The sequence below is a fragment of the Miscanthus floridulus genome, chromosome 7, assembly GCF_019320115.1.
Source record: "Miscanthus floridulus cultivar M001 chromosome 7, ASM1932011v1, whole genome shotgun sequence".
In the NCBI taxonomy this organism is placed as follows: domain Eukaryota; kingdom Viridiplantae; phylum Streptophyta; class Magnoliopsida; order Poales; family Poaceae; genus Miscanthus; species Miscanthus floridulus.
Genome location: NC_089586.1, coordinates 50,104,455 through 50,248,633, shown reverse-complemented (window position 1 = coordinate 50,248,633; position 144,179 = coordinate 50,104,455). Strand labels below are relative to the sequence as shown.

The window sequence follows — 144,179 nt, the reverse complement described above, 5'->3', positions numbered from 1 at the left end:
ATCAAATTAGAGCAATCTACACTAATGATCTCTACATCATTTACTCCAAATATGCACTTAAATCCAAGATCACACAATTGAGCCACGGATAGCAAATTGAAGTTCAAGCTCCCAACTAGCAACACATTGGATATGCTCAAGTCATTGGATATTAATTATAATTTTATCAAGCCCCTTGACCTTGCCATTGCCATTATCACCAAATATAATACTATCATAACCATCATTGCCACTTGAGTTGATTGAGTTGAACATTCTAGCATCACCGGTCATATGTTGAGTGCACCCATGTAGGGTCAAGATGGCGGATTAGAGGGGGGGTGAATAGTCCTTTCTAAAATTAATCGTATCGGCTAACCGAAACAAATACGGAATTAAAACTAACGGTCTAGCCAACACTACACCCCTCTATCTAAGTTCTCTAGCACCTTACAAAGATACTAATTAAGCAACTAAGGCGCTGGGCTAGGTAGAGCTCACCTAACCAATTCTAGAATGACACGCTCTACTAGAGTAGCTCAATGACACGCTCTACTAGAGTTGCTCTTCGCAATCCCCGTGGGATGAGCATAATCCCCCTCGCAAATCCTCCTCTAGAGCACCGCATAATCTTCACGCTTGCTTCAACGGAGTCACAAGCCACCAAGCCATCTAGGAGGTGGCAACCTCCAAGAGTAGCAAGCACCACCGGATAAAAACACGATCATCTAGCGCCACTCGATGCAACCTCACGATGCAATCGCACTAGAATCGCACTCACAATCAATCGGATGATCACTATCAAGCATATGTGAGTTAGAGAGCTCTCAAGCACACCTACACAAGCCACCAAGGCTTAAGGGTGCTCAGCAACTAGCCCAAGGCTGAGCTTGTGGCAGAACCTCCTAAATTATAGGACCCACATGCACTTTGTCACTGTCCAACGACCTTTGACGACTATGCATATATTCCTGGTAACTTAAGAAGTATGTCGGGTGTCCTCAGGGAACCCCGAATCATCCATGATTTCCGAGTAGGATCACATTACAGAGTCATTGCAGTATTACAACATTTATTCAAATATATACATCAGAGTAAAATAGCGGAAGTCTTACGATAACTTAGTTTACAAACCAGTTGTTTCAAACCTTACAAACTAAGTTCGATAATTATTACAAACCATAATAGTAGTGGAGTGGCATAATTAACATAAACATAACACACAAAATAAACATCCTACCCAAGGATCACACAATCACTTATCGTCATCGACCTGAACAATAGTCATGCAGCAAGGTCCAAAACAGACCTGCTCATGAGGCTCACCTGCAACAAGGGTCAATGAACCCTGAGTACAAAAGTACTCAACAAGACTTAACCGAAATAAAACTGAGAAGACTCAGGAATGCAGGCTCAGGGATTCAAGGTATGGCTTTAGCAATAATCAAAGTTCTTTTGTGTAAAGGCTCTTTAACAAAATTCTTTACTTCAAAGGTAAAACTTTATAAGTACCACAATGAATCTGCCATGATCCGTAATGAGATCATGAACTTCATATCAATCTCTTTCTCAAACCTTACTCAAGTTCTAGTTATTAAACTACGATGATGAACAGAGAGTTGAGTCTCCATAACCGAGGAGCAACGATGATTCGAACCGATTATTAACCCAGCTGGGAATTCCAGACCACACGGCATATGCAGGTCCCCGACCTACATATATCAACCTGCACTCAGATCCTCTAAAACAAGAATGGGTCCGCGCCACCCAAGAATATAGTACTCCACCATTCCAGCCCATGGCCAGGTGGGTACACGCTACTCTCGCCATCTCTCTACTCCTAGTGCGCGAGTAGCCATTCTCATAATAGAATAGCCGAGTTAAGGCTTACCGGAGTATGTGGTTAGTACTATAAAGTCTTATCTCACACAGTTCAACAACGGATGGACCTTAATCGACACAGGCGGAAAGAAGCCGCTCACAAGACCTCCATGTCTTGTGGCTTTCACACACCAAGTCCGCTCGGTCTAGATTTATTACTTCACATTCTCATATCTCATGATAACATAAGTAACCAAAGATCCATTTGAAACTTCTAGGTGACAGGTAATCACCCGGCTAAGCAGGACTAAGCATAATTAGTCATTTATGAATTAAAACTGGTAACAAGGTAGATATGGAAAAACAAGGTTGGTAATGCATCAATTAGGTTTCCACTTGACTCCTAATCACTTAATGCAGTATATAAAAGCAAAAGCGATAAAATTTGTAAAATACAAGGTAGGGTTAAATGCATCTGGGGCTTGCCTTCGTTGACGGAAAGGTTAGGTTCCTGCGACGTTCTACAAGTATTAGATCCAACCTCAACAGGCGGATTAACCTCCTCCACAACTTGATTAACTACCACATGTTCACCTTCGTTCACTACACGTAGTAACAATGCCATGTTTAACATGATGCGGGATACGAAACATGATGCTTGATGATGGATGCAAAATTAACAATTTAAATACAACTTTCCTTCGCGGTACAGTTGCAAGTCAAACGAACTAAATCTTTTTCATAACACATACATCAATTGCTAAGGATCATTATCAACTAATGACCCAAGGTCATCACTCAATCCAAAATTTCAAACAAAACCTAAATCATTAAAGGTTACTATTTGCTTTTATGAATTAATTATTTAATTTAAAATTATGAAATAAATCAACTTATTCTAATTTAGCTCAAAATTTTTGTAAATGTTCATCACATGATAAGTAAGTGGCAAAAAAAATTTCATAATTTTTGGATAATTAATTGAGCCTAGAAAAATCATGGAAATCCATTTATTAATTAATTGAGCAATTTTCATCACATTCAAAAAGTACTGAAAACAATATTTCATATTTTTCTTAAATAATATACATCACAGAGAGGTCACACAAAAATTTTCATAATTTTTGGAACTCTAAATAAATTTACACAAAAACAGACACTATTCATTCAATTATGAAAAACAGAAAATCCATTTTGAACTACACAGTCTCTGACAGGATGACCCCACATGTCATCTTCAACCTCTAGCTTTGACCACGACGACGATGGCGCTGACCGATGGAAACTTGCCAACGGTGAGTCCAACGGCAACGGCCAAAGTACCAAAACAATCACCATGACTAGGCGCATCGATTTGTGGCACTACGGAGATTAATTACGACACGAAACAAGGCTCACACTGGCCATGGCGGATGCAGTGGCCCGGCGACGCTACACTGGCGAAACAAGGCCGGTAATGGTGAAACAAAAAGTCTAGGAAGCATCAGTAGCTCACCCCAAACGCGTTGGAGTCAAAGACCGAGCCAAAGGAGCAACAGCAAGGTGGTTCCATGGTCTGAGCAAACACGACAGAGTGAAACTTTGTCGGTGGCGGTGTTATGGCGACTGCAGTGGGCAAAATGACCAAGGAACAATGGATTAAGCACCACGGCATCAAGATGGAGCCATAGGTACATTGATCAAGGGCAACGGCTCACCAGAGGGCGCTGGCCATGGAGATGCGCTTGCGATGGTGAGGTTGTCGGCCGCGAGGAAGAAGGGTTCTCATAGCGGGTTCCTAGCAAAACCAGATGACCCAAGATGGCTAGATGGATGCGCAAGGAGGAGGCGAAGCTAGAACTGGCTTAGCTGCGACGGTGGAGCACTACAGTGACGGTGGGAGCTCGCTGGAGATGAGCAAGGGCGACGAAAAAAACAGAGCAACGAAATGAAGGTCGACGACGGCGTCTGAGCTTTATAGAATGGCCAAGAGAGCAAGGAGGCGACACGTAGTGGCCTTCACCGCACCAGCGCGAAGCCATGAGTGGCCATAGGCGCGTCTAGAAGATCGAACAAGGACACCGGCGATGGGGCGGTGGTTGTGACACTGTTCACTAGAATTACAGAATTGCCATCCCTTTTAAAATTCAAATTACTCCCAAATTTGTATAACAACTCAAAAATCTCCAAAAATAAAAGTTGCTCAAAATCTAAAGTTCTACAACTTTGCTTTTATAACCACCCCGTAATTCTATCTACATTTTGAAATGAACTTTTGAATTCAAATAGGGGACATTTAAGGAATTACGCCTTTTCAAATTACTTCAAATTTTTCATAATAACTTTGAAAACTCCAAACACAAACTTTATATAACTTGCCAAGCTCTACACTTTTGCTTTAAGGCTCAACCCCAAAATGTGCTTAGATTTTGAAATGAGTTTTCAGGGTAGGATTTAAATACAGAAAAATCAGGGTTTTCTTAAAAATTCAAAATCCAAACAAACTTTGAACTTGATTCAAACAATACAATTCAACACATACCACATAAATGTAAACTTGTTTTAGTGAATGCATAACAAAGTTTTCACTAAATATCAAATGCTTTGCAATGCATATGATGACATGTCCTGTTTTAGGTTTTAAAACACCAGAGGTGTTACAATCCTTCCCCCTAAAAGAAATCTCGCCCCGAGATTCAAAGCCATAGGGTAAGTAATGGAAAAGGAAATGTGTCGCGTGAACACATACAAAATCTATCCATAAAACAGCTGAGGTCCCTTCACAAAACACAACTGGCAACAACCGAGCTCAACTAACATTATTCTATTCTATATTGACGCAAGAAACTCTGGAAATTTTTCTAGCAAGTAATCTTCGGATTCCCAAGTAGCTTCTTCTTCGGAATGTTGATTCCATTGTATCTTGTAAAACTTGATTGTCCTTCTTCGTGTGACATGATCTTTCTGATCCAGAACTTGGATAGGATATTCGGAATAGGTTAAATCAGGTTCAAGTTCCACTCCTTCAACCTCAACATTCTGCTCAGGCACTCGGAGACACTTCTTTAATTGAGAAACATGGAACACATCATGTACGGCTGAAAGATGTTCAGGTAACTTTAAGTGATATGCCACTTTTCCATACCTCTCTAAAATTTGAAATGGTCCAATATATCGAGGTGCCAACTTGCCTTTTACACCAAAACGGGTAACTCCCTTCATCGGTGATGCCTTCAGATATACAAAATCTCCCTTGTTAAACACCAATGGTCTACGTCGTTTATCTGCATAACTCTTTTGTCGGGACTGAGCTATCTTCAAATTACTTTGTATTTGCCTAACCTTGTCTTCTGTTTCTTTCACAAGGTCAACTCCAAAGAATCTTCTCTCCCCGGACTCAGACCAAGGGCGCGTTTAGTTCGGCAAAGTTTGCACCTGCAAACTTTGCATAGTGCACGATTCTCCACTATAACATTTCATTTGTATTTGTAAATTATTGTCCAAACATTGACTAATTAGGATCAAAAGATTCATCTCGCAAAGTTAAAGCAAACTGTGTAATTAGTTTTTGATTTCGTCTATATTTAGTACTCCATGCATGTATCACAAGTTTGATGTGACGGGGAATCTTCTTTTCACATAGTGCACTTTTGGAGAACTAAACAAGGGCCAACTCAGTGATGTTTTGCATCTATGACCATAGAGTGCTTCAAATGGAGCCATTCTAATGCTCTCCTGATAACTATTGTTGTATGAAAATTTAGCCAAAGGCAGACATTCATCCCACTTATTGGAATAGTTAAGAACACAACATCTTAACATATCTTCAAGTACTTGATTGACCCTTTTAGTCTGACCATCAGTCTGGGGATGATAAGCTATACTATACAGTAGTTTGGTACCCAATGAAGAATGCAAGTGTTTCCAAAAGCTGGAGACAAATTGTGTACCCCGATCTAACACTATGGTCTTTGGTACCCCATGTAAACTCACAATTCTATCTAGATACATCTTGGCATATCGGATAGTGGGATATGTACTCTAAACCAGAAGAAAATGTGCTGACTTGGTTAGTCGATTTACAATAACCCATATTGAATCAGAACCTTTTGATGTCTTGGGTAGACCAACAATAAAGTCCATACTAATATCCTCCCACTTCCAAGCTGGAATAGGTAATGGCTGTAACTCTCCAGCATACCTCAAATGTATAGCTTTCACCTTTTGACAAGTATCACACTTGGCTATATATTGGGCAATTTCTATCTTCATTTTGGTCCACCAAAACCTTTGTTTCAAGTCATGGTACATCTTGTTGCTTCCCGGATGAATAGATAGCCTAGTAGCATGTGCCTCTTCAAGAATTGACTGTCGCAACTCTGGAACCTTTGGTACCACTAAGTGATTCTTGAACCATAACACACCTTCATCATCTACTTTGAAGCATTCCGCTTTCCCATCCTTGATTCTTTCTTTGATATGGGCTATACCCTTGTTTTCTTTCTGAGTAGCAATAATCTGATCTCAAATAGTGGCTTCAACAGTTATATTGGCCAAACTACCTTGTTGAATTACCCCTATACTCAACTTTTCCATCTCTTGGCATAAAGTTAAACCCATTGTTCTTACTGTTAGACAATTACAATGGCTCTTTCGACTGAGGGCATCTGTAACTACATTTGCTTTACAAGGATGGTAATGTACTTCCAAATCATAATCCTGAATCAATTCTAACCATCTTCTCTGTCGCATGTTCAAATCCGATTGAGTAAAGATATACTTTAAACTCTTGTGATCTGTGTAAATATGGCACGTATTACCAAGCAGGTAATGCCGCCAAATCTTTAGAGCATGGACAACTGCTGTTAACTCTAGATCATGAGTGGGATAGTGCTCTTCATGTTGCTTGAGTTATCTGGAAGCATAGGCAATAACTCGGCCTTCTTGCATCAATACACATCCAATACCAATACCCGAAGCATCACAATAAATATCAAACGGCTTCTCAATATCAGGTTGGGCTAATATTGGTGTAGTGGTTAACAGTCTCTTCAAAGTCTGGAAGGCTTCTTCACACTCAGATGACCAGACAAACTTGGCTTGGTTCTTCAACAACCCAGTGATGGACTTGGATACTCTAGAGAAATCTAGGATAAAATGACGGTAATACCCCACCAATCCTAGAAAACTCTGAACTTGATGAATAGTGGTTGGTGGTTTCCAATCAAGCACATCCTTAACTTTGCTTGGGTCAACAGCGACTCCTTCAGCTGATAAGACATGTCCAAGAAACTATACTTCCTTAAGCCAGAAGTCACACTTACTGAACTTGGCATATAGTTGATGTTCTCTTAAGCGGGTCAAGACAATTCTAAGATGTTCCACGTGTTCCTTCTTGTTCTTGGAATAAACTAGGACATCATCAATAAACACCACCACAAACTTGTCTAGCTCAGGCATGAACACTAAATTCATTAGATACATGAAATGAGCTGGGGCATTTGTCAAACCAAAAGGCATTACCAAGTATTCATATAATCTGTATCTTGTGGTAAATGTCATTTTGGGAATATCTTCAGGCTTAATCTTGATTTGGTGATAGCCTGACCTTAAATCAATCTTGGAGAAAACTTTGGCTCTAGCCAGTTGATCAAAAAGCAAGTCTATCCGAGGTAAGGGATATTTATTCTTAATGGTCACTTCATTCAACGGACGATAGTCAACACATAACCTCAGGGTCTCATCTTTCTTCTTCACAAAAATTGCAGGGCATCCCCAAGGTGATGAACTAGGTTGAATAAATCCTTTCTCAATCAACCCTTGCAACTGAGTCTTCAACTCGGCTAATTCCTTTGGAGGCATCCTATAAGCTCTCCGAGAGATCGGAGCTGTTCCAGGCTTTAACTCTATGTTAAATTGAACATCCCTATCTAGTGGTAGACCGGGTAAATCCTTAGGAAAAACATTAGAGAATTCACAAACTACCAGGATATCCCTAATCTCCTTGACAAAAGTTGCACAAACTCTTCCCACTGATCTCCTTAAGGTAGGAAGTTGGATAAGAAGCTGAGAATTACTATCAGGCAAACTCACCCTTAATGTCCTATTCAAAGCATCTATAACAGCCTTATACTGATACATCCAATTCATTCCCAAGATCACATCTATATCTTGATCCTTGAGAATAATCATGGTATTGGGAAAAATATGCCCACCCAGGTTTATGGGTACCTGGTATACCATTTTCTTAGTACATAGACGTCCCTCGGGCGACTGTATAAAGAAATTTTCCTTTGTTTCCCTAATTGGAATTGCATGCTTTACGACAAAGGTTCTATTGATGAATGAATGAGATGTACTAGAATCAAAAAGCATAACAGTAGGGTGATTGGCGATAGGAAACATACCCATCATCACTGGCTCTCCTTCCAGAATTTCCCCAGCTTGAATATAGAACACTCGTCCTGTCTTCCTCTCATCTTTGCCCTTCTGAGCATTCTGATTGTGGTTCTTATTCTGTGCTTGACCCTGTTGTTAATTTGCAGGGGCCTTCTGATAATTTTGATTAGCCTGCTTGGGATACAGACATTCCCTGGAGAAATGACCGATCGTTCCACAATTATAACACGGATAATTGTAACCCTAGGACATTGGAGCATTGCCACCAGGAGCATTGGTCTGCTGTGAATTCGGGTAGGTTATAGCAGGACGGACATTTGACTGTTGCCTGGCTTGAAACTACGGTGGACGATAAGGAGGACGATAATGGTTGACTGGATGATAGATTATCTTTTGCCTCTTTTGATTTCCACCAAAAGATCCAGACAACATATTCTTCTTTTTCTTGATCTCCTTATGTTGCCGATACTTTTCCTTAGAAGCAATTGCAATATTCACTACCTCATGATAAGTAACATTGGCACATGCAGTCATCATTGTCTGTAATTTGGTATTCAGTCCTCTCATGAACCATTTCTTTTTCTTGGCATCTATATTGACATGTTCAGATGCATACTATGACAGGTGATTGAATCTACCCACATATTGCATAACCGTTTGATCCCCTTGCCTCAACGCAAGGAACTCATCCAACTTCATGGCCATCACCCCTTCTGGAATATAATGAGCTCTGAAGGTAGTACGGAACTCAGCCCAAGTTATTGGAATGCCAGCTGGTTGCATAGCTACTAGATTTGCCCACCAGGCACTTGCTGCACCTCTAAGTTGCTGGGCAGCAAACATAGGTTTCTGCATCTCCATGCATGGAATAAGATCAAATTTCTGCTCCATGGTCCGAAGCCAATCATCAGCCTCCAATGGTTCATCGGCCTTAGTGAACACTGGGGGTCTTGTATCGGTAAAATCAACATACGTAGCCTCCTGCCTGTTATGATTGCGGCCACGGTTTCCTTGCACCATATTCTAATTATGCACCATATTATGATTACTCTGAGCTATCTCTCGAAGCAATCGAGCATTTTCAACAGTCACATGGACCAGTGCTGCTATAGCATCAGCTAAAGTCGGTGGAACTGGTGGCGGCTCAGGAACACCACCCTCTTCATGCGAAGAGCCTGGAACATCCGAAGCATGAGTACGAGGCATCTGTTCATAACAAATCAAACTTTACTCACAAGCTTTTATTAAAAGATAAACAAGCGTACTACAACACATTACACTGGTTTACTTATTTAAGTACAAGTCCACACCTACACAAGACTACTAAACTTAACTAGATCTCACTATATACAATTCTACTCTTCTCCTCAACCACATCAACCTTCGTGATCGGTATCCATGTCGGAAACATTCCCACCTTCATCATCACTTTCATCCACCATCACTAATTCTTCTAGATCTTCTTCTTCTTCTTCCTCTTCAAGTTCATCATCATCAGCAATGACGACACTAGGGTCCATTGCATCAGCTTGAGGTTCATGATTTGGATCCAGGAGGTTGCTGAGCCTATGGACTTCTTCATGCAAAGTAGTATTATGTTCTTCTAAATCTTCTACATAAAATTCTAGCTCATGCGCTCTAGCTCTAGCTACATCTTCCCTATGCCAAGCCTCATTTCTCCCTTCCACCATACGAACTAACATTCGCTCACAGTTCTTATGAGCGGTAGTGCGACACTTCAATTGATCTTTTAACTTGCCTACCTGGATGGCATCTAAGGCTCTATCCCTAGTAGCCTGTGCTAACTCTGTTGAAAGCCTCTGTATCTCTGCCTAGGGATCAGGCCTAGAGTTGCTACTACTAGCACCGTCATTTCTAGGGGCAAGTTGGTGACAAGGAACTCCTTTAGGCCCAACAGACTTACGGGGCGTTTCCTTGGTGCGAGCCATACTGTAGGAAGCAAGATTAATCCAATTAAGACCACCAGATCAAAATCTAAAGAGCAGCCAGGATGGATTACATTACTCAACCTAGACTCACTACCCAACCCAGACTCAGGGTGAAGGAAGTAACAAGTGAATTAATCATGATGCATTAATCGTTCTTACGAGCAAAAACATCAAAGCTATAAGGTACATAACCACAGTTATTTTTATATAGGGCATAATAAGATTACTACTCCACCACACAAAGCCTTTTTAATCAATTAAGGAATGGTGAGAATGAAATAAGATAAGTCAGAAGCAATTTGGACCAAATTAACAAGTTATATTTATTTGTCCCAAATCATTTTGAAGTTTTTGTAAAACAATACAATAAAGACTTTGTAATGATCGCTCTGATACCATTCTATGGCAGAACCTCCTAAATTATAGGACCCACATGCACTTGTCACTGTCCAACGACCTTTGATGACTATGCATATGTTCCTGGTAACTTAAGAAGTCTATCGGGTGTCCTCGGGGAACCCTGAATCATCCACGATTTCCAAGCAGGATCACATTATAGAGTCATTGTAGTATTACAACATTTATTCAAATATATATATCAGAGTAAAATAGCGGAAGTCTTACGATAACTTAGTTTACAAACCAGTTGTTTCAAACCTTACAAACTAAGTTCGATAATTATTACAAACCATAATAGTAGTGGAGTGGCATAATTAACATAAACATAACACACAAAATAAACATCCTGCCCAAGGATCACACAATCACTTATCGTCATCGACCTGAACAACAGTCATGCAGCAAGGTCCAAAACAGACCTGCTCATGAGGCTCACTTGCAACAAGGGTCAACGAACCCTGAGTACAAAAGTACACAACAAGACTTAACCGAAATAAAACTAAGAAGACTCAGGAATGCAGGCTCAGGGATTCAAGGTATGGCTTTAGCAATAATCAAAGTTCTTTTGCGTAAAGGCTCTTTAACAAAATTCTTTACTTCAAAGGTAAAACTTTATAAGTACCACATATAAATCTACCATGATCCGTAATGAGATCATGAACTTCATATCAATCTCTTTCTCAAACCTTACTCAAGTTCCAGTTATTAAACTACGATGATGAACAGAGAGTTGAGTCTCCATAACCGAGGAGCAACGATGATTCAAACCGATTATTAACCCAGCTGTGAATTCTAGACCACACGACATATGCAGGTCCCCGACCTACATATATCAACTTGCACTCAGATCCTCTAAAACAAGAACGGGTCTGTGCCACCCAAGAATACAATACTCCACCATTCCAGCCCATGGCCACGTGGGTACACGCTACTCTCACCATCTCTCCACTCCCAGTGCGCGAGTAGCCATTCTCATAATAGAATAGCTAAGTTAAGGCTTACTGGAGTATGTGGTTAGTACTACAAAGTCTCATCTCACACAGTTCAACAACGGATGGACCTTAATCGACACAGGCGGAAAGAAGCCGCTCATAAGACCTCCATGTCTTGTGGCTCTCACACACTAAGTCCGCCCGGTCTAGATTTATTACTTCACATTCTCATATCTCATGATAACATAAGTAACCAAAGATCCATTTGAAGCTTGTAGGTGACAGGTAATCACCCGGCTAAGCAGGACTAAGCATAATTAGTCATTTATGAATTAAAACTGGTAACAAGGTAGATATGGAAAAACAAGGTTGGTAATGCACCAATTAGGTTTCCACTTGACTCCTAATCACTTAATGCAGTATATAAAAGCAAAAGAGATAAAATTTGTAAAATACAAGGTAGGGTTAAATGCATCTGGGGCTTGCCTTCGTTGACAGAAAGGTTAGGTTCCTGCAATGTTCCACAAGTATTAGATCCAACCTCAACAGGTGGATTAACCTCCTCCGCAACTTGATTAACTACCATGTGTTCACCTTCGTTCACTACACGTAGTAACAATGCCATGTTTAACATGATGCGGGATACGAAACATGATGCTTGATGATGGATGCAAAATTAACAATTCGAATACAACTTTCCTTCGCGGTACAGTTGCAAGTCAAACGAACTAAATCTTTTTTGTAACACATACATCAATTGCTAAGGATCATTATCAACTAATGACCCAAGGTCATCACTCAATCCAAAATTTCAAACAAAACCTAAATCATTAAAGGTTACTATTTGCTTTTATGAATTAATTATTTAATTCAAAATTATGAAATAAATCAACTTATTCTAATTTAGCTCAAAATTTTTGTAAATGTTCATCACATGATAAGTAAGTGGCAAAAAAATTTCATAACTTTTGGATAATTAATTGAGCCTAGAAAAATCATGGAAATCCATTTATTAATTAATTGAGCAATTTTCATCACATTCAAAAAGTACTGAAAAACAATATTTCATATTTTTCTTAAATAATATACATCACAGAGAGGTCACACAAAAATTTTCATAATTTTTGGAACTCTAAATAAATCTACACAAAAATAAAAAAATAGACACTATTCATTCAATTCTGAAAAACAGAAAATTCATTTTGAACTACACAGTCTCTGACAGGATGACCCCACATGTCATCTTCAACCTCTAGCTTTGACCACGACGGTGATGGCACTGACCAACGGAAACTTGCCGACGGTGAGTCCAACGGCGACGGCCAAAGTACCAAAACAATCACCATGACTAGGCACATCGATTTGTGGCACTACGGAGGTTAATTACGACACGAAACAAGGCTGACGCCGGCCATGGCAGATGCGGTGGCATGGCGATGCTACACTAGCAAAACAAGGCCGGTAACGGTGAAACAAAGAGTCTAGGAAGCATTAGTAGCTCACCTCGAACGCGTTGGAGTCAAAGACCGAGCCGAAGGAGCAACAACAAGGTGGTTCCACGGTCTGAGCAAACACGGCAGAGCGAAACTTCGTCGGTGGCGGTGTTCTGGCGACTGCAGTGGGCAAAATGACCAAGCAACAATGGATTAAGCACCACGGCATCGAGATGGAGCCATAGGTACACTGATCAAGGGCAACGGCTCACCGGAGGGCGCTGGCCACGGAGATGCGCTTGCGACGGTGAGGTTGCCGGCCGCGAGGAAGAAGGGTTCTCACAGCGGGTTCCTGGCGAAACCAGATGACCCAAGCTGGTTGGATGGATGCGTAAGGAGGAGGCAAAGCTAGAACTGGCTTAGCTGCGACGGTGGAGCACTATAGTGATGGTGGGAGCTCGCCGAAGATGAGCAAGGGCGATGGAAAAAACAGAGCAACGAAATGAAGGTCGACGACGGCGTCTGAGCTTTATAGAACGGCCAAGAGAGCAAGGAGGCGACACGCAGTGGCCTTCACTGCGCCAGCGCGAAGCTAAGAGCAGCCACAGGCACGTCCGGAAGACCGGAGAAGGACACTGGCGGTGGGGCGGTGGTCGTGACACTGTTCACTAGAATTACAGAATTGCCATCCGTTTTAAAATTCAAATTACTCCCAAATTTGTATAACAACTCAAAAATCTCGAAATATGAAAGTTGCTCAAAATCCAAAGTTCTACAACTTTGCTTTTATAACCATCCCCTAATTCAGTCTACATTTTGAAATGAACTTTTGAATTCAAATAGGGGACATTTAAGGAATTACGCCTTTTCAAATTACTTCAAAATTTTCATAACAACTTTGAAAACTCCAAACACAAACTTTGTATAACTTGCCAAGCTCTACACTTTTTATTTAAGGCTCAACCCCAAAATGTGCTTAGATTTTGAAATGAGTTTTCAGGGTAGGATTTAAATATAGAAAAATCAGGGTTTTCTTAAAAATTCAAAATCCAAACAAACTTTGAACTTGATTCAAACAATACAATTCAACACATACCACATAAATGTAAACTTGTTTTAGTGAATGCATAACAAAGTTTTCACTAAATACCAAATGCTTTGCAATGCATATGATGACATGTCCTGTTTTAGGTTTTAAAACACCAGAGGTGTTACAGAGCTCCACCTCTATTTATAGCCCCAAGCCAAATAAAGCCGTTGGAGAAAAGCTGCTTGTTTTTGTGAGGGCATCGGACATGGCGGTGCCCTCCCAATGGTCAAATTCCAATGGCTAGAAACTAGCCGTTGGTCACCAGACAGGGTGGTGGTGGCACCGCGCTAGGGGTGGGGTGACCACCCAGCCACCCACCTAAAAACACTAGCCTCTAGAAAATTAGGGCGGTGTACCGCCACACCCATGGCGGTGACCCCCTTTCGCTTGTGCTGCTCTCGGGGTGAATTAGGGTGGTGCACCACCATCACCATGGTGATGACCATGGCGGTGACCCCCTCAGCCTAACTCCAAATCACTAGCCTCGGGTAAAAAGGGGCGGTGGCACCGGACACACCACGGTGGTGCATCGCCATCCTAGGGGCGGTGTACACCAGACATGGCAGTGCCATCCCCTTCTCTACTTCTCTAGGCCGAGGCCAGGTGGGCACCACCCTAGGGGTGGTGGTGCACTGGACAGGGGGTGGCGGTGCCACCGAGGCAGCACCTCGAGCCTGGTTTTGCCTCCTTTCTTCACCTTTTGACTTCACCTTTGCAAATGTGCTAACACCACCAAGTGTTCACGATGTTGTGCATGTGTGTTAGCTTTTCACAAACATTTTTCCAAAGGATTAGCACTTTTTTCACCACGCCACTAATCCTAACACATATGCAAAGTTAGATCGCTCAAGTGGCACTAGATGACTGATATGCAAACAAGTTTGCTCCTCTTGATAGTACGGCCATCTATCTTAAACCCGGTCATAAACTTCTCTACACACCTATGACTAGTGAAATGAAATGCCCTATAGGTTATACATGTGCCTTGCGCGTTCCATTTCATCGCCTCCAATGTTGATGTAACACATGTACCAACCATATCACAAATGATATGATCCACTTCATATCATCACGCGACCTTGTTGGATCATCGATCTTAACCTCACTTGCTTTTCACCGTTGCCTTCGTCCATCGGCGCCAAGTCTTGCTCAAGCTTCACCGCCAAGCGGTCCATCGCTCCAAAGCCTCCAACTTGCCCTTCATGCTTGCAACCGGTCTATCAAGCCAAGTCTTGTCTTGATCTTCTTCGCCTTTGTCACATGACTCAATGTCATGTCTCATATGCAATGAGCTCCTTCATCACATGTATGAGCTTTGCAACATATCCAAGCCATTTCACCTCTATGGCATGAGTTGCTCACATAAGTGTACCTATGGACTAATCACCTGTGTATCTCACATTTAAACATATTAGTCCACCTAGGTTGTCACTCAATTACCAAAACCAAACAAGGACCTTTCAATCTCCTCCTTTTTGGTAATTGATGACAACTCTACAAAGATATGGAAATTAAGCTCAAATGGATTTAAGTTGCTTGCCCAAGCAATTTTACTATGTGTAAATGATTTTGGACAAGTACCACAAACCCAAATTGGTAGTATTAGCTCCCCCTACATATGTGCTAGAATGTTTGGTTTAAAGCTTGCACATATGCATAGATTGGAATTATGGGGGAGTAATTACTACCAAATGATGCTAAGGTGTAAAGAATAAACCTTTGAAGCGTGATACCAATCGGAGTTGCATCTTTAAGTTCATCCTTAGCACCGTGAGTAGCTAGACAACAAATATACTAGAAACCCCATGAGATCTACATTATAAGCAAGGTTCTAGTACCACGTATAAAAATACAAGTCTAGCTACCATCCTATGCATGCTAGTTATCAAATCATCATTCAACTTCTATCACTAGCATACACCACACAAGCATGCATTTTAAATTTAAAATACTTATGCAAATACAAGCAAGCACATGAATATGCACATCTCAAATGCAATCAATCAAAGTTCATGAGCTTGCTCCCCCTACTTATGTGCTTCTCTTGTCCAAGAATTTTATTGATCCTCCTACTTTCCTCAATGTCGCTCCCTCTTTGTCCATGTCCATGTTCAATCAACTACTTCTCCCCATAGCTTTCATATCTTTGTACCACTTTCTCCCCCTTTGTCATCAATTTTCATAAAAGGTGTCTCTTTTGATACAAAGGGTTGCACTTAGGGGTAGATGGTTGACATTGGAATCTTGCATTTTTATGGACACTTCTAAATATTGGAATGACACCATTTGTAGCCCTTGAGATACCTCATATAGGATCTTTGACCTTGATACCAATCGGTGGGACACCTCCCCCTATGTCATAGCATGGGTCATCAACTTGATAGTCTTGATCTCTAGTATGTGAGGGAACTTTTCTTTACTTGATGATCACTTAAAGTTGAGGTTCACTTGTGGAACCACCGTCTTGTATGATTGATACCATGTGTAGAAATATGATACTACTTGGAAGAATTTACTTGCATGGAACTACTTGTTGGTTTTGTCAATAAGAACCATTTCTTGAACATTATCTATCTTCATGAGTACCATTTGTGGGATATCACTTGTAAGTTGATGTAGACACCACTTGAAACAAACAAACTAGATATCCATTTGCATTGTTATCTTGTTCATGTACTCTTCTCACTATCATGAGCTTCTATTCTTGACTTGAACTAAATTGATTTGCCTAAGTTTCCAAGTCCGATTTGAACCAATGACAAGCTTCTTCACACCTCTTGCAAGGGTTATCTTGCCAATGTTGTATTTGTCACTTGTTAGCAATCCAAATTAAATCAAGTACTTGGGTTCACTAGCTCATGAACAAACGCATACACTACCACTAGATCATTTAATCATTCAAGCAATAGTGGTAGGCTATGAATTTTAAAATTTCATTTGTTATGCATGATTCTATAAGCATGTACTATATGCACTAACCGCATACTAGTAAGGGATGAAATGATCATACACATTACAATGATACCTTTGCTATCTTGGAGAAGAGGATAGTCACATAGATTCTAATTTATTTCTCCAATAGCAATGTGAAGTCCAATTATAAGCTTGGTGAAGACCAGTCATCAATAGAGAAATCTATTCTTCACCCATATGATTTGAAAACCACTAATGATCAAGTGTACTCTCTTGTTGTGGTTGGCTTGCATCTTCACTTCATCTTTGCTTGCTTGAGAGCACCAAATGTGAGAATACTACTTGAAATTTCATGACTTGCTCTCTTTTGGGTGTTGCTCGCTCTCTAGATCAACCCTTTTGATTCTTTCAACTAAGTATCTCAAAAGTTCCTTAGATCACCACTTCCATTTTAGCCTTCTAAGCACTATGCTCGGTTTACCTACAAAAGGCGGCAAGTCTCTATACTAGGGAGAAGTGACCTCTCTACTAAGAACCATTCTTGATACTCACTTGAAATAACTTGATTGATTGATCCAAGTGATGGACTTAATTTAATGAGTAACCATGAATCCTTCTTCAAGTCCTTTTCTTTCTACTTGTTTAAGTCATTTTCTTTCTACCAAGTGATCTTCAATTATCACTAGAACTTAAACCTCATCTTTATCTTGAGTTTGATTTTGATCTCCAATTTGAGTACCAAATATGTGCCAAATACACTCCACAATCAAATGGCCTTGTACTTTTTGCTTATCATGCTTCTAGATCAATCTAAAACCAAACTTAGGTACCTCAATCACTTATGATTATGTTTCCAACTTGATGACCTTTCAGTCAAAGTGACTCTTGATCAATCCAATAATTATCACTTTTTGGCTGATTCTGTACCCTTCAAAGATTAGTCCATAACTCTTAATGTACGAATCCAAATACCATAAAATTTGGTGAAGATGTGACTCACTAAGTCTTCTAGCAGCTGTAAAAATTTGGGCTTCATTTTACTTCTAGATTGCTACCAGATTTCACATCTTCTCACACTGGTATGAGCTGAAAACTGCTGCACTATAGCTATCAAAATCCACTCCAAAACTGAAGCATTTATGATCCAATTATCATAAAATTTCTACATAAACTTATGCCATAAGTTTAGAGCATGCATACAAAATTTCAATCCATTCCAATAAGATTTGGTCACTCAAATTCAGACTTGATCTTAGCTAGCTCAGATTTTCAATGAATAACAGATTTCAATCAATTGAGCTTTCTATCTTCAATTTGAACCAAACTTAAAATCAACTTGTTTGAATACTTTCACAAGACATAAATCCATTCAATCCACTTACTAAAGTCATCTAATAAATTTATCCAATTCAAATCAATCCAAATTTGATCACTAAGCATTTATCCATTCAAACATCTCATAACAAGCAACATATGCATATTTATCCAATTCAATCAACTCATATGCATCCAAAATGAAATGGATCAACTGAAAATATACCTTGGTTAGTTCATGATCATCCTTAGCAAGCTTCAACTCATATATTTGCAAGCCACCAAATATATCCAATAAATCACCACAACCTTGAATATTGCACTTGTATGTTGTAGCACTTAGACTTCACTTATTTTGACTTGGCATTGGGTTTGGATATGCTCTAAGCTTTATTACTTGACTCAACATATGATCAATAAGAATCCCATTGAATCAAGCCTCCAATGCCATGATACCTACACATATTCATCCACTTTTTGATGGTACCCAAACTAGTTTGGGTCCTCTCAAGTTAGGAGCAACATACTTAGGCATAACCTTAGTATGAATAGCGGGATGTTTTGCAATTGCAACCAATGAGGTACCATTGCCATCCTTCCTAAGCACAATATCACCATCAATTGAAATAGGCTTAGAAGTGTTACCTAGAGAACATGAATTAGCCATGTGTCCCCTTTTTCGGCATGAGTAGCACTTTCTCTTTGATTAAGCCTTCTCTTCCTTGCTCATGTGGTGCTTCCCATTGCCTTGCCTCTCATGAGTTGCTTGAGCCTTCTTCTCAAGCTTGGTAGGACACCTCAAGGCAAAGTGTCCCATATCATCACACTTGAAGCACTTGATGTGAGCATACACCTTCTTCTCATCTTGATTCTTACTCATCATCTTAGCATCTTGATCAAGCTTTTGATGCCTTGCCATTCCACCCCTTCTTTTCTTCTTCTTTTTCTTTATCAAATTGCCACCATCTTCATGGTTGATCTTGATTTGATCTTGGGGTGTTTCTTCTTGCTCAACTTGTGGCTTTGGTTGAGACTTCACTTGTTGCTTCACCACTTTCTTGGTTGGGCACATAGAGGTGAGATGATCCCATGTGCGGCACTTAAAGCACTTGATATGCTTTAGCATTCTTCTTTCTTCAACTTGAGCTTTTCTTCATTGGGGCAACCATTTGCAAGATATCCCACTTCATGGCATTTGAAGCACATGAAATGAGATAGCCTCTTTTGTTCTTGCTTCTTCAACTTTCTTTCTCTTTTTCTTTCGCCCTTTGTTATGCTCTTGTTGAAGCCAAGGCCACTCTTATCAACGAGGTTTCTTTGAGTCTTCAACATATGCTCAAAGGTGACTTTTGAGTTATAGCACCTCTCTAACTTGTTGCTTAATTTCTTCACTTCTCTTTTGAGCTCATTGTTCTCCTTCGTTAGTCTCACAACATATAAAAGAAGAACAAGCATCTATATGTGAAGAACATGGCATATCTAATAAATCATTACAAGAGGTGGATACATGCTTGTTCCCTACATCACAAGAGTTAGTCACATTATGTGATTGATCATTTGACCCATGTGATGAGCTCTCACTAGTTTTAATTTCTTCATTGAAAAGATTATTAGTGAGAAAAGCATGGTCTTGTAACACTAAGCTCCTCATATGAACAAGTAGTAACATAAAGTAGTTTCTTTTATTGTTCACATGTGTTCTTTAGAAAAGAGTTTTCATTTTTCAATTTCATTGTTTTTGCTTTTTCATTTTCTAAAGACATGGTCATGCTAGCAAGTCTACTAACAAGCTCATCATATGAGTCAACATGATCGACCACATTAGCATTAGATACCATGGTGTCACCTTGTGACATGAAGCAATGTGGTGAAGTAGATGGGCTTGTAGTAGTATCACAATTATGGCCCGAGCATGAACCATCATCACCAAGTGTGCTTAAGGTAGAATCATCATTTGCATCACTTGGGGCATCACCATCCACCTTGTCAAGTGAACTTGTGGTAGAACGATCATCATCATCATCACTTGACCATGAGGTGGAGCAATCTTCCACAATCACCAAATTATGGTCATGCTCAACATCCTCATGCGCCTCCTCCTTATGCTCATCATCATCATCATCGGAGACCCTCCCATATATCAAATTGAGGTACAACCAAATATCATGGGTGGTCTTCATGTACATGATCTCCCAAATATCTTGTCACTCATAGATTGATAGAAAATGTTAGTAGCTTGTCAATTGAGATGTAGGCATTTCTTTTACGCTTGAGTTGCATTCTTTTCATCCAACGCATGAGAAAAGCCCACATCTACGATCCACCACAATTGAGGGGAAATAAACTTAAAATTGCATGTCATCCATTTTTTCCACCGTGCAAAGTATGTGCCATCAAAAGTGTATGAACACTCAACATCTAGCCCATAAGCTGCCATCCTCTCGGGTCGGTGAAGACCACAAATGAAAGACCTAGCTCCAATACCACATGTAGGGTAGAGATAGCGGACTAGAGGAGGGGTGGATAGTCCTTTCTAAAAGTAATCACATTGGCTAACCAAAACAAATGCGGAATTAAAACTAACGGTCTAGCCAAGACTACACCCCTCTATCTAAGTTCTCTAGCACCTTACAAAGATACTAATTAAGCAACTAAGGTGACGGGCTAGGTAGAGCTTACCTAACCAATTTTAGAAGCAAGGTTACACAAACCTATGCAACTAGTACTTCAAGCAATAGGGGAGCTCCTACACAATCTAGTAAGCAAAAGCACAAAGCTCCTAAGCTCACTAGGAACGCTCAATAACAAGGCTACACAAGGCAAATTAGAGAGCTCAAATCACTTAGCTACACAAACAAAGCAATGTGAATTATAAGGTTACTCAAACCAAATTAATCACGCAAGGGAGCTACTTTATATGCTACACAAGCAAGAAGGTAACTAGCAAACTACACAAGTCAACTAATTACATGAGCAACTACACAAGCACAATATATATGAAAGTAAATGCAAGTTTGTGTAAAGGAGATACAAACCAACAGGAAGACAAGGATGATACAGTGATTTTATCCTAAGGTTCACGTACTTGCCAACATGCTAGTCCCCATTGTGTTGGCCGTTTACTTAGTGGTTCAGTGGCTAATTGGCACCACACCAAGCCCACACATTGGGTGCTGCAAGAACCCCACAAACCAAGTGAGGGTAGCTCAATGACACGCTCTACTAGAGTTGCTCTTCGCAATCCCTACGGGATGAGCATAATCCCCCTCACAAATCCTCCTCCAGAGCACCGCACAATCTTCACACATGCTTCAACGGAGTCACAAGCCACCAAGCCATCTAGGAGGTGGCAACCTCCAAGAGTAACAAGCACCACCAAAAAAAAACACGATCATCTAGTGCCACTCGATGCAACCTCACGATGCAATCACATTAGAATCACACTCACACTCAATCAGATGATCACTATCAAGCGTATGTGAATTAGAGAGCTCCCAAGTACACCTACACAAGCCACAAAGGCTTAAGGGCGCTCAGCAACCAGCCTAAGGCCGAGCTCCACCTCTATTTATAGCCCCAAGCCAAATAGAGCCGTTGGAGCAAAGCTGTTGGTTTTTGTGAGGGCACCGGACACGGCAGTGCCCCTCCCAACGGTCAAATTCCAATGGCTAGAAACTAGCCGTTGGTCATCGGACAGGGTGGTGGTGGCACCGCCCTAGGGGTGGCAGTGACCACCTAGCCACCCACCTAAAAACACCAGCCTCTGGAAAATTAGGGCGGTGCACCGCCGCACCCATGGCGGTGACCATGGCGGTGCCCCCCTTTTGCTTGCTATGCTCTCAGGTGAATTAGGGTGGTGCACCACCATCACCATGGTGGTGACCCCCTCAGCCTAACTCCAAATCACTAGCCTCGGGTAAAAAGGGGCGATGGCACCGGACACACCACGGCGGTTCACCGCCGTCCTAGGGGCGGTGTACACTAGACATGGCAGTGCCATCCCCTTCTCTACTGCTCTAGGCCGAGGCTAGGTGGGCACCACCCTAGGGGTGGTGGTGCACTAGACAGGGGGTGGCGGTGCCACCGAGGCAGCACCCCAAGCCCAGTTTTGCCTCCTTTCTTCACCTTTTGACTTCGCCTTTGCAAATGTGCTAACACCACCAAGTGTTCTCGACGTTGTGCGTGTGTGTTAGCTTTTCACAGACATTTTTTTCCAAAGGATTAGCACTTTTTTTACCACGCCACTCGATCCTAACACATATGCAAAGTTAGATCGCTCAACTAGCACTAGATGACCGATATGCAAACAAGTTTGCTCCTGTTGATAGTACAACCATCTATCTTAAACCCGGTCATAAACTTCTCTACACACCTATGACCAGTGAAATGAAATGCCCTATAGGTTATACATGTGCCTTGCGCATTCCATTCCATCTTCTCCAATGTTGATGCAACACATGTACCAACCATATCACAAATGATACGATCCACTTCATATCATCACACTTACATAATGTTGACCACTTAACTCACTCGAGTATTGAGCTAAGCACTTTGCAAACATATGCATATATTCATCATCAATCATGACTATATCATGCATACAACTACAACATACTAGGAACATATTAAACAGCAACATAATATTCAAGTAGCACAAAGTCATAAATAAAGAGAGATACAATGGATATACCGGCCTCCAGATGGCGAATCCAAAATCCTAAGCAATAGCCCAAAATCTACTTAAATCTTGCTAGCTAGCCTATACTTGAACTTTAGAGAATTGGAGCTCTATTCTCTTCTCTCTGGAAACCGTAATTTCAGATCTGATCTTGATTTATGGTAGATCTCTAAGGGAGGGCGGTAGGGGCTGATATATATAGGTTGGAGCGTCAATCCTAAGCCATCGGATCAAACTGACTTGAATAAACCACATAGATGCAATCTAGGAGGCAACAGAGAATCGACATAAGAAAGGGGGGCTGATAGGTGGGCCCTAGGGGCCAACCGGCCTGGAGGTGGGGCCGGTCACCCTCTGCTTCGGTGTGGTGTCTTCTCGAGTCTTCTGGAACCTTCTAGGGTTGTTTTGGATAAATGCGGTTTACTTTTATGATTTGATCCACCTTGATGGTTTTCTGGATAAACCATGTAGAAAATATAGTTTCACCAAAACTCGTGGAATTTGTTAGTTTAAACGCCTAAGTCTAAGCTCTTTTATTTTAATAGAAAGAAATACAAAAATGATTAGAAAGTAAAATTATTCAATCTTTTTTTGTATTTTAATAAATATTTTTTAACTAATAACTAGATACTGAAATTCTTTGATTCACTTTTTGAATTTAAGTAACTAAACCCATTCTTAATTTTGGAATATTTTAATGAGAGAAATTGGAAAAATCTAGAATTCCAGTATTTTTTCTTAGTGACCATTTTCATGCATGTTTTCAAGTTATGTTGGTGGTTCATGATGGATGGTAACTACCATCAACAAACTCCCCCAAGCTTAACCTTTGCTCGTCCTTGAGCAATGCCAAACTTAGCAATGGATCAGGAGTTTAGGATCTTTGAAAATATTGTAGCAACTCCTAAAAAGTACATATGCGTTCAAACAGGAATTCTCCTTCGGATTAGAACAAACTGGTCTAACTTCCAAACTTACCCATATTACCTTCAACCATGGGGATTATAGCCTTTACTTGGCTCTTGAGCAATTGAAAGACAGAATGATGAAGTTAAGCACTATGTCTCATGTTCTTTGTTCAACTATTATTCTAGAGTTTTTGCAAGTTTTCAAAATAAAACTCAGAGATTCTATTGTATGACACTCTCAAGTCTCTCAATATGTGGTATTTGTGCATCCTCACCAAGGCAATAATGATGTTATGCCTTTCTCCTCCTACAACTAAAGCTTATGTGGAGCTCATGGTGATAACATGAAAGAGCATACTTGCAATACATATATTGTAAAGTCAAATCATGGATCCAAAGAGAGTTGAGTCATACAATCAAATTAAGATGTGCATGTTGTGGAATATATAGTGGATATATGTATGGTGGCTAACTTAATTCAACTTTGCTCCTCAAAATATATCTCTCATTTGAAACTTGAAAACATTTGCAAGAAAACATGAGCTATCTTATCCATCTCTTTTATTTTCCCCCTTTTTTTAGGCGGGCATCTAAGTACCCATTGTTTTGATAATTTAGACACTTGTCCATCTTTTCAAGTCTCTTTTTTATGAATAATTCTTGTATAGCTCATGCTTTTTCTCTGCAATAAAACTTTTGACAGATAGAAACAGAAACTTGGAGCATTTATTTGGTGGAAAACCTATCAAGAATATTTTTGGTGTTTACTCCCAGTGTAGGAGTAAAATATTTTTGGGTGGATCTAGATGGAAAACATGTTTTTGTGCCTACCCCCAGTGTAGGAGTAATGCATAAGTGGGTGGTGTGTATGTGATCTTGATTTTAAGAGCATGACAAACCTCTTGTAAGGGTCAACAAAGCTTGACCAAACTCAATGCAAAACAAGTAGCATATATGAGTGGAAGTTTTTCTAGCCTAAATATCATGTTTGGCTCTAGTAGGAATTCAAGCTTTGTCATACAGGAACTCATCATGTTGCATTTGTTTATGTTTTCAAAAGAAATCTCTAGAATTTAGCATCACTTGGAACAAGATAAATAACAGCTTAGATCTTCTCATATCTTATCCGTCAATTACCTAGACTTAGATCAAGCATTTGCTACCCATGAGTTTCAAGTTCAAAGCAAATTCTCATGTCAAAACAGTCATATCCAAAACTTGGGAGAATTCAAGGCTAAAAACTAGGTACTTGAAAGGAATTATAATAGAGCAACTATTCATCATTTTCATTGTGAATCATCATCTTCAAATTCTTTTTATTTATTGGCTCTTAAAAATAGAAATTTAAAGCAAACTTTATACACACTCTTTTTATTTGGTTTTCATCATTTTTTAGATCACTCCTACTAAAAAACAAAAACAAATTTTTATTTTGTTTTCCTAGTTATGCATATTTTTTATGTAACAAGCTTAAAAATAAACAAATAAAATACTAGAAAACAAAATAAAACTTACTTGAGGTAAATAGGGGCTCCTCCCCCAAGCTGGGTTATTGTGGTCAGTCGATCAGAATGATGGGTCAATGTTGAGGCCCTGGAATAAGTAGTGTCAATTCTCGTTCTCCTGCTCCTAGTGATGCTGGATGTTGGTGATACGATCTCCCATTTCTGCTTGCCACTAGGAGTGCTGGTGAATCGTGTTCTGAATGTCTTGCTACGTCTCTTCTATGGTTGTCAACCTGGTGTCGAGGCGAGGATGCTCCATCTACTGCTCATGATAGCCCATGGGCTGATCATGGTAGCCACGAGCAAAGAAGGACATATGTCCTCCCTGTGGCTGCTTGAAACTTCTTCATATGGCTACTGCTGATAGTAGTCGAAGTTGCCATCCTACCATTGCTCACTTGAGCCCTGTTTCTAGAGCTCTTAGCGTGCTGAGGAGCGGGCTACTCCCAACCAGCATGCTCAGGTTGATACATGCATGAGGATCCTGGCTGATCCCAACCTACATAGCTAGTGAAAGCTGGTCCCTCTGGAATCAGATAATCACCATGATACCTGGGCTTTGGGTTGCGAGTCAATCTTGCAGAGACACTCCTGTGAGGGGCTGCCTCCTTAACCTATAAATCAAAGACAAAAGAATCCACCGCATACAAACTGAGGTTTCGGTCTGGTAATGGAATCTCAGTTGTATACCCAAAATACATCATAACAAGTTGACCATTATTATTCTTTTTTAGTATGTGAGCCTAGATAAAATATTCATAATCGATGTACCAGTAGTTAATGTCTTCAATATAAGCAACATAAGCATTTTCCAAAAGAGGTACAACCAACATCTCCCTTGAGTTCAAAAACTTCCTTCCATTGTTTCATCATGAGTTTAACAGGTGAAACCTTTCTTCTCTAAACCATGGCATAAAATAACTTGAGTTCATCAATCCTTATGGTGCAAAAATCATTTCTAGGAAATAAAGAAAATCCTAGCCATTGATGCATAAAGCGCAGGGTAGGGTGATGAATTTCATTCATATGAGGACGGTAACAAGTAAGTTCTTTAGATATTTCTCTCCAGAATTTTGTCCTATCAAAATCTTGTATAGCGGTGTCTACATGCACTACACACTGAGCATGGAATCCTAGAAGCTCACTAAAATTCTTTCAGGGAATAGAAAAGTCTTTCCCAAAGTCTAAATGTGACTTTAGAATCAGTGGTTTGCAAGGTGGATAGAAATTTAGCAGCTGAAAGCTTCAACCCTAGCTCATTAATTTCCCAAATATTCTCCCACCCAATAGTTTTAAAATGATTTCGAACTCAATATTCATACATGTTGACTGTAGGAGGGTTGTATCATAAGCATGAGTGAGAATGAACCTCTGAGTTTTCAGCTGCTTGTAGGCCTCCTTCTCCGTCTTGTTCTGAAGCTTGAGATGCTTCTCCTATAGGAGAATGTTCTTCTCAGCGGATGATGACCTAGACGGTGCTCTAATAGCAGGAGATGGAACATCGATCTGCATGTCGGTGCTGCCTCTAGAAGAAGAGCTTCTCGTCGAACGGAATGATGCCGCACGCTTGAGCTTGCTTACAAACGTGCTCATCTTCCTACAAAATAAACAGACAACACAACTCATGGAACGGATTAGGAAAATAAAAAGTCAGCAGTTAGTTGTCCAAGAGTCAGTCGTTCAAGAGTTAATCGTTCGAGGGTTAGTCATCCGAGGTTGCCTAATGAATTTTTTCTAATCAAGATTTTTGCAATACTTCTCCCTTAATTCTATGATTTTTTCTCTCAATTGTAACAACACTTCCACTCTTAAACCTTCTCACTTCTACTCTTAAATTTGTTGGTGCTCTTTTGGTGGAAATGTGCTCTGGACGGTGCAGAGTGGACATGAGTGGGAATGGAGGTGATGGTGGTTGAGTGGGTCCCATATGTCTGTATTTCTACCGTATACACATGTATATATATGTAATAAAAATATTTTATGATACTATGAAATATAAGAAGATGAATGAATGGTATTTTTAAAATTTTATGCCTTCATAGTAAATATTTATTATGGGTTTTTATGCTCCGTAAAAATTTCACATGGGGCTTGAATTTTATAATGCCATGATGATAATTTTTTATTTTATAATGCAGGCGTTGAAAAGTAAATATGCTAAGACAAAATGATTAATGTAATGAAAGAAGTAAATATGGATAACTACCGATTTTACCTCCCGGCAAGGGTTCAGGATTTTAAGTCCGTCGAACCGGACTTGACTGGAGAAGTCCTTTATTCTTTAGGTGCATGAGTTGGTCTCGGAGATGGAGACCCTAATGGTTGTGCTTGCTTCTCATGCCGCTCCAAATTGGAGCATTGTTTTGGTCTTGGCTGGAAAGTGAATCGCTCTTGCTTGCTATTGATATGGAATTTAATTTCTCCGGCTTCAACATCAATGTGTGCATTTGTAGTGCTAAAAAATGGCCTCCCAAGAATGAGGGGTGTCTTTATGTCCTCCTATATATCAAGCACTAAAAATCCACTAGAACAAAGAAGTTTCTTATTTTTGCCGGAATATTCTCTGCGATTCCTGTAGGGTAGCGAACTGATTAGTCGGCTAGTTGCAGGTACATTGATGTTGGTGTGAGTGTTGAATGGTTGAGCTTGTCGAAAACCTTCTTGGGCATGACACTGACGCTTGCTCCAAGATCGCATAGTGCATTCTCAAAATTCTAATTTTCGATCGAACAATCAATAGTGGGACATCCTGGATCCTTCTTCTTGACAGGTGATGTATTTAGGATGGTGGCACTACACTCGTCTGTTAACTTAATTACTTCAGTGGTGGGCAGTGGTTTTTTGTTATTCACAATATCTCAAAGATACTTCACGTAGGTGGGTACCTGAATGGCATCTAGCAGAAGAATATTGATATATAATTTTTGAATTACCTCTATGAACTTATGAAACTGCTCATCCATTTTGGCTTTTTGATTTCTATGTGGAAATGGTAGGAAGGTGGTGTCATGAAAATCTTGCATCATTTCTTGTGCTTGTGGCTCAACTTCTTCAACTTCATCGTCCTTCTTCTCCTCTTGTACTGCTGTCGGTGTCTTGCCTGTCCTTGTTGGATATGGTGGATCACGAGTAGACTTGCCACCTCTTGTGGTTATGGCATTGACCTTGGTAAGTTGACCATTGTTGTTGTTGTCCCCATCCTTGTCTCTGTTGTTGTGACCGGAATTGTTGATGATGATGTTTGCATCCTCTTGATATTCAGGAAAATCAACCCCCAAATATTCTCCACATGTGTTTTGAGCATTGTAAGCATCTTGTATAGCTTGACGATCTTTTTTGTAACTATCACGCTATTCAAGCCAATTCAATAAGACGTTGTCGCACCCAATTTTGCATAGCAAAACCAAGTACTCATATATGTGCACCCAGGATGTCCAAACAAACACATATATCACAAATTGCAATAGCATCAAAGTAAAGTACTTATTACATCGCATATCTCATCATAAAGTAAATACAAAGTTTGCTCAAAGGCAATATTATTACAATCACAGCGGAATAACTAGCCCAACTGCCACAGGGACTCCAACTGGTGAACATCTCCCTAGTAGTCCTGGATATCCTCCGGAAACTCTTCATATCCATTATCTGTTACCCATCTGGGATTTTCATTGGATGTAAAGCAAGTGTAAGCTCACCATGCTTAGCAAGTATATCAAAGGGATCTATGAGGCTAAAAAAGGCTTGACACTGTTTGACTACGGTTCGCAATTTTAGTTGATCAATTTGTTTAGCATCCTGATTCACTACTTTAATGAACAGTCCCAATTCCCAAGTGATATTAAAGTATCATCAAGTTTATCTCAATTCCCAACCATCCATCATCCACAGTAACCACTAATCTCGAAGGATCTAGACCGCTCGTATCCGTGAGCACGGCTGTTATAACAGGTTAATTATTTCTGCAGAAATTGTACATCTTTACCCACCGAGCCATGATTCCCAATGCCGGGGTTCATGAGACCCACTACACCTCTTCCTAGGAAGTGTGACAGAGTTTCACTATGAAACCCTTAGCTGGTTGCACTAACAGGTCATAGCTACAAAGGAATGGCACGTGTGGGCATCGCAGCACGGTGCACACCCTAACAGAAAAAGGAAAGATACCCTCTTACCCCTTACTAGAGCTACAGACGAGCTAGTACAATCTAGTTAATAGGTTAAAGTCCGTGACACTCGGGGTTGTACGGTGCCTCCTGGGTTGCCACTTCAGGATTAAGTCCTTATGGAGAGGCACCAGAGTACTCAACCCCGTACTCTAGCCCCCTATCTATTGCTAAAATGCTCCATTTTATCACATTGCATATAGCCTTTAATCATGTTTGTGACAAAACCGCCCAATTTATACAAGATCAAGTACGGCTGTCCCCACTTAACATGTTGACACGCGCATACTCTCACTTATATAAATCCGGTAGTCCACCGAGTGTCACGCAGGACCTCGGTAAATCAACTTCACAACCAAGATCGCGTGATTAAGCAAATACACATCACATACGCAGAGTTGCAGCGCAAATAATATTACAAATAGGTTCATAAATAATAATACAAGTTTGGATTTCAAAACCAATTAGTGAAAACAACATTGCTTTCGAAGGATATCATTAATATGAGTTCCAAATACATTGCTAGCATAAGTGACATCCTCAGACAAAAGCATGTAGATGAGAAGTGAATATAGAGTCACCGAGCCCACCAGTGGTTAGCCACCATCTTCAGCAGGCCAAAACCTTACCTGCAACATGGTGGGATAAACCCTGAGTACTCAAATGTACTCAGCTAGACTTACCCGTCATAACCAGAAATAAAATTGACTCCAAGGAGTATGCAAGGCTTTATAAGTGGAGGTAGCTCGACAACAATTTGCATAAAAAGCGATTAACTCAATTATACAATTATAATTCTGTCATCAAGTTAATTATAACTATCCATCTCTAGATTAGCAACTATCCTGTGCCAAACATGTGGTATATCTTTTTAGAGCATACAATAGTAACCATAACAGGTATAGTAATTCCATGTTTATTCGAACCATCACATTCCATAATCCAATTACTACGATGTTGGGACTAGCCAAGTTTCTCACTATCCAGGAGAGACGGCGATTTGAATCGATTTCAACCAGCTGGGAATTTATTCCTAACACAAACCCAGGCAGACCAGATCAACGGTCACCTTAGGTCACCTTTGGTACAACTCAGGTACACATTTCACGGATCCGTACCGCGCCGCACAATCTGGGACACCAGATGCCAGGACGTTTAGGCCTAGCCTGCCCTTGGGCTCAGTCTGATCGCACCCCGCAAGGAGCGCACAACAGAACAGGTCCCGGCCTGAGTTGAGCTACTCGACTTCGCGATCGGAATGAGTTATCCGGCCAGCTAAGTGATAGGCATGCGTTCAATCTTGTCAGAAGCGCCAACAACGGTACGGTCCTTAATCGACACAGACGGAATCACATGAGTCAACCTACACATTAGACTCCGCCCGGCCTTGATTTACTTTTACCCCATGGTTCTTTTCCACGATAGCAAATATAGCCAACCGTGCTCCGGTATCCACCTATATCTCGCAGGTGACAGGATATCACCCGACTTCTACCGGTCTAAGCATGGCTAAGCATATATTCGATCCTGGACCTATACCGGTTAAAGGTGTAATATCTGGACAAGGAATTTATATGCATCAAGAGGTTCCATTCAACTCTTATAACCTAATGCATCAATCATAAGTACTTAAGTAATCATTTGTAAAATATGGGGAGACTTAAAATGCTCCGGGGCTTGCCTGGGATCCGACACAAGTCAGTTCAATTAGCTTGCACCGACTTGGTGACATCTCAGATCCTAGCACTCGCTTAGTCCTTCCATCTTCGGGACAGATCCATCAAACACCGTGTTCGGGTTTGGCTCCAACATCTCATCCTTTCCATGATGCATCTAGTGTACCTAGATGAGGTGCAAGATGCAAGTGTATGAATACATGGAAGTGCAATAGGCAATGCATCGCATGCAGTAAGTAAGACAAGCACAAGGTTACATTAACATGCACAAGCACTTCGCATTGCTTACTATAAATATCGCACAATTTATCATGCCATGATAGCAAAGAAGACGACAACACCAAGCATGACACAAGTTTCCCAAGATCTCAGGTACTCTAACTCAACCATCATCAAAGGTATGAGCCACACTTAGCAATATACAAGCAAACAACTATAATTGGAATCTGTCAACTTCTGGACATGCAAACAGCAGCTACAAGATTTAGCTATAACTGGAGTTACATAAATCCAAATGACTTGAAAGAAGACATTATCGAAAGCTTATGAAATTATCTACAATTCATATTTAATCATCTTAGCATGATTCTCAAGTTAACTAAGTCAAATATACCTATTTACAGAAACTGGTCTAAACAAGACAGAGAGTAATCAATTCTGTAACCCAACTTTAAATAGGCATAACTCACAAACTACTTGGCCAAATACCACCAAAGTTTAAAAGAATCTAGATACATGAATTATCTACAACTTTGTTATTATCACCAAAAACTCATTCAAATCCTAACTAGATCAAACACTAGCATCTTTCAGATCTGCTCAGAATAAAATCAAAACTTGATAGAAGACTTAAAAGTCATGTAACTCCTAAACTATCAGGCCTATGGTCTTACAATTTGAACACAAGCAAGATTATGAAATTTGCTACAACTTTTGTATTCACTACAACCATAGCAAACATCATTTACACCACGAAAATAATTGTACAAGCAAAACTGCAAATCCAGCCCAACAGCAGTGGTATAGAAAACGGATAGCATCAGCAGAGAAGCATAACTGGAGTTCTAGACCTCCAACAAACATGAACCATAACCTTTTTGAAAAGCTTAGGAAGTTACCTACAACTTTCTTATTCTCATATTAAGATGATTCTACAGTTAGAAGGGTCAACTAATCCAATAATTGCACCTCTGTCCAAAGCATAGACAGAAACTGACATGCCACTTTAAACAGCTATAAATGGAGTTATACAGGTCCAATAAATGTGGTTCTAGACTCTTTAGAAAGCTTAGAAAATTCTAAACAACTTTGTTGTAAACACCTAAAGCTAATTCTACTACTAAGAAGGCCCCACAGTAAGAACAAGGAAACCCTATCTGGGTTTGGGCAGAAACAGCCACAGAGATTTAAACAAGTATAACTCAAGATCTACTCAGCAAAAAATCATGATATTTAACTTTTTGGAAAGCTTAAGAAAATTACTAAAACTCATGTATTGTCATCAAATCATGATTCATAACGTAACTGAGCCAATTAATTCAAACATGCAGAACTGTTCAGAATAGGAGCAAATCAAAACAGGGCATTTGTTATTTTTATAACTCTTAAACTATAAATCCTAAACTCATGAAATTTTTACCAGACAACAACAATCACCTTAGTAGCATTCCACAAAAATTTCACATTTATTTGAGCACATCAACTGCAGTTATAAAAAAAACAAGTAAGACTAGCATTCAAACCCTGACTGCACAAATCCATTTTTACAGATAAAATTTTAAACTAAAACCTGGCATATTATAGCTCTAGTGCATAGATAATTTCACAAGGATTCCAAAAAGTCCTCATTTACTATTTTACGAATTTTCTACGATTTACTATGAATTTCCAAAGTTTCACCCGATTTACAACAAATAGGTCCCTCGAGGCACTATTCACTTGAGTCAATGACATCGCATTTAGGCCCTTCCCTTTAGTCGAATTTTAAGACGAGGTCCCTGACGGGATTTGGAGCAGAGGATGCACTGGACTTCGTCAAATCCGGCCAGAGGAGGCTCGTCGGCGACGATGGGGCGGTGGCGGAGCACCAGGGGGTCCACGCGCACCCGCTGGTCTGTCTAGCTCGGCCCGAGGCGGCTTGTGGTGGCACGGCCACGGCAGCAAGCGGCGGCGACGGCCGCGGCTCCGACGACGAGCAGCACAGGCGATGGAGGGAGTTGGCTAAGGGGTTCGACGTGCACGGCAGGTGAAGGCGAGGGCGCTGAGGCTCTTGGCTCTGGCTGAGGAGTGGTGGAGCGGCAGAGCTCGGCCATGGCGGTGGCGACGCTCCGGTGGTTCGCCACGCACATGGGTGAGAACGGCGGTGGCGCGAGGCGGCTGCGAGGCTAGGGAGGCCGAGCTGGTGGCGGCACTTGGCTGGAGGCGCGTAGCATAGCAGCGGCAGCGAGCTTAGCTCGCATCCATGGTGGACGTGCGCCCCGGCGCGGAGCGGAGCGAGGCGAGGGGGAGCTAGAAATAGCGAGTGAGGGAGAGCGCTGAGGAGTGGGGAGCTCAGCGTCCACCTCTATGCTGCGCAGGGAAGGCAGGGCGCGTGGTAAAGGAGGCAGGGCATGCGGCAAGAGAGCTCGGCAATGGCGGCCACGCGGCGCAGAAGTCGGTCTGCACTGTTCACCAAATTCAAATCTCCAATTCTACCTCAAAAATACAACTGAAACCCATATTTCGTGCCTCCATAACTCCTAAACCGCGACGAGTTAGCAAAAACTCTATTAATAAAAGTTATAGATCTACATACCATCTCCAACTTTTCTTAAGTGATCTTGGTCTAATTCGCAAAGGATATCAAGTTGCATCGTCACAAAGTCAGGCACATCGAAACTGTAAACTCACTCTGACTTAGAAAAATTTCCTAAGTTCCAAAACAGTACCATGCTAATTATTGTGAGCTCTAAATGACCAAGTTAAGCACTGAATTAGCTCATGACCCAAAAACAAAAGTTGTTTATATAATCAAGTACTACAACTTTGCTTAAGGGTGCACTACCATGCAAACAAGGTAAGCCATATTTCAAACCAGGTCAATGTAGCATCACGGTAAAGCTTAAATTAGAGCTCATTACCGATTGAGGCGTTTACTTGACCTTTCTCAACACGAACCCTTCATGACTTTTGTTGTAGATTTCAATTTGAGTCATTTGGGCAAGGTAGCAAGGTTTGGTTGATGATCTATAATTCCATTCACTTAATAAAGAAATCCAAGAAAGATTATAACTTATCATTTCATGTAACTTTTTGATCCCAAACTTCACGAAACTTTTCCAATCATCCATGTGGGTGGAAATTGATGTGAGGCACATGAAAGAAGTAGATCCAACATTACTCAAGCATACTTTTTGGAAAGGGCAACATGTAAGCAATGGTGCATGGTCCAAGTTTAAGTGGTCGCTCATTTTGTAGATTTGATCTTGAAACTTTCATCACCACTTAACATGTCATGTTTGAGTTTAAACCCATTGCTTAACTGGTGACAAACACCTGGGGTGTTACAGCCCCCCCCCTTAAAGGAATCACGTCCCAAGATTCGGTGCAATAGACTTTTAAGAGAAGAGAAACATGTCAACCAGTTTCCAACATCAGTGATAGCATTAGGCTACTTAACTTTGGAGTATCAGAGAGGCTAATTTGGTCACGACACTTTCTGATACTTGCTCTTCGTCGTAAGCTGTTGTCTGAAGAATCTCCTTCGTTGGCGTCCATAAAGTATTGTTACATTGGAAGAAATCTAAGATAGCACTGTCCTGCATACTTCGTCCAATAGAGCCTGGGACAAATCCGTTTGTGGTACCTAGGGGCACAATGATGCTGATCGAAACTAGGGATATGCTTTCTCTAGTTCTTTACTTAGCTGATACAACATCTTGCACTATATACGTGATTGTCCAAGATGGAATTGACTTGATAGCACATTTGGAGAAGAAGTAGCACTTGCATTGTAGGGCCAGGTTTGCTAGTTCCTTGATCCACATTGTTCTGTGAGATCTAGCCTTCATAGTTACCAACTAGTCGTTACCTAACTGAAGACTAACTTTCCTACTGGTAACTAATCAGTTGTCCCTCAACACTAAAAAGGTTCCAAATCTTCACTCTTGATAATAAAAATTGTGGTCGAAGCATACAGATGGTCGCCATTGGAGTCAGCAGAAAGGGGTCACACCAAGGAAGGTCGGTTCGTCTACATGATCCTTATGCACCTAAAGAGTGAGAACTTGGACAGGAACTCATATATACTAGGTGACCTATTACAGCACATAATATATTGGTCCATTTATCATCCGACTGATAACTTGTTCTACCTTAAGTGTGGTGCACCTTTCTGATCCAATGAAAATGACATAAGTTGCTTACTAGAGGATCGACGTCATTACAGGGACAGTCACGTCGAGTCACTTGCCTACCATCTCTTGCAGTCTGTTTATGTTCTTGTTAGTGACCTGTTCTTCAAAGGTTAACCGTTGGACGACTCCAGAAGGAAGTCCTATTGCATCTAGTTCGACATACAGATCTTCTGACACGATAAGGAGAGATAACCAAGGAAGAGCTCAAGTGAGAATAACATATCGGTGTAGTTCTGCAATGGATCATGACTAGAAACCTCAATACCAGCGCGTGCCGAGCAGCACAGCCTTATGTGTGCACCCATAGGAGGCTCTCGGTTTCGTCACGGCACCGTAGATCGCTAATCGTGGCACCATTACTGAACATACAACCCACAAGAAATCTCACATGGCACAAATTGGGTTGCATAGGAGCAAGCACTATGCGAAGGAGGGATAGCAAACAAAGGTAGTCACAAGGTTAGGAGTCAACAAGCAGGGGATCCGAAGATTAAAACACAGCACAAGAGAGCATAGCCTAATTGCCTGAAGGCAACTAAGCAGGAGACTCTTGCTGAATTTCCATATACTCCTTGTGTCCACCAAGTGATTACCAGATAGATTAACATGAGATTTGGTCTTGTCGAGTAGCAACATGAGATCAAGACTGATAAATATTCAGAGACTTGAAAGAGTTGGGGACAAACAAACTGAGATTCAAGGGACAGAGCCATTGCACTGACTAGGGATTTAGTTGATAAAGCAATGACAGGATCTACGAGGATAAGGTTCCAAAGCCAGAGTAGATAGCGATTAGCGTTGCACCAGATCATCTAGTAGAAGAAGGAGCAATGAAGTCCGACAAGGATTTCGGAGCAAGGTCCTTCCACACAAGAGTGGGACAACCACGACACATGCAAGCAATCAAGGGGAACTAAGCTTGGGCCTAAGGTCATGCAAAGGCATGGATAAAGGTCTTCATAGCACAACGTTCAATGGCTAGCAATCACATGCTACCAGGCTCAGGCTCCTAAGAGAGAACTTAATTGAAGACTGACAATCAATGAGATTATCCAAAACTTAGACACCGTTCTAGGATAGCGCTTTTCAACACTCGTATGCTTACTGAGGACAAAAGAGGTGACACCTATGGCACTACCTAGATAACAAGCACCCACACCTACATCATGGTCTTAAGCAAGCTTTTTGAAACACTCAATCCAATTAGCTTAAATGACTATTACTAAGCACAAGGTTCGTTCATAATAAGCAGTCACCTACAGCAACACTACTACACATATTATGCGAACATGGTAGTAAGGTACTGTTATCCTTTATTTCCTTTTTACATAGTAGGTGGATATCTCTACAAAACAAGTTTTACTTACATTTAGCAATTTAGTTTTCAAAGGGGTGAACCTTTTGCTAACTATTAACTTTGTCATCTATTTCCTTTGGAAGCAAACATACAAGGCAAAGCTAATCACACACTATCTTCAAACACAGCTATTCAAGCAGCATGGAACAAGGCACTTTGTCTAGCTTCACACAAGGAAAAATAGTAGCATCACATTGATCACAAGTTACTTAGTATTAGAACAAGGTGAGGGAAGCATATTTATGCATAAGCACAATCATGATGCATGCTCGTCCTATTCGTCCTCACCAAATTGCTAGCCTAAGGCGGCAATCACGTTCTATGTTGGTGGCATAACACGTACTCTCTCGACATATAGCTAGTCATCAGCTACATTCAAGCTACGCATTTGTGGTTAGTGTACCTGCAGGAAAATTCATTGCAGCCCATCCCCACAAGAGATAAATAAGCACATAATGAAAGCAGTAAACTAAGATACTTCCCATATATACATCCCCAGATATATATACTTCGGTATCCATAGCTACCCTGGTAGATATACCCACAATTAAGTACCTTCATATATACATGTGTGTAACATGTAAATATTCCAGTAACCATATCTAACTCTCCCCTAGACCGATAGTTGGACGGTCATGCTCTCACAACTCACACTTACCTAGGTGTAGAGGCAATTGATCCATACATTACCATTCAAGCGAATGGCATCCATACAATAGCACGCCATATGGACGACGAAAGTAAAATTGCAATAAAGTACATCCCTCAAAGTTAGTACTTAGATAGCCACCTAATAGTCCTTAACTAGGCATAAAGGAGGATGTCGCTAGCATAGTGTTGCAAATTAGTTTTGACAAATTTGCCTGTAGCTAAAATTTTAGTCAAAATAGGCTTTTTAAAACAAAACTTTGTTTTGAAAACTAAGTACATGACAGTATTATGCTTAATCTCGCTCTGATACCAGCTGTGACAGAACCGCCCAATTTATACAAGATCAAGTACGGCTGTCCCCGCTTAACACGTTGACACGCGCATACTCTCACTTATATAAACCCGGTAGTCCGCCGAGTGTCACGCAGGACCTCGGTAAATCAACTTCACAACCAAGATCGCGTGATTAAGCAAATACACATCACATACGCAGAGTTGCAGCGGAAATAATATTACAAATAGGTTCATAAATAATAATACAAGTTTGGATTTCAAAACCGATTAGTGAAAACAACATTGCTTTCGAAGGATATCATTAATATGAGTTCCAAATACATTGCTAGCATAAGTGACATCCTCAGACAAAAGCATGTAGATGAGAAGTGAATATAGAGTCACCGAGCCCACCGGTGGTTAGCCACCATCTTCAGCAGGCCAAAACCTTACCTGCAACATGGTGGGATAAACCCTGAGTACTCGAATTTACTCAGCTAGACTTACCCGTCATAACCAGAAATAAAATTGACTCCAAGGAGTATGCAAGGCTTTATAAGTGGAGGTAGCTCGACAACAATTTGCATAAAAAGCGATTAACTCAATTATACAATTATAATTCTGTCATCAAGTTAATTATAACTATCCATCTCTAGATTAGCAACTATCCTGTGCCAAACATGTGGTATATCTTTTTAGAGCATACAATAGTAACCATAACAGGTATAGTAATTCCATGTTTATTCGAACCATCACATTCCATAATCCAATTACTACGATGTTGGGACTAGCCAAGTTTCTCACTATCCGGGACAGACGGCGATTTGAATCGATTTCAACCAGCTGGGAATTTATTCCTAACACAAACCCAGGCAAACCAGATCAACGGTCACCTTAGGTCACCTTTGGTACAACTCAGGTACACATTTCGCGGATCCGTACCGCGCCGCACAATCTGGGACACCAGATGCCAGGACGTTTAGGCCTAGCCTGCCCTTGGGCTCAGTCTGATCGCCCCCCGCAAGGAGCGCACAACAGAACGGGTCCCGGCCTGAGTTGAGCTACTCGACTTTGCGGTCGGAACGAGTTATCCAGCCAGCTAAGTGATAGGCATGCGTTCAATCTTGTCCGAAGCGCCAACAACGGTACGGTCCTTAATCGACACAGACAGAATCACATGAGTCAACCTACACATAGACTCCGCCCGGCCTCGATTTACTTTTACCTCATGGTTCTTTTCCACGATAGCAAATATAGCCAACCGTGCTCCGGTATCCACCTATATCTCGTAGGTGACAGGATATCACCCGACTTCTATCGGTCTAAGCATGGCTAAGCATATATTCGATCCTGGACCTATACCGGTTAAAGGTGTAATATCTGGACAAGGAATTTATATGCATCAAGAGGTTCCATTCAACTCTTATAACCTAATGCATCAATCATAAATACTTAAGTAATCATTTGTAAAATACGGGGAGACTTAAAATGCTCCGGGGCTTGCCTGGGATCCGACACAAGTCAGTTCAGTTAGCTTGCACCGACTTGGTGACATCTCAGATCCTAGCACTCGCTTAGTCCTTCCATCTTCGGGACAGATCCATCAAACGCCGTCTTTGGGTTTGGCTCCAACATCTCATCCTTTCCATGATGCATCTAGCGTACCTAGATGAGGTGCAAGATGCAAGTGTATGAATACATGGAAGTGCAATAGGCAATGCATCGCATGCAGTAAGACAAGCACAATGTTACATTAACATGCACAAGCACTTCGCATTGCTTACTATAAATATCGCACAATTTATCATGCCACGATAGCAAAGAAGACGACAACACCAAGCATGACACAAGTTTCCCAAGATCTCAGGTACTCTAACTCAACCATTATCAAAGGTATGAGCCACACTTAGCAATATACAAGCAAACAAATATAATTGGAATCTGTCAACTTCTGGACATGCAAACAGCAGCTACAAGATTTAGCTATAACTGGAGTTACATAAATCCAAATGACTTGCAAGAAGACATTATGGAAAGCTTATGAAATTATCTACAATTCATATTTAATCATCTTAGCATGATTCTCAAGTTAACTAAGTCAAATATACCTATTTACAGAAACTGGTCTAAACAAGACAGAGTGTAATCAATTCTGTAACCCAACTTTAAATAGGCATAACTCACAAACTACTTGGCCAAATACCACCAAAGTTTAACAGAATCTAGATACATGAATTATCTACAACTTTGTTATTATCACCAAAAACTCATTCAAATCCTAACTAGATGAAACACTAGCATCTTTCAGATCTGCTCAGAATAAAATCAAAACTTGATAGAAGACTTAAAAGTCATGTAACTCCTAAACTATCAGGCCTATGGTCTTACAATTTGAACACAAGCAATATTATGAAATTTTCTACAACTTTTGTATTCACTACAACCATAGCAAACATCATTTACACCACGAAAATAATTGCACAAGCAAAACTGCAAATCCAGCCCAACAGCAGTGGTATAGAAAACGGATAGCATCAGCAGAGAAGCATAACTGGAGTTCTAGACCTCCAACAAACATGAACCATAACCTTTTTGAAAAGCTTAGGAAGTTACCTACAACTTTCTTATTCTCATATTAAGATGATTCTACAGTTAGAAGGGTCAACTAATCCAATAATTGCACCTCTGTCCAAAGCATAGACAGAAACTGACATGCCACTTTAAACAGCTATAAATGGAGTTATACAGGTCCAATAAATGTGGTTCTAGACTCTTTAGAAAGCTTAGCAAATTCTAAACAACTTTGTTGTAAATACCTAAAGCTAATTCTACTACTAAGAAGGCCCCACAGTAAGAACAAGGAAACCCTATCTGGGTTTGGGCAGAAACAGCCACAGAGATTTAAGCAAGTATAACTCAAGATCTACTTAACCAAAAATCATGATATTTAACTTTTTGGAAATCTTAAGAAAAGTACTAAAACTCATGTATTGTCATCAAATCATGATTCATAACTTAACTGAGCCAATTAATTCAAACATGCAGAACTATTCAGAATAGGAGCAAATCAAAACAGGGCATTTGTTATTTTTATAACTCTTAAACTATAAATCCTAAACTCATGAAATTTTTACCAGACAACAACAATCACCTTAGTAGCATTCCACAAAAATTTCACATTTATTTGAGCACATCAACTGCAGTTATAAAAAAAAACAAGTAAGACTAGCATTCAAACCCTGACTGCACAAATCCATTTTTACAGATAAAACTTTAAACTAAAACCTGGCATATTATAGATCTAGTACATAGAGAATTTCACAAGGATTCCAAAAAGTCCTCATTTACTATTTTACGAATTTTCTACGATTTACTATGAATTTCCAAAGTTTCATCCGATTTACAACAAATAGGTCCCTCGAGGCACTATTCACTTGAGTCAATGACATCGCATTTAGGCCCTTCCCTTTAGTCGAATTTTAAGACGAGGTCCCTGAGGGGATTTGGAGCAGAGGATGCACTGGACTTCGTCGAATCCGGCCGGAGGAGGCTCGTCGGCGACGATGGGGCGGTGGCGGAGCACCAGGGGGTCCACGCGCACCCGCTGGTCTGTCTAGCTCGGCCCGAGGCGGCTTGTGGTGGCACGGCCACGGCAGCAAGTGGCGGCGACGGCCGCGGCTCCGACGACGAGCAGCACAGGCGATGGAGGGAGTTGGCTAAGGGGTTCGACGTGCACGGTAGGTGAAGGCGAGGGCGCTGAGGCTCTTGGCTCTGGCCGAGGAGTGGTGGAGCGGCAGAATGCGGTGGCGGTAGAGCTCGGCCATGGCGGTGGCGACGCTCCGGTGGTTCACCGCGCACATGGGTGAGAACGACGGTGGCACGAGGCGGCTGCGAGGCTAGGGAGGCCGAGCTGGTGGCAGCACTTGGCTGGAGGCGCGTAGCACAGCAGCGGCAGCGAGCTCAGCTCGCGTCCATGGTGGACGTGCGCCCCGGCGCAGAGCGGAGCGAGGCGAGGGGGAGCTAGAAATAGCGAGTGAGGGAGAGCGCTGAGGAGTGGGGAGCTCGGCGTCCACCTCTGTGCTGCGCAGGGAAGGCAGGGCGCGTGGTAAAGGAGGCAGGGCACGCGGCAAGAGAGCTCGACAATGGCGGCCACGCGGCGCAGAAGTCAGTCTGCACTGTTGACCAAATTCAAATCTCCAATTCTACCTCAAAAATACAACTGAAACCCATATTTCGTGCCTCCGTAACTCCTAAACCACGACGAGTTAGCAAAAACTCTATTAATAAAAGTTATAGATCTACATACCATCTCCAACTTTTCTTAAGTGATCTTGGTCTAATTCGCAAAGGATATCAAGTTGCATCGTCACAAAGTCAGGCACATCGAAACTGTAAACTCACTCTGACTTAGAAAATTTTCCTAAGTTCCAAAACAGTACCATGCTGATTATTGTGAGCTCTAAATGACCAAGTTAAGCACTGAATTAGCTCATGACCCAAAAATAAAAGTTGTTTATATAATCCAGTACTACAACTTTGCTTAAGGGTGCACTGCCATGCAAACATGGTAAGCCATATTTCAAACTAGGTCAATGTAGCATCACGGTAAAGCTTAAATTAGAGCTCATTACCGATTGAGGCGTTTACTTGACCTTTCTCAACACGAACCCTTCATGACTTTTGTTGTAGATTTCAATTTGAGTCATTTGGGCAAGGTAGCAAGGTTTGGTTGACGATCTATAATTCCATTCACTTAATAAAGAAATCCAAGAAAGATTATAACTTATCATTTCATGTAACTTTTTGATCCCAAACTTCACAAAACTTTTCCAATCATCCATGTGGGTGGAAATTGATGTGAGGCACATGAAAGAAGTAGATCCAACATTACTCAAGCATACTTTTTGGAAAGGGCAACATGTAAGCAATGGTGCATGGTCCAAGTTTAAGTGGTCGCTCATTTTATAGATTTGATCTTGAAACTTTCATCACCACTTAACATGTCATGTTTGAGTTTAAACCCATTGCTTAACTGGTGACAAACACCTGGGGTGTTACAATGTTTAACAATTATTTCATGTTAAGCGCTGCAGCATCAATCCAAAATGCCTACCCAAAAACCCCTGGTATCAAGGATATGTGGTACAAGTAATCATCTAGGTAAAGTCCTTAAAGGCATTTCAATTTAAACACATGCATGAATGTAAGTGGTAATAGTTCATAGGTAACAAGGGGCCTTTGGTACACTTGCCTTTCTCAAAGTCGTCCTGGGAGTACTGCTGATCCTACTGGGGGTCCTCAGTCACCTCAAATGGCTCACCCTCTAATCGTGATCCAATCATCAATCAAGCATCATACCAATCATTACATGCATACAAGATAGACTTCCATTAGAATAGTACACCAAACAGTGAAAACATAAGTTGAAAAGCTTACAAATTTATTCTACGCATTGCTACGAATACGTGAGCGAAAGAATCACTCAAATCTGGTAGGTGCGGTGCACCATGCATGCGTGGGCGCGTTGACGTGGGTGCTGACGCAGCTATGCGGATCGAGTCCACAGCCCACGTGGACCGAAACGGTATGGGCTAATCTAGGCCGCCCGTCCAGATCTGATGGCGTAGGCGTGTACGGGGGCAGCGGGTCGCCGAGGAAGAAAGACCCTATGGCGGCGCCATGGCTGGGGACGGCTGGGGTTCGCCGGTACGGCGTTCCAGGGCGTGAATCCGAGAATGGAGGGTACTGGGAGGATGGGAAGCTCACCAGGAGTCGGTTGGGGGCATTCTCGACGTTCAGGACATGCTCTAGAGGCTTGGTCGACGGCGGTAGAGCTCTGGAGAGAGAGAGCATGCGAGTGAGTTTAAATCCGAGCATGGAGTCACCAAATCGACAAGAGGGAGGTACCTACAGGCGCAGGAGGTCACGGTGGAGCTTCGAGTGGCGTCGGCGTCGAGCTCTGAGGCATGGGCGAGGGAAAACTATGATGGCGGTGGTTCTTGGCTATGAGGAGAGGATGGGAGAGGAGGCGAGGCGAGGCTCAGAGTTTTATAGGCCGGATGGTGGGGGAAATAAGGAAGGGAAGCAGGGAAATCAGGCGGGATTGGCTGCCTGCCATAAGCGGGTGACGGCGGTGGCTTTCCGTGCATGGCCACGCCATCGGCGGCCGAAGAAAGGAAAGTGCTAGGCAGTGAAGAACGGAAAGGCTAAGGAAGAAGAAAGGAAAGAAGAAGAAAGGCGCTGACAGGTGGGTCCCACGAGACAGTGAGGGAAGAAAAATGGTTCGCGGCGTGCGGGCGATGAAGGCCAAGCTAGCGGGCACTGTGGGCCGAGGCGCCAAGCTAGGCCGCACGTGGTGCATGCGCATGAGAGGGCCAGTGCGGCAGGCTAGGCCACGTGCGGTGCCGTTGTGGGCCAGTGCAGGCAGGTGCAGGGCAGGCCAGGCATCGGGAAAAAAAGGACCGCGCGGGAGCAATGGACAGGAGGAAGGGGGAGGCACGGTTGGGCCACCAGTGGGCCAGCGTGGGAAGGGAAGAAAAGGGTCGATTCCTGGAGTTGGGCCAGAATGGAAGAAGATGAATTTTTCAAAATCAAATCATTTTCCTAATCTATTTTCTCTATTTACAATTTTAAGTCAAATTCAAATGTGATTTGAATTCAACTTCAAATCATCTAACCCTACACTCATCCAAAAAACCATATGCTTCGGCATGAATGCAACAATCATTGTTTCTAATCCTTATAGTGTATTTTATTTATCCAATTTTTATTATTTGGCCTAAGTTAAAAATATCTAGAAAATGTAATAAAGGTTAAGAATAAATTGCTAATTTGTAGTAGAATTTTTGGGTGTTACAAACCTACCCCCCTTAAGACGAATCTCATCCTCGAGATTTGGATGGTTCAAAGAGATTGGGATAGTTAGTTTTCAGATCTTCCTCTCTTTCCCAAGTTGCCTCATCCACTAAGTGTCTGTTCCACTAAACCTTGCACATCCTTATTATTTTGCTCCTTGTGATTCTCTCCGCTGTTTCCAAGATTCTTACTGGATATTCTTTGTATGATAGATCCCCTCGGATATCCAGTTCTTCCAAAGGTAGTTGTTCCTCAGGTACTCTCAAACATTTCTTGAGTTGCGACACATGGAAGACATCATGAACACCTGAGAGCTACTCCGGTAATTCTAGCTGGTAAGCAACTTCTCCTCTCCTGTTGATGATCTTGAATGGTCCCACATACCTGGGTGACAACTTTCCCTTGGTATGAAATCTCTTAACTCCTTTCATAGGTGAAACTTTGAGATAGACAAAGTCACTGATTTCAAACACCAAATCTCTTCTTCTCGTGTCCGCATAGCTTTTCTGCCGAGACTATGCAACTTTCAAGTTTTGCCTTATTGTTTGTACTCGTTTTTCTGCCAGTTGCAAAACATCTAGTCCAAAGACTTGACTTTCCCCCGTTTGATTCCAAAACAATGGGGTTCTGCACTTCCTGCCATACAATGCCTCAAATGGTGCCATCTTGAGACTCTTTTGGTAGCTATTATTATAAGAGAATTCGGCATAAGGTAAACTCTTATCCCAACTTGTCCCATACTACAGAGCACAAGCTCTTAGCATATCCTCTAAGATCTGATTTGTTCTCTCGGTCTATCCATCTATTTGTGGATGGTAAGCTGAGCTAAAGTTCAACTTCGTATCCATGGACTCATGCAATTTCTGCCAAAAATGTGATGTGAACTATGTACCCCTATCCAAAACAATCTTCTTTGGTACTCCATGTAAACATACAATCCTTTCCATGTATAACTCTGCCAACTTTGCACCCGAATAAGTTACCTTGACCGGAATGAAATGTGCCACTTTAGTCAGATGGTCCACAATTACTCAGATAGAGTCAAATCCTCTCTGTGTATGGGGTAATCCAACTATAAAGTCCATTCCAACTTCTTCCCATTTCCACTCGGGTATCTTCATAGGCTGTAGCAAACCTGCTGGCCTCTGATGTTCTGCTTTTACTCTTTGGCACGTGTCACATATAGCCACATGTTCAGCTACATCTCTCTTTAGTCCATACCACCAGTATCTCTCTTTAAGATCAAGATACATTTTAGTACTTCCTAGGTGTATGGAATAGGCTGAGTCATGAGCTTCCCTCAAGATAGACTCCCTAATAGATTTCACTTCTGGCACACAAATCCTTTTACCAAACCATACTGTCCCTTGATCATCCATGTGGAATCCTAGGGCCTTACCTATCACTATATGTTCTGCAATATCCTTGATCCTCTCATCATTCAACTGTCCCTTACGAATCTCTTGTTCCAGAGTAGGTTCTACCTCTAACTCCATGGTGTTGGCCACAATACCTAGATTCAGGTATTTGAACTCCTCACACGACTCTTCAGGTAGTTGAGTTTGTATAGGCCATGTTCACATAACTCCTTCTACTCAAGACATCTGCTACAACATTAGCCTTTCCTGGGTGATAGTGTATATCTAAATCATAATCCTTGATTAACTCTAGCCATCTGTGCTGCCTCAGATTCAGATCTGACTATGTGAATTTGTACTTCAAACTCTTATGGTCCGTATAAATCTCACACTTATGACCAATCAAGTAATGCCTCCAAATCTTGAGAGCATGCACCACAGCTGCTAATTCTAGATCATGAGTCGGATAATTTAACTCATGTTTTCTCAGTTGTCTAGATGCATAGGCAACAACTCTACCTTCTTGCATAAGAACACCACCTATACCTTGTCGTGAGGCATCATAGTAGATATAGAAGCTTTTGGTGAGATCAGGTAAGATAAGCACTGGGGCAGAAGTCAGTCTCTTCTTCAACTCCTCAAAACTATCCTAACATTGCTTAGTCCATACAAATTTAGCATTCTTCTCTAACAAAGCAGTCATGGGCTTGGCTAACTTAGAGAATCCCTCGATGAATCTCCTATAGTACCCAGCCATACTAAGAAAACTCTGAATCTCACTAACATCCTTAGGTGGCTTCCAACTCAACACATCTCTAACCTTCTTGGGATCCACTGCTACTCCTCCATTAGAGATTATGTGACCAAGGAAAGATACTTCTTTTAGCCAGAACTCATATTTGCTAAACTTGGCATAAAGCTGATGTTCTCTAAGCTTCTACAACACCAATCTCAAATGTTCTTCATGTTCTTCCTCATTCTTAGAGTACACTAGTATGTCATCAATGAACACGATGACAAACTTGTCAGGTACTCCATGAACACTTTGTTCATCAAATACATGAAGTAAGCAGGTGCATTTGTCAGACCAAAAGACATGACTGTGAACTCATACAGTCCATATCAGGTCACAAAAGTAGTTTTGGGGATGTCAGTATGTCTTATCCTCAACTGATGGTATCCAGATCGAAGGTCGATCTTGGAAAACACACAAGCCCCTTTCAACTGGTCAAATAGGTCATCAATTCTAGGCAGTGGGTACTTGTTCTTAATTGTGACCTCATTAAGTGACTTGTAATCTATGGACATTCTCTATGTACCATCCTTCTTTTCTACAAACAGTACTGGTGCACCCCAAGGTGAAGAACTAGGTTGAACATAACCCTTATCTAACAATTCCCTTAATTGTTTCTTAAGTTCTGCTAATTCATTCACTCCCATTCTATAGGGTCTCTTAGCTATGGGTGCAGTTCTAGGTAAAAGTTCAATTATAAACTCAATGTCTCGTTCAGCTGGCATACCTGGCAATTCCTTAGGGAAGACATCTGGGTACTCATTTACTATCCTTATATCTTCTAAGGTGGTGCCCTCCAACTGATTAACCCGATAGATTTCTACAGCTGACTGAGTTGCCACATACACAACTTCCTCTCTAGATGAAGTGGTAAGATTCATAGAACTATTGCCACAATTAATAACTACTTTCTGTAACCTTAACCAATCCATACCCAAGATGACGTCAATACCGGTGGAGTTTATGACTACAAGATTTGCTTGAAATTCTACCCCCCTTATGCTGAGGCTAGCAGCTAAGCATATCCACTCTGCTTTCATTACCCCTCCAGGTGAGCTTACTAACATGTGTTTCTTCATAACACTTACTGGAATACCATGCTTCTTTATGAATGTATATGCTATGAAGGAATGCGAAGCACCAGAATAAAAAAGTACTGTAGTTGAGTTTGAATTGACCGGAAACGTACCGATCACCACATCTGGTGCCTCCTGAGCTGTTTCAGTAGTCACGTGGTTCACCTTTCCCCGAACATAATTCTGCTGCGAGTTAGCCGTCTTCTTGGGACATCTGTTGGAGTAATGTCCTGGCTCTCCACAATTGAAGCATTTATTATCATTAACTGCATTTGGCGCTTTTGGTGTGCCATTCCTCTGTGGAGCATTGGGGGCATTGTTCCTCATAGGTACATTGTTGGGCTGCTGCTGGCGCTGAGCTGGTGCTTTGTACTGCTACTGCTGCTGCGCTCGCTGGGGTTGCTGGTTGTGATTGGGACCTGTCTGACCTTGATAGCGCTGCTGAGGTTGAGCTTGTTGAGGGTTGGCACGGAAGCGAGAGTTGCTCCCGGATTGTTGTCCCTGAAACTTCCTCTTTTTGTCCTCCATCTGGCGGTGCTTGTTCTCAATCACTAAAGCCTTGTCCACCAGCTGCTGGAAGTTAGCAAAGGTATGAGACAATAGCTGGTACTGGAGACCATCATTCAAGCCCTCCATAAACAGCTCCTGCCTCTTTCCATCCTCATCTACCTCAGTCGGTGCATACCATGACAATTGTATAAACTTGTCATGATATTCAGCAACGGTCATGCTCTCTTGCTTGAGAGCCAAGAACTCCTTCTTCAGCTTCATCAGTCCCGCAGGCACATGGTGAGAGCGGAAGGCGCTGCGGAACTTAGCCCAAGCGATGGGATTAGCTTCGGTACAGCTGAAGCGGAATGAGTCCCACCAATCCAGTGCAGCTCCTTGCAACTATCCAGAAGCATATAGAACCTTCTCCTTATCATCACATTGGGCAATCTCCAGTTGCCTCTCAATGGCACGTAGCCAGTCGTCAGCCTGGAGTGGGTCAGTAGAGTGCTTGAATACAGGTGGGTGTCCTTTCAGGAACTCTCCCCTCTTATCTCTGGCATGAGGGGGTGCATTCCCATTCCTTTGCCCCATGTTCTGCATGTTCTGGGCCATCTACTGAAGCAACTATGTATGCATCATCATCAGCTGCTCCATGGTGACTGGGGGAGGTGGTGGCAGTTCCTCGCCTCCCTGGTTGTTCCTCCTAGTGTTCACCATCTGTAGATGCATCATATAAGTCTCACATGTCCAAGCATATAACTCTTAAAAGATACTAGTGTAACAAGAGTAGGTGTAGACAAGAGATATATGTAGGGTATACAAGAGGATATTTGTGCTGATTTTTCCGGCGAGTTGGACATCAGCAGTGCAGTAAAACGAGCATATCTCACTCTCTTTTATCATATGATTGCGTATTTTACCTTTCTAGAAATCCTATGAAATTCTCTATAGCTTTCATTTAGAACACTTTTCCAGATTCTGACGTTTACTTAGTCAAATACATACTGTTCCAGAATTCCGACAGCACAGAAACCTCAACTTACAATAGCTGTATCTCACAATTTATAATAGGTATTGAGGTGATTCTGAAGCCAAAAGGAAGATGTTGAAGTCTACTTATCTCCATAAAAATTTCATGATCATTAGACATCTCGATTATGAGATATGAACTGATAAAGACAGACTGCTCCGAATGATACAAAATGGACAGCATGATAAAACGAAACCCAACTATTTATTCATAATATCCTTAAACCTTAACCTTAACTGAATGACCGTGGACATGCCCACAAGTCATCACAATCATATCAAAGATCAAAATCAAACATTATTCATAATGATAAACATCCAACCATGCAACTAACACTTGTCCAACCATTAAAAGAAAGAAACTAAATACTCTCTCGCGTAACTACGTGTGTTTATTACATATTTTTAAGACTCTCCTATGGGTACGGGTCAACATTGGTCCTGGTGCTAGGGTCTCCAAACTCTCCTCTATTCATTGGGGCGACTGAGCAAGTACTCCTGGCTCTTCCACATCTGAACCTCCTAGCTGCTGCTTCAGTGTAGCGTTTTCTCAGGCCAGCTGCATGTAGGCCTTCCCCATGACATCAAGCTCGTCCAGGGTCTGATCCAAGTCAGTGTTGATCTCAGCCAAGCACAACAAGGTAGGTCTCAACCTCAAGTTCGCCTCTCCAAGTGGTGCAGCGATGTTGCATGTAGACTGTCCTCTCCAAGTGGCGGTTGCGGTTGACCATCAACGCCTGTCGAGCTGCATCCCTAATGACGGCCGCACATGTGAGCCATGCAGTGGTGGCGTGGTGGATGTAGCGCACCCGAGTCCCCTCTCGAATGTACACTTCTGTCTCCCAGAAGCCGGTGTAGTCAGGGTGGGTCCAATGCTCTGTCCTGTACTGAATAGTGCCTCCAGGGTGGTAGCGATGTACAAGTGCGAGAAGCCTGGGGTGGTAGTAGGCATCACCCTCCAAGTCGTAGTGGATCTCCGCAGTCCATCCCTGAGCCAATAGTGCATTGTGATCATCATCACTGTCATCACCCCCATTTCCACCGTCTCCTCCATCATTACCACCATCTCCATCGTCTCCACCATCTCCACCGTCATCACCTCCATCAGCATCAGAATCATCAGAGTCATCTCCATCGTCAGGGTCACTAGCTCCCTCCTGGCCACCTTGTTCATGCTCCTCCATAGGATCCTCCTCAGACTCCTCTATCTCAATGGGCTCCTCAAACATGGGTCCCTCTTCTGTTTCTTTAGCCATTGGATCCTCCAGCAAGTCCTCCAAAGGTTCTCCCATGGGCACCTCCATAGGCAGTTCCTCCTCCTGGTTCCTCAGAGCTTCCACCAGATGTGTCGGGACATGCTTGCCCAATGTGAACCTGGTCCTCCTGGTGGGCATCAGGATGGTCCTCTTCCGTGGGGTCTGCTTGGTACGGGCCATCTACAAGAATGAAAAGGTTGAGTATTAGAACAAAATAATTTTTGGCAACAGATAAAGAATAGAATATAAGCAAAAAATTTATAGCAAATTAAAGGTAGTAAAATACAGATAATGTGATCCTAAAAACATCCATTTCTAACTAGGTTGTTCGTCCTACAGTCAGTTATAGCTTTGATACCAATTTGTCGCACCCAATTTTGCATAGCAAAACCAAGTACTCATATATGTATGCCTAGGATGTCCAAACACACACATATATCACAAATTGCAATAGTATCAAAGTAAAGTACTTATTACATCGCATATCTCATCATAAAGTAAATACAAAGTTGGCTCAAAGGCAATATTATTACAATCACAGTGGAATAACTAGCCCAACTGCCACAGGGACTCTAACTGGTGAACGTCTCCCTAGTAGTCCTGGACATCCTCCGGAAACTCTTCATATCCATTATCTGTTACCCATCCGAGATTTTCATTGGATGTAAAGCAAGTGTAAGCTCACCATGCTTAGCAAGTATATCAAAGGGATCTATGAGGCTCAAAAAGGCTTGACACTGTTTGACTGCGGTTCGCAATTTTAGTTGATTAATTTTTTAGCATCCTGATTCACTACTTTAATGAACAGTCCCAATTCCCAAGTGATATTAAAGTATCATCAAGTTTATCTCAATTCCCAACCATACATCATCCACAGTAACCACTAATCTCGAAGGATCTAGACCGCTCGTATCCGTGAGCACGACTGTTATAATAGGTTAATTATTTCTATAGAAATTGTACATCTTTACCCACCGAGCTGTGATTCCCAATGCCGAGGTTCGCGAGACCCACTACACCTCTTCCTAGGAAGTGTGGCAGAGTTTCACTATGAAACCCTTAGCTGGTTGCACTAACAGGTCATAGCTACAAAGGAATGGCATGCGTGGGCATCGCAGCACGGTGCACACCCTAACAGAAAAAGGAAAGATACCCTCTTACCCCTTACTGGAGCTACAGATGAGCTAGTACAATCTAGTTAATAGGTTAAAGTCAGAGCCATGTGACACTCAGGGTTGTATGGTCCCTCCTAGGTTGCCACTTCAGGATTAAGTCCTTATGGAGAGGCACCAGAGTACTCAACCCCATACTCCAGCCCCCTATCTGTTGCTAAAATGCTCCATTTTATCACATTGCATATAGCCTTTAATCATGTTTAACAATTATTTCATGTTAAGCGTTGCAGCATCTATCCAAAATGCCTACCCAAAAACCCCATGTATCAAGCATATGTGGTACAAGTAATCATCTAGGTAAAGTCCTTAAAGGCATTTCAAATTAAACACATGCATGAATGTAAGTGGTAATAGTTCATAGGTAACAAGGGGCCTTTGGTACACTTGCCTTCCTCAAAGTCATCCTGGGAGTACTGCTGATCCTGCTGGGGGTCCTCAGTCACCTCAAATGGCTCACCCTCTAATCGTGATCCAATCATCAATCAAGCATCATACCAATCATTACATGCATACAAGATAGACTTCCATTAGAATAGTACACCAAATAGTGAAAACATAAGTTGAAAAGCTTACAAATCTATTCTATGCATTGCTACGAATACGTGAGCGAAAGAATCTCTCAAATCAGACTTAAAACGTGAAAGTTATGCATGAAATAAGATGTAATGACATTTCTGTAAATAAACTGAACCTATTTTTGAATTAAAACAATTAAAAATATAAATTCTCATGGTTATAGGACTACGGGCATTAAATTTGGAAAGTACAGGGGCCTAACCGAATAAAAATAGGACTGAAAAATAACTACTTTGAACTAAAATGGATTGCGGGTTGATTCTGAGAAAACCAAAGGGCCTTTCTGAAAAATGTGCGCGGCTGTCTGTAGTTTGGTCCTGGCTGTTGACTGGGCGGCCACGTGGCGGCTTCTGGTAGACGTGGTGCACCATGCATGCGTGGGCGCGCTGACATGGGTGCTGACGCAGCTCTGTGGATCGAGTCCACAGCCCACGGTGGACCAAAACGGTATGGGCTAATCTGGGCCGCCCGTCCAGATCTGACAGTGTAGGCGTGTATGGGGGCAGTGGGTCGCCGAGGAAGAAAGACCCTACGGCGGCGCCATGGCCAGGGACAGCTGGGGTTCGCCGGTACGGCGTTCTAGGGCGTGAATCCAAGAATGGAGGGTACTAGGAGGATGGGAAGCTCACCGGGAGTCGGTTGGGGGTGTTCTCGGTGTTCGGGATGGGCTCCAGAGGCTTGGTCGACAGCGGCAGAGCTCTGGAGAGAGAGAGCGTGTGAGTGAGGTTAAATCCGAGCATGGAGTCACCAAATCGACGAGAGGGAGGTACCTACGGGCGTGGGAGGTCATGGTAGAGCTTCGAGTGGCGTCAGCGTTGAGCTCCGAGGCATGGGCGATGGAAAGCTATGGCGGCGGTGGTTCTTGGCTATGAGGAGAGGATGGGAGAGGAGGCGGGGCTCGGCTCGGAGTTTTATAGGCCGGATGGTGGGGGAAATAAGGAAGGGAAGCGGGGAAATCAGGCGGGATTGGCCGCCTGCCATAAGCGGGTGACGGCAGTGGCTTTCCATGCATGGCCACGCCATCGGTGGCCGAAGAAAGGAAAGCACCGGGCGGTGAAGAACGGAAAGGCTAAGGAAGAAGAAAGGAAAGAAGAAGAAAGGCACTGACAGGTGGGTCCCACGGGACAGCGAGGGAAGAAAAATGGTTCGTGGCGTGCGGGCGATGAAGGCCGAGCTAGCGGGCGCTGTGGGCCGGGGCGCCAAGCTGTGCCACACGTGGTGCATGCACGGGAGAGGGCCGGTGCGGCAGGCTGGGCCATGTGCGGTGCCATTGTGGGCCAGTGCGGGCAGGTGCAGGGCAGGCCAGGCACCGGGAAAAAGAAAGGGCCGCGCGGGAGCAATGGACAGGAGGAAGGGGGAGGCGCGGCTGGGCCGCCAGCGGGCCAGCGCGGGAAGGGAAGAAAAGGGCCGATTCCTAGAGTTGGGCCAGAATGGAAGAAGATGAATTTTTCAAAATCAAATCATTTTCCAAATCTATTTTCTCTATTTACAATTTTAAGTCAAATTCAAATGTGATTTGAATTCAACTTCAAATCATCTAACCCTACACTCATCCAAAAAACCATATGCTTCGGCATGAATGCAACAATCATTGTTTCTAATCCTTATAGTGTATTTTATTTATCCAATTTTTATTATTTGGCCTAAGTTAAAAATATCTAGAAAATGTAATAAAGGTTAAGAATAAATTGCTAATTTGTAGTAGAATTTTTGGGTGTTATAGACGTCCATCTTGGTTGATAGTGCACACACCTCATCTGGTACTTCTTCGCTCTTATTGCATGCTTGAATACTTCCTTGAGACCAGCCTTGATTAGAGGCTACCTTTTCCATAAGGGTTTCAGCTTTTCCAAGGGCGAGTGACATAAATGATCCTCTAGCAGTAGCATCAAGTTGTTCATGAGCTTTCTGAGTTAATCCATGATAAAAGCTTTGCATGAGCAACCAATCTTCCATTTCATGATGAGGACAATCTAAAATGTATTCTTGGAAACGTTCCCATGCTTCTAGAATGGTCTCTCCTTTTTGCTGTTGGAAAGTAGAAATCTTTCCTCTTAAGGCATTGGTGTTGCCTATAGGAAAAAACTTTGCTAGAAAGGTCTCCGAACATTTTGCCCATGTGTTGATGTTATCTTTGTTGGTGTAGAACCACTGCTTCACTCTTCCCACTAGCGAGAATGGAAACAGGCGGAATAGTATGATGTCTTGAACAACGTCCTTAATGGTGATTGTGCTGCTTGTCTCCAGAAAATTCTAAAGATAAGCACTAGCATCTTCATGTGTCTTTTCCGTTGAATGGAGTAGCTTGCACCATGTTGATGAGGCTTGGCTTGAGCTTGAACTCAAGGTTGTTGGTCTTGAGTGTTGGTCCAGTGCGAATGTTCTCATGCTTGGAGCAGAGAATTCACACAGAGTCTTGTTAGCCATAGCTTCAGAAACTGGTGTTGAGCTTCCTCTTGATTGATTTGATTGTGATTGATGGAACTTGTTGATGAATTAGAACCAATCCTACAATACCCTGTATAAGATATGACCATAGATAAACAAGGGTAATCCTACTAAAGTAGAGGTATAAAGTTATGATCTCATCTATAAGTATTTATTTGATCAATTCTCTTAGCCTTGTGCCCCTCCCCGGCAACGGCGCCAGAAATGCTTGTTGTCATTTCTTAGCTTCACCTTAATACTAAGTTGTCATCCCTAGCAATGATGCCAGAAATGCATGGTTGGTAATTATTGACAACACTTGTAAATTTAGAGAAAATCATATATGATAGAAGTAATCCACAAGCGCATAGATAATATATCATTGTAGCATTTAATGTGGGAGTATAGCAGGTATCGTTATTTATATTTTATCCACAGGGAGGAGCGATGGGGTGGCAAGAGATATTGACAAATATGCATACTTATGACAAGATCATTAACTCTCATGCTATAGCAGAGGTAAGTCAAATGATAAATAAATGATAAGTGTAAGGCATTGATAGTATTCCAGAGATAGTAATAGATACTCATAAATATAGTATGGCTAGGCAGGAAATTAGTTAAGAACAAAAGATTTCTAAGTCATTCCTTATTTACTAAGTCTTTGTACACCCGAGTATATACACTCTCATCTATAGCATAACTAACTCTATATCTATGCATAAGGAACATTACTAAGGAAGATCAAGAACAGAGCTTGTCTCCCTTCGCAACCGGGTTCAACTTGCTCTACAAACATGGAGTGGACTATAAAGGACTCAATGGGAGTGTCACATCCACGATCTACTACATGACCCAGAGTGTAGAATGCATCTGCAAGTAAACAATATTTAAGCACCACGCTTACATAATGTTGACCACTTAACTCACTTGAGTATTGAGCTAAGCGCTTTGCCAACATATGCATATATTCATCATCAATCATGACTACATCAAGTATACAACTAGAGCAAACTAGGAACATAATAAATAGCAACATAATATTGAAGTAGCACAAAGTCATAAATAAAGAGGGATACAATGGATATACTGGCCTCTAGATGGCGAATCCGGAATCCTAAGCAATAGCCTAAACTCTACTTCAATCTTGCTAGCTAGCCTATACTAGAACCTTGAAGAATTGGAGCTCTATTCTCTTCTCTTTGGAAACCCTAATTTCTGATCTGATCTTGATTTATGGTAGATCTCTAAGGGAGGGGGGTAGGGGCTAATATATATAGGCTAGAGCATCAATCCTGAGCCCTCAGATCAAACCGACTTGAATACACCGCATAGATCCAATCTAGGAGGCAGCGGAGAACCGACATAAGAATAGGGGACTGACAGGTGGGCCCTAGGGGCTGACTAGCCCCCACCTGGTGGCGCCTCAAACTCTGCTTTAGTGTGGTATCTTCTCGAGTCTTCTTGAACCTTCTAGGGTTGTTTTTGCCATGGATAAACGCGATTTACTTTGATGATTTGATCCACCTTGACGGTTTTCTGGATAAACCCTGTAGAAAATACAGATTCACCAAAACTCATGGAATTTGTTAGTTTAAACCCTTAAGTCTATGTTGGTGATCATTTTCATGCATATTTTCAAGTCATGTTGGTGGTTCATGATGGATGGTAACTACCTTCAACAATGTCTCATATGCAATGAGCTCCTTCATCACATGTATGAGCTTTGCAACATATCCAAGCAATTTCACCTCTATGGCATGAGTTGCTCACACAAGTGTACTTGTGGACTAATCACCTGTGTATCTCACATTTAAACACATTCGTCCACCTAGGTTGTCACTCAATTACCAAAACCAAACAAGGACCTTTCACCCCACTATCAAGAACCCAATGCCTTCCTCTGTCTTTATAATTGACCTACAAAAGAAAATCAATTCTTTTTAGATACCCAAACTTGCTTAGGTCCTTGAAGGTCAGTGACTAAGCGTTTTGGCACCCAAATGGCTTTCTTCTTTAAGCCCACAATTGGTGTACCAACAAACTTAGCTTTCACTCCATTCACACCCTTAGTAAGCAAATAACAAGAATCAAACTTAATTGAGGATACATGAGTGTCCTTGTTCTTGTTCTTGTTCTTGCAATATTGCTCTACATTCCCAACTTGCTTGTATCTTTTGCAAAACCGACCATTGTCTTTCACAAAACTAGTCTTGTGAGTTGCAAAGGCCGCCTTGTCTTTCTTGGGGGTATAGCCCATTCCCTCTTTGTTGAGAGAAAAACTTTGGCTACCCAAGCACTTTAGCAAGCGGGCCTCACCATCATAGGCATTGCCTAAGGCACGAGTGAACTCATTGATCTCCTTCTTGAGGGTCTCATTCTCAACCATTAGTGAGGTATCACAAGCGAAACCATCACTACTAGATGAGGTAGAAGTGGAAGTGATACAAGAAGGGTTAGTGGGAGCAATAATGATAGATTCATCAATTATGTCACATGTTAAGCCCACATCACATGTCACAAGAGCCTCCTCATTTTGCTCACTAAGTAGAGAGTAATGAGCTTTTTCAAGCTTCTTGTGAGCCTTGCCAAGCTTCTCATGGGCTTCCTCTAGCCTCTCATGAGATGCATTGAGCTCATCAAAGGCTTGCTTAAGGGCTTTTAGTTCCTTACGCAAGTCTTTGCATTCCCTTCTCTTAATGTCAAAGTGTGAACGAGCATCTTCTAACATGTCAAAGAGCTCATCCTTGGTTCATCTTCATCATCACTTTCACTTTCATTGTCTTTATCATGTTCTTCACTCTCATCATCAGATTGTACCTTAGTGCCCTTAGCCATGAAGCATGTCAATGGAGTGTCAAAGAGAGAAGGCTTCTCATTTATGGCAATGCTTGCAAGAGCCTTCTTCTTGGTGGTCTTGTCATCATCACTATCATCATCAACACTTGATCGAACCATCACTATCCCAAGTGACAACATATGAACCACCCTTCTTCTTCTTGAAAGTCATCTTGTCCTTCTTCTCTTTCTTTTCCTTCTTGTCCTTCTTCTTGCCCTTCTTGTCATCATCTTCATTGTCACTATTGTAGGGGCATTGAGCAGCAAGATGATCCTTGCTACCACACTTGAAGCACCTTCTTGGTTCATCCTTGTTCCTTGATGATGACTTCTTCCTTCTTGCATGATAGTCCTTCTTCATCATGAACTTGCCATACCTCTTCACAAAGAGAGCCATCTTCTCATCATCTAACTCATCAAAGCTCATACACTCATCATATTCACTCAAATCTTCTTGCTTTGCCTTGCCCTTGGATGATGATGTGGCCTTGAATGCCACACTTTTCTTCTTTTGATCCTTCTTCTCATCTTTCTTCTTATTGTTCTTTTCTTCCTTCACATCATCATCTCTATATGCATCATCGGTCATGATATCTCCCAATACTTGGTTTGGTGTCATTGTGTCCAAGCCACTTCTCACTAGAATGGTGACCAACATGTCAAATCTCGCCGGTAAGCATCTCAAGAACTTGTGTGAAAAGTTCTTGTCCTTCACTTCCTCACCAAGTGCTTTGAGATCATTGACAAGCACTTGGAGCCTATGAAACATCTCTGCACACTCTCATCATCCTTCATCTCGAAGCTTGCAAACTTCTCCTTGAGAATATAAGCCTTGGCGCCCTTCACTGCTTGAGTGCCCTCAAATGATTCCTCCAACTTGCTTCAAGCCTCATGAGCCATCTCAATGTTCTTGATTTGCTCAAATGTTCTCTCATCAATAGCATCATGGATAGCACTAAGAGCAATGTCAGTGTTTTGTAGCAACACTTTTTTGGCCGCGGAGGAATTCTCTAGATTTGCTATCTCAATTTTGGTCTCCACCATATTCCACACCTTTCTATTGATTGACTTGATATAGGTGGTCATCTTTGCCTTCCAATATGGATAATTTGAGCCATCAAATTAGGGTGGCTTCTTGGTGTTTTTTATTTGAGTCATTTTGACACCAAAGGTTGTTAAGCCTCAAATCACGATGACTATGGCTCTGATACCACTTGAAAGGTCCTAATGGTTAGAGGGGGTGAATAGCCCATAAAAAATTCTACAACAACACTAGAGCCAAGTGGTTAGACAATTAAATAGCAAAGCGAGTATTGTGCTAACCTACTAAAAATGTAAGCCACCTACCATAATTCTAGTTGCTATAGTCTCTAACCACACAAAGGCTAGGTCACTACCACTAAGTTAGTGAGCTCTCAAAGACTAATTAAAGAGCCTCACTAACCAAACTACACAAGCAAGAAAGCTAGCTCTCAAAACTAACTACACTAAATAGCTTAGCTACACTAGGAAAGTAAATGCAAGGTAAGGTAGTGGAGATATACCGTCATGGCAAGTGATCAATCAAGAATACCAATTGAAATCCTAGTGACAAGATGACACAATGATTTTCACCTAGGTTCACTTGCTTGCCGGCAAGCTAGTCCCCATTATAGCGATTCACCCACTAGGAGGTTCACGTGCTAATAGGCATCACACGCCTAACCTGCAATCGAGTGCCACACAACCAACACAAGATGGCAATCCACAAGCTACGAGCAATCCACTAGAGTACATTTTAGCTCCTCACCGGGGAAAGGTCAAGAACCCCTCACAATCACCACGATTAGAGCCAAAGTCAAGCACAGTCCTCCACTAGACAATCCTCGCTGCACTAAGCCATCTAGGTGGCAGCAACCACCAAGAGTAATAAGCGAATCCCGCAATGAAACACGACCACCAAGTGCCTCTAGATGTAATCACTCAAAGCAATGCAATTGGATGCTCTCAATCCTCACCAAATGATGATCCAATCAAGCTAAGTGAGTGAGATAGTGTTGTCTAGGCTCACAAGGGTGTATTGTTAATGCAAATGGCCAAAAGGGTGAGCCCAAGCCGACCAACCACTATTTATAGCCCTCCAAATGAAATAGAGCCGTTTGACACAAGTTGGGGCTTCCTGCGCGGCGACCGAACTCGTTGGTTGGGATGACCGGACACGTCATGTTGCAGTAGCGTCCGGTCATTGTTGCATCAGCGTCCAGTGCGATCCAGAGAAGATCCAGAGAGGTATTTTGGTGTCCGGACATGTCCGATCACCACTGACCGGACTCACCCAGCATTAGGTCATTCAACCGCGTGTGTTGCCTGTCTATGAACAGTTGCATAGGCGCATCCGGTCGCATGTTGCCTTAGCATCCGATCATTGTTTCATTAGCATCGGACGCATGTTGCATTAGCATCCGATCCATGTTGCAGCGTTTGGTCACGCCTGAAATCCTTCTTTTCAACTCAAACTTCACCATCCTTGCTTCCAAGTGCTAACCACCAAATGTATCACCAATGTGCACGTGTGTTAGCATTTTCACAAAGTATTTTCAATGGTGTTAGCACTCACTAGAATCTAAATACATATGCAATGAGTTAGAACATTTAGTGGCACTTTGATAACCGCATTTTGACATGAGTTTCACCCCCTCTTAATAGTATGACTATCGATCCTAAATGTGATCACACTCACTAAGTGTCTTGATCACCAAAACAAAATGGCCTTATCAAATATACCTTTGCCTTGAGCCCATTTTGTTTCTCTTTCTTCTTTTCCAAATCCAAGCACTTGATCATCACCATGGCCTCCACCATCATCATGACCTTTATTATTTGCTTCACCACTTGGAATGTACTTAACCTATCTCAAATTCACTTAGAGCACATAGGTTAGTACCAAGGGTTTCATCAATTCACCAAAACCAAACTAGAGCTTTCAGCTGTCCTCTTCCGCTCCATCAAGGTTAGGGTTGGAGGTGAGCATTGCGGCGGCGCCAGTGGTGGAGTGAAGCGTCAGTTCTTTGCAGTTGCCGGCTGGTCCTATGGCGGAGTCAAGTGCGCGTTCCTCTTGGTGGTCCACTTCTAGCGGGCAAGGTGGCGCCGGCTACGATGGTCAGGGCTCACCTGTCCCCTACCACATAAGGCCTCTTGCATATGAGCCCATGGTGGAATGCTACTACAAGCTGTAGGCTTGCAGGTGGATCTCATGGAGCAACGAGCAACCAGGTCGCAGGTACTATAGATGCAGGAGGGCCAAGGTATGTGTTTCATCAATTCCCTAATTTGGTCGATAATGTTCGATGTGGTAACAATTTGTTGAAGCTACAGACTGATGAAGATTGTGGATTCTATTGTTGGTGCGATGAAGAATCTTTAGATTTCATGAAGGAGTTGCTGTGAGACCTTCGAGATGTTGTTTGGAAGCTAAAGAAGGAGAGAAACAGTGGTGTTGCTGATGCAGTCATGGATAGTGCAATGCAGCATGGTTAGGATGTTGAGAAGATGAACCATGTACTATAGAAGGAGTTGCTGAAGAAGGATGCAGAGGTGGATGCGAAGGAGAAGGAGTTGCAGGCCAAGGTCAAGGAACTGGAGGCCAAGGATCATTTGTTGAAAGCATTAGAAGCAAAGATGAAGAAGAAGAATAGGTGCCTAGATTTGTTTATATGCCTATGTGTGTTTCTTCTGATCATGCTGTTGGCCATGGTTGGCAATGTAAAGATGGCAATGTGGTAGAGTAGCTAGTACTAGTCAATCTGACACTATTATTATGGTGTGTTTGTAAGGAAGTTGTTGATGATGGTAATGCCAGTTTAATGAACATTAGCTTTGGTAGTTTAATGATGGATTGTGTGTTTTCATGATTTTTTAGCTTGGTAGTTCCTGTTATTGTTCATGATGGTATTGACAGTTTGAATGTATGCACATAATGAACATGTGGATAGAAAAGCATTTGTTGCATCATCCATGTTGCATGCATTTTTTAGCACATATATACACACAAAAGGCTACATCTTTCAGCACATATATACACACAAAAGCTAAGTTTTGTCCACCAAAGTTTTGAGCAGATATATACATACAAAAGCTACCATAATCCATCTCCCTGGCTGTCGTGGTCTCCTCGCATTGCACAGGCGAGGGTAAGGCTTGCCACTAACACCCTTGCCCAGACCCCGCACAAAGCGAGAGCTCTCTACACTAGGTATGCCCTTTATATATACACACAAAAGGTTGCATCTTTCAGCAGATATATACACACAAAAGCTAAGTTTTGTCCACCAAAGTTTTGAGCAGATATATACGTACAAAAGCTACCATAATCCATCTCCCTGGCCTATGGTCAAAAGTGTGGCATTTCTGTCCACCTAAGTTTTGAGCAGATATGCACACACCAAAGCTACCATAATCCATCTCCCTGGCCTATGGTCAAAAGTGTGGCATTTCTGTCCACCTAAGTTTTGCAATTGTTTGCACCACAGCTTGGCAGTTTGTATGCCCAATAGCTTATCTTACATTTTCACAAATTGATAGGACTAAAATAGTTTAGTAGTTGTCCCCAAATAGCAGGTGCTGCAGCCTCCCTCTCCCTGTCCTGGTTCTCCTTGATGAAGGTTGTCTTCCTCCCCTTGTACCAGCATGGCTTGATGAAGCTTGAGTTGGTCCCTGCCTTTCTCCCATTGTAGTTGCATGTCTTGCTGAAGCTTGGCTTGGTCCACCTTGGCTTGGTCCAGGTTGGCTTGGTGCAGGCTGACTTGGTCCCAAATGGATTGAACTTGCTTGACTTTCTCTAGGCTATCTTGGTGCTGCCTATAGGAACATAGAAATTTCACAAATTACAATATGATCAGGATTCTATGTACTACTTCTTCAACCAATTCTTACCTTTGGATGAGTTGTTTTCTTCCTCTTACTGCTTGTAGCACCATCAGTTGCAGTCTCTGCATTTTTCCTCTTCTTTGTCTTTGCTCTTTTGATGTGAGCATTAGCTTTGTTTCCAGCTTCTGGATTTTTGGGGCACCTTCTTGCATTGTGATATGTTTTGTTGCATAATCTGCACCTCATCTTGATGCCTACCCTGCTGAGCTTTCTCCCTTTTGGTTCTTCTCCTTGCTCCCTTCTTCTTTCTGTCTTGGGCCTTCCAGGCATCTTGACAAATGCTGGTGGTTCTGGTCTTAGCATATGTGATATTGGCCAATTTCTAGGACCGTCAATTGGTTGCAGCAGATGAGCATAAGTCTTCAGGTAGTGATATTGTCAACACAGAATTTTGTCCTATGCCGAGGACACACGAGCAAGCCAGAAGGGTTCGCTCGATGGAGCTAGAGATCCGCCTAGCTTCAACGCAGGGGTGGTCGATCCTGCGCACTCCTCCCGAGACGTGCCAGTCAATTTGACCCTGCAATTGATAAGGCAAGAAAGTTTATCAGTGATTAAGGGCGGAACATGCCGGTGTTGCCAGACAGTCCTGAATGTGCGGAACTAAGAGCCGATATGAAAGGAGATCGACTAAATAGTCGATTCTAGCATATTCATAAGAATAACTCGGTTAAAGCTCATGGGGTTGTGTAAGAAGAATCGGTTATCACTCTAGATGAATATCATTGTCTAAACAAATATTGGTCAATGGCAATAAGATATTAACAATAATTAGTTCATGCTAAGCCAATTACTGCAAGTAACCGAACTCCTTTATAAAAGAAACAGTTCATCATCATTCAATCATTTAATAGAGATAAATCTAATTAACATATTAGATCTCATCTATCACTATAACCAGTGGGGCATGAGGTAGAATCATAGAGGCCGTAGAAACAATAATAGACTCGATGACCCTAACTTATTACTAATATTAGTGGGGCATGAGATAGAATCATGTAGGCCGTAATACAATAATAAGATTATGGGGCTAACACATCTTTCAACCCATCGTTACTTCAACAATCTCGTGATGTGAACTATTCGTGAAAGCGCTCGATATTGGCTAAAACAGCCGATTCAGGCATAACACACGGTTAAGGTCATGCCCTCTCGGGAATAGATCTACCAAATAACAATCCCCACTCCACGGTGCTAACAGTGGGGTGTGAGGCAGAATCACACAGGCCATGATAACGAGCCATGGAACAGTTTTTGCTAGCCAATAGATCTACTCAAGATCAAACATGCCTTAACTGCCCACTATGCACGATCAAGATTGATATAAAACAGCCAATAAAACATAACTCATCATTTAAAGTGCAGATTAGATCAGTTTATATTAACAAACGATGGGTTAACAAAGATATAAGGCTGATCTAGATCAATCCCAATCGGGCGAAGTGATATTGCTGTAATTAAGTAAATAATGGAAGCAACAAGCAATATCAGTAACTTAATGAATCTATCCGAAGGAACGCCACCCTTAGATAGAGCCGATAACTTGACCTTAATCTAGTTCAAGCAGTGGAGGTCGACCAGATCGATGCAGCCATACTTGAACTAGACAAGAGTCGATAACTAACTTATACCAGAGTCACAGTGGAGGTCGACTGGATCGATGTAGCCGTACGAACAAAGGTATAAGCCATGACGGTACTTACAGACAAGTAGTGGAGGTCGACCGGATCGATGCAGCCGTACTTGCTGAAGAACTCACCGAGATCTACTCTACTCCTACTCCTAAGGGGTGGCTGGAGCCAAAAAAAGTAAATAACTGGTATTTGATGGATTGTGTGTCTTTTACAAAAGCTGGGGTTTGATATTTATACCCAGAGCCTAAAAACGAATCCTATCTGAGTATGACTCAGTACAATCTTGGGTACGAAGAAAACATTCCTATTTTAAGATAACTTGGACTCTAATCTTTCCCCTTTTGTAGAGTCCGATATGTATCTCCTCGATGCCAATCATATCTCATCGTTGTCATCTGCTGGCGTCATTTAAAGAGAACCGATCCTAGTGTCGCATCTGAACCGATAGATATCAATCTTCACATAATCGACTCCTTGATTGGCACTATCCTAGAAGCCTGCGAGTTCCCACGCTCTTCTCCCAAATTTTGGTGTAAACACATGCCCCCCAATTTTGGGATAAAATGATTTTATCCCAAAATTTTAATTTATTGGTTTACCACGCCGCAACTGCTCTATCCTGAGATATATGCATGACTCCTGACTTCCTAGCCCAAGCTGTATATAACATCCCAACAATATCTTTTCCAACCCACTCGGCCTGTTTACTCTCTCCTTCTTTCTCGAACCAACTATAACAGTCGACGCTGTCATTGCCGAGGCCCCAAACCCTAGCAAAACCATCTGCTCCACCAAGCCGTCATCCAAGCGATCCTTGCTAGATTCAAACCAATTCTTCGGCTATAATGGCGACCATCGACCGCATCCCTGAGGAATGTTTCCAAGTTCCCACTCTAATTATTGGCCGCTACCTTGTATTTCTTTTCTTCTCAAACTTATTTTCGTCCAATTTCTTAGGAAATGAGGAACGAACAGGCAAGAGGCTAAAGAGCTGACGCAATTGATTGATGATTTGAAGAACTCTTTCTTCAAGACCAATCTAGAGTTATCCCAAATGGAAATCAAGCATGCAGCTGAAAGCTCTAGTTTGGTTTTGGTGAATTGATGAAACCCTAAGTGCTAACCTAGTTTATCAAGTGATCATGAGATAGGTAGCACATTCCAAGTGGTGAAGCAAATGAAGATCATGACATGATGATGGTGACGCCATGGTGACGATCAAGTGCTTGGACTTGAAAAGAAGAAAGAGAAAAACAAAAGGCTCTAGGCAAAGGTATAAATGGTAGGAGCTATTTTGTTTTGGTGATCAAGACACTTAGAGAGTGTGATCAAATTTAGGTTTGATAGCCATACTATTAAGAGGGGTGAAACTCGTATCGAAATGCAGTTGTCAAAGTGCCACTAGATGCTCTAACTCATTGCATATGCATTTAGGATCTAGTGGAATGCTAAGACCCTTGAAAATGTTTGTGAAAATATGCTAACACATGTGCACAAGGTGATACACTTGGTGGTTGGCACATTTGAGCAAGGGTGAAGAAGTTAGAGGTGAAAAGGAGTTAGTCTCGCTGGTCACAAGGTGATCGAATGCTAGTCTCAGAGGGACATGCGCGTCCGGTCAGTTGTAGCAGCGTGGACACTGGCATCGATCAACTGATCGGACGCTAGGCCGCTCAGCGACTGGACTTTGAAAGGTTGTGTCATGTCGTGTTGTCGGACAACGCAGAAGAAAGTCATCATGTGACCGGACGCTGGCTGTGTCCAGTCAAGCTTGACCGGACGTGTTCGGTGGAAGAAATTTGTTTCTAGAACCTTACTAGAAATGACCGGATGCTGGGGTTCAGCATCCGGTCACTTTGAGCTATAGCGTCTGGTCGACTATTGACTGTTGAGATCGAGCGAACAGTATTCAAAGAGAGGGGACATGTGGCGTGTATCACGTGACCGGACGCTAAGGGCCAGCGTCTGGTCCATCGGACTAGAGCGTTCGGTCACCCTGCGCTGTGCCCAGTGAAGGGGTACAACGACTCTATTTCATGGGGGCTTCTATTTAAGCCCCATGGCCGGTTGAAGCTCAGACACTTGGCCATTAGCATTGACATAGCAACCTTGTGAGCTTAGCCAAAGCCCTCCCACTCATCTCCATCATTGATTCATTATCTTTGTGAGATTGGGAGTGAATCCAAGTGCATTGCTTGAGTGTTTGCATCTAGAGGCACTTGGTGTTCATGTTTCGCTGTGGGATTCGCTTGTTACTCTTGGTGGTTGCCACCACCTAGACGGCTTGGAGCAGCGAGGATCATCGAGCGGAGGGTGGTGATTGTCTCTGGCTCCGATCATGGTGATTGTGAGGGGTTCTTGACCTTTCCTCGGCGGAGAGCCAAAAGGTACTTTAGTAAATTGCTCGTGGCTTGTGTGATCCTCATCTTGTGTTGGTTGTGTGGCACCCTATTGAGGGTTTGGCGTGTGATGTCAATTAGCGCATGAACCTTCAAGAGAGTGAATCGCCACAACGAGGACTAGCTTGCCGGCAAGCAAGTGAACCTCGGTAAAAAATCATTGTGTCATCAATTGATTCCGAGGTGATTGGTCTTCATTGTTATTCATCCTTGTGATTGATTGGGTCCTTCATCTACATGGTGGTATAACTATCTTGCTTACTATCTTTACCTTACCGCAAACTAGTTGTCAAGCTCTTTAGTGTACCTAGTTGTGAGAGCTTAATTGCTTGGTTGGTGTGGCTCTTTAGTTAGCTTTTGAGAGCACACTAACTTAGGGTAGTGTCATCGCTATTTTGTGGATAGATATTATCTAAACTAGAATTGTGGTAGGTGGCTTGCATTTTTAGTAGGCTAGCGCAACACTCACTTCGCCTCATAATTGTCTAACCGGTTTGTTAAGTGTTATTGTAGAAATTTTTAATAGGCTATTCACCCGCCCCTCTAGCCATTAGGACCTTTCAAGTGGTATCGGAGTCAAGGTCACCGTGATTTGAGGCTTAACAACCTTCGGTGTAAAAATGGCTGAAATCAACAACACCAAGAAGCCACCCCAATTTGATGGCTCAAATTATCCCTATTGGAAGGCTAAGATGACAACATATATTAAGTCAATCAATAGGAAGGTTTGGAAGGTGGTAGAAACAAAGATTGAGATAGAAGATGAAGAGGCTCCCACCGCCGCCGAAGAGATGCTACTCCAAAATAATGACATTGCTCTTAGTGCCATCCATGATGCTTTGGATGAAAGAACATTTGAGCAAATCAAGAACATTGAGAGAGCTCATGAGGCATGGAAGAAGTTGGAGGAATCATTTGAGGGCACTCAAGCCGTGAAGGGTGCAAAGGCATACATTCTTAAAGAGAAGTTTGCAAGCTTCAAGATGAAGGAGGATGAGAGTGTGCCGGACATGTTCCATCGGATGGAAGTGCTTGTCAATGATCTCAAAGCACTTGGTGAGAAGATAGAGGACAAGGACTTCTCTAATAAGTTCTTGAGATGTTTACCCGCAAGATTTGGTATGTTGGTCACCTTGCTAGTAAGGACCAGTTTGGACACAATGACACCAAACCAAATCTTAGGAGATATTATGACCAATAATGCTTATAGAGATGATGATGAGAAGGAAGAAAAAAGGGAGAAGAAGGATGAGAAGAGGGATGACAAGAAGAAGAGCGTGGCATTCAAGGCCACATCATCTAAGGGCAAAGCTAAGCAAGATACATCAAGTGAAGATGATGGCTCATGGGATGATGATGATGATGAGAAGATGGCTCTCTTTGTCAAGAAATTTGGCAAATTCATGATGAAGAAAGGGTACCATGCTAGAAGAAAGAAATCTTCATCCAAGAGCAAGGAAGAATCAAGAAGGTGCTTCAAATGTGGAAGCAAAGATCATCTTGTTGCTCAATGTCCATAGAATAGCGACAATGATGATGACAACAAGAAGAACAAGAAGAACAAAAAGGAAAAGAAAGAGAAGAAGGACAAGATGACCTTCAAGAAGAAGAAGGGTGGTTCATATGTGGTCACTTGGGATAGTGATGCTTCCTCAAGTGATGATGATGATAGTGATGATGACAAGACCACCAAGAAGAAGGCACTTGCAAGCATTGCTATCAATGAGAAGCCTTCTCTCTTTGACACTCCATCATGCTTCATGGCTAAGGCCACTAAGGTACAAACTTGTGATGATGGAAGTGATGATGAACATGATAATGAAAATGATAGTGATAGTGATGATGATGAACCTACTAAAGATGAATTATATGACATGCTAGAAGATGCTAAAGAACACTTTGACATTAAGAGAAGGGAATGCGAGAGCTTGGATAAGGAGGTAAAAGCCCTTAAGCAAGCCCTTGATGAGCTCAAGGCAACTCATGAGCGGCTAGAGGAAGCCCATGAGAAGCTTGGCAAGGCTCACAAGAAGCTTAAAAAAGCTCATTCCTCTTTGCTTGATGAGCAAAATAAAAGAAGCATGTTGAAACTTGCAATATAGGTTTAACTTGTGATATAATTGATGAATCACTATCTTTCCCTATCATTGTTCCTCCCACTAACCCTTCTTGTAGTATTTCAACTTCCACCTCATCTAGTTGTGATGGTCTCACTTGTGATGCCTCACTAGTGGTTGAGAATGAGAATCTCAAGAAGGAGGTTAACAAGCTCACTCACACTTTGGCTAAGGCCTATGGTGGTGAGGACCACTTGCTTATGTGCTTGGGTAGCCAAAGAGCTTCTCTCTACAAAGAGGGATTGGGCTATACCCCTAAGAAAGGCAAGGCGGCCTTTGCTCCTCACAAGACTAGTTTTGTGAAGAACAATGGTCGGTTTTGCACTAGTTGCAAGCAAGTGGGTCATAAAGAGCATGAATGCAACAACAAGAGCAAAAATGTTAATGTATCCTTCATAAAGCTTGATTCATGCTATATGCTTACTAAGGGTACAAATGGTGTGAAGGCTAAGTTCATTGGTAAACCATGGATGGGCTCAAAGAAGAAAGCCATTTGGGTACCAAAGAGCTTAGTGACTAACCTTCAAGGACCCAAGCAAGTTTGGGTACCTAAAAAGAATTGATCCTCTTTTGTAGGTTAATTATAAAGCTAGAGGAAGGCATTGGGTTCTTGATAGTGGGTGCACTCAACACATGACCGATGATGCAAGAATGTTCAACTCAATCAACACCAATGGCAATGATGGTTATGATAGTATTACATTTGGTGATAATGGCAAAGGCAAGGTCAAAGGGCTTGGTAAGATTGCAATATCCAATGACATGAGCATATCCAATGTGTTGCTAGTAGAGAGCTTGAACTTCAATTTGCTATCTGTGGCTCAATTGTGTGATCTTCGATTCAAATGCATATTTAGGGTAGATGATGTAGAGATCATAAGTGTAGATGGTTCTAACTTGATCTTCAAAGGCTTTAGATATGAGAATCTATACTTGGTTGATTTCAATGCTAGTGAAGCTAGATTATCTACATGCTTGTTCACTAAGTCTAGCATGGGTTGGTTATGGCATAGAAGGCTTGGTCATGTTGGAATGAAACAATTGAATAGATTGGTTAAGCATGACTTGGTTAGAGGATTGAAAGATGTTGTGTTTGAAAAGGATAAGCTTTGTAGCTCTTGTCAAGCTAGAAAACAAGTTGGAAACACCCATACCAAGAAAAGCATGATGAGCACTAGTAAAGCATTTGAGTTATTGCACATGGATTTATTTGGGCCAACATAATATATTAACATCGGTGGTAACAAATATGGCTTTGTGATAGTGGATGATTATACTAGATACACATGGGTATTCTTTCTAGTGGACAAAAGTGATGTGTTTGCAACACTCAAATCATTTGTCAAGGGCATTCACAATGAGTTTGAAACAACCATCAAGAGAGTTAGAAGTGACAATGGTAGTGAGTTCAAGAACACTAGAATTGATGAGTTGTGTGATGAATTTGGAGTTAGACATCAATTCTCGGCCAAGTATACTCTACAATCAAATGGCCTTGTTGAGAGGAAAAATAGAATACTCATTGATATGGCAAGGTCTATGCTTAGTGAGTACAATGTGAGTCAATCTTTTTGGGCCAAAGCTATCAACATGGCTTGCTATTGTAGCAACCGCCTCTATTGTCACCCATTGAAAGAGAAGACACCATATGAGCTCTTGAATGGTAGAAAGCCCAATATTGCATATTTTTGGGTCTTTGGTTGCAAATGCTATATCTTGAAGAAAGGCACTAGATTGGGCAAGTTTGACAAGAAATGTGATGAAGGATTCCTACTTGGTTATTCCACTACAAGCAAAGCTGTTGATGCAAAAAGTGGATCTGCAAACACAAAGGGCTAATACCCGAATCGATATCCAAAGCGTGCCAGTCGATTTGACCTGTTAATCGACAAGGATGAAGATACGAGCACTTTGGTCCTGACAACAGCGATACGCCCGGAAGTCATGGCCAAGAGGTACTCACGCGGAACCCGAGAATCGTCGAAGGTCGCACTGAAGCAATGCAACTCGCCGAATCAATGAGAACTCGTAAAAAGGGAAAATATGCAAATTGACGAAGTCGCCGAAAAGTAAGTAGATGCAAATAGGAGTAAAAATTGGTTTTGATATTGATTGATATATATATTACATTGCCCCTTACTCCATATTTATACCCTGATCTAAAGAGACACAACCAAACACAACTAGGACACCAATCCCATATCTAAGGAAACACGTGACTCTTACATGAATCATACTCTAACTAATATAGAAAAGGAAATCAACTTCTATCTATTTCCCTGTCCGCCTCAATTACGATGGAAATCTCACCGTTCTCCTTCCCATCGGCATACTCCCTATTTCATCGGCAGTAGTCTTCAAGTCTTCCTTCATCGGCATACTCCCTGTTTCATCGGCAGTAGTCTTCAAGCCTCCCTTCATCGGCATACTCCATGTTTCATCGGCAGTAGTCTTCAAGCCTCCCTTCATCGGCATCGACAACAACACCTCCAACCTCATCGGCAACGCCCGAGTCCAAATCAACCTTTCCATCGACCATCACCAGCTATCGGCAACCATCTTTACAAGCTGGCTTTCATCGGCTATCCAAGTATTCAATAACTTTCCCCTTGCCGATTAGTCCACTCCGATTATTTTGATACGTGCAAAAAAACGGTGTCAACACATGCCCCCCAATTTCGAAGTATAAAACCATTAATGCTCCGAAATTTACTCCAGATAACGCTTGCCTTCGCCCGATTACCGTAACTCATTCTCCAATCCAAAACTTGATTTGTTATCAAATCCAATCAAATCTAATCTTGATTCACGCACTTCAGTAAATATCGCACAATCACCAACCACTCTTGCCTTGATTATGGTTAAGATACCGAAACAATAACCCATCGGCAAGATCTTAACATGATAATGCTGCCATTTTCAGAATTAAAATATCCTGTATCGATATCCCTTCCAAGTCATGATTACTTGTCGTCAACTCATCTGTACAATCCCCTGATTATCGTGCGAACAGTTACCATATCCCTCTGAACCGCCTTGACCTATATGCGCGCGACATAGAGATAAGTCCAAAATACCCTTATTCCGGGCGGCTTATAAATAGATTTCTCCGGAACCCTCATTTTCTACCTTCAGCCTCCAATCCTTGGCATTCTCTCTCTCCGGCGGCGACTCCGACGAACAACCGCGCGACCTCAACCAACAAGAACCCTTCTCCGGCGCTAACTTCAAGTTTCCGGCTCATACCTCCACCTTCCTCAAGACAATGGCCATCAACTTCGACGTCCCCGCGGTTCGCTCCACTTCCATTACCTTTTACTTTGATCTTTTTGCAAATTCATTCAGTTGGTGATTTTTCCTTTCTTCTGTTCTCTGGATTCTGTAACCTTAGGAACTGCGCAACAAATTAGTTATCCCAACCGATCAGCCGCACGTCCAATGCCTTGGACCAATGGGCAACCCAGATCCAACCGATCTGATCAATGCAGAGGTTAACAGAATCCCCTTTAGAGCCCAAAATTTCTCTCTGAATTTGTGGAAAGACACATTCCGATCTTGGCCCAAAACCACCAAAGGGTGGAAAGATTGGTACTTGAGGGTTAATAGATCGATGCAAGTATACTGGGCAGAACGAAGGTTAGACCAATGCATTAGGCTCTCTATTGCCGATATGCAGAAAAACGAATCAATGATAATTGCAGCTGCTTATTTCTGGTCAGACACGACCAACGCTTTTATGTTTGGACATGGCCCAGCTACTCCTACCCTTGCCGATATCCACATGCTTACTGGCTTGGACATCTCAACTGCCGATGAAGGCTCCATCTATGGTAGAAAGTCTGAATATAGGGTGAATACCCGCAACATCGGCGGTTGGACAGGATATATTCAAGAATACCAGAAAACCGGGACACTTAGCCAGAGAGAACATGCCATATTCCTGAATATGTGGTTAGAAAAATTTATCTTCTGTGGTCGATCAGTAGGACCAACCGACGCCTTCCTCCCTGCAGCTGAACTTTTGGCTCATGGCGTAAGGTTTCCTCTCGGCCGATACCTTCTGAGCTCTACTTATCATCTTCTTCATCAAGTGTCTCAAAAACTTTTGCTTGGCGAACCCATCGGCAACCTGGGAGGCCCGTGGTGGTTTATCAACATGTGGCTGAATGCCCATATGCACAAACGTTTGCAATGGGACTTTTTTGCTCAACAATTCCCACGAGAAATTGCTGAAGACTATGTGCTTGGGGATGATGAATCAGCAACACGCTCACCCCTCAATTTTGGTGAAGCCATAATTGTCCTTCCTGGAACAGAAGCCAACGAAGACCAAATCGGCAGATTCTTTCAAAGCTTCTACAATGGTCTTTCTCGTGATCATAGGGCCTGGGTGCCTTATATTGACGAAGAAAACAGATTCCCCCTTCTTTTCAACTTTGCCGATGACACTCTGAATCAAGATAATGAGCTCATGATGGCTATCATCACTCCCAGGGCAATTCCAGTAAACACATTCGGCAGCGGGAAAAACACCAACATTACATATGAATTTTACAACCCATCGGCAGTATCCCGCCAATTGGCTTTTGGGCAACTGCCAATCAAACTTTGCTTTGCCGATGTGATCAAACCCAGGGAAACAATCACCTGCGGAACAGATTGGAACAAGGTAGTACAACTCTCCCCCGATGCCGATACTACAGATGTTGATATATCCACCTGGACACCAATATCTTTCATCACCGAGTCATATAAGCAATGGTGGCGAGAGTGGAAAGAACAACTGTTCGCAACTTCTGCTCACACATATCGGCACATGATCGACCCTGAATATGCCATCCCTGACGACGCGGTAAGTTTCCTTTAACTCCCTTCTGCTTTTCCCTTCATATATCAGTAACTGATTTTCTTGTAACAGGTTAACAACCCAGCACCATCGGTGAGCAAAAGTGGGAAACCCTTCAATCTCCGACCTGTTTCCCCAACATCGCCGATCAGCTACAACGCTCCCACCTTAGCCGCTTTGACCCACCAGAAGATTCATACCAAGACCATCACTTCCTAAGTCCAAATTGGCTACATCCAGGGCTACTCCATCGGCTGCTGCTACAACCTTGGTCAAAGCATTTAAGGTAACAATCTTGTTTATTTTTACTTATGCCGGTCACGAACTGTATTAACCTTAATCATCAGGGGGTAAGAACTACTACTGGATCGTCATCGGCAATTCCGCCGATATCAAGCACCACTTCTTTCGATGAACCTTCAGAGGTAGCTTCTCGACTTTACATTTTATCTGTTAAATATCATATCTTACACTTATTTTGCAGCAACAATTGGGTACATCGGCAAACGTACCAGATGTCCAAGCTTCACGACCAACAAGTGTCGATGCCCCCCAGCCAATCGTTGCCGATGCCCAAGCAAAGCGCAAAGCTTCAACAGATACTGAAGCACAGCCAAAACGACAAAGGTCCATGCCGATCCCTACATCTACCCCAATGTCATCGGTCATCATACCTCAAGAGCCCACCACCAATGAAGACACAGAGGATATCCCATCGGCAAGCTCAGCCGATCCCCCACACGACATACTCCAGGTTGCTTCCTCCAGTCAAGCACAGGAAATTGCCTTGAAACAGGTAAACCGATCAACCTAGCTGATTTACAATACTCATACTTACCCCTAACTGATCTCCTTCTCTCTCTCTCAGGAACAAGACTCCCCGAACAGCCTATTTTCTTTTGCCATTGACATTTCCGACGACGATGGAGAGGAGACAAGTTCTTCCCTTGCACTGGGAACAATATCGGCAGAGACTAAATCCAAGTTGGAAACCCTCCTGAACTTGCTACAACAAGGTACCGCCCAACTGGTAGATGACTCGGACCCCGCAAAGGCAATTTTCAAAACAATTCGTGGCCAGGTCCCTGCCAATATTGAAGAAGTACTTTTCCCAGCAGCTCACTTAGAAAGCCGCCAACTGCAATATCAACGGGCTGCTCAGCGCATTGCCGATAGAGCAGCTCAGGCTCAACTCAAGGAAGAGATGCTACAACTGAAACAGATTGCCGATGAGAAGCACAAGGGCATCGGCAACTTGCAGAATTCGGGTGCTGAACTTAAGCAGAAAATCTTAGATTTATCAGCAAGGAAGATGGCTCTATTGGCTGAATTGAAAGAAGTCGAGGCAGCCTTAACTCATGCCCAACAAGAAGAAAGCCAGCTACCCGATGCCATCAAGGCCCTTCAGCAAGAAAGAGACATCCAGGCTCGCAAAGCCTTGACCATGAAGAAAAAACTCAAGCCTGTGGAGGGTGTTGCCGATGACGATATCAAAGAAATGGAGGAGGCCGACCAGATTCGCCTGCGTGCGATATTAGCTATCCAATCCTTGTTGAACGTGTAATCTTATTTATTGTATCGGCACTTTATGAGACATTGGCATCCTTGCATAATTCTAGCCGATAGTACTGTTATCGGCACTTAAACTTTTACGCATCCATCCAGATACTAGGGTAATATTTCTTTAAATATTTTCCATTTAACGCTCTGGGAAACACAACCTCTTCGAGGGTTTCTAAAATATATGCATTACCAGGAACAGACTGATTTATCCGATATGGACCTTCCCAATTAGGAGACCACTTTCCAAACTTTGAACTTTTAGTCCCAATCGGTAAAATCAATTTCCAGACCAGATCTCCATCGGCAAACTCTTTTACTTTCACCTTCTTGTCATACCATCTAGCTACTCTTTTCTTATTTTCTTCGATACTAACTAAAGCCCTTAACCGATGACCCGCCACATCTTCCAACTCATCCTTCATAAGAGTATTATAATCATCGGCTGTCAGCTGATTTTGAGAACGTATTCGTCTAGAGCCAACCTTAATTTCCCAAGGCAATACTGCATCGTGTCCATATACTAACTGATAAGGCGTTACTTTGGTTGCACCATGACATGACATCCGATATGACCACAAGGCTTCATTTAATACTGTATGCCACCTCCTAGGATTTTCTTCAATTTTGCGCTTAATGAGTTTGATAATCCCTTTGTTAGAAGCCTCAGCTTGACCATTAGCTTGAGCATAATATGGAGAAGAATTTAAAATTTTAATTCCCATACCTACAGCAAACTCATCAAACTCTCCTGATGTAAACATAGTGCCCTGATCGGTAGTGATAGTCTGAGGAATACCAAATCGGTAAACAATATGCTCTTTCACAAAATCAATCATATTGACCGATGTCACCTTTTTTAAAGGAATTGCCTCAACCCACTTTGTGAAATAATCGGTAGCAACCAGAATAAATTTATGTCCTTTACTCGATGGCGGATAAATCTGACCAATGAGATCAATAGCCCATCCCCGGAACGGCCACGGTTTGATTATAGGATTCATAGCCGATGCAGGCGCTCTTTGAATATTACCAAACTTTTGACACCCCTGACATCCTCTAAAATATTTAAAACAATCTTCAAGAATAGTCGGCCAATAGTACCCATTCCTTCTGATCATCCATTTCATCTTGAAAGCCGATTGATGTGCCCCACATACTCCTTCATGAATTTCACCCATCAAGCTTTTCGATTCATCATTGCTAACACATCTAAGTAAAACTCCATCTATAGTTCGATAATATAATTCATCATCGAGGAGCACATATTTTGTAGCTTGGAACCTTATACGTCTCTCAACCTTTCTTTATGGATCCTTTAAATAATCGACAATCTCTTTCCTCCAGTCATCGGTATCAACTGCCGATGTTAGCACTTCCTGAATGGGCTGATACCCGGAAGCATGCTGAGCTAGTCGATTAGCTTCCTTATTATGCAATCGAGAGATATGTTCAAGACGAAAATCTCTAAATCCTTTCAACAATTGCAAACATCTTTCATAATACGAAATCAAAGCTTCACTTCGGCATTCATAAGTTCCAGCCAATTGATTTATAACTAGCATAGAATCAACAAAGATTTCAACAACATCGGCACGTATCTCCTTCAACAATTCTAACCCTTTTATCAAGGCTTGGTATTCAGCTTGATTGTTTGTCGCTGTAGCAACAATCGGCAATGAAAACTCATATTTCCTTCCTTGAGGTGAAATTAACACAATGCCGATACCTGCTCCTTCACCACATGTGGACCCATCGAAGAAAAGTGTCCAGGGAGCAATCTCCAGAGATTCCACTGTATTACAATGCTGAGTGACAAAATCAGCCATCACTTGCCCTTTAACTGCCTTAGTTGATTTGTAACGTAGTTCAAATTCTGATAATGCTAAAATTCATTTGCCGATTCTACCACTTAATATCGGCATCGACAGCATATACTTGACCACATCGTCTTTGCATATGACCGTACATTCGGCAGATAACAAATAATGCCTTAATTTGACACAAGAAAAGTATAAACACAGACACAATTTTTCAATGGCCGAATACCTCGTCTCAGCATCCACTAATCTTCTGCTCAAATAATAAATAACACGTTCTTTCCCTTCAAATTCTTGAATAAGAGCTGAACCAATAACTGTATCATCAGTTGACAAATATAACCTGAAAGGCTTCCCATGTTGAGGTGGAACTAGCACTGGAGGATTTGATAAATATTTCTTAATTTCATCAAGGGCTAATTGCTGTTCAACTCCCCATACAAATTCCTGATCAGCTTTCAATTTAAGTAGTGGGCTGAAAGCCTTGATCTTACCCGACAGATTAGATATGAATCTTCTAATGAAATTAATCTTACCGATCAAAGATTGCAATTTAGTCTTATTGGCAGGAGCAATCACCTTGTTAATTGCATCAATAGACTTCCTACTGATTTCAATGCCCCGCTGATGTACCATAAAACCCAAGAATTGTCCTGCCGATACACCAAATGCACATTTATTAGGATTCATCTTCAATCCATGCTTCCTTGTGCACTCCAGTATCTTTCGCAAATCGGCTAAATGTGCTGTGATATCTCCAGACTTAATCACTACATCATCAATGTAGATCTCCACTAATGTGCCGATGTATTCATGAAAAATAAAGTTCATAGCTCTTTGATAAGTAGCACCGGCATTTTTCAAACCAAACGTCATGACTATCCATTCGAATAACCCCACATGACCTGGACATCTGAAAGCAGTCTTGGGAATATCTTCCTCAGCCATGAATATTTGATTGTAACCTGCATTACCATCCATGAAGCTGATAATTTGATGTCCAGCCGCAGCATCAATCAACAAATCAGCAATCGGCATTGGATAGCCATCCATCGGTGTGGCTTTGTTGAGATTCCTGAAATCAATACAGACACGAAGTTTTCCATTTTTCTTATAAACAGGAACCACATTAGAGATCCACTCTGCGTATCGACATTGCCGAATAAACTTTGCTTCAATTAATTTAGTTATCTCGGCCTTAATGTCAGGAAGTACATTAGGGTTGCATCGGCGCGCTGGCTGCTGATGTGGCCGAAATCCAGATTTGATAGGTAACCGATGTTCAACTATCGATCGGTCTAATCCAGGCATCTCAGTATAATCCCAAGCAAAACAATCTTTATATTCTTTTAACAAATCTGTTATTTGCTGCTTACACTTGGAATCTAACTTAGCACTAATAAAAGTAGGTCTTGACCTATCACCATCACCAATATCTACTTCTACTAAATCATCTGCCGATGTGAACCCTTGACCTAATTTTCCATCATCGGCAAACCTATCCATTAAAACTCCTCTTCAGAACCGACTGCTTGGATCGGTGGAATTTCATAGTCAGCAACTCTAAGGAACTCTTTTTCCCAAGCTTCTCCTGATATGCATTTAGTTCGCTCATAAGTATCTGATTCTGCCGATGCGATGATATAAGAAGAATCACCAGGGACGACCTCAATCTTATCCCCAATCCACTGTACGAGGCATTGATGCATTGTAGAAGGAACACAACAATTAGCATGAATCCAATCCCTCCCTAGAAACAGATTATATGCACCCTTGCCGTTAATAACAAAGAACGTCGTTGGCAAGGTTTTGCTGCCGATAATCAATTCAACGCACACTACCCCTTTAGCTGGTGACACATTGCCTTCAAAATCTTTCAACATCATATCGGTTTTGGTCAAGTCTTGATCTCCCTTACCAAGCTTCCGATACATCACGTAAGGCATAATATTAATCGCAGCCCCTCCATCAATAAGTACCTTAGACACAGGCTGCCCATCAACTCTGCCCTTCACAAATAAAGCCTTAAGATGCTGTCTCTCGTCATCGGTAGGTTTCTCAAAAACAGCCATCATTGGATCTAGTGTTAACTGAGCTACTTGATCAGAAAGAACAACTTCTTCCTCATTATCAGATAGTGCCAAAAACTCCATCGGCAACATGAATACCATATTAACATCTGCCGATGGGCCCTTATTTTTGTGTTTTACCTGCCACTGCTGATGACCAGGCCTTTCATTGGAGGAATTTTCCTCTTGGTATAAATCCTCCTGACGCTCACGTTGCATCCTCCTTCTCTGCGTCTTTGTCAGACCCTCTGGGCACCATCGAGGAAACTTGGTTTTCCAAACCGGCTGATAACAAGTCCTAGTTGGTTCTACACGACGTATATTAGGGTCCCTGTAGAATATTTCCTCATCGGGAACTCTTGCGTTTGCCATCTCCTCAAGATCCTCTTGATTTCTTGGAAAATATCCAGCGCGTTTACCAAGCCTCTCATGTACACTAAGTCTGCCCCCCAGCCGATCATGCACTGATGCTCTGCCTCTGATCGGCTCATTGATAGACAAACCCTGATTACTAAGTTGAAACCTCCTTTCTGAGCGATTGACTCCGTAATAACCATTACACTCAGGGCAATTTTCAACGGTTGGCAATTTAATACCTTCTTCCCAGTAATGGATGAAAAACGGACATCTCCAATGATCTTTATGTCGATTCCATTCTTCCTGACGTCTCACTTCTTGCTGTTGTCGATATCGGTCATTACGTTGACGCCAACCCTCCTGCTGCCTTCGATGAGTAATCACAATGCCAGGTCGAGGAGGTTTTTTGGAACTACTGTTTTCTCCTAGCAAACCCTTACTTTTTGCATCATCGGTAGTTATCCGATGTTGGGGGTCCACTGACGCGTTTTTCTCAGCAGCCTCTGACGTCAATACCTTGGTCTTTCCTTTGGCATCCAACATATTTGCTGGAAAAGGGTGTTGATCAATTTTCATTGGCTTCTGGGCCTTGGAAGTACCAAACTTAATTCTCCCAGATTCAATAGCCGATTGTAACTGTTGCCTGAATACCTTGCACTCATTTGTACTGTGTGAAGTTGCATTGTGCCATTTGCAGTACAAGATCTTCTTCAACTCTTCTGCCGATGGGATCACATGATTAGGTGATAGCTTAATTTGGCCCTCTTGAAGCAGAAGATCAAATATTTTATCAGCCTTGGTGATATCAAAGGTAAACTTTTCTGGCTCTTTTTGACCAAAGGGACATGATATCGGCTTTTTATTCTTAACCCACTCAGCTAAGCCGATAACTGGTTCTTCATCAGAGTTAGAATCTCCTACTTCTTCAACAAATGATACCTTTTTACTCCAATTCTTTTTAGGTTCAAAAACCCTAGTATCTTGATCAGAGATCCTTTGCACGAGATGACTGAGGCTTTCAAACTCCTGAGAAGCATATCTGTCTTTAAGATGTGGCAATAACCCTTGGAAAGCCAGATCGGCAAGCTGCCGATCATCCAGCACCAGGCTGTAGCACTTATTTTTTACATCTCATAGCCTTTGTACAAAGCTTTCTACCGATTCATCATTACGCTGTCTCAACTTTACTAAATCGGTAAGCTTCTTTTCATGTATTCCAGCAAAGAAATACTTATGGAATTGTTTTTCTAGATCAACCCAAGTAATAATAGAATTTGGTGGTAATGAAATGAACCATGTAAATGCTGATCCAGACAAAGATGATGAAAATAACCGAACTCTTAATTCATCTCTGTTAGCTGCCTCTCCACATTGAATAATGAAGCGATTGACATGTTCCATTGTTGATGTATCATCTTGCCCAGAGAATTTAGTGAAATCCGGTACCTTGTACCGATTTGGGAGAGGAATTAAATCGTATGCAGGAGGGTATGGAGTCCGATAAGAATAAGTATTGACCTTGGGCTTTATCCCAAACTGATCCTTCATAATTTCTGCTATCTTATCGGCCCAAAAAGCATCAGCCTCCTGCTGACGAACTGGTTGAATTTCTACAGGAAGTGCCTGCTGACATCCCTCCACATATCTTTGTGGCCCACGATCTCCAGCAATCGGCATATTTGCCGTTACTTGTGGTCCATTAGCCTGTTGGAAAGGATTCATCGGCTGGGCTGCCGATGCTTGATTCTGGAAACCAGCTTGCATATGACCTTGTTGAATCCCTGCAACCTGCGATGGCTGATAATTTGCTGATATTGTTGGATAATTATAACCGGTTTGAGGCATGAACTGAACCCCAGTTTGACTCATAGCAGGGGCTTTCTGCTGCATCGGCAGTAAGCTCGCCGATGGACTTGAATTGAATGTTTGAACCATAGGCATATGGAAACCTCCTGGAGTTGGTTGCACAGAAGTAGCTGCGGCATATTGAGGCAATTGAGCCATCGGCGAAACGGCCGATGGTATAGGCGCTCTTCCTACTGCATCAAACACTTGAGGTAATCTAGGATTGAAAGCAGATGACTCTGGAGGCATGCCATATCCCCACCAACTAGTAGGAATCTGGTTATTCTAGGACACAGGGCCTGACATAGCCAATGCCGATAGATCTGTATTAAGCTGAACTCGCCCTCCTGGTAGTACCTGATCTGATTGTATCGGTGTAGATTGAATATTAGGTGAACCTGCCAATACTGGAGGGGAAGTAACTTCCGTACCCACAACGGCCAAAGGAGCCGATGGAGTTTTGACAGATGCCGGCTCTGGTTGATGATAGGCAGGCCCAACGTAATGTGGTGCCGCTTGTCCTTCTTTGAGAGTTCGAACCACAGCATTATGAACAGTATTGGACAGCACATTGGAGTGATTAATCAAAGCATGATTTACTGCAGAGTTAACCATCTCTTGAAGTTTACCAGGATTGGAGTCAAAGGTAACCTGCCGAGGCAACGGCAAATCTTGCTTCTGGATGACTTGTCCACTCTTGTTCAAGCTAAACGATCTCAGACAAAGCTGCTTGTATTCTTCTACAGCCTTTTCCATAGCCTGCCTCTGTTCTTCCTTGAGATCTTCTTCTGATACTGCGATAATGTTCCCTGAATCGATCTCGGGATTGAACATATTGATTGATTTGTCCCACCGAGCGTGCCAAAAGATGTGTTGATGCAAAAAGTGGATCTGCAAACACAAAGGGCTAATACCCGAATCGATATCCAAAGCGTGCCAGTCGATTTGACCTGTTAATCGACAAGGATGAAGATACGAGCACTTTGGTCCTGACAACAGCGATACGCCCGGAAGTCACGGCCAAGAGGTACTCACGCGGAACCCGAGAATCGTCGAAGGTCGCACTGAAGCAATGCAACTCGCCGAATCAATGAGAACTCGTAAAAAGGGAAAATATGCAAATTGACGAAGTCGCCGAAAAGTAAGTAGATGCAAATAGGAGTAAAAATTGGTTTTGATATTGATTGATATATATATTACATTGCCCCTTACTCCATATTTATACCCTGATCTAAAGAGACACAACCAAACACAACTAGGACACCAATCCCATATCTAAGGAAACACGTGACTCTTACATGAATCATACTCTAACTAATATAGAAAAGGAAATCAACTTCTATCTATTTCCCTGTCCGCCTCAATTACGATGGAAATCTCACCGTTCTCCTTCCCATCGGCATACTCCCTATTTCATCGGCAGTAGTCTTCAAGTCTTCCTTCATCGGCATACTCCCTGTTTCATCGGCAGTAGTCTTCAAGCCTCCCTTCATCGGCATACTCCATGTTTCATCGGCAGTAGTCTTCAAGCCTCCCTTCATCGGCATCGACAACAACACCTCCAACCTCATCGGCAACGCCCGAGTCCAAATCAACCTTTCCATCGACCATCACCAGCTATCGGCAACCATCTTTACAAGCTGGCTTTCATCGGCTATCCAAGTATTCAATAACTTTCCCCTTGCCGATTAGTCCACTCCGATTATTTTGATACGTGCAAAAAAACGGTGTCAACAAAAGCATATAGAGTTTGGAATTTGGATAGTGGTACTCTTTGAGGAAGTTCATGATGTTGAATTTGATGAAACCAAGGGTTCACAAGAAGAGAATGATAACTTGGAAGATGTTAGAGGCATTCAACTTTCAAATGCCATGAAGAACATGGATGTTGGTGAATTGATGCCTAGGCAAGTGAATGATGATGAAGATGATCAAGTACAAGTGCTCTCTAACTCAAATGTGCAAGATGATAAAAATCAAGCTAGTACAAGTGGCTCTCATGACAATGAACAAGATCAAGTAGCTAGTACATCATCTCAACCCAATGATCAAGCAAGTGCAAGCAATCAAGTTCCAATCCTCCAACCAACCAATATTGCAAGGGATCATCCATTGGACACTATCATTGGTGATATTTCTAGAGGTGTACAAACAAGATCAAGATTGGCATCATTTTGTGAGCATTTCTCATTTATGTCATCCATTGAACCAAAGAAGATAGATGAAGCATTGAAGGATGTTGATTGGGTGAATGCTACGCATGAAGAATTGAATAACTTCACAAGAAATCAAGTATGGGAATTAGTAGAGAGACCAAAGGGACACAATGTGATTGGAACCAAATGAGTCTTTAGAAACAAGCAAGATCAAGATGGAATAGTAGTAAGGAACAAAGCAAGATTGGTAGCTCAAGGCTATACACAAGTTGAAGGTCTTGACTTTAGAGAAACATATGCCCCGGTTGCTAGATTGGAAGCAATTAGAATCTTGCTAGCCTATGCTTGTGCCCACAATATCAAGCTCTATCAAATGGATGTTAAAAGTACATTTCTCAATGGCTACATCAATGAAGAAGTATATGTCGAGCAACCTCCCGGTTTTGAAGATGATAAGAAGCCCAACCATGTATACAAGTTGAAGAAAGCTTTGTATGGCTTGAAGCAAGCACCTAGAGCATGGTATGACAGATTGAGGGATTTCCTACTCTCTAAAGGGTTCACAATGGGCAAGGTTGACACCACTCTTTTCATCAAGAAGATTGGAAAAGATCTAATTGTGTTGAAAATATATGTTGATGATATCATATTTGGATCAACCAATCAAGACTTTTGTGAAGAATTTGGAAAGATGATGGCTAATGAGTTTGAGATGTCCATGATTGGAGAGTTAAGTTACTTCCTGGGTCTTCAAGCCAAGCAATTGAAGAATGGTACTTTTGTGAGTCAAGGCAAGTATATCAAGGACATGATCAAGAATTTTGGCATGAGTGATAGCAATGTCATTAGCACACCAATGGGAGCCAATGGCAACTTGGATAGTGATGCAAGTGGAAATATGGTGGATCAAAAATTGTATCGGTCTATGATTGGAAGCCTACTCTATGTGAACGCATCAAGGCCGGATGTCATGTTTAGTGTATGCATGTGTGTAAGATTTCAAGCCTCACCAAGAGAAAGTCATTTGAAGGCTACAAAGAGAATATTGAGGTACTTGAAGCATACACCAAATGTTGGTTTGTGGTATCCCAAAGGAGCAAAGTTTGAGCTAGTTGGTTACTCCAACTCGGATTATGCGGGATGCAAGGTTGAAAGAAAGAGCACATCGAGCACATGTCAATTGTTGGGAAGATCACTTGTCTCATGGTCATCCAAGAAGCAAAATAGTGTTGCATTATCAACCACCGAAGCCGAATACATATCCGCCGGTAGTTGTTGTGCACAAATACTTTAGATGAAGGCCACTTTGAGTGACTTTGAAATCAAGTTCAAGAAAGTGCCATTGCTATGTGACAATGAGAGTGCAATCAAGTTGACCAACAATCCGGTCCAACATGCAAGAACAAAGCACATTGATGTCCGCCACCATTTCATAAGAGATCACCAACAAAAAGGGGACATTTGTATTGAGAATGTAGGCACCAAAGATCAACTTGCCGATATATTCACCAAGCCATTGGATGAGAAAAGGTTTTGCAAGCTAAGGAATGAGTTGAACATATTGGATTTCTCAAATATGTGTTGATGCACCCCCCCACTCATATGACATGCCTCTCCTTCGAGCAATCCAAGGTAAAAGTTGATTGGCATGGCATACATCCTTGCTAAGGACATGTTTAGTGCATCTAGACATCTTTCACATTTAATAGGCTCATTCATGAAAATCAAATGAATTTGATGATTATATGGTACCACTATTGCTTCTATGCTTATTTTGATCTAGTGGTAGCATATGACATGTTTGTGGGCTTGTAAACCTAGTGTTTAATCTAGAAAATGAGCTCTAAGTGTTTAACTCAACATGGTACAAGATAACCCATATTTGGAGGTGTGAAGAAGCTTGTCCTTGGATCAAACTGAGTTAAATGTCTTTGGCAAGTATTCTAAATTGAACCAAATTTAGGAAAATGATCCTCACTCTATTGATTGACATTAATAATCTCAACCTATCTACTTTTTGAACCTTTGTGGTCATTGATGACAAAGGGGGAGAAAAACAAAGATATTCGTGTACTAAGATAGTGAAAAGACAACAAAGGAGGAGAATTTGACATAGGGGGAGGAATATGACAAAGGAAAGGGATCAATTAAAATTTTAAGCATACAAGTAGGGGGAGCAAGCTCATGAACTTGTATGGTGCATTTGAATGTGCATTTCATATGTTTGCTTGCATGGCACAAGTTTTAAATTTCAATATTCATGCTTGTGTGGTGTATGCTAGTTATAGGTTTGAATGATGAAATGAAAATCTAGCATGCATAAGTTTATCTAGTGATTTCATTTCCAAGTGTTTCCAAGTGGTATCGAGCTAACCATGGTGCTAAGGATGGTATAATGGTGCACTTCAATTGGTATCACACTTCAAAGGTCCATCTTTTACACCTTAGCATCATTTGGTAGACATTGTCAACTATATTTCCTATCTAAGCATATGTGCAAGCTACAATCCAAACTCTTAGCACATATGTAGGGGGAGCAATTGCTACCATATGGAGTTCATGAAACTTGTCCATATCCTTTTACACATGGTAAATATGCTTGGGCAAACAACATGGATTCAATTGAATTTCAATTCATATCTTTGTGAAAGGGTTGTCATCAATTACCAAAAAGAGGGAGATTGAAAGGTCTAGTTTGGTTTTGGTGAATTGATGAAACCCTAAGTGCTAACCTAGTTTATCAAGTGATCATGATATAGGTAGCACATTCCAAGTGGTGAAGCAAATGAAGATCATGACATGATGATGGTGATGCCATGGTGATGATCAAGTGCTTGGACTTGAAAAGAAGAAAGAGAAAAACAAAAGGCTCAAGGCAAAGGTATAAATGGTAGGAGCTATTTTGTTTTGGTGATTAAGACACTTAGAGAGTGTGATCACATTTAGGTTTAATAGTCGTACTATTAAGAGGGGTGAAACTCGTATCGAAATGCGGTTGTCAAAGTGCCACTAGATGCTCTAACTCATTGCATATGCATTTAGAATCTAGTGGAATGCTAACACCCTTGAAAATGTTTGTGAAAATATGCTAACACATGTGCACAAGGTGATACACTTGGTGGTTGGCACATTTGAGCAAAGGTGAAGAAGTTAGAGGTGAAAAGGAGTTAGTCTCGCTGGTCACAAGGTGACCGGACGCTGGTCTCAGAGGGACCAGGGCATCTGGTCAGTTGTAGTAGCGTGGACGCTGGCATCGGTCAACTGACCGGACGCTGGGTCGCTCAGCGACCGGACACTGAAAGGCTATGTCATGTCGTGTTGTCGGACAGTGCAGAAGAAAGTCATCGTGTGACCGGATGCTGGCTATGTCCGATCAAGCTTGATCGGACGCGTTCGATCAAAGAAATTTGTTTCTGGAACCTTACTGGAAACGACCAGACGCTAGGGTTCAGCGTCCGGTCACTTTGAGCTGTAGCGTTGGGTCGACTATTGACTGTTGAGATCGGGTGAACAGTATTTAAAGAGAGGGGACACATGGCGTGTATCACATGATCAGACGCTGAGGGCCAGCATCCGGTCGATCAGACTGGAGCGTCCAGTCACCCCACGCTGTGCCCAGTGAAGGGGTACAACGGCTCTATTTCGTGGGGGCTTCTATTTAAGCCCCATGGTCGGTTGAAGCTCAGACTCTTGGCCATTTGCATTGACGTAGCAACCTTGTGAGCTTAGCCAAAACCCTCCCACTCATCTCCATCATTGATTCATCATCTTTGTGAGATTAGGAGTGAATCCAAGTGCATTGCTTGAGTGTTTGCATCTAGAGGCACTTGATGTTCGTGTTTTGCTGCGGGATTCGCTTGTTACTCTTAGTGGTTGCCACCACCTAGATAGCTTGGAGCAATGAGGATCATCGAGTGGAGGGTGGTGATTGTCTCCGGCTCCGATCATGGTGATTGTGAGGGGTTCTTGACCTTTCCCCGTCGGAGAGCCAAAAGGTACTTTAGTAAATTGCTAATGGCTTGTGTGATCCTCATCTTATGTTGGTTGTGCGGCACCCTATTGAGGGTTTGGCGTGTGATGCCAATTAGCGCGTGAACCTTCAAGTGAGTGAATCGCCACAACGAGGACTAGCTTGCCAGCAAGCAAGTGAACCTCGGTAAAAAATCATTGTGTCATCAATTGATTCCGAGGTGATTGGTCTTCATTGTTATTCATCCTTGTGATTGATTGGGTCCATCATCTACACGGCGGTATAGCTATCTTGCTTACTCTCTTTACCTTACCACAAACTAGTTGTCAAGCTCTTTAGTGTACCTAGTTGTGAGAGCTTAATTGCTTGGTTGGTGTGGCTCTTTAGTTAGCTTTTCAGAGCACACTAACTTAGGGTAGTGTCATTGCTATTGTGTGGATAGATATTATCTAAACTAGAATTATGGTAGGTGGCTTGCATTTTTAGTAGGCTAGCGTAACACTTGCTTCGCCTCATAATTGTCTAACCGGTTTGTTAAGTGTTGTTGTAGAAATTTTTAATAGGCTATTCACCCCCCCCCCCCCCTCTAGCTATTAGGACCTTTCAGCAGCACTTGAGAAGGAGCTAGAAAATGTAAAGGCTAACATTGATCAACGTAAATCCACTCTGGCCCAAATACCCGATGCTATCAAATAGAAGAAACAGGAATTGTTGGCCAAAGTAAAAGAAAGCAGAGTCATCCGAAGTAGCCTTGAGAACACTCCTAGAACAGCCGAAGAATATGAGCAAAAGATTACAGAGGCTGATGCTATCCGGCTAGAAGTACTAAAAGTCATCCTGGATGTTCTAAACTTGTAATTTGTATGTTAACACGTGTCTTGTGCAAGATCGATTATAACCATATTTTTGCTGACTCTTTGTATTTTTGTTTCGGCTAAAGAGCCGATTTGAAAACAGCCGATTCCATCCTCCCAATCTTAATCCAATTAAGTCTGAACACGTGGCTTTTATTAAGAGAACCCTTCGATCTTCTGTCTTTAGTTGCCCAATGTCGTATTCTTATTGACATTAGTGAAGTGGCGCTTCACCTTCTATTAATTGCGGTTGCCTTTTGTGCATCCCGAGGTGTCCGCCTCTTCGCTTCATGTCTTCAAATACTAGCCGAGGGCTTCTCCCTCGAACACATCTCCATTCGCAACTGTTCCTTCACTTTCCTCCACCTATCGAAACCCTATAGCGGTTTTTTCTTCCTTCCATAGATCTAATCATCCTTCATGGCCGGCGAGGATGATCGAGGCAAGCACGCGACGGAGGAGATCCCAGAGGAGAACATGCCGATGAACCAGCGTCTCCGACGCATGAGGTGAGATTGACATTTCTTGTTTATGACGATGAACTGTTCTGACTCGCCTATAGGTTTGTAGTGAATGACAGTCTTCATCCCCTTCCTAGGGCCAGCGAGCCCTCCGATGCGGCATCTTCTGCGTCCTCCTCATCGTCGGATTCCTTTGACTCATACAACGGTGATGATGCCCGATGCTTCCTCCGAGAGTGGAGGGCGGCCCAGAACCGCTATTCTGAGGTGACCCAGGAGAATGGCTAGCTTGAGATCCATCTTGGGGTCTCTCAAACGGCCCTTCATGCCACCGAAGAGGAGGCCAATGCCATTCGGGCACAGTTGGCCGAATCCAACGCCATGGTGGTGGGTAAGATGAACTCCATGAATGCTTTTACTCTGACTTCCATTGTTTTTCATGTTGACATTCCTTCCGTCTTCTATGATCATCAGCCCTGACAATGTAGTTGGAGTCTCTCCAACTAGCGGTGAACGTGGCCGTGGACTCCGTCAACGCTCAGGGTCCCCTCATTGATGCTCGCCTCCATGACGTTCTAGCCCGTGTTCAAGAGATCGCCCTTCATGGTGTTCATCATGGTGCGGCGGTGGTGCTGACCGCGGCACAAGTCCAGACTAGGTACAAGCTCCACGCCATGGAGACTGGCTTCCCAATGGGCGATGGCCCTGAGGAACATGAAAACCTGCTCAAAGAATTCATCATGGCAGCGGAGGCCATAGTGGATATCACATCCGCTCAGGATGTGGTGAACAAGGTCTTCGATTAGGTTGTATTTAGGGCAAACTGATGAATGAAATCTTCTGCTTTTCCATGATTGTCTTAGTGCAATGCCCTTGTGTATAACTATTTTTATCTTTGTTTTTTGAACTAGAGGCGATACTTTTCTAGTACCAGCTATTTGAGCTGATGACTGAATGAGTCGGTTATCAAGCAATGATCAAATTCTAGGATAACATCCTGTAGAACTTTTCATATCAAAGGTCAAACGATTAATCAACCCAGGTCAAGTATCCTATTAAGCGAAACATAACTTAAGAAATCCATTAACTCTGAATCGCACTTACAATTTGACTCAGCATCCACATACATTGCCTAAACCCATCTCTAGGACTTAATGCTTATTTTTCCTTTAATCTAATGGCCGACGTGAAGCCGTGACTTTTTTAAAACAAACTCTCAGAGCCAATTGCTTGCATCGGCTGTTGGCTTTCATTGCTGATCTTAATGAAGCCTCCTTCCCATAACTTGCCAGAAAAGCATTCAAAGTCTCCTAGTTCCCAGAAGACTGGATCGGCTATTGCGATGCTCATAGATTCATCAGCATGAACTAGCTCGACATCATCTCCATGCCATTGGATCAAACATTGATGCATGGTTGCCATTGGATCAAACATTGATGCATGGTTGATGGTACACAACAGTTCACATGAATCCAATCATGACCAAGGAGCAAATTGTACGACCCTTTTCCATCAATGACGAAGAATGTGGTGAGCAGAGTCTTACTCCTGATTGTTAGTTCAACGTTTATTGCCCCCTGGGTCTTAGATGCATTACCTCCAAAATCTTTAAGCATCATGTCAGTCTCCATCAGATCTTCTAGTCCTTTGCCAAGTTTATGAAAAGTGGTGTAAGGCATAAGATTGACATAAGCACCTCCGTCCACTAACATCTTGTTCATCGGCTCTCCATCAACAAGACCTTTCATATATAAAGCTTTTAAGTGCTGATGCTTGACTAGTTTGTCAAATATTGCTTGCTGTACAACTGTTAACTTGGCAACTATCTCCTCATACTCCGATTCATCGAAATCCGAATAAACTTCTTGATCTACCGGAGCTCTGAACTCTGATGGCAACAGAAAAGTCATTTGGATATTAGCCGATGGTTGCTTTCTATCGGCTGTTTGCCATACTTGAGGTTTACCGGATGTTTGAGCCTGTTCCATCTCTTTATTCCTTAGGCGTTGCACCCTTCTCTTCTGGCTTCTTGTTAAATCTCCTAGACACCATTGGCCTTCCTGCTAAACATATTTTCTTTCATTGCCTTCTTCTTCGTAATCAGCCCAGTCCTGGTCAACAACTCTTTTTCCCAACCGATTATGAATACTTCCATTTTTTAAGCATCGATCCATGTTATTATGATGATATGCATCTTGAGTATGGATAGACCGGCGGTTGATTTGAGATTGCCTAAACTCCCAATATTGATTGCTACATTCTGGACAGTTATATCTGGTAGGCAACTTCAAACCTTCGTTCCAGCAATATTTGAAGAAAGGACAATTCCAATGTGATTCGGTTTGTTTTCTTTCATACCTCTATCTTTCTAGTTGACGCTGGTATTCTTGATCCTTTAACCAACGCTAATAATCCTTTTCCTTCTGCCGCTGCCACTTATTCAACAGAATCCGAGATGTAACTCGTGGCTTTGTTGTCCCTGCTTTTGATGTTCCTCCCTGCTCATATCGGCTCTTTTGCTCATCGCGACGTCTTTTAATTTCTCTATACTCGTCAGCCGATATTTGCATCTTGGGATCAACTGTTCCAGCTTCTCTTAATTTGGCTGATGTTAGGACCTTAGTCTTTCCTTTGAGTAGCCCAACATCAACCATGTTTTGATCTCCTAGGAAAGGATTATCATCAACTTTCATTTTTCGAGGCGTATCAAATTTGAGCCTTCCTTACTGAATAGCCCTCTGTATATGCTGCCGGAAGATTCTGCATTCGTTAGTGGAATGAGAAGTAGCATTATGGAACTTGCAAAACTTCTTATTCTTCAACTGATTAGGGGACAACATAACATGACCATCGGGCAACTTGATCTGCCCTTTCTTAAGCAAGAAATTGAAGAGCTTGTCTGATTTGGTGATATTAAAGTCATAGTTCTCCTCGACTCTTCTTCCCCAAGGACTTGGCACTATTACTGTCTTCTTGCCCAAATCCCATTCAGTCACAGCAACCTCTTCTTCTTCATCTTTATAGCCATCATCGACTGAGTATGGATCATAAGCTTCAGCTACTGTGGTACTCTTCTGAAATTAGGTATCTCTGCGCATACTCTAGAATTGGCTATTGAGCGCTGCCGCTCGTTGAGCCAATTGACCCAAGTTATCAAATTCTTGTCCCAGCAGCTTTTCTTTCCACATTGGCAGCATTCCTTGAATAGCTAAAGCAGCTAGTCGATCATCAACCAAGTTTAATGAGAAGCACAAGTTCCTAATCTCTCAAAACCTCTGAAGAAACTCAGTGCCTGATTCATTAGTCTTCTGCTTTATAGTTGTCAAATCAGTTATCTTCTTTTCCCCAATCCCAGTGTAAAAATATGTATGAAACTTCTTCTCTAGGTTAGCCCAATTGGCAATGGAATTGACTGGCAATGATGAAAACCAAGTGAAGGCTGGCCCTAATAAGGACAAGGAGAAGAAACGAACTCGATGGGCATCCTCAACTGATGCTTCGCCTAATTGTGTAAGATACCGACTGACATGTTCTATTATGCTTGTACTATCTTGGCCAGTGAACTTAGCGAACTCTAGAAGCCTATAATTTGTGGGAAGGGTGACCAAATCATACCATTCTGGATATAGGCGTTTATACAAGAAGGTCAGCCCTTTTGGCTTTAGACCAAACTGATTCTTCATCATCTCGGTCACCTTCAACAGCAACTCATCAACATTTGAATTTGGATTTCTCTGTACTTGCTGACCCATTTGTGGATTGAAATCCCATGTGCCTTGATACCCTGGATTTGGAATCATGTGAAGGGCATTATAGTCTGATCCATAGTGATATCCTGGTGGAACCTCTATCTGTTGGGTTCTTTGCTGGCTTGCTGCTTGAAGTCTCTGATTATAGACATAAGGATCTATATCTCTACGGATCCTTTGCATTGATGGTGCTATTTTTTGAGCCGGTGACGGTATGTGGCCTGATGTGCCAAAATTGATCACCTGGTTCTGACTTTGCCCCGCTGGCTGTTGCACATGTTGTACTGACGGTTCAGGATTATACTATATCTGATTCGTAGTAGTACCTTGAGTTTGTTCAGATGAACCCTGAAGTACCTGGACATCACCATTACCAGCTAGTGCTGCTTCTTGATGGCTGGTACCGACTTGATTAGTCCCTTAGGTCGATGGATCTAGAATGTTGTAATAAGCCGACCCAACTTGACCAACTGGACACCCATGAATTGCTTCTTTCATGTCATTGTGGAATGTGTCCAAGAAAGCATCATTTTGGCTTGATATGGCATCACGAATAGATTTGTCTACAACCTCCATAAAGAAACGCCTGTCTTCAGCTTCAGTTGTATCTATCTGCCCGTGTAATAGAACTCTTGGTAGTGGAAATTTCTGAACAATTGTGTTGTCACGTGTTTTGGTATAGGACAACAAACACTTGTTCTGAAACTCTTATGTAGCTTTGCTGATGACACCTTTATCTCTGTCAGGTAGATCTTCATAATGTAGCATAAGGATGTCTTTATTGTTGTGAACCGCCATGATGATTGTGGTGTCCCACCAGGCGTGCCAGAAACATGTGTCGACACGGAATTTCATCCCATGCCGAGGACACACGAGCAAGCCAGAAGGGTCCACTCGATGGAGCTGGAGATCCGCCTAGCTTCAGCATAGGGGTGGTTGATCCTGCACACTCCTCCCAAGATGTGCCAGTCAATTTGACCCTGCAATTGACAAGGAGAAAAAGTTTATCAGTAATTAAGGGTGGAACATGCTGGTGTTGCCAGACAGTCCCGAATGTGCATATCTGAGAGCCGATATGAAAGGAGATCGACTAAATAGTCGATTCCAGCATATTCATAAGAATAAATTGGTTAAAGCTCATGGGGTTGTGTAAGAAGAATCGGTTATCACTCTGGATGAATATCATTGTTTAAACAAATATTGGTCAATGGCAATAAGATATTAACAACAATTAGTTCATGCTAAGCCAATGACTGCAAGTAACCGAACTCCTTTATAAAAGAAATAGTTCATCATCATTCAATCATTTAATAGAGATAAATCTAATGAACATATTAGATCTCATCTATCACTATAACTAGTGGGGCATGAGGCAGAATCATGCAGGCCATAGAAACAACAATAGACTCGACGACCCTAACTTATTACTAATATCAGTGGGGCATGAGGCAGAATCATGTAGGCCATAATACAATAATAAGATCATGGGGCTAACACATCTTTCAACCTATCGCTACTTCAACAATCTTGTGATGCGAACTATTCATGAAAGCGCTCGATATCGGCTAAAACAGCCGATTCAGGTATAACGCACAGTTAAGGTCATGCCCTCTCAGGAATAGATCTACCAAATAATGATCCCCACTCCACGGTGCTAACAGTGGGGTGTGAGGCAGAATCACACAGTCCGTGATAATGGGCCATGGAACAGTTTCGCTAGCCAATAGATCTACTCAAGATCAAACATGCCTTAACCGCACGCTATGCACGATCAAGATTGACGTAAAACAGCCGATAAGACATAACTCATCGTTTAAAGTGCAGATTAGATCAGTTTAGATTAACAAACGATGGGTTAACAAAGATATAAGGCCGATCTAGATCAATCCCAATCATGCAAAGTGATATTGTTGTAATTAAGTAAATAATGGAAGCAACAAGCAATATCGGTAACTTAATGAATCTATCTGAAGGAACGCCACCCTTAGATAGAGCCTATAACTTGACCTTAATCTAGTTCGAGCAGTGGAGGTCGACCGGATCGATGCAGCCGTACTTGAACTAGACAAGAGTCAATAACTAACTTATACTAGAGTCGTATTGGAGGTCGATCGGATCGATGCAGCCGTACAAACAGAGGTATAAGCCATGACGGTACTTACAGACAAGCAGTGGAGGTTGACCAGATTGATGCAGTTGTACTTGCTAAAGAACTCGCCGAGATCTACTCTACTCCTACTCTTAAGGGGTGGTCGGAGCTGAAAAAAGTAAATAACTGGTATTTGATTGATTGTGTGTCTTTTATAATAGCCGGGGTTTGATATTTATACCCGGAGCCTAAAAACGAATCCTATCCGAGTACGACTCAGTACAATCTTGGGTACGAAGAAAACATTCCTATTTTAAGATAACTTGGACTCTAATCTTTCCCCTTTTGTAGAGTCCGATATGTATCTCCTCGATGTCAATCATATCTCATCGTCGTCATCTGCTAGGGTCATTTAAAGAGAACCGATCCCAGTGTCGCATCCGAACCGGCAGATATCAATCTTCACGCAATCGACTCCTTGATTGGCACTATCCTAGAAGCCTGCGAGTTCCCGCGCTCTTCTCCCAAATTTTAGTGTAAACATATCTATATTGTAGTATGGAGCAATGCAGTCATCCAATTTCTTTGAAGCCTTGTAGATGTAACTGATGGCATGACAACAAGGTAGGCCTGACAGTTGCCAGTACCTACAAGTGCAAGTGCCCTGCTGCAAGTTCACTACATGCTTCATGTCCTCCTTCTCATGTACCTCAAATCCATCTGCTCCATTCCACAGAACCATACAACACCCAGACCTCTCAATGTTCAACTTAAGCTTCCTGAATATATTTGGACAAATAGTTCCTATCCACTTCTCTGCCTTTGCTCTGTTCTCTTGAATTTTGACCATCACCTTCTTCCTTATGGCTTCATTCATGGAGATAACTGGATAGAACCTGGCATCCATGATGCTATTATTGAAACTTTCACACATATTGTTATCCACAGAGTCACAGTTTGATCCAAGTCTAAAGTAAGCCCTACTCTAATGCTCCGGTGAAGTTGCCATCATGTCATGTGCTTCCTCTGGTGTCTCTTGTGTACAAATTGAATAGTACCCTACAGGAAGCCTTTGCACACCTCCACCATTTCTTCTACGACTTCTTGTCAGTGTACTTCTTCCTCCAGTTTGCGTATATGTGTCTAGCACACATTTTGTGCTTTGCGTTGGGCACCAACTCATTCACTGCCTTGAGCAAGCCCTGCATAGTATTATTAGTACCATGTTAGTCATAGTTCTTGGTGGTTCCTCTCCAAAATCTGGCCAAATCCGCGGCCCCTTCTTCAATCGGTGAGGAGTGTCCGCAATGGACGTCAAGAGGGCGAGGACGGGCCCACTCCGACGGCGTTAGTGGCATCTGAGGCCATGACAACAGCGGTCCTTGGCAACGATGACCTCCTCCGTGAGATCCTGCTCCGCCTCATCTCCCCAACCACCCTCGTCTGCACCGCTCTCGTCTCCAAGCGCTGGCTCCGGTACGCCTCTAACCCGTCCTTGTTGCACCTCTTCCATGCGCGCCATCCGCCCGCACTCCTCGGTTTCTACGTCAACGACTACTCGCGGATGGAGGAGCCCACGCCCCCACAGTTCGTGCCCATCTCGCAGGCCCAGAGCTCACCGCCGCCATCCGGCGCGCCAGTTTCCCCGACGACTATGTCTAGGAATGTGTTCTAGACTGCCGAAATGGCCGGGGCATCGTCATGTCCCCCTCCGCCCTCTGGCCCTCCAGTCCATTTGTGGCGATCAACCTGCTTCATCAGACGCGGGGCGTGGCCCACTTCCCACCACCACTCCCGTATCCTGACCAAGAAGAAGACGGTATCTTCCTCCCGGTCCTAGAGGACGGAGGTGTCCCACCACCGCTCCCGTATGCTGAAGGTGAAGATGGCAACATTCTTCCAACCCCACTGGACGGACGCGATGGATGCGACGGCATGGTCGCCATGGAAGTGATTTAGGACAATTGGCTCAGTACCATTAAAAGACCTCATGTTAGAATATGTACCATTAAAAGAATAAGCTTATGCTATGTAAGATTAAAAGATTACATCTCTTTGATCTGAGTACTTCCGTGAAGTCTCTATTAACAAGGACATATATACCCCTGTCTCTTACAATACATGAGCCCAATAAAGATATATATGCTTATATAGAAATGACATATTATAACACTTCAAAAAATTAGCATGAGCTCAACATCACTTATTAGAATATTATATTAGTAAGATATGGCATAACTTTAGCAGTACATAACATTGTTCACGTCTGAATGCTTAACTGGGTTCTCTAGGTCACATATAGCATCATAGTTAACAACACATTGTTCTAGAACAGAACACATACCAAGTTACACATGCTTAGACTAAGATAACTACCCAATTATAAGCCTATGGTTGATTCCTCCAGGTAAGATTGATGCCATCCTCCTTGTTGTCACACCTGGGCTTGTTGGAGAAAGGGAAGCCATCCTCCCTATGGTCACACCTACTGGACTTGCTGAAGAAAGAGATGCCACACCCCTTTTTATCACACCTGGGCTTGATGTTACTTTTGGATCATCAATAATGTTCAATGGCTCAGTAACTTCGGTGGAGGCTTCAATAGCTTCAGATTTCATTTTCCTGTAAGGCACAAGTCGGGTTAGTGAAAGAACATATTCCATCACATATAAGACATGAAACATTAGCATATCAAACATAGGCATGGTAAATTACTTTTTCTATTTTTTTGGACGAGGGGGTGGAAGTTCTTGTTCTAGTTCAGCTTGAGTTGCATAACAGCCCTTCTCTATATGTCCAAATTGGAAGCACCTTTTGCATTGATATGGACCTCTTTTTCCTGGCTCTCCACTAGCCTTGATTCTTTGCTTCCTTGGTCTACCAGCAGGCCTTTCTAATGGTGGAGGAACCACTTCAAAACCAGGTTCATTTTTTGGCCATTGAGATTTATCACCCATTGGAGTGATCTCGAACTGATAAGCTACCTTGAACCTCTCTATTGAATAATAGTTATCCACATAGTCCTTTACTTTTAGTTGTCTAACTTTTCCAAATAAAAAGATAGCATGAGTGCATGGTTTTCCAGACAGCTCCCATTGTCCACAGCCACATGTTCTTTTTGCAAGATCAACACCATACCTCCAAGTCTTTCCTTCATTTGTTGTTCCAGATATCTCAGCAGACAGTGAGCCACTTTTGCAAAAATCATGGTGCAGCCCTCGACTCTTCATGTTCAGTTCATATAGCACACTTGGGAGGATATGACCTCCAAGTCTCTTGGCTATTTCCTACCTTGTGGAAATCTTCTCCATGATCTTCTCTCTAATCTTGTCCATCAAATCAACAACTGGAAGGTCTTTGTAATCCTTAATCTAATTATTGAAACATTCAGAAATATTATTGCTAACATAATCAACTTTACATTCTTTAGAGAATTTTGATCTACTCCATATCATATTGTGATGCTTGTTTAACCAAGAAATTGCTTTAGGACAAGCAGCTGCAATTTTCTCCATTAGATAATCATGCCTACGAGCTGTGCATGCCCATGCGCAAGGCCACATAAAATTCAGCACATCACCCGGGATTGGTTCAATTTGCACTTCACACATCCATGTATACTTGTACACAAATACAAGAAAAATAGAGGAATTTAAGAGATCGTCAGAGATTACCCTTCCAAACCCCCAGCAAGATCCATCTACCTCAATCCCCCCCTCCAATTTCACTTCAATGTTCTCTAAAAATCACTCAAAAACTAGGGTTAGAAGCCATGAACCTGGTGATGAGGAGGGAGAGAGGAGGAGAGAGGAGGAGCGCACACCATGGACGAGAGGAGGAGGAGTAGTAGCCACCGAGGAAGAAGTGGGAGGCGCGCCTCCGGCCGCCGGTCGCTGGAGACCTGGAGCCTCCTACCTACGGCTGTGGGTGTGCGTGAGGAAGTGGTGTGCCTGTTGATTGTTGTGTGCGTGGTGAGCAGGTTGAGGTGTGTGTGATGGAAAGGACAAGGGCAAAAAGGACCATTCATAAATCCTTTGTTGACAAAAAAAAATAAAACTCCAAACTAATGTAACAGAAGTTGACGGAATGCTAAAAAACAATAACGTTGCAAAATTTCAATAGTACATAGCTTAGACTAAATCTTTTAATGATACATATTCAAACATGCAATCTTTTAATGGTACCTAACCAATTCTGCCCAAGAACAATGGTTTACGCGGAGGTGTATACCTACCGATCCTGCGACTACGCCTAGACCGTCCGTACAGTACCGGAAATACAGCTGCCGGAGCCATCGCCTGCAATTCCCAATCCTGATCCATCGAATCTCATCATGGACACGCTGCCGCCAGTAAATGGGAAGATCTACATGGCAACTAACAATGGGTACATTCTTGTGTTAGATTTGGCCTCCACAAGCATTTCTGCCATCAAGCTCCCGAACAGAGTAAGGACGACCAACTTCAAGCTCTTATGTCGAGAGGAGGATGCAAGGCTATTTGTCATCCACGCAGATGGGTTTCAGCTTAGTATCTGGCACCACAAGGCTGATGGCAATGGCGCAAACACCTGGGTGCTTGTGCATGACAGGATCATTGTGCATGAGGCGTGCAATCGTCATGACGATGTGTTTGTGATGGCTGCTGATAATAATCTTGAGTATATGTTCTTGTGGCTGGAGGCAAGTAGGCTTCTCATGCATATTCATCTGAAGAGCAGGAGTGAGAAAGTGTATGATGAGTTGAACGTGTATGATGAGTCGACGCTGGATAGAAGCTACTTACATATCAAGCCCTTTGTCATGGTTTGGCCTCCAGTATTCCCAGCATTGAGGGGAGAAGACAATCTCGAGGTATGATCTCTTTTGTTCGCCACTGCCTAAATATGACACGTGTTCTTAATTCCTTCCTTCAGTGGCTATGACTTTTGTTAAGGCGCACTTTTGTTCTGCAATGAGGCAAGGGAAATGAACAAGAATCAGAAAATTTGTGTGGGCAGTCACAGTGGCCACACTCCTCTACTGGATGTGAAATGTTTATGATTACTCTGTCGAGTTAGAATCTCGTTACCTGTAGAGAATCCATCTTAGCTCAGAAAACAATACCTGCAGCTCTGTTTTCTTACACTATTTTCCATGGAACAGGCATAACTTGGTTTCATGTATAGAATCTCGTGACGAAGCAGCGCGCCTACCCTGTTTCGAGTCGATGACGCATGGGGTCACCTGACCAGCGGGTCCCACAGGTCAGCGACAGCAGTGTTGAGGGCTAGTTCAAAAATTCCAGATTCAAGTGTGATTTGTGATTTTTGTATCTTCAGTTTGGTAGCTCCTAAATTTGTGAAATAAATTTTGTAGTGTTCATTAGGAAGTTTAGTATTTATTAAAAATATTACCTTGGCACTTATAGTAGAAATGTTTGGAGAATTAAATAGGGATTTGAAATGTGCTTTTGAATGCATTCAAATTTGTTTATTTTATATCTAGAGTTCCTGTGCTCCAAAATTTATGAAATTTTTGTGGTAAGCTAGTATTAGCATATATGAACTCTGGTAAAAATTTGAGGACTAGTGCATGTATAGATTTATAGTTATAGATTTTTTCTTTTATGAATAGTTAATCCTTGCATGAATTTTTATAAATTATTTATGAGTCCAAAATTCATGAAATTTGTTGGAGGTAATCCTAGTACCATATGGATGATAAGAAAAAAAGGAAATCTGTTGCTTGACACTTTTCAATAGGGTTTTCTATTTATGCTATTTCAAGCCTTGCTTCCTTGTCATTTTTGTATTGAATGTTCTACTTAGTAAAATGACATGAAATTTCTATAGTAGTCTTTTGATAGCATTAGTAAGGCACTGTAAATTTTCGAGAATTTATGAAGTACATCTGATATATGTTTATTATTTAACCTAGATATCTAAATAAAATAATAAAGGCAATTAAATAAATAGTTTGGGCTTCGCCATTATATTATCTTAAATGTATTTGGTATGCTTAAACTGTTGGTAGATTCTGTGTTGTCAAATTTTGAATGATTACATGAAGCAGAAGTATCGTTACTTTATATTGCATGTTGAATCGTTTCCGAACAAATTCTGTAGTTTGAGGAGTTACATGTTGCAAATGATGTGTACTGTAAAAATGGTTAATAACAAGGTTGTAGGGAATTTGATAAGCTTTCCAGAAAGTTCAGGATCACTAAATTTGGATTAGTAGAACTCCAGTTATGAGTGAAACAAGTAGCTACTGTTTGTGGCATAATCGATGCATTGTGGAAATAGTTAATTAAATAATCGAGAAGAGATATGCACCTACTCAATAAACATGATGCACTTGTTAACATTTATGCATTCGTAATACTTATGCCATACTCATGCATCTAGGATCGGAGGAAGAGATCACGTTGCTGGAATTCGAAGAAGCAGAGGAAGGGAACCCGTAGGAGGATCCGCAAGCCGCAGCTTCCGAAGGCGCTCCTTCCGGGGAACGATCAGACTGAGCCCAAGGGCAGGCTTGGCCTGAGCATCCTGGCATCTGGTGTTCTAGATTGTGCGGCGCAGTACGGACCCACGAAATGTGTACCAGAGTTGTACCAAAGGTGACCTAAGGCTATCGTGGCTGGTAGACCTGGGTTTGTGTTAGAAATAAATTCCCAGCTGGTTGAAATCGATTCGAATCGTTGTCTCTCCCGGATAGTGAGAAACTTGGCTAGTCCCAACATCGTAGCAACTGTGTTATGAAACCTGATGGTTCGGAGGAATATGGAATTACAATACCTGCTATGGTTACTGTTGTATGCTTCTAAATGATATACCACATGTTTGGCACAGGATAGTTGCTAATCTAGAAATGGATAGTTATAATTAACCTGATAAAGAAATTGTAACTGTACCATGACTCAATTGCTTTTGCGCAAAAATGTTGTCGAGTTACGTCCACTTATACAGCCTTGCATAATCCTTGGAGTCATTTTATTTCTGGTTCATGATGGGTAAGTCTAGCTGAGTACCTTCTCGTACTCAGGGTTTATTTTCCCACTGTTGCAGATGGCACTGTGTATCATGGGTATTGCAAGAGTTGCTTCTATCCCGCTGTGGATGAGGAGTAAGCCTTGGGCAGGCTTCTTTAGTAATTCCTATCTTTGCTTTTGTGGACCGTGATCTGGTTTGGCACTGTATCAAACTATGTTGGAAACTTTATCTTTGAACTTATTTGCTTCCGCTTTATTTATCAAACTCGGTTTGTAATAACTTTTATTCGTACTTTGATGATGAAAAGTATCTGTGAACTTTATGTAATATGTGGCATGTATGTTGAATCCTGTACGATCTTGGTTGTTGTAAATCATTTATCGAGGCCCATTGCGGTACTCGATGGACTACTGGGTTTATATGGGTTCAAGTATGACAGTGCAACCGCTTGTGGATTGCCATTATACTTGTATTCTTATAAATTGGTCGGTTCTGCGACAGTTGGTATCAGAGCAAGGTTCAACGTTAATTGTCACAAGTGTATTTAAAACAAAAGTTTTTGTTTTCCAAAAAACCCTTCGCTAGCAACTAATAGTGATATAATAGGTATTTGAAATCTAAAGTGTGCCAATGATCACTTTCCTTATGCCCAAATTAAGGACTATTAGGTGGCTATTTAAGTACTAACATGGGGGTTTTTACTTTATCGTCCATACGGCGTGCTATTGTATGGATGCCATTCACTTGAGTGGTAATGTATGGATCAAATGTCTCTACGCCAAGGTAAGATGATGAGTGTATGACCGCAAGATGTGAGTGTGCGGTTGGGGAGAGTAGCTTTGGTACGGCTATGTATGCATGCTTGCATGTGTATATGGTACGTATTTAATTGTGGGTTTAAATTATTGTCGGGTAGATTGATACGGAAGTATATGTATGGGTATACATATATGGAAGTATTTACAATTACATTCTGCATATTCATTATGGGTTTAGGGCTGAAATGAAATTTTATGCAGGTACACTAACAACGAAACGTATAGCTCGACTAGTTACGCTAATTATGAGAGAACGTATATATGCCACCGTGTCTACCGTTAGAAACAAATTTTTCCTAAGTTTGTGAGGACGTACGGAACAAGCATGCATCATGATAATTACCATTCACATAACTACATTGTTCCTTCCCTTATAAACTTCTTACTCGGTTATGTAACTCTTATCCATTATGGCATTGTCTCACCAAAGGGTACATGTTAATGGTGCAGATGGCACGCACCAAGCAGACTGCTCGCAAGTCCATCGGAGGCAGAGCTCCTAGCCGTCAGCTTGCTCCACGTACCCGTCAACGTCATATGTTTCTTGGAGAGTTTGGGATGCCTACACTCTTGTGGAGAGTGCTCAGCTATGTAGGCTATCCTGATGGAATGGAACCCCACTACTTCTGGGCGAATGAGCGGTTGGAGAAGGTCTCTTAGTTACTGTGGAGGCCATTGTTCGTCCCCGAGGTGACGATTCTGAGTGGATAGGCTGGTGTTATGAGTCAACTAGCAGGACTGCTGAAGAAGCAGCTGGCAGGGTAGCCTTTGGGATCCTGAGAGATATAATGGATCGTTTTCCTTAGGAGCTGGCAGCCGCTTTGGTTGGAGTCTTTCCGAGGGGCAACCCCTCCACTGACTCATGGCAGCAGGCAAGAGGAAGACCCTTGGAGATTGGTGCAGCAGAAGGGCTGAACAGTGATAACCCTGCCATGAGCGCCATGTTCGTAATGGTGAGAGTGTTAGATGGAGTAGAAGGTAGCCTCAGACGTGTGTCTGGTGCTCTTGGTCATGCCCGCGAGGATCGACGTTAGCTTCAGAGGGAGCACGACGCCGAGATTGAGAGGCTCACTGAAGAGATGACTCGGTTAACTCACCAGCGAAATGTAGCTTGGTCTAGGGAAGATGTCCTGAGAGCTCGACAGTTTGAGCTGGGGTAGCAGCTGGCCAATGCGGAAGAATACAACGATAATCTGCATGAAGAGGTTCATCTACTGAACAATTAGCTCCACCCTTATGTCCCACCTGGAGCCGCAGAAATGGATCTAGAAGGGGACGAGGAAGAAGAAGAAGTAGAGCCTAAAGAAGAAGTGGAGCCTGAGGAAGGAGATGATCCTACGTCTGACCTCGATAGTGATCATGATGAGGATTAGATCGCTTAAGTACTTAGTGGAAGTGCTGATGTATCGTCTGTATTCATGTAATGGACCTGTAGTTCAAAGTTTGGCATTAGTAACCTGACTATCATGTAATGTTGATTAATCGCACGTTTGGTTGAACATCAATGCAATTCCAGTCTTTTGTCGGTAATCACGACTTAAAATTTCATGCGTTATGAGCACGATAAGTGGTCAAATTGGGGATGTCATGTTGCGGGAATGAATTGTTATGCCTCTGTTTTTATTGTGCTTTTGAGAATTTTCTCCAGTAACTTCAGTTTGGCATGAGTACTTAATTCATCTGCAATCTCTTGACATCAACCAATAATCGCTTATTGTTGCAACTTCACAGATGACGTGCACCCGTGCTGGAGCTAGTGGCAGCCAGGATGGCAACCATGATGACTTGTCACCCCCACCGCCGCCGTCTGCTCAGGAATTCTTTACCCAGTTCCTGGGGAGCCAGAGGACAATGGAAGAAGCTTTGCGCCTTATCGCGCAAAACACTGCTCGTGGCCACCCACATCAACCAGGGGCCGAGCCAAATCAGCACAGTACATTCAAGGAGTTTCTGGACATGAAGCCTCCAATCTTCAAGGTGGCTGAGGAACCACTGCAGGCCGATGAGTGGTTGAATATCATTGAGCAGAAATTCCGTCTGTTGAGGGTCACGGAGCATCTAAAAGCAGAGTATGCTTCTCATCAATTGCAAGGACCAGCAGGGATCTGGTGGACACATTTCCTGTCATCCCTGCCTGCTAATGCGCGAGTGACCTGGGAATAGTTCAAGCTGGCTTTTAGGGGACACCATATTCCCCCGGGCCTGATGCGCATGAAAGCAGCCAAATTTATGAGGCTCACTCAAGGAACAAAGTCACTCACAGAATATATGCATGCATTCAACAACTTGTCAAGATATGCTCCAAGTTTCGTGGATACTGAAGAGAAAAAGATAGAGAGTTTCAAGCGAGGTCTGGGTACTAAACTTATGAAGACTATGCCAAATTCTAGGTGTGCCACGTACAATGAGTTTATTAGTGATGCCTTGACCCAAGAAAACCACAACAACATGCATGCAGTTGCTAAAGGTCACAAGAGGGCATATGAGACCGGTGCATCCGGGTCCTTCCAGTCAAAAGCACCTATCACAGCTAGGCCACAATTCCATCCACCTACACCCAAGTTTAGGCCTCCACCACCGAAAGCTCAGAATAATAGGCCACAGAAACCATTCCGTAAGGCGTTCACTATTGCCTTACCAAAAGGAAATGGCAATCAGGATAGCTCCACCGGATTCAGAAGTAATCAACCATGTTTCAACTGCAACCAACTGGGTCATTGGTCCAAGGAATGCCCCCACCCCAAGAAGAATAGCAACCAGAATCAGAACAATTAGAGACAGGCGAATGCCAGGGCACGTCAGGGGCAAGTGCATTATACCGCTATGGAGGAAGTGCCTGTCGGAGAAGTTGTCATGGCTGGTATGTTTCTCGTCAACAAGCATCCCGCTGTTGTTTTATTTGATTCGGGAGCTTCTCATTCATTTATGAGTCAAGCATTTGCATCTAGACATGATCAAGAAATAATCGAAGTAAGCAAAGGGGGTTTTAACATAAGTTCAGCAGGGGGAACTGTTACTACCAAAAAGATAGTCAAAAATGTACTCATCTCGATACAAGGGAGGGAGTACACAACAGATTTGATAATATTGTCGGGGTTGTCGATAAGTGTAATCTTAGGCATGAATTGGATGAAGTATCATGGTGCTCTTATTGACACTAGCACCCGTACTATCATGTTGAGAGAACCCACGGGAGGGAATGCTTTTCTAGTACCACTCTCCCGCGATTTCGAACCCCAACATTTAGCCTATGCTATCCAAACCACCACAATATGTGATATCCCCGTGGTTTGTGAGTTTCCGGATGTATTCCCAGAAGAATTACTAGGTCTACCACCGGATAGGGACGTGGAATTTAAGATTGAATTAGTGCCAGGTACCGCACCCATATCCAGAAGGCCCTATAGAATGCCACCCAATGAGTTAGCGGAACTTAAGGTTCAATTGCAAGATCTATTGGACAAGGGTCTTATCCAACCTAGCTCATCTCCGTGGGGATGCCCAGCCTTGTTTGTGAAAAAGAAGGATAAGTCACTGAGAATGTGTGTAGATTAAGACCACTCAATGCTGTGACCATCAAGAACAAATATCCATTGCCCCGCATCGACATCTTGTTCGATCAGTTAGCGAAGGCAAAAGTATTTTCCAAAATTGATTTGAGATCCGGTTACCATCAGATAAAGATCAGACCAGAGGATATACCTAAAACTGCTTTCTCTACTAGGTACGGCTTATACGAGTATTTGGTTATGTCTTTCGGACTAACAAATGCTCCAGCCTACTTCATGTACCTGATGAACTCGGTATTCATGCTCGAACTTGATAAGTTCGTGGTCATGTTTATCGATGACATATTGATTTATTCAGAAAATGAGTTAGATCATGAGGAGCATCTGAGGATTGTCCTATCCAGACTGAGGGAGCATAAGCTATATGCCAAGTTTAGCAAATGTGAATTTTGGATGAGCAAAGTACCTTTCTTAGGTCACATTTTATCAAGAGAGGGAATCTCAGTAGACCCATCAAAAGTACAAGAGGTCATGGATTGGAAAGCCCCAACTTCGGTTCATGAAGTTCGGAGTTTTCTAAGGTTAGCAGGGTACTATCATCGGTTTATTCTAGATTTCTCAAAGATAGCTAAGCCTATGACCAGACTACTTCAGAAAGATGAGAAGTACAAATGGACATCAGAATGTGAAACAGCTTTTCACACCCTCAGAACTTTGTTGACTACAGCACCTGTGCTAGCACAACCAGACATTGAAAAGCCTTTTGATGTATTTTGTGATGCATCGGGAATAGGTTTAGGATGTGTGCTTATGCAAGAAGGAAGAGTAATTGCATATGCTTCTCGGCAATTGAGAAAACATGAAGTCAACTACCCTACACATGATTTAGAACTTGCAGTCGTTGTCCATGCATTAAAGATATGGAGACATTACTTGTTGGGCAATGTATGTCATATCTATACTGACCACAAAAGTCTCAAGTATATCTTTACCCAGCCAGAGCTGAACATGAGACAACGAAGATGGTTAGAATTGATTAAGGACTACAATTTAGAAGTGCATTACCATCCGGGTAAAGCTAATGTAGTAGCCGATGCACTCAGTCGGAAGTCCCATTGCAACACTGTGGAAGCATTGTTGGAAGATGGATTCAACTTGCTACATCCTGCTGTGCTACACAATATCACAATCAGTTGTTCGCTTGAGGGCAAAATCATAGAGCTACAGCAGACAGATGTAGGAATAAGTCACATCAAGAGAAAAATGCAAGAGCAAGAAACCAAACATTTTAGATTGGACGAAAGAGGTGTATTATGGTTTGAGGAGCGGTTAGTGGTACCAAAAGACCATGAGCTAAGGAATCAAATTTTAGATGAAGCTCACTCATCCAAATTGTCTATCCATCCGGGTAGTAGTAAAATGTATCAAGATTTAAGAACCCGTTTTTGGTGGACTAAGATGAAGAAAGAGATCATAGCCTATGTTGCTAGGTGTGATAACTGCAGTAGAGTGAAAGCCGTCCATATGAAAACCGTTGGATTACTTCAGCCATTGCCTATTCCAGGATGGAAATGAGAGGAAATCAGCATGGATTTTATCACAGGCCTTCCAATGACGCCATAAGGTCACGATTCAATATGGGTAATTGTTGATCGTCTCACTAAGTCAGCACACTTTATACCCGTGAACACATGGTATATAGTTGGGAAATACGCTGAGATATATGTTTCCCAGATCATGAGACTGCATGGAGTACCCAGGACTATAATCTCAGATCGAGGACCACAGTTCATAGCTCGTTTCTGGGAGCACTTACACCAGGCTCTGGGAACCAAGCTAATCAAAAGTTCGGCATATCATCCGCAAACTTCAGGACAGACAGAGCGAGTGAACCAAATCCTAGAAGATTTACTTAGAGCTTGTGTTATATCTTCAAAAGGTTCATGGGAGAAATGGTTACCTTTAGCTGAATTCTCCTATAACAACAGTTATCAAGCGAGTATCAAAATGGCTCCATTTGAAGCCTTGTATGGCAGAAAATGCAGAACTCCTTTGAACTGGATTGAGCCAGGTGAAAGGAGATACTTTGGTATTGATTTTGTCAATGAAGCCGAAGAGCAAGTACATATCATCCAATGACATATGAAGGCAGCTCAATCAAGATAGAAGAGTTATGCCGACAGAAGAAGAAGACCACTGACTTTTGAAGTGGGTGACTACGTATACTTGAGAGTATCACCCATGAAAGGTGTGAAAAGATTTGGGATGAAAAAGAAGCTTTCACCAAGATATGTAGGGCCATACAAAATTTTGGAGCGAAAATGAAATATTGCGTATAAGTTACAACTACCACCAGAGATGAGTGCAATCTTTGATGTGTTCCATGTTTCTCAGTTAAAGAAATGTCTTCGAGTACCTAAAGAAGCTATTGCACCCACCAACGTGCAGCTTCAATCGGATTTGACCTATGAAGAAAAGCCAATTCGAGTATTAGAAGAGATGGAGAGAGTAACACGGAGTAAGATTATTAAGTTTTATAAGGTGGTGTGGAACAATCATAGTGAACAAGATGCTACGTGGGAAAGAGAAGATTATCTACGAAAAGTTTATCCCGCCTTTTTCCAAGAATGGTAGGTCTTGCAAATCTCGGGACGAGATTTTTATAAGGGGGAGGGGCTGTAACACCTCGGGTGTTAGCCTTGCATAACTTGACTTGCATAACATGAGCATGATCATCACGCATTCATAAACAAGCATTTACAATTGAAACATTTGATTGAAACATCTACAGCATTTGCTTGTTATCACATGTTTCATTATCATATGCAACCTTTCTCGTTATTTCATGTCTCCATGTGTATATGCAAATGATCATGAATGAAAACATGTACTTGGTGGTTGTGAGTCACAAAAACATGTAACCACACTTGGGTTAGCAATTAGAGCATTGTTCATGAAAGTCACTTTTCATAATCAAGCCTTTAAGTCATGTTTCATGTGATTACTTTAAATGGCCCTATGAGTGACTACTACATGAAAGGATTGAATGACCTTGCAAATTTCTTAAACATGCTTAGGATATCATCATGAACAACTTTGGTATTTAGGGCTAGGGCTAGTTTGGTCATTAAGCCATGCTTTGATGTGTATCATCATTTAGAAGTGACATGTTTGACTAAAGTTGAACTAGATGTTAGAGACCTTGCATGGAGGAGTTCACTAAAGCAAAGTTGTAGTGTTTGACATAAGGAACAACTTTTATTTTTGGGTCACTAACTAATTCAGCTCCAAACATGCTTGAATTGGGATCACAAAAATCAACAAATAGCTGTTTTCAACACTTAACGAAATGCTAAGTCTTGGTTCATTGAACAGCCTGACAAGCTGACCTTCATGGCGATATAACTTGAATTCAGTTGAGAATTGGAAAACGATTATTGAACAAGAGTTGTAGCTGGTACATTAGGCTTCAACTTTGATGTACGAAATTTTCGCTGAAAGTCCATGGTCACAAAGTTTTAGTCACGGAAAAACCCGCTGTCAGGCATCACATCGGATCACTAACGAACGGAGCGAGCCGTTTAGTGGCCAACCACCGGCAGAGCCTGCGCGCCGCGTGTCCGCGGCGATGGCCGCGCATCGCCGTTGCTCTGTCCGGTCAGGCCACGACGCGCCTGAGCGCGGCTTTAACACCGCCAGCACCGCCCGCTCCTGCTCGCGCCTCCTTTCTTTTCGCATTTCGCCTCCTCCTTGCTCGCCGTAGCGTCAGTCGTGCTCGTCCCGCCTCGCCGTCGCCATTGCAGACGCTCCGCCGAGCTCGCCTGCGCTAGCCACCGCTGCATCCGCCAATTAGTCGCTCTCTCAGCTTCGCCTCAACCTTCCCCATCGTTTCCACCTTGCCTCGCCCGAGATCGTGCCTTAGGTGAGCCGCTGCTCGCTTTGTGCCGCCGCGGGAACACTCTCGCCGGAGTGCCGCCATGGCCGTTGCCGTGGCCGTACTTCGTCGGAGCGCCTCAAGCCTCCTAGGTCATGTAGTTCGGTTCGCATGGTCACCGTGGTCCTGTTGCTCGCCTTGCTTGGCCTCGCTGTGGCCGGAGACGGCCGGCACACGTCGTGCCGCCATGGCCGACGTCGTCGTCCTTCGCGCCGATGATTCGCCCGCCTAGATAGCCCAATGTGCGCGCAAGGTCTAGAGGGTCACCGTAGACTAGGTGCCGTCGCTGGTAAAGCTCGCCGCCGGCGAACTTGGCTGCACAGTGACAAAGCAGCGCCGCCTACCCTGTTTCGAGTCGATGACGCGTGGGGTCACCTGACCAGCGGGTCCCACCGGTCAGCGACAGCAGTGTTGAGGGCTAGTTCAAAAATTCCAGATTCAAGTGTGATTTGTGATTTTTGTATCTTCAGTTTGGTAGCTCCTAAATTTGTGAAATAAATTTTGTAGTGTTCATTAGGAAGTTTAGTATTTATTAAAAATATTACCTTGGCACTTACAGTAGAAATGTTTGGAGAATTAAATAGGGATTTGAAATGTGCTTTTGAATGCATTCAAAATTGTTTATTTTATATCTAGAGTTCCTGTGCTCCAAAATTTATGAAATTTTTGTGGTAAGCTAGTATTAGCATATATGAACTTTGGTAAAAATTTGAGGACTAGTGCATGTGTAGATTTATAGTTATAGATTTTTTCTTTTATGAATGGTTAATCCTTGCATGAATTTTTATAAATTATTTATGAGTCCAAAATTCATGAAATTTGTTGGAGGTAATCCTAGTACCATATGGATGATAAGAAAAATAGGAAATCTGTTGCTTGACACTTTTCAATAGGGTTTTCCATTTATGCTATTTCAAGCCTTGCTTCCTTGTCATTTTTGTATAGAATGTTCTACTTAGTAAAATGACATGAAATTTCTATAGTAGTCTTTTGATAGCATTAGTAAGGCACTATAAATTTTTGAGAATTTATGAAGTACATCTGATATATGTTTATTATTTAACCTAGATATCTAAATAAAATAATAAAGGCAATTAAATAAATAGTTTGGGCTTCGCCATTATATTATCTTAAATGTATTTGGTATGCTTAAACTGTTGGTAGATTCTGTGTTGTCAAATTTTGAATGATTACATGAAGCAGAAGTATCATTACTTTATATTGCATGTTGAATCGTTTCCGGACAAATTCTGTAGTTTGAGGAGTTGCATGTTGCAAATGATGTGTACTGTAAAAATGGTTAATAACAAGGTTGTAGGGAATTTGATAAGCTTTCCAGAAAGTCTAGGATCACTGAATTTGGATTAGTAGAACTCCAGTTATGAGTGAAACAAATAGCTACTGTTTGTGGCATAATCGATGCATTGTGGAAATAGTTAATTAAATAATCGAGAAGAGATATGCACCTACTCAATAAACATGATGCACTTGTTAACATTTATGCATTCGTAATACTTATGCCATACTCATGCATCTAGGATCGGAGGAAGAGATCACGTTGCTGGAATTCGAAGAAGCAGAGGAAGGGAACCCGTAGGAGGATCCGCAAGCCGCAGCTCCCGAAGGCGTGGAGCAGAACCCTGAAGAGCTTCCGGAGTGCCCTGACCACCACCCTACTTCCTTTCTGCGAGGCAAGCCCCGGAGCATTATAAGTCTCCCAGTAATTTACAAATGTTTACTTACGTACTTATGATTGATGCATTAGGTTATAAGAGTTGAATGAAACCACTTGATGCATGTAAATTCCTTGTCCAGATATTAACCCTTTAACCGGTATAGGTCCAGGATCAAATCTATGCTTAGCCATGCTTAGACCGGTAGAAGTCGGGTGATGTCCTGTCACCTATGAGATGTAGGTGGATACCGAAGCACGGTTGGCTATATCTGCTATCATGGAACAGAACCATGAGGTAAAAGTAAATCGAGACCGGACGGGAAGTCGATAGAGAAGCAACAAGACATGGAGGTCTTGGGTGTGGATTTATCCCCGTCTGTGTTGATTAAGGACCGTACCGTTGTTGGTGCTTCTGATAAGATTGAACGCATGCCTCTCACTTAGCTGGCCGGATAACTCATTCCGACCGCGAAGCCGAGTAATTCAACTCAGGCCGGGAACCGTTCTGTTGTGCGCTCCTTTCGGGGAACGATCAGACTGAGCCCAAGGGCAGGCTTGGCCTGAGCATCCTGGCATCTAGTGTTCCAGATTGTGCGGCGCAGTATGGACCCACGAAATGTGTACCGAAGTTGTACCAAAGGTGACCTAAGGCTATCGTGGCTGGTAGACCTAGGTTTGTGTTAGGAATAAATTCCCAGCTGGTTGAAATCGATTCGAATCGCCGTCTCTCCTGGATAGTGAGAAACTTGGCTAGTCCCAACATCGTAGCAACTGTGTTATAAAACCTGATGGTTCGGAGGAATATGGAATTACAATACCTGCTATGGTTACTATTGTATGCTTCTAGATGATATACCACATGTTTGGCATAGGATAGTTGCTAATCTAGAAATGGATAGTTATAATTAACCTGATAAAGAAATTGTAACTATACCATGACTCAATTGCTTTTATGCAAAAATGTTGTCGAGTTACATCCACTTATACAGCCTTGCATAATCCTTAGAGTTATTTTATTTCTGGTTCATGACGGGTAAGTCTAGCTAAGTACCTTCTCGTACTCAGGGTTTATTTTCCCATTGTTGTAGATGGCACTGTGTATCATGGGTATTGCAAGAGTTGCTTCTATCCCGCTTTGGACGAGGAGTAAGCCTTGGGCAGGCTTCTTTAGTAATTCCTATCTTTGCTTTTGTGGACCGTGATCTGGTTTGGCACTGTATCAAACTATGTTGGAAACTTTATCTTCGAACTTATTTGCTTCCGCTTTATTTATCAAACTCGGTTTGTAATAACTTTTATTCGTACTCTGATGATGAAAAGTATCTGTGAACTTTATGTAATATGTGGCATGTATGTTGAATCCTATACGATCTTGGTTGTTGTAAATCGTTTATCGAGGCCCATCGCGGTACTCGACGGACTACCGGGTTTATATGGGTTCAAGTATGACAGTGCGACCGCTTACGGATTGCCATTGTACTTGTATTCTTATAAATTGGTCGGTTCTGCGACACTCTTGGCAAGCAGCATCGATAGCCGTTCCCACAAGTGGCAAACTACCATGCTAAAAGTCCTCTGGATCTATTCCATACTGATCTCTGTGGTCAGATCAAGCTAAAAACTCTAGGGGGCAAGAGCTATTTCCTACTCATAGTGGATGATTATTCTCGGTATATGTAGATTGAACTTCTGACAACCAAAGATGAGGCGTTCAAGTGTTTCAAGCTTGTTAAGGCACTGGCTAAAACCGAGCGTGGTGGGAAACTTCATGCTTTTCGCAGTGATCGTGGAGGCGAATTCAACTCCATAGAGTTCAAGGAATACTATGACGAGCATGGAGTCAAGCACTTCACCACCACGCCGTACACACCACAGCAAAATGGAGTGGTGGAGCGCTGCAATCGGACAGTAGTTGAAATGGCTAGGTGCCTACTCAAGAGCACGAGTGTTCCAAGAGAGTTTTAGGGTGAAGCAGTCACCACAGCTGTGTATCTGCTGAACCGAGCCCCTATGAAGAGTCTTCAAGGCAGGACACCCTATGAAGCATGGTACCAAAAGAAGCCCAAGGTACATCACCTTTGGACTTTTGGTTGTGTAGCCCATGTGAAGCAAGTAGGGCCAAGCATCACTAAGTTGTCTAATAGATCAACTCCAATGGTGTTCATCGGCTATGAAAAGGGAACAAAGGGCTATCGAGTTTATGATCCAGTAGCCAAGAAACTGCACATATCAAGGGATGTGATATTTGAAGAAGCTAGAGCTTGGAAGTGGCAAAGTGAAGCTCAGCCTGATCCAATTGCACCTGTGTTTGATGTGGAGTATTACACTATTCTTGGACCGGGAACAGTAACTGAAAGTGCAGAAGCAGAAACTGATGGAGCAGCAGATACTACATTGTCTGAACCTGACTAACCCAACTAAGGTTAGTGGCATATCAATACTAATTCTAGTGCTGGTTCCAATCATTCTACACCACCAGGAAGTCCTACAGAGCAAGAAATTGTGTTTGCAACACCACCTACTGATTCAGGAAACTCAGAAGATCGGCAAGTGAGATGCAGAACTTTGGAAGGTATCTATGACACTACAGATGAGGTCCAGGATTTTCAGTATAGTGGTTTATGCTACCTTGCTGTAGAGGAGCCTTGAAGTGTAGAAGAGGCACTGAATGAGCAGTGTTGGAGGGAAGCTATGGTCTCTGAGATGAACTCAATTTAGACCAACAAGACCTGGGAGCTGACAGCACTACCAGCAAGCCACCGAGCTATTGGCCTAAAATGGGTCTTCAAAGTAAAGAGAGATCCAGATGACAAGATCATTAAGCATAAAGCTCGGTTAGTTGCAAAGGGGTATGCTCAGCGTGAGGGGTGGATTTTGAAGAGGTTTATGCCCCAGTGGCAAGAATAGAGACAATTAGACTATTGATTGCTTTAGCTGCACAGAAAGGATGGCAAGTGCATCACATGGATGTTAAATCGGCATTTCTGAATGGTGACTTGAGTGAGGAGGTGTATGTACAGCAACCTCCTGGATTTGTTGTCAAGAATGGCAGTGGAAAGGTGCTCAAACTAAAGAAAGCACTATATGGGTTGCGTCAGGCTCCTAGAGCTTGGAATGTAAGACTGGATAAAGAATTGTTGAAGCTTGGCTTTGTAAGAAACCCACTGGAACATGCTGTGTATAGAAGAAGGTCAGATAAGACAGGCTTGCTCCTAGTGGGGGTCTATGTGGATGATCTAATAATCACTGGGTCAAGTGAGGCAATCATTAATGCATTCAAGGAGATGATGAGCAGCTTCAGTATGAGTGATCTAGGGCTGCTAAGTTACTATTTGGGTATTCAGGTAGAACAAAAGGATGGGATGACTACATTATGTCAGAGCTCATACACTCTGAAGATCTTGGAGCAGGCAGGGATGAAGGGGTGCAATGCTTGTAGTGTTCCAATGGAAAATAGACTGAAATTGAGCAAGAAGGATCAGTCACCACCTATTGACAAGACAAAATACAGAAGTATAATAGGAATCCTGAGATACCTGGTGAATACAAGGCCAGATATCGCCTTTGCTGTCGGGATTGTTAGCAGATACATGGAAGATCCGAGAGCAAGACACTGGACAGCAGTCAAGCAGATTCTCAGATACTTGGCAGGAACAATGAACTATGGCTGTGTGTATAAGAGGCTGGGTGTTACTGAAACTAAATTGGTTGGATTCAGTGACAGTGACTTGGCCGGTGATGTCGATGACAGAAAAAGCACAAGTGGTTCAATGTTTTTGTTGGGGACAAGTCTGGTGACCTGGGTGTCACAGAAGCAAAGAGTTGTAGCACTCTCATCCTACGAGGCTAAATATATTGCCAGTGCAAATGCAGCTTTTCAGGGCATTTGGCTCAGTCGGCTTCTTGGTGAATTGCTAGGAGTTCAGGCACCAAAGGTGAGGCTACTAGTTGACAACAAATCGGCAATTGCTCTAAGCAAGAACCCAGTACATCATGACAGAAGCAAACATATCGACACTAAGTATCATTTTGTTCGAGACTGTGTTGATAGAGGAGAGGTCGATATTGATCATGTGAGCACATGTGAACAACTTGCAGACATACTGACAAAGGCGCTTGGGCATGTCAGGTTCGTCGAGCTTCGTCAGCAGCTAGGCGTGGTGGAGGTGCAGCGAGATTAGGGGGTGAAATGTTGAACTGAATCTCGTGCATTCTTTGATCATTCTGTAAATAGGTGCTGCATTTTAGTTGCACGTTTACATTCCTAAGAATAGCTAGCTGCATGTGAGATGAGCGGTGTGTGAGCCAGAACCGTGCTGCGTTCACAGTGCGGCCAGGAGTGATCGCCGCCATGCCGCGCAGGAAAAAAAACCGTTCCCGCGCACAAGGCGGGCACGACGCAGCGTGAGCGCGTATGGCGGGGAGATCGTGGGTCTTAGACCGTGTAATCACCGCGAATAAAGAGTAACAACGATGACCAGAAAAGCTGCAACGTTTGGCAGCGTCATTCTCTCATGTCCGTGAGTTCTCTGTGATTACGAGTTTAAGAGGGTGAGCGACGTCGTGTCCGCGGTGAGCGCGGACGCCGGAGCGTTGTAGATCGCCGTCAGTCCAGCCATTCCGACAGCCGGCGCCAACAACATGGCTGGGATTCGCAATTGTTCTGCTCTTTTTTGCTCCATAATTTCAGTAATCACTTTAGTATTCGACATGATTAAGCTTTTTATTATAAAAATGTTTCAGATGGTCTCCAATTGTTCTATTGTATATATTTTTCCTTCCTATCCTGAACAAGGTGAAAGAATCTCTGCGACCACACAACAGCAGTCTATTCTTAGCAGTGTGTGGCTCTATCAGGCTCTGAAAGAATTTAGTGGAAAGGGTATGCTGTTCTTAGCTTTATATATAGGACAATCATGTAACACATCTCCCTAAGTAACAGTTTTAGCTGCTAAAAACTGCCTTGCATTGGAGTTAAGCTCTGTGCATTATTTCTAGAACTATGTTCTACTTTTTGTGGAGCATAGTACATCAGTTTATGAAATTTGGATTGTTCGTCCTAGTAGCTTTGGCGAAAGGTGATAAACACTACTTGGCCTGCGGGGAAAGACCAAGCCTTGTTCGCTTGAACTTATCAGCCGGCTTATCAGTTAGAATCTATAGTATTTTTCTCTCACAACAAAACAGTTTCATCTAGCTTATCAGCCGGCTTATGTATTAGCCGAACAAAGCCTAATTGAGAACCCCTGTTCTCCGTCTAGTTCCTCGGTGTAACCTACCCCCTCTGTCAAAAAAAAAAGAGTCATTCTCGCTTCCAAAAAAGTCAACAACTTTTAACTTTGACCAGATATATTTAACAAAATATTAATATTTATGATACATGATTAGTATCATTAGGTAAATCGTTAAATATACTTTCATAATAAACTTATTTAGATATATAAATGTTGCTCGTATTTTCTATAAATTTAATCAAAGTTGAGAAAGTTTGACCCGCATGATTTTCATAAAGACTCTATTTTTTGGCCGGAGTTAATAGGCCACTGCCATCTAGTTCCCCGTCCTGTCACTATCATAGGTGACGCCCTACCACTATTTTATGGATCGTCAGTGAAGAAGGTTTCACGTGCTACTCAGGAGTCAACCACTAGACTATATATGAACCTTTTTTTGCAAAATGCTAGTATTACAAGAAAGATAAGTGACCCTACCATTATTTTATTGGTTGTCTGTGAGGGAGGGTTGAGGTGCTACTTGGAGTCAACCACTAGACTGTATAGTGTTACAAGAAAGATAAATAAAGATAAGAGCTTGAACTTGAGGAAACATCAACAAGAAAGTTGCTGCATTACAATTCAGTTGAGACAATGAAATGTTAGACGTCGATTGTTAGTTCAGCCGTCGCCGGGTGATACCATCAAGTATCGGTCGTCTGTCTATGCAGACGACCTCTTCATCTTCCTCTGGCTGCAACGGCGTTGGGACGAGCGACTAAGGAAGCTTTTGAGTACATGCCGAATAGGCTGAAAGGATTGACAGGAACTTGGAGTGGTCGGGAAGCAAGTTGTGCAGGTAGGGAGGTGCTCCTGAAGTCAGTTGCACAGGCTGTACCTACTTATCCGATGAGCTGCTTCTTGATTCCGAAGGATACCTGTCGGAAGATGCGGTCAGTCATCTCCAACTATTGGTGGGGCAGCCATGCAGACAGCCGTCGCATTCACTGGCAGCCATGGGAGCTGCTCACAAGACCGAAACCGTTAGGAGGGATGGGTTTCCGAGACCTAAACCTGTTCAACATTGAGCAGGGCTGGCGACTGCTGGAGAACCCAAACTCGCTCTGTGCAAGGGCACTCAAAGGTCGTTACTTCCACGACTCCGACTTCCTGGCGGCAACCCGAAAGAGGCAAGCCACACCTGGAGGGCGATTCTGGCAGGGAGGGATGTGCTGGAGAAGGGACTCATTCAGAGGATTGGAGACGGAACTTCAACGAGGATCTGGGAGGATCGGTGGATCCCAAGCCATTTTGAGGGGAGGCCGATCACCAGAGCTGATGATCCACAGGTGAACTTGGTAGCTGATTTATTAACCCCAAGTGGAAGATGGAATGTAGAGTTGATCAGACAAACCTTTATACCGGTAGATGTGCAAGCCATTCTTTGCACTCCGGTGAGGGGGGTGGGAGATGACGTCTGGGCCTGGGAACCAAAAAGACATGGACTGTAATCTGTCCGGTCAGCGTACAAGCGTCTCTATGAGGACCATTGTCGAGTAATGGATGAAAATCAAGCATCGTCGTCAGGTGACCCTATCTACCGATTTTTTAACTTTTTAGCCTTTTTTAAGTTTTTCACAAATACATCGCCGTAGATCTTGGCGTCGAGCTCGGCGCCAGGGTGACTAGCGCCAAGCCTTTATTACGTATGGCCCCTGTCCCACTCTTCCACTCCCTCTCTCGCCCTAGCAGAGCAGAGCCGAGCTCCGCCGCCGCCCGCGCACGCGCCTCCACCGGCCGCCCTCGCCCTCACGCGCCTCGCCGAGCCCGCGCCCCGAGACCGCCGAGCGCCACCATGGCCGCCCCGAGGCCATGCAGGAGCACCGCGCCCCGCAGCCGCCCCCCCCCCCCCCCCCCGCGCCGCGCCGTGCCCAACGCCCCTGCGCCCGCGCCCCGGTTCCTACGCCCGCGCCGCGTCGTCTCCTCGCCTTGGCCTCGCCCCGCCTTGCCGCCCTCCACCGCCGGCCTCGGCCACGGCCGCCGTGCCTCCCGTGCCCGTCGAGCCGGACTCGCCGCGCGGAGCGCCAGGCATCCCGCGCGCCACCGCCGGCCCCGGCACCTGCAGCGGCTGGTCGTGCCACCGTCGGCCCCGATCGTCGACCTGACCCACGCCCGTCGTCCGCTACGACTCCGTCGACGTCCGCGGATTAGTCATTGGAAAGGTAAAAATTATGAATATGTAATGTACCTATTTAGTTGGCATTTGTTATTTACTAGTTAATATGATGACTCAGGTAGTTGATTTAGTTAGTGATCTAGTGAGATATATATGTAGATAGATAGAAACATAGATACATAGGTACATAGATATAGTTAGATAGGTACTTAGATATGTAGTTATATATTTAGTTAACTAAATATGATCTAGCTATTTAGTGAGTACACTGTATATATACGTAGTTATTATCTTATTTACTTAGTTTTTAGTTAGAAAGTTCTTGTTAGGTACTATCTATCGTCTAATTTGGATTAAAGGACATGTGTTTCGTTACGTGTTTGAACTAGATGGACAACCTAGTGACCATATATCATGGAGGCACCATTGAAAGCGGTCGCTATGGATATATTGAGTTTGTTGACATGCAAAGCGTGCCTGTGCTATTCAATGATAGGCCTTCATTTAGTAAAATGGTTGCAAGGGTTCGGAAGGAGCTGTATTGCCTTGGAGATGATGGCATTGCAGTTGATGGTGTACTGCACCTAGGTTCTCCTCTCAACATCTTCAGGCGAATGATCTCAATTGGTTGTGCGGATCAGTGGGAGAACTATGTGAGATCGGCTATGAAGAGCCAGCTGTAATATTTGGATGTGGTTGTGCGTCGGGTGTTAGCTGATCCCATTCCTCATGGGTTTTCCCCACCAATGGATCAGCAGGCACACATCGACCCTCCCATTCCAGAACCTTATATTAATGTGGAGATTGCACCTACGGTTCCCGATGCTCAATATGCCCCCAATGCGGTAGTTGGAGATGCTTGTCAGATTCATGTTTTCATGGCAGATCCTCCTCATGAGATCCCTTTGACACAGAATCATCCGAGTAAGTGTCTTAACCGCATGGTTTTTGGGAGCTTACCCCCTTCCTTACATCTATTTCTTTCATTCTTTCCTCATTTCTCTACTTATGTTGCAGGAGACATTCCTGAGAATGTGAATGTGCCCCCTGTTGCTGCGCAAGTGCACTTTAGAGATAGATTCCATGGCTCCAATAGTGTTGAAATTATGCATGATTCAGAGCCAGATGAGATGGCAAAGGCTCTTGATTCTGATGATGATCGCCCTGTTGGAGAGCTGACAAAGAGTGATGTTGAGATGCTGAGGCGTATCTTTCCCGGCCGTCGTGATCCAAGAGTTCACAAGTTCAGCGATCTTGCTCATTCCGATCAGGCGTGTGCAGAAGGACGTGATGATGAGCTCCTAGAAGCTCCTGAGGCCGGCCCTAACATGGTAATTAAGAATGGGAGGGTGTTCAATGACCTCCCTGCATTGAAGAGGTTGTTGCCGGCTTTTGCAGTGATATGAAAGAGACCTTACAAGGTATTGCATTCATATGCGGAGCGCCGTTACACAGTTATGTGTGACAAGGAACGCTGCCCATGGAGGGTTTGTGCAAGGAAGCAACAGGTCATCGGAAAATGGAAGATCACAAAAGTTGTCAGGCCACACAATTGTGCTAACCATGAGCTAACACTAAGACATCGGCAGTTGACATCTACCCTCATTGCCAAGCGGTTGATGAGAATTTTACAGGGTGAACCCAACATGAAGATGAGGACAATTATCAGGACCGTTGAAGCGTTGTATGGAGGTTATGTGATAACTTATGGTAAAGCATGGAGGGCTAAGCAGCGAGCGTGGAAGATGATATATGGGGACTGGGAGGATGGGTATGAGCAGCTGCCAGTTCTTTTCAATGCAATCAAAGCGGTGAATCCAGACATGCATTATGAGTACATCCCAAAACCAAATGCATGGAAGGATAGGAGGCAGATATTCTTCCATGCTTTCTGGTGCTTCCCTCAGTGTGTCGAGGCCTTTAGGCACTATCGTCCCATCTTCTCCATTGATGGTACATTCTTGATTGGCAAATACCAGGGCACACTTCTTATAGTCATATCCTGTGATACGAACAACAAGTTGGTTCCTTTGGCATTTGCTTTGGTTGAGAAGGAGAACAATGATAGTTGGGGATGGTTCTTGAGGCTAGTCCAGATACATGTGGTTGGGCCTGGCAGGGAGGTTGGCATCATATCTGATAGGCACTAGGGCATACTTAATGTCATGTGAGAGCAGATAGAGGGGTATGCACCTTTGCACCATCGTTGGTGTACTTGGCACCTTGCTGAGAATCTACTCCGAAAGGATGGTGTGAAGGGTAACTTTGATCTGTTCCAGGAGGCTGATCGATAGCTTGAGGACAAGTACTTTCAGAAAAAGTTGGAGCAGGTCAGAACCGCATCAAATATAGAAGGTAGACAATGGCTCACAGGTTTGATGAGGGATTTGGAGAAATGGACGAGAGCTCACGACGTTGGTCGATGGAGGTATGAGTTTTAGTGCAGCAACATGGCAGAGTCATTCAATAAGTTGCTATTAGGGATACGTGGTATGCCTGTGAATGCAATCGTTCAATTCACCTTCTATAAGCTTGTTGCCTGGTTCAACGATGGACATGCCCATGCATTGCAGTTGCGGAGTGATGGAGAGATATGGGCTCTGAAACCAAAGGCACACCTAGAGAAGGCAAAAGAAAGGGTTGTCACACATGAGGTTACATGCTTTGACCATGCCACAGGGACTTATCCGGACGAGCATAGGGGCGGTACAACGTCCAACGGTGAGGTCCGAGAGTCGAGGATGCATGTGGTTGTCCTCTAAGATTTCAAATGCACTTGTGGTAAACCAAGGCAGTATCACTTTCTATGTTCTCATTTGGTGGCAGCAGCTAGGCATCGCAACTATAATATCGAGATCAGGATACCTCACGAGTTCAGTGTCGACACGCTTGTGCACACATGGAGCCCCCGCTTCATGCCTTTCTGGGACCCTAGAGAGTGGTCTCCATATGATGGGTCGAAGTACATTGTGGATCTAGCTTACCGTTGGAACAAGCGTGGATCAAGGCAGAGGACGAGGCACAAGATGGTTATGGATCAGATATCTGGAAGAACAAGGCATGGGAGAGGAACTCCATTTGTTACTGATCCCGAGCAGTATGAGTGCGGCAAGTGTGGTAGACTTGGCCACAATTCACGAAGTTACCATTGGCAGATTAGTGAAGTGCGACTATTGGTTGATTTTATTATTTTATATTTGTCGTATTCATTTAATTAATTATGCATGTCTCAATTTATGCTTGTATTTGTGTCAATTACTTATACATTTCTAAGTTCATGTTTCATTGTATATTGAATTTCTAATTCATTCATTTTTTTGTAGGATGGTGCAATTCCACCTGCTCGACCCGATGTACGAGGCGACCCACCGAGGATGTCTCATAGCGCTGGGGAAGGTAATAATCTATAAGTTTTGTTCAAAATTTGGTGAGCGTACATGTGCTCATGAAGTAACAGAAGACTATGTTTTATTCGATGCAGGACCTTCCGCTCCTTCGTCCTAGAACCCATAGTGGGTTCTTGGACATGCGGTAAGACGACAGGTACACTCCTTTCCTATAAAGAGCTAGCCTGGATGTCATCTCTTTTCAAGTTCGTCATGGGTTGCCCAAGTTCAACTCAGCGGCCATAACTATGTTGGTTGACAGGTATTAAATTAAATCATTGCCTCCATTCATGGCCATTTGTTCATGCACTTGACTTTTTGACAAGTAATCTTGTTTTGTCTAAAATATAGGTGGCGGCTAGAGACTCACAGCTTCCACCTACCTTTTGGGGAGATGACAGTCACGCTCCAGGACTATCAGAAGATGCTAGGCCTAAGAATTCACGGCAATCCAGTCACCGGGTAGTGCAGGTCAGATGGCTGGAGAGCACGAGTGGAGGCCTTCCTTGGGCGTGAGCTTGGCGAGCAAGGGGCTCGCACTTCTGGAGTTCTCATCTCCTGGCAACGGGAAGAGTTCGCATAGTGCCCCGAGGAGGCAGATGAGGAGACAGTTGGGTACTACTGCAGGGCGTGGATCCTACACCTATTTGTCTATGTTCTCTTCCCCGACGCCATGGGTGACAGTGCGTCTTGGATATGGATCCACTGCCTCAGTGACTGGGACCAGGCGAGTCACTACAGCTAGGGCTCTGCAGTCTTGTGTTTTCTATACTAGCAGCTATGCGAGGGGTGTCGTCGGTCTTCGTCCAACGCATCACTTGGTGGATGCGTGTACCTATTACAGCTATGGATGTGGGCTCATCTTCTAGTTGGCAGTCCAGAGGTTCTGGCTTGTCATGAGTGGTTCCAAGGTTAGCCTCCAAGTTGGCAGCCGACGTGGGCGTACCTTTGGGACCAGGTTAGGGTTCCGTAAGTGAGGTTAGACCGGGCGTACATTGAGTTCATGAACAAGCTAGACACGCTAACGGCATCTAGTGTAAGTAAATTTTATTTCCCATGCTGGTTTGAAAAGGATTAGTATACCATTTAACATCTTGTTTGGACATGTTGCAGGTAGAGTGGGAGTCGTACGGTGGAGAGGGCGCATTTCCTTTTTAGTTGAGCAACGTTTATGGGTTCGACGATGACTTCTATAGGATGAGGTGCCCTCTAATCTACTTCTATGCTGTCGAGTTCCACCTGCTAGATAGAGTTGCACGCCAATTTGGAGTGAGACAACTTTGGCCTACGGCTCCGTTCTCGACTGGCGTTGACTTATACAAGTAAGTGTTTTGATATTTCAAATGTCTCGTGATGGTCCATTTCTATTAATATGGTGACATGTACATGGATTCAAGTAACGATGACATATGTATAGGTTGGATCATCAGAAGAACAAGAAGATTTTTGACTGGGAGAGGCACCGCTAGTCCTACATTGAGCAATGGGAGGAGATGCACAACAACGTGGACGACAACAACGAGCCGCACATGAACCGTGAGTTCAGGCGGTACCAAGCTTGGTACTAGCGTGCGACACGTTGCAGGCTGAGGGTACAGTGCGACACACCAACATTGAGTCCTCCGACAATGAAGACACGGCGTACGACCAATCTACTCATGCAAGAAGGTAGGTGGAGGCAGGACCGATCTTGGACAGAGTGGTAAGTCAATTGCCTTATTTTTCTACGTTAAGTTGCATAACAATACATTAGGCATTCTTGGACCGACATTAAGAGTTATCTATTTTAGTTAGTGCCACCTTCGAGCCGTATCACCCTTATAATACGTTAGATTCTTATACAAAAGAAAATAAAACCTATTGCTTTCCGTTCTTACTGAGAACTTTGTTGCAGGGCAATACACTCAAATGCTCCATTGAAGAGATTGAGCGCATTCGGCCGAGAGTCAGGGACGACTACATGCTTAGCTTCCTGGATGTAAGATTAAAAATATTCTTTCAAACATATCATTAATACGTTAGATTCTTTTAGTTAACATAATTTTGTACAACAGAGGCAGTCATGTCGGCTATGCCGTGCGGCTGGTCGTTGTGGTTGTAGGACAGACATGACGCAAGACGTGTATGTTCCTTCCGCAGGTAGAGGAGGCTTGGGTTCCTCTAGCCAAGCAGCTACAGGGGACAGGGACGAGGACGAGTAAGACGACGATGATGTGGGCAAGAGGCTAGGAGCTTGGCCCCTCTCAGCTCCATGACGCTCCCTTGACTCATCCTACACTGCCTCCAGGCACTAGGTGACGCCGTCCGTGTGACCCTTACACTCTAGGTACGAGCACTCTCAGTCATAAGGGTAAGGGCAAGAGTAGGAGGCAGTGATGGTTGTGGTAGATGTTAGTATGCACTATTATGGATTTTGTATTTACTTTTCTATAACTATTTGGGACTATATGGACATTGTGGACTGTGCAGGACATGGTATGTTGGTTGTGATGTTTGTTGTGGTTGCATTTTGCTCCTTGGATGATTAAATGTTTGGAATATATAATGATGTCTCTGTTTGTAACTGTGGATGCTCCTAAAATAAGGGAAACTCTTGCGAATTTTTTCCGTGAATCATTAATCATACTACACTGCTAAAAAGGCATAAATGTAGTACACAGATTAAATGTAAATTTATTAGAACGTGTATAGTCCAATCATAGATGAATCTAGGGTTACCACGCTTTGTAGATGAATCTAGGGTTACCAAGCAACAGTGAATGAATCTAGGCTTTTGAGACAATAAAAATAGACTTTTCAGATACAAGGACAGCAACGATTTATCACTTCACTGACATAGTACTGGCATGCAAGGAAGCACAACTCCACTATATCTCCACCATCCATCTTATGATTGTTTGATCCAAGGGCTGAGGTGAAGAGGCACATGGATCGCTGACATGGCACATTGAGAGGCATCCATTTCTCCTCTCAACCTAGAAATAACCCCTCACTCCCTCTCATTCACACACACAACAAGGAAGAAGAACACTCCTCAGCATTTTCTTTCATTGTAGTACCAATGTCTGGAGGGTCATCTAGAGGGAGAGGAAAGGGGAAGGGAGCTACCATTAGGTGGGAGGGTCCTCTTAGTCCCAATTTCTTTGAGGAAGCTCTTTATGACAGGTTCCTAGTTGAGAGCAAAAGTGATTTCACCAAAGAGGCACCACTGCGAGGATACGATGAAAGGAAAGAAGAGTGACCAAAATGCATGTATAGTGAGGATTGCCTAGTGCAGATGTTCACCGAGGGAATAGATGGAGGTCATTGTTTCTTCAAATACCCGCGAGCATGGGTAATTGCTATTACTATTTGTTTCTTCAATATGTTCCTCTTCTATATAACTTACACAACATACTTATTGTAGTCTTCCTTGGCCGAAGAAAATTGTGGGTTCACTAGGTGGGTCGATCCTCGACCTATTTATCTACATACGGAGTACATCTACTACCTGCAGGACCGTGTCTTCGATCTAGAAAGGGAAGTTCGTAGCGGTTATAAGGACGATGGACATGACAACAATAACAATGGTGCCGATTTATAGGAGGCACTTTGCAATGATCCATATTGCACCTGCCCTAGCCACAAGAACAAGGGGCCTCCCCCATCACCCCCGCCACTACCACCAACATCAACGGGAGGCTACTATGGAGAAGGTGCAACACAATTTGCTATGTGGCCACACTACTAGGATGACTTTATCTTATTCACATGCCACATCTATGTGTTTGTTGTTTGGTTTAATTACCTAAGGCATGTTAGGTTTAGTCGAAGGAAACTCTGTACCCTAGTTTGGTACATGTTCTCACATGCCATTTCATATGTTTTATGTGTTGAATTATATAATGCCATACGTCGTTAGGTTTTATTTGCAGCACGTGTTCACATTTCAATACGTCTATAATATTAAGCGGAATATTAAGACCATAAATAAAGAAAACAACCACATAATGAAAAGTTAAATACTATGCCACATTAAACAACATAATAATACTAGAAGTACATGCTGATAGTAGACATAGGGGGCAAATGCACTTTCAAATCCTCAGTCTGAAACATATTGAGTAAGCAACTCATCATCCGAGTACCAATCCTCTACCGCAACCCTATTGTTGTGGCTAGGCTCACCTGTGTTGCTCTGATCTGCCTGTCGCCTGTAGTAAGCGGCCTCCGCTTCATCTACGACCACTGTGGCCTGAGTGAAGAACGATTCGTCATCCTCCTCCGCCTGTAAGCCCACCTCTGCTAGATCGATGAGCTCGCTCAGTCTGCCAGTGTCTTCCTCAGCCCCCTCTGCCTGCAACCCCACTTCTGCTAGAGAGATGAGCTCTGTAACACCTCAGGTGTTTGACTTCCACATTTGTACTTGCATTTCATGGACATGAGCATCATTCATTCATTCATAAGCTTATATCACATGAAACATGTTTTTGAAACATTGCAACGTATCGTTATGTTTCATGTGTGTTGTTTCCATTATGAAATGAAAAGTGTGCAACACTTAAGTGCAACATGTGCCACTCACTTTAGTGAAACAAAGTTAGTTAATACTATGCAACAAGATCATGAAACATGTGAAACATGACTATAAAACAATTGTAACATTTCATGTGTTTTGCATTGTTTCAGTACATACCTTGCTTGATTCTTGTGTGACCAATGTATGGTGTGGCTAAAAATTCTTTTAAGTAACTTAGTTACACCTAGAATGTCATTTGGGACATTGTTCATGTTGATCACTTTGACTAATTAGGTTCCCAAGTCATGGTTTGACCAATTTTGACCCCTAAACCCTTTTGTTTGACTGTTTAAAAAGTGTAGCTTAGGATGTTTGCATGTCTGAGCAACCTAAAACAAAGTTGTAGCAAATTTTATAAGGAACAAACTTTGTTTAGAAGCCAAGTCATGAAAATGTGCACAACATGTTCAAAAAGGACCCATAAGTCAGCTTTGAAGGTGGATTCAACTCTTGAAAAATTTGCTAAGTCCTAAATGCAATTTCAGTTTGAATGGGCCAACTTTGGCTTGATATAACTCAGGATCCGTTGAGAATTAGCTATTGATTTCTAAATCAAAGTTGTAGCCCTACTATAGCTCTACAACTTTCATGTCCATTGCTTCCACTAATGCATCACAGTTTAGGAGCTAATCACTGTCAAACATCGCCTGTCAGTCGGGTGATGGATCACTGAATCAGAGTTCAGGCAAGCTACAGTGCTGACCGTTTTCAGAAAATGTCCGACGCGTGGGTGACACTAGTCGCCGGTCGCCTGACGCGCAGGCCACGTGCCACGGCCATCCTAGCGCTGCTGGCCACGACGTGAACACTCCGCGCGCCTGCCCGACCAGCTCGTCAGCCCATTTTTCATTTCTTCGCCTCCACCATGCGCAGCAAGCGAGCTCAAGCCGCTCCGCCTTGCCGCTCCAACTGCGCCGTCGCAGAGCTTGCTCACTGCCGCAAAAACGCGCACTACGTCTTCACCGTAGCTCCGCCGTGTTCGCCTCTACGTCCTCCACCACTTAGCTGAGCCATTCGAGCTTTGGTAAGGTCGCTGTGACCATTCCAGCCACCACCGCCATGAGTGTGTCCTCGCCGGAGTTGAGGCCGCCGTGGTCGGGGTAGCTAGGAACCTTTCCACCTCTTCTCTTCGTTGTGATAGCACCGTGGCGACCCCCTATAGCTCATACTGTGCTCGGGTAAGCCAGCCATGGCTTGCCGTCACTGGCAGCTCACACTCTGATGTGCCGCCATCATCGGCGACGAGCTACCTCCGGTTAAACCTAGGTCGCAATAGTAGCATCAATCGACACGGGAGACCTTGGGGAGCACGCCGGTGCCGTCAATTTCGCCGGAGGAGCCACCGTTGGCGAGCTTCGCCATGGTCAGCACCGTCATCGCTGCCTCCCCTGTTTCGCTGTCGCTGACCGGTGGGGTCGGCTGACACCCGGGTCCCACACGTCAGTGACTATTTGAGTCATAAGCTAGTTCAAATTCCAGTTTTGAATGCTGTTTTGAGAATTTTGTATCTCCAAATGTGTAGATCCAAATATTGTGATTCAAATTTTATTAGACTCACAGTGAGGTCTAGTATTTAAGAAAAATATGTCTTGAGCACATTATGTAGAAATTTTGGATCAATTAAATAGGAACTTGAAAAGTGTTTTTGAATGCATGCAAACTTGTTTAAATCATATCTTGAGTTTCTGTGATCCAAAAATTGTGAAATTTTGTGGGTAAGCTAGTATTGCTTAGTAGAAGCTCTGGTTAAAATTTGAGAGTCATTGCATGTGTAGTTTTTAGTTATAGATTTTCCTTTTATCATTGGTGGATACTTGTGTGAATTTTTGTAAATTATCTAGGAATCCTATGGCCATGAAACTTGGTAGGTAGTATCTTAGTACCTTAAGGATGCTAGGAAAAATATGAAATCTGTTGCTTGACACTTTTCACTAAGGTTTCCTAATTATGCCATTTTAAGCCATTATGCCTTATTATTTTTGTGTAGGCTGTTATACTTACTCAAATGGTGTGAAATTTTTATGGTAGTCTACTTAGAGCATGTAGTATCTACTGTAATTTTTGTAGATTTAATGGTGTAGTTTTCATATATGTTTACCATTTCCTCTAATTAATTAAATAAATTAAGAAAGGTATTAAAAGAAATATTTTGGTGATGAACACCCTACTTTCTGGTGTTCTTGTGATATGTGTGACATGTGAGTAGAGTTAGTTTTATCCAATTGAGTGTTTACATCATAAGTTATTAATTATTCGTTGCATTATGTCCCTCTGGACAGATCTAGGGACTTTAGAAAGTTCCCCATGATATTTTGATTTTCTGTGGATGTGGTGAATACAAGAGTTGTAGATAATTTAGGCATCTAGCTCCTGTCAAAATTTGAGGGCATTTGGCCTAGTAGTTTAGAAACTACAGCCGTTTAAAGTTAGGTTCTAGTTTTTGCTTACTCTCTGCCTTGTGAGGACAGAGTTCTGTTGATTGATGAATTCGACCTGGTAAAGGTTGGAATCATGCTTTGAGGTCTGAAAATGAATTGTAGACAATTTCATAAGATTTCCAGATTGTCTTGTTGCATGTCATTTGGATTTATAAATCTCCAGTTATGGCTAGTTTACTGTACCGCTACATAGTCTTCTTTTTTCTGAAATACAAATGCTTGAGTGTATGCTTGATGCAATGTTCTCATTGTTTGTTTAGGGGTTAGCCTAACTTGAGAATATGCTTAGGTGCAGGTGCTAGGTCATTAACTGAAGATGAGCAATTATACATTAGGTTGTATAAACTTGGTAAGTAAAGTGATTTGAATAGGGCTTAAGTTGGAATATGCAAACTACAGCGAACATGCGCATTCCCCGAGCATCCCTGACATTCGTTCATGTGCATCCATGATATTTATCTTGCACATTCATGCAATAGGTGTGCCGGAGGGAGTGACGTTGCTGGAGTTCGAGGGAGCCAACCAGGAGGAGGAGCTCGAGGTGCAGGAAGCCAACGAAGCAGCCGCCGCGGAGGAGTTGCCCGAGTGCCCTGACCACCAGCCTTCCTTGTTCCTGAAAGGCAAGCCCCGGAGCATATTAAGCCTCCCATGTTTTTACAAATACATTGAGTATCTTTTATTGTTGATGATGCATTAAGTATAGGAATTGGTTGGAACCAATTGCTGCATTATATATCCTTCCTTATCCAGATATCGCACTGGAATCTTATTTAAGTTTAGAAACGGGTTAAATGCTTAGTCATGCTTAGTGCGGTAGAAGTCAGGTGATTTCCTATCACCTGCGAGCTTTAGGATGAGGTGGATCATGGTTGGTTATATTTGCTATCGTGGAAAAGAACCATGTTAATAATGAATTAAGACCGGGTGGAGTCTTGTGTAGGTTTGGACATAGTGACTCCATCTGAGTCGTTTAAGGACCGATATGTTGTACGTCCTCATGCCATGTTGAATGCAGCCTAACACTTAGCTGGCCGGATAAGTCGTTCCGACCGTGAAGCCTAGTAGCTCGACTCAGGCCAGGGACACGAGCAGTGGCGTGCATTCTGGAGGTAGTAAGGATGTGCGGAGAGCCATTGGCATAAGTCTAAGGCGGGTTAGAGTCCCGAACAACCTTAGCAGAGTGGTTCTCTGAGAATATCGATCTGTTCGGACTCGCGACTCCTGAATCGTACCAAAGGTGACTTGTTTGCGACCCTAACGAGGGAAGCAGGGTTTGTGTTTAGGAATACCCCTCTAGCTGGATAGGAATCGATTTGAATCGCCGTCTCTCCCGGATAGTGAGAACTTAACTGAGCAGCGGCAACGTAGATTCAATTAATTTAACGATATGGTTAAATGGATGATGATGATAAGGTTGCCACAATGAATACCTGATATGGTTATTAATGTTTGCACCCTAATAAAATGATTGCTTAGTATAGGTGCTAATATAGATGACAGGTTAATGGCTAAAAAGTCACTACTAGTCAGGATAAGAGTTGATCATATTACTTATGCTTTTCTGCAAAAAGAAAGTGTCAGCCAGATCCACTACATTAAGCTATGCATAATCTTTGGTGTTATTTGTTTGGTTTTCGACGGGTAAGTCTAGCTGAGTATATTCCCATACTCAGGGTTTATTCCCTCTTGTTGCAGATGACCTTCTATATCAGGGATTCTGTAAGTATTGTCTCCACCCGGCGGGTGATGAAGACTAGATCATGGGCATGATCTCTGTTCTCTTATCTGAATGCTTTTGCGGGCCGTGATCAACGAACCAGTATGTGTATTTGAACTCGATGTGTGAGTTAAACTATTTGCTTCCGCATGTTTTACAAGACTTGTTTTGTAATAACGATGACTCTGTGATGATGTAATCTATTTGCGAACGTCTGCGAAATGTTGTAACGTATGATATGTTATGTTGAATTACTGTGATCTTGGTTGTATGCAAGTTGGTTTGAAATCCTTCGAGATTTCAGTTGACTACCGGGTTTATATGGGCTCAAGTTCGAGAATTTGATCGTTTCGGCGATTGTTTTTTTGTACTTGTGCTCTTATAAATTGGTCGGTTCTGTGACAAGCTCGCTCATTCTGCCAGTATCGTCCTCAGTCTCCTACGCCTGCAAGTCCACCTCTACTAGAGTAATGAGCTCACTTAGTCTGCCATTGTAGTCCTCATCCTCGTCCCCCTCATCAGACAACACAGTCGGTGATTGAACGGTGCGACCAACTCACGATCTATGCTCATCTAACTTTTTCTCCTCATACCTTGCACGAGCCACCTCTGCGGCATGTTTCTCGTTGCAACCAATCCCTTCATGTATAAAATGCAATCAGTCAGCAACGTGATTATATTACATTTAAAATTAGGCAACGAAAAAAAGGCTTTCAAGCACTCACTGGCACATAATGCAACAACATGCTCGTTCAAGACCTACATCTGTACTCTTATCTCCTCCCTTGCCTCATTCCTTGCCCTCTCCTCCTCTAACGTCATCCGTCTCTCCAATCCCCATTTGTTAAGCTCAACATCTATCGGGTTACAAATACCGCGTTGTCTAGCAAACTCACGCATTTTTCTTTGTGATGTTTAACGAATAGGTTGACGTAGTCAGGTCCATATCCCCTCTTCCGTACCATTACTTGCCTCTTCTTCAGTTCATCTAAGAACTTAGCTTGACCATCATAACATTCCCACCTGCATTTCCTAGTGCTCTGTTCAAACAAAAAATTATATCATATATGTCTTAGCAAAAGAAACAAAATACAATTTCATGTTTACCACAAAAATAACCAACCTCGTCATACTCAACCATATGGCCGTAATAATGGCCTATTCCAAGCTCCGAAGGGACTAGGCCATAGTTGGATTTAACACCACATTCGCACATGACAGGAGGTGCTTTGTAAATTACCCTTTCTTTCTTCTTTTCCTTAACCTTTCATGTTCTTCCGGCCATTGGTTCTTAGGACCATACAACCACTACTTGAAACGACACTTCGCCATTGAAAACACCTAAATAAGGAGACATTAGTACATGAACACATATAGCTCAATATTTCAACACATACACTTTGCACTTACTTCATGTTTGTTTGGACACATAAACTCCAACGTATTCTCAGGGTTTATCACAACTCGATCTCCATAATCGCACAGAGGAGGTTTCTCGAGTCGTCTAACTGCGGCTAGGTGCTTCTCCTTAGCCGTCATTGGCGAAGGGTTAGGGGGTGGAACCCACCGCTTGAAGTGCTCACGTGGATGTATCCCTCTAAACCAATCGTCGAAAAGAAGGTACCTAGGATCAAACTTGTCTGCACCGTCGATCCACTGAAAGAAAAATCACCTCTCATGGTCCTACACAACGAGATTCTAACAAAATATTAGTAGCATACTTACACAAATAAAGAAAAAGGATAGTGGAAATAATTTTTTACATTAAAACGACTGCATGTGTAGAAGCAACGCGCCGCTGTGTCCGGATGTTTCGATTGAAAAACATGGGCCGAGAAACCACAGTCACAGTTAGGGACGGAGAGGTCAGGAGGGACGGGGGCATCGTTGCTAGACGCGTCGGGGTATAATTCTCAAGGATGATCCTATTTTCGTCAAAACTCTTCCCGAAATATTTCTTGCATCTAACAAAAACGGATGTAATTTAACAAACAAAAATCAAAACAACACAAATAAATGTCAATGCGAACCATAACTACAATACAACCAATTTCGTTTTAAGAACTGAAAGCAATTAGCATTAAACCCTAAACCTAGAGTTTCCCATTTGATGCACAACAATGAACCCATAACATAACTACATGCGCCTAAGTTTGCTAGCTTTTTCACGCCTTGGCATTATCCTACGGTTGTATAATACATATATTGAGGGATAGAATGAAACCCTAAGTAATGACGATTCTTAAGTTCAAAAATCCGACTAATATATACCGAATCGATGCGAAAAAAACTAGGAAGGGAGCGATGATACCTTGCTCTCGAAGATCTACGGATCAAATCAAATTTTATAAGGTCCAATATGTCGATTCGTGAGGTAGGATGAAGTGGGGAGAGAGAAAACCCGAGAGGGAGGAGAAAGAAGAGGAAGAATGCTCGGGCAGAAAGGTTGGGGCGAGGTTAAAATAAAGGCTCAGCGTCAGTCACCCTGACGCCGAGCTTGGCGCCAGGGTGACTGACGCCGAGCTTCCTGTCATGTCACCTTCCACGTCCGCTTCGAGCCCAGGAGATCGGCACTAGAGACGCTGGTGCCGAGACGTGTTAGCTCGGCGCCAGCATCGATGGCGCCGAGCTAAAGATTCAGATTCTAAAATCTTTACTCCAGGGATCTATTTGTGAAAAACTTTTAAAAAAAAGGGCTAAAAAATAAAAAATTTGGCCTTATCTAGTCGAGGTATTGGAAGTTTTATGTGCCACCAAAGGTCAGGGATTTTTTTTTGTGACGAGTGTTGAACGGTTTCCTGCCAACCAGAGGGATCTTGCATCGACGTCATATTGAACCAATACCTAATTGTGAAGTGTGCGGAGCGGATGAGGAATCGATCAAGCATTCCCTGATAGACTGTACGGTAGCAAAATTTTTCTGGGAAGAGGTGAAACTGATGACGGGCGTGAAGATGCCTGCTTTGCATCCTCTTACCTGGGCAAGTGATCTAATTAACCCTGATGTTATTTCGGCGAAGAATGCAGCCGTGATCCTTTGCGGTTCATGGGCGCTGCGGATGGCGAGAAACAGAAGACGCCATGGAGAAGCAGCGATGCCGGTGAAGCTAGCAGCTCAATGGGCGATTGACACAGCGTATGACCTGTGGCGGGAACACCAACCGAACAAAAAGCCTGAAGAATCAAGGAGTGCTCAGAGCGGTTGGCAACGGCCGGAGCCTGGTTGGGTGAAGGCCAACGTTGATGCCTCTTTTTTTCTAGACCAAAAGGCATTCGTCCAGCTTTATTAGAAAGCGTATCGAACACCCATCGGTCCGGTCCGGATACTGGGGATACCAGTTTACAACACCAAGATAGGAAAAAACAGACTTCGGCTTCCTCTCAAACATTAACTCGACTAACCTGGGAACTAAGCTCTAAAGCAGCTGACATCCAGCCCACTCAACGCACGTCATACTTCACAGAAACTACCACCTCAAAAGGAGAGCTACTAAAACACTACTACGAGATAAGCTAGTGCGCATTTGATGAGAGTAGATTGATCATCTCTTCTGCAACCGGTTCCAGCTTCGCTTTCAGTAGTGGGCGCCAGGACTTGATCAACATCAAGGACTTGAAGAGGATCACTTTAAGGGAAGTGAGAACCTTCTTGTTGATCGCCATGTCGTTCCTCGTCTTCCAGATAGTCCACAGCGCTCCTGCACAAATGAAGAGTGTCACCTTGCGTTTAGCTCCTCTACAATTGTCTACGAACTCTAATAAGAAATCCGCGCAGTTAGTTGGTGAATTTTGCCATCCCAAATTGACCCTCAGAAAGGTCCATAGATAAACGGCAATGGGGCACTGAAATAATATATGGTCTCTCTAGTTCATCGCAGGCAGCACAGTTTTCTGGGCCAGACCATTTCTTCTTTTTTAACTGCACCCCTGATTGGATTCTGTTGTGTGCAGCCATCCACATAAAGATCTTCACCTTCAGCAGGATATTACATTTCCATATATTCATCATCTGCTGATCTCTAATACCTCCGGATGTAATAAACTTTACAGTGAACTGGCAGTAAACTTTTTGGACTGCTCAAAAGCCCATCCAAGTCTCTCTCTCCCTTCTTCTAAGTTAACCTCACTCAGTAGTTCCTAGGTTGGGACCATTCCTCACTGAGAGTTCCATGGAGTTGTCTTCTCAACAGGATGTTCCACTGTCCATCTCTAACTGCTTGGCATACATCTTTATCTGGATAAGAAACTATTTTGAACAGGTTGGGGAAAGTAACTTTCAGAGGACACTCCCCCAGCCAGGTGTCATGCCAAAATCTTGTCTGTTGTCCACTGACTACCTGCATAACTCTACCTTTTTGGTACCATTCCCTAATATCAAGCAAGGATCTCCAGAACTGTGACCCCTGTCTGTTCCTGATCTGAAAAATGCTTTTGTGACCCAAGTACTTTTTCCTTAACAGAGAGCAGCACAGATTATTGTCACCCCTTTCTAATCTATCTATCCACTTAGCAAGTAGGCTTGTGTTCATAGCTCGAACATCCATGAAACCTAGCCCTCCAAACTCCTTTGGTCTGTTAAGGGCCTCCCATTTGATCATGTGGTATTTTCTTTTCTTGCCTGTGCCTTGCCAAAAAAATCTCGATCTGATGGTGTCTAGCATCTGATGGTTGTCTTCATACAGCTGATATACACCCATTGTGTACATTGGGATATTGGACAAACAGGCATCGATCAGAGTCGATTTCCCACCAGAAGACAGATAGTCACATTGCCATGTTCCTAATCTTTTCTCAGTCTTGTCGCTTACATACCTCAACTGTGCCTTAGAGATTTTGTGGTCACTAACTGGCAGTCCTAGATATTTCACAGGGAAAGAACCCAGCTTGCAATTAAGCATTTCCACTGTTTGTTGCTGTTCTTCCTCAGTAAGACCCATAGTGAAGACCTCACTTTTATCAAAGTTTATCTTCATGCCAGACATAGCTTCAAAACATGTGAGAATCATTCTCAAGTTCATTAAATTCTCAGTGGAAAAGCTCAGAAAGGTTATTGTATCGTCAGCATATTGCAGATGTGTTAAACCTCCATCAATCAAATTGGAAACAAGGCCTTTGATCACCCCCGCTGCACTAGCTCTAGAAAGCATGGTTGATAGAGCATCACTACTAAGTTGAATAACAGAGGGGACAAGGGATCTCCTTGTCTCAAACCTTTAAAGCTTCTAAAGAACTCCCCTCTCTCACCATTCAAATCAATGTAGACTCTACCCCCTCTCACCGCTTGATTGATCCATCGAATCCAGCGTTCCTCAAAACTTTTTCTAACCATCACTTCTTCTAAGAAATTCCAGCTCACTTTGTCATACGCCTTCTCAAAATCTAGCTTTAAAATAACTCCAGCTTTCTTAGTAACTCTAAGTTCATGAAGTACTTCCTGAGCAATGACCACACCCTCTAAAATATTCCTCCCAGGGAGAAAAGCAGTCTGGTAAGGGCTGATCAGCTTGTCCACAACTCTTGTTAGTCTGATAGTGAGGACCTTGGTTATAATTTTATATATCACATTGAGCAGACAAATCGGCCTATATTGCTTGATATTAGTAGCTGGTTTAACTTTAGGCAAAAGAATAATAACTCCAAAGTTCAGTCTCCATAGATCCAGTGGACCCTTATGTAAATTATCTAACATTTCTTTGATCAAATTCCAAAAAGTTTAGAAGCTCAACACTAAAGCCGTCAGGCCCCGGAGCAGTATTGTTCTTCATTTCTTTTAGAGCAAAATCTATCTCTTCCAGACTAAAAGGTCTTACTAACCATTCATTTTCCTCATGAGACAACTGTTGACCTGAGCTCCACATGTCAGGTTCTAGATGTATCTCTGCAGTCTCAGATTTACCAAATAGCTGCTTGTAATATTCAGTGATGTGCTCTTTCAACTCAAATGTGCTTTCTAGAATCTGATCATTATGTTCCAGAGCGGCTATGTGCATTTTCCTTTTCCTGCCATTCGCACATTTGTGGAAAAAACCTGTGTTAGCATCCTCCTCTAGAATCCATTTTACTCCTCCCTTTCTCTGCCATTGTATTTCCTCATCTGAAAGAATTTTTAGTAACTCCCTCTCTAAGTCGTATCTTTCTTCCCATTCAGCTTGGCTTAACTCCTTGTTTTCACTTGCCTCATCCAGGATTGAGATTGTCTTCATGATATCTTTTTTCTGATACTTCTGGAAACTGTCCACATTTTGGCCCCACCCTTTAATAGCTTTCCTTAATTTTCCTGAAACAATATGCCAGTGGTCCCGCGTCTCAATCTTATACCTATTTGGCCACTTACTTTTCACCCATTCATAAAAACCCTCCTGCTTAGTCCAATGATTACTAAACCTGAAGTAGTGATGCTTGGTAACTCTACTTTCGTCAGTATCCACAATGAGAGGATTATGGTCTGAACCGAGCCTAGGAACAGTCAAAACTGAAGCCAAATTGAATTTGTCTTCCCAGGAATTGGAAACCAGAACTCTATCAAGAACGCACAGAATTGGGGGGTTTTGCTTGTTAGACCATGTGTATCTGCTACCTGATCTGTGTAATTCCCTGAGAGCAGCAGTATTGATCATATCATTAAAAGCGTCCACGAGCCTCACATCTACATTTCCTGAAGATTTTTCCTCCACCTTTCTGACTAAATTAAAATCACCTCCTACTATCAGTAGAGATTCTATTTCCAGTACCTTAACTTGTAATTCTTCTAGGAACTCTAACTTCTTTTCATCGTGTGCAGGTCCATACACATTGATAAGCACCCATTCAAAGCCATCGCTTATCATAGTTAGTTTCACACTCTGAAAGAAAGCCCCTTGATCTTGTGCAGAAACTTGAGCTAGGTTCTTATCAACCCCAATGAGCATACCTCCAGAATGTCCAGAACAAGGTAACCAGCTCCAATGCATATCTCTTTGACCAGCAAACCTATCTAGCTCTCTTTGTCTGAAGGCCGTTTTGATAGTTTCTTGCAAACAAATACAGTCAAAATTATGAATTGCAACTAACTCTAACAGTTGTTTCCTTCTACCAGCATTACCGAGCCCTCTCACATTCCAGAATAAGATCTTCATTTGGGATGATCTTGAGATAAGTTATTATCCAATGCAGCCCTCTCTCCATCTTGTCCAAAACTCTGACGGGTATCTATCTCTATTATGGCCCTGGTTGGTTACCCCTCCTAAAAGTTTTAGCAGCTAAAATCTGGATAGAATTTGCCTAAAGAACCAAACACCTTCTCCTAAAAGCTCCTAAAAACTTTAGGAGGGGTCAAAAACTTTAGGACCTTCACCCCTTCCTAAAAGCTCCTAAAGTCCATCCTAGACCCCCACTACCCCTCCTTTATTGCTCTGCCGCCTCTCTCTCTCTCTCTCCCACCCTCTCTCTCTCTGCCCCTACCCTCCACCTTCGCCCACCATGCGAGCGTCGCCGGCCTTCGCACGCACAACCACCGGCCACCACGCGAGCGCCACCGGCCTCCACGCGAGCTTCGCCGTCCGTGTAGCCCCGCGCGACCGAGCTCCGCGCCGTTCGTCCGTCCGTGAGCGAGCCAGCTTGTTCGTCCGTGTGCGAGCTCCGCGCCGCCGTCCTCCGCACGCTCCACCACCAGCTGCCACGCGAGCGCCGCCGGCCCCCTCGCGAGATCCGTCGTTCGTGTTGTCCCGCGGGATCGAGCTCCGCGCCGTCCGTCCGTCCGTGAGCGAGCCAGCCCGTCCGTCCGCAGCTCCGCGTAGCCCCGGCCTCTGCACCACGTCCACCGCCCTCGCAGCTCCACCACGTCCGGCGCGTCCACCTTGGGGCACAGCTCTAGCACCACGTCCAGTGCGTCCGCCTCGGGGCGCAGCGTCCGACCATGAATCTGGCAACTCGCGTCCGGCAACACCGCGTCCACCTCGGGGCGCAGCACCACCGCCGGCCATGGACGTCGTATAGATGACGCCCACCATGTGTTCTATAGATTATGTGAGAGGGGTAAACTTACCTTCACAAAGATAAGGTGATCCTATGCGACCAAGACGAGGCGGCGGCGCGTGGTGGAGCTGCTCACGCGCCCGTCCGTCGAGATGGCCACCTCCGCGGAGACGGCGAGGAGGAGGAGAGCGAGGGCCACGATGGGAGCAGAGAAGGAGCAGGGGTATGGAGGAGGGCTGCATGGTCTTTTTGCTAGTGCATTTATTGCTTTTAGTCAGTTTTAGAAGGTGTAACCAAATACTATTTTAAGAGGTTTTTGCAGCCTCCTAAAAGCTCCTAAAACTTTTAGCTCCTAAAAATTTTAGGAGGTTGAAACCAAACAGGGCCTATATCAGCCGTCCAAGTGTGCGTCGGGTCAAAGCGATGCAACCACTCCCAACACAGACGCAAGGCGATCCAGAAGCGACGAAGATCGATGAAGCCAAGGCCACCCAACCAGAGGAAAGCTCAACGTCGTTTATCAATGTGCTTGATGGCCCAAGGCGACAGACACGAAGCGTCGGAATGGCCGAGAGAGTTACCGCCATCAGTGTCACGCGACCAGCCAAGTTCCCCACTTCCCCTTCGAAGACGGTATTCTGTTGGCACAGCGTCAATCAACGGCTGCTCGTCGCATCTTCGCAGCTTAGCAATGGACAAAGGGGGTCGGTCACCGTGCCGATTGCCGAAGACCACGAGCGTGACAGATATGGTCACCAGGCATGACAGATACGGGCACCCACAACGATGTCACATTAAAATTAGGTGATCCGCGTGCCTACAAAGCTACCCCTATTCTGTTGACCGCGGGACAGATCCATGAAAGTCAAATGAAAACATGGAACAGAGAGACAATCTATATTAACTAACTGAAAGGGTCTTTTTCTTGACTTTGGCAAGACTTAGCAGCAGATCAATTTCTACGAACCTTCGTATAAAAACCTATCGGAAGAAGAACAATGCAGCAGCTACAATAACCAGAAGAGATCACAGCAGCTTTGCACGCAGCAGCATCTCCCGGTCCTGGCCCCCAAAATGGTGGGTGCACGGTCATTCTTGTTTGTTCTGCTCCTTTAACTCGTTGCTAGCAACAACTCAGCCTTGGTATCTGGAGTTGCCACAAATAACGCCACCGACCACCTTGCTCCGCTATCCTTCAAGTCACTCATTAGGAGCGATCCACTGCAAACTCTAGAGTCATGGGGCAACCAGTCCATCCCTCTATGCTAGTGGTGTGGGGTCACGTGTGGCAGGCGAGGAGGCCGTCGTGGCCGCGTTACGGGGTTAGATCTTGAGAGCCTTAGCCTTGTCGGTGCTATCTCCTCTTCAGCAGCCAACCTTACGTTCCTAAGGAGGCTGCGCCTCAACAGTAACCGCTTCATGGTACTATACCATTAGTGGTTGGACAACTCCTGTGCTTAAGGCATCTAAACCTGTCAGATAATTTTCTCGATGGTGTAATCCCGGCATCGTTTTCAAATTGCAGCCATCTTGATGACATCGGATTCGAATTCAACAATCTCCAAGGGAAGATACCAGGGGAGCTTGGCGCCTTGCGGAACTTGTGCACAATCATGCTCTTCCAAAACTTGCTTGAGGGTGAGATACCACATGAGCTTAGCTCCCTACACAATCTCAAGGCACTCAATCTTGGCCACAACAAGCTTACAGGAACTATTCCTGTGGAGATCAGCAACCTTGTGAATCTTGGGTTTCTGCATATTGGAAACAACAAGCTAACAGGAGAGATTCCAGCTGGGATAGGTAACTTGTTAAATTAAGCATGTTCTCACTAAGTTCAAATCAACTGTCTGGTTCTATCCCAAGTTCACTAGGAAATCTCACAGCACTGACCGTTCTTAATCTGCATACAAATAATCTAACGGGGAGCATTCCACCGGTACAAAATCTTTCATCTCTAAGAGTACTTGAATTAGGATATAATGACCTTACAGGTTGCATTCCTTCTCAGTTAGGAAATCTCACATCACTGGTATTCATAGATCTTCATGTAAACCGTCTAGGTGGAGGTATTCCAACATCACTTGGGAACCTGAATTTGCTTGAAACTCTTGCTTTGTTGTTCAACAATCTTACTGGTTCCATACCTAATTCCATTGGAAACCTACTATTTCTCTCAAAGCTACAATAACCAGTTAGAAGGTCTGGTACCTCCTTTTCTGTTCAATCTTTCTTCTCCGGTGGTTTTCAATGTATAAATGAATTATTACCTCAATAGCTCTTTTCCACTTGACATGGGGAACAACCTTCCAATTCTAGAGCTCTTCCTCATTGATTATAATCAATTCTATGGGTCCATTCCTCCCTCCATGTGCAATTCATCTATGCTTCAAATGTTTGAGGCCGTGAATAACTTATTAACAGGAACAATTCTCAATTGCCTAGGAATTCACTTAAAGAGCTTGTCTTCATTGTCCGTTGCCAAAAATTAGATCCAGGCAACACAAGATGTCGACTGGGATTTCTTGGCTAGCCTAACCAATTGTAGTGAATTGAAGCTGTTGGATTTGGGTGATAACTTGTTTGAAGGTGAGATACCAAGTTCAGTAGACAATCTCTCCAGAAGTCTGGAACTTCTTAATATGGAATATAACAACATAACTAGAATGATCCTTGAAGGAACATCAAATTTGGTCAACCTGAATATGCTTCATCTATATGGAAGCAATCTAGAGGGTACCATTCCTGCCTCTCTTGGCAAACTAAAGAGACTGAATGGGTTACTCCTAGGAATGAATTACCTATCAGGACCAATCCCCCTAGCTATTGGCAAGCTTACAAAATTAAACTTCCTTCATCTTGATGGCAACAAACTTATCGGAAGCATACCATCTAGTCTTTCTGGTTGTCCTTTACAAAGATTAGACCTTTCACACAATAGCCTTGTTGGTCCAATACCTAGAGAACTTTTCCTTTTCAACACATTATCTGATTACATGCATATCCAAAATAATCAATTAACTGGGACTTTGCCTATAGAACTTAGTAATCTAAAAAACCTTGGGACACTTGACTTTTTCGGTAATCAAATATCTAGAGAGATTCTAATCTCCCTGGGAGAGTGCTAGATGTTGCAGCATCTCAACACATCTCATAACAACCTTCAAGGGACAATTCCGCCGTCAGTAGAGCAGATGAAAGGCCTTTTAGTGATTGATCTTTCCTACAACAATTTGTCTAGGGACATACCTGAATTCCTTGCTAACATGAAAGGTCTTTCTTCCTTCAATCTCTCGTTCAACAACTTTAGAGGTCAAGTTCCAACAGATGGAGTTTTTGAAAATGCATCTTCTGCCGTAATCATAGGAAACAGTGGTGTATGTGGCGGTATCCCTCAGTTGAAGTTGCCACCCTGCTCCAGCCACGATACCAAGAAGCCATCTTTGGGGCGTATCATAGCAATATCTATTGGCGGTAGTGCATGTCTACTTGTCGTGTGCACTATTTATATTCATCATTTGGAAAAAGAAGATAGAGGTGAACCACCAAACACCAGGAACATACGAGGGTTACATATGCTGAATTGGCCCGTGCAACAGATAGTTTCTCATCAAGGAACCTCATTAGAGTAGGAAGTTTTGGCTCAGTCTTCAAGGGGCAAATTATGATTAACAGACTACAAGTGACAGTGGCTATCAAGGTGCTCAACCTCCTCCAACATGGGGCAGCTCAAAGTTTTGATGCTGAATGTGAGACTTTGAGATGTGCTAGACATCGTAATCTTGTGAAGATCTTAACGGTCTGCTCAAGTGTGGACTTTAGAGGCCTTGATTTCAAAGCCATTGTATTCGAGTAGTTGTCAAATGGAAACCTAGATCAATGGTTGCACCAACCAATTGATGGAAACAGTGAATACAAGGTGCTTGAAAGACTAGACATTTCTATTGGAGAGAATTCCTTATTTGACACTGAAGAAATGACCCGTTCCTTTCTTGGCCCTCAAAAAATTTTCGTTCCCTATTTGACACCGAGTTCAACTTTCGTTCCTTCCGTGACACTCCGTCGCGTTTTCCATCCGGCCACCGTTAACTGCGCTGTGAAAAGGCGATTTTGCCCCTATGGACCCCACCACCCTTCTCCTCTCCTCCTCCAGACAGTCGCCTCGCTCCCTCCGTCTCCCCGCAGTCACGCAGACATGCCCGTCCCTCCCGATGGCGCCCTCCACTCTCTCCCTCTCTCTCCACTCTCTCTCCCTCCCTCCCTCCAACTCTCCATTCCGAGCCCCTCTCCCTCCCGAGCACGGCGGTGGTCCTCCCTTCCCATGGCGCGGCGGCGCCCCTCCCTTCCCTAGGCGCAGCGGCGCCCCTCCCTTCCCTAGGCGTGGTGGCGCCCCTCCCTTCCGCGCTCCTCCTCTCCTCGATGGCGACCGGCGGTAGACTAGAAGCGGCGACGACGGTGGCATGGTGGAGCAGGCAGCCGCGACGACGGTGGTGGAGTCCGGCGAGATCCGACCTCGGGGCGCGCGGATCCGGCCTCGGGGCGCGCGGATCCAGCCTCGGGGCTCACGGATTCGGCCTCGGGGCGCGTGGATCCGGCCTCGGGCGACCGGCGGTGGACTAGAAGCGACGACGACGGTGGCGCGGTGGAGCAGGCGGCCGCGACGACGACGGTGGAGTCCGGCGAGATCTGGCCTCGGAGCTCGCGGATCTAACCTCGGGGCGCGCGGATCCGACCTCGGGGCGCGTGAATCCACCCACGGATCTGGCGAGCTCGCCGGCAGCAAATCGAGGGCGGGCACGGGCGCGGCTGGATCTGTTGGTGGGGAAGCCGGATTCGGCTCGACGGTGGAGGATGCACCCCGGCGGCGGATCCAGCGAGCGTCGACGGCTGCCCGTGGATGGGCTCGGTGGGCCCATGGGTGGCGGGGATGGCAGGCGGCCTTTTCAGGTGGCTCGGCCGCGGACTGGGGGAGGACACAGCGGCCTAGAGGAGAGGAGGGAGAAGGGTGGTGGGGCCCATAGGGGCAAAATCGTCTTTTCACAGTGCAGTTAACGGTGGCCGGATGGAAAACGCGACGGAGTGTCACGGAAGGAACGGAAGTTGAACTCGGTGTCAAATAGGGAACGAAAATTTTTCGAGGGCCAAGAAAGGAACGGGTCATTTCTTCAGTGTCAAATAAGGAATTCTCCCTTTCTATTGATGTGGTTTCTGCACTTAAATATCTACACACGCACAAGCCAATGCCAATTATCCACTGCGATCTCAAGCCTAGCAATATTCTCCTTGATGGTGACATGGTTGC

At 43.0% G+C, this 144,179-nt stretch overlaps 3 protein-coding genes, 1 long non-coding RNA gene, 1 other non-coding gene and 1 pseudogene across 6 annotated transcripts; 4 read left to right on the top strand and 2 right to left on the bottom strand.

The window, feature by feature from the left end:
- Positions 1–50,045: 50,045 nt before the first annotated feature.
- On the bottom strand, positions 50,046–95,679 carry LOC136465497 (uncharacterized; annotated as a pseudogene).
- On the top strand, positions 54,384–54,490 carry LOC136468346 (small nucleolar RNA R71). The gene has a single exon (XR_010761848.1). It is a non-coding gene; the product is annotated as a small nucleolar RNA R71 (small nucleolar RNA).
- Positions 73,819–75,208, top strand: LOC136463207 (uncharacterized). Its single transcript, XM_066462226.1, has 4 exons — positions 73,819–73,881; positions 73,943–74,020; positions 74,080–74,391; positions 74,464–75,208. Exons 3-4 carry the CDS (start codon positions 74,227–74,229, stop codon positions 75,157–75,159), a joined length of 861 nt encoding a protein of 286 aa, XP_066318323.1. The 5' UTR covers positions 73,819–73,881; positions 73,943–74,020; positions 74,080–74,226; the 3' UTR covers positions 75,160–75,208.
- Positions 95,680–98,858: 3,179 nt separating the features above from the next.
- LOC136465496 (uncharacterized) lies at positions 98,859–113,401 on the top strand. The gene is made up of 2 exons (XM_066464205.1): positions 98,859–99,377; positions 113,117–113,401. The coding sequence occupies exons 1-2, from the start codon at positions 98,859–98,861 to the stop codon at positions 113,399–113,401; spliced, it is 804 nt and encodes a 267-aa protein (XP_066320302.1).
- Positions 113,402–115,935: 2,534 nt separating this feature from the next.
- Positions 115,936–124,683, top strand: LOC136463206 (uncharacterized). 2 transcript variants are annotated; one of them, XR_010760937.1, is made up of 8 exons: positions 115,936–116,318; positions 122,149–122,221; positions 122,307–122,473; positions 122,563–123,247; positions 123,325–123,533; positions 123,629–123,913; positions 124,106–124,189; positions 124,351–124,683. It is a non-coding gene; the product is annotated as an uncharacterized lncRNA (long non-coding RNA). The 2 variants fall into 2 exon arrangements; XR_010760936.1 differs by lacking the exon at positions 115,936–116,318 and adding an exon at positions 118,161–118,871.
- A 10,368-nt stretch (positions 124,684–135,051) lies between these two features.
- On the bottom strand, positions 135,052–139,464 carry LOC136465495 (uncharacterized). The gene is made up of 6 exons (XM_066464204.1): positions 139,374–139,464; positions 138,978–139,129; positions 138,482–138,917; positions 136,612–137,933; positions 136,281–136,463; positions 135,052–135,891 (listed from the first exon to the last, which is right to left on the bottom strand). Exons 1-6 carry the CDS (start codon positions 139,462–139,464, stop codon positions 135,052–135,054), a joined length of 3,024 nt encoding a protein of 1,007 aa, XP_066320301.1.
- Between the last annotated feature and the right edge of the window lie 4,715 nt (positions 139,465–144,179).

What these genes read in the sequence shown, in the direction of transcription:
- LOC136463207 (XM_066462226.1), top strand. Translation starts at nt 74,227, where the DNA reads ATGCCGATCCCTACATCTACCCCAATGTCATCGGTCATCATACCTCAA. An exon ending in AGGAAATTGCCTTGAAACAG is followed by an intron (nt 74,392 to 74,463) that starts GTAAACCGATCA and finishes TCTCTCTCTCAG; the next exon opens with GAACAAGACTCCCCGAACAG.
- LOC136465495 (XM_066464204.1), bottom strand. Translation starts at nt 139,464, where the DNA reads ATGGCGGTAACTCTCTCGGCCATTCCGACGCTTCGTGTCTGTCGCCTT. An exon ending in GACGAACGGCGCGGAGCTCG is followed by an intron (nt 137,934 to 138,481) that starts GTCGCGCGGGGC and finishes TTTGTTTGCAAG; the next exon opens with AAACTATCAAAACGGCCTTC. An exon ending in TTGAGAAGGCGTATGACAAA is followed by an intron (nt 135,892 to 136,280) that starts GTGAGCTGGAAT and finishes TCTGGCATGAAG; the next exon opens with ATAAACTTTGATAAAAGTGA.
- LOC136465496 (XM_066464205.1), top strand. Translation starts at nt 98,859, where the DNA reads ATGGACACGCTGCCGCCAGTAAATGGGAAGATCTACATGGCAACTAAC. An exon ending in GGGGAGAAGACAATCTCGAG is followed by an intron (nt 99,378 to 113,116) that starts GTATGATCTCTT and finishes CGGTATATGTAG; the next exon opens with ATTGAACTTCTGACAACCAA.